This window comes from Thamnophis elegans, chromosome 1 (assembly GCF_009769535.1).
Source record: "Thamnophis elegans isolate rThaEle1 chromosome 1, rThaEle1.pri, whole genome shotgun sequence".
Classification (NCBI taxonomy): domain Eukaryota; kingdom Metazoa; phylum Chordata; class Lepidosauria; order Squamata; family Colubridae; genus Thamnophis; species Thamnophis elegans.
The window spans coordinates 180,755,465-180,899,643 of NC_045541.1; the positions used below are offsets into that span (position 1 = coordinate 180,755,465).

At 43.6% G+C, this 144,179-nt stretch overlaps 1 protein-coding gene and 1 long non-coding RNA gene across 3 annotated transcripts; one reads left to right on the forward strand and one right to left on the reverse strand.

Annotated features, from left to right (window-relative positions):
• Positions 1-68,386: 68,386 nt before the first annotated feature.
• On the forward strand, positions 68,387-70,334 carry LOC116511768. Of its 2 annotated transcripts, none has more exons than XR_004255770.1 (2): positions 68,387-68,463; positions 69,710-70,334. It is a non-coding gene; the product is annotated as an uncharacterized LOC116511768 (long non-coding RNA). The 2 variants fall into 2 exon arrangements; XR_004255771.1 differs by lacking the exon at positions 68,387-68,463 and adding an exon at positions 68,477-68,886.
• Positions 70,335-79,050: 8,716 nt separating this feature from the next.
• LOC116522282 (ceramide synthase 4-like) lies at positions 79,051-107,528 on the reverse strand. The gene is made up of 11 exons (XM_032237140.1): positions 107,423-107,528; positions 95,994-96,167; positions 95,024-95,141; positions 94,457-94,575; positions 89,275-89,332; positions 88,507-88,557; positions 84,419-84,511; positions 81,946-82,074; positions 80,007-80,113; positions 79,662-79,818; positions 79,051-79,216 (listed from the first exon to the last, which is right to left on the reverse strand). The coding sequence occupies exons 2-11, from the start codon at positions 96,161-96,163 to the stop codon at positions 79,055-79,057; spliced, it is 1,164 nt and encodes a 387-aa protein (XP_032093031.1). The 5' UTR covers positions 96,164-96,167; positions 107,423-107,528; the 3' UTR covers positions 79,051-79,054.
• Positions 107,529-144,179: the final 36,651 nt, after the last annotated feature.

A 144,179-nucleotide genomic window follows, 5' to 3' on the forward strand; every position in this document is an offset into this window, starting at 1 on the left:
TTCTTTGTCCTGTTCCCTGGTTTAGTGGCCATGAAGGCCAGAACCACCATGACAGTCTTTCCCAACACAGAGGAAACTGCAAGGGCAAAGAGAATGGCAAAGGCAGATTTTTGGAAGAGACAGGTGATCTTCCCTGGTTGTCCAATAAAGAGGAAGGAACAGAGGAAGCAAAGCAGAAGGGAGAACAGGAGGATGTAGGTGAGATCTCGGTTGTTGGCCTTAACAATTGGTGTGTCATGATGTTTATAGAAAATTGCCAGGACTGCAGATGTGGTCACAGAGAGAGAAAGAGCTATAGAAGTTAAAGTGTATCCCAGGGTCTCATCATAGGCAAGGAAGTGGATCTTCTTGGCAATGCATTGATCCTTCTCCTTGTTAGGATATTGGTCTTCTGGGCAGGGTTCACAGTGAGCTGCATCTGAAATCAAGAGTGCTTGTCTAAGGTTATCCACAGCATCTGCCATGAGCATTATCTCTCCCCAGGGAGTGACATGATTGTCTTCTTTCTGCTGTGACCAAGCAATAAATTGATGACAGGACCCAGCTGTCAACTCACTGGACACTTCAATGACGTCTGTGGCTTTCAATTTGAAATTGCAACATATTTCCCCTGCTACTTTATACTGGACCCTACAGAAGACTGAGATATCTGTTAGCCAGGAATGCTGCTGTTTGGTTTTTGTGTACATTATTTGTTAGTTATCCCTTCCTTAATGTCTCTGTCCTGTACTTCAAATTTGATCATTCAGACTTTTTTTTTGCTCCCTTCTACCCCATCTAACAGACATAGATAAATAGATTATATATATATATATATATATATATATATATATATATATATATATATATATATATATATATATATATATATATATATATATATATATATATATATATGATAGATAGATAGATAGATAGATAGATAGATAGATAGATAGATGATAGATAGATAGATAGAGATAGATAGAGATAGATAGATAGAGATAGATAGATAGATATAGATATAGATATAGATATAGATATAGATATAGATGATATAGATGATATAGATGATATAGATATAGATAGAGATATAGATAGAGATAGAGATAGAGATAGAGATAGATAGATAGAGATAGATAGAGATAGATAGATAGATAGATAGATAGAGATAGATAGATAGAGATAGATAGATAGATAGATAGATATAGAAAAAAAGTGGTAGGTAGGTAGGTAGGTAGCAGGGGTGGGTTTCAGGCGGTTCGCGGCGATCCCCGCGAACCGGTTGGTCAGCGAACCCGGAAGTAAGTAACTTCCAGGAACGCCGAAGGATCCACCCACCCGCCCGCGTTTCTTACCCGGTTTTGATGAGTTCTGCACTTCCACGCATGCGCAGAACGCATACAGCACCTGCGTGATCCTCCAGGAGCAGCTGGAGCATCGCACAGGGGCTAGTACGCATGCATGCACTGCGCGCGTGCACGAGGACGCCGCCGGCCCCGAACCGGTTGGAACGGGGCGAGAAACCCACCCCTCGTAGGTAGGTAGGTAGGTAGGTAGGTAGGTAGGTAGGTAGGTAGATAGATAGATAGATAGATAGATAGATAGATAGATAGATAATAGATGGATGGATGGATGGATGGATGGATTAATAGATGGATCTACTTTTCTCTGACATATTTATGTTCTCTGAGATTGATAGAGCTGACAGAAGAAGTGTATTCTGAATAATAAAAACTAAAGTTTGAATCAAATAAGGCACTCCTTCAGGAAAAGTTTGGATGTTCGTTTTCCGAATTGGATGTTAGAGGAGGAGTGAAAATGCAAGTTGAGGATTCATAAATTCTACCCTGAAACTATCCTGCATGAAATTGCTGAGGATCAGGAAAGGTGGCTTCTGTGGCCAGGACAGTTTAACTCTATAAACTGAAGAGTTCTGCTGAAAAGTATGAATGTATATCAATCTTACCAAAAATAATAAATATAAGAAACTGTTAGAATTCATTTTTGAAATGGATTTTTAGGCAACAACTACAGTAATATTGAACCAGTAGAAAGATGGCAGTGTTTACAAGTTTTGATCTATGGTATATACTCTATGCTCTTTTGTTCTAAATGAAGTTTCCTGTTTCCTGTTAAAGTTAAAACAGTTGGGCAGTAAAATACATGGTGTCTGTTTGGTCTGTGATGGTACATATACCATATTTTTCAGAGTGTAAGATGTACCGGAGTATAAGACGCACCAAGTTTTTGAAGAGGTAAATAAAAAATAATTTTTGCACTCTGCAGACCTCCCAAACCCTCTGCTTGCCTCATTTTTTTTGTGAATAATGGGGCATGCAGAGAGTTTGAGAGGCCTGCAAAGTGCTTCTGGGGGCTGGGGGGTGGGGGGTGGAAAGGCAAAAATGGATCCGGGGGGCGGAGCCTGTTGCCGAGGAGAGCTCAACCGAGCTCCTCTCAGAGATCTGGTCTGTATATCTAATTAAGATCATAGATATCACCCCTTTTTGGCTAAGAAAGGGGCAGGAAGTAGCTCTGTGTGCTAGGGTCTATTCGTAATTCACAGCCTCTCTCCTTTTTTTTGGCTGTGGACAGAGATTAGATCCAGCGTGAGCGGAGCTTTTATCTCCAGCCAGTTCTTCTCAGCTGCCTTTTTTTGCAGCCCCAGACAGGCGACCCCCCCTCCCCAGGACAAAGCAAAGTTGTTTGAAGCTAGGATTAATACGGGCGGGTCCCACTCCTGTGAGATTTATGCTTTTATTACTATCTTAAATACCAGCACCATTCGTCTTAGAGGCTTCTTTGTTTAAACGGACTTCAAAATGGCGATTTCTCTCCGTTGGTGACTGATAGGGGATGTACGTAGCCGGTTTTACCTTCCTGCAGACCGCTCCTTAACAAAATAATTTTTTTGTTTTTGTTTTTTTTGGAAACAGAGGGGAGCGAAAGCACTGTTTATTTGTTGATTTATAATGGCACCCAGGTCAAAATCGAAGCGTCTCTCTACAAATGTGCCTAAAGAATCTGTGAAGGAATTTAAAGAATTTATACTGGAATCGCAGCCCTTGTCTCCTACGCCCTCTACTGGAGAATTCTTAACAGAGGAATTTTTTTTTCAAATCTTTAATGATTTTAAACAAGAAATTAAGGAATTTGTATTCGAGCTATATGGTGATTTAAAGTCTAAAATTGACCAAATGAAGGCGAATACGTTTGCAGCCGTGTCTGCCCTGTCAGATTATACCGCTGAAATAGAGAATAAATTGGAAAGTTTGGAGGAGGCTAATTCTAATTTGACTACTAATATTCAAATTTTACAACAAAAAATTAGAGACACTCAGGAACAGCTCGTTATGATAAACTTTAATAAGAAGGGATTCGCAATAAGAGTCAGAGGATTTCGCGAAAAGGAGCGAGAGAATTTGAAACAGACCTTTGTTGAAGCCCTCAGCCATGCGGTGGGAAGCCCGGGACTTAACCTTGATTGGCAGATTCGGAAAATCTATCGCCAGAATTCGTTGGTAGCGGAACAGCGACAGCTCCCGAGGGACATAATTATATATTTCTCCACAAAAGAATCCAGAAACGCGATCGTGCAAAAATTTTACAATAATAGTTTGAGAATTGATGGCCAGAACTTGATTGTCTTCAAAGAAATACCTTTCCAGATGTTAAAGGCAAGAAGGGACTATACCTTCTTAACTAAAGAGCTTAGAAATCAACAGATTCAATATAGATGGGAGGCCCCAGCCGGCATTACGGTCACATTTGAGAATCAAAAACTTCGTCTTAATTCTGTTTCGGAGGCTCGAGATTTCTATTACAAGACTTTGAAGGCGGGACTTCCTGATTCACTTGGAAAAGAGGAGAGACAAGCCGAAGGAGAAGGCAAGCAACAGACCACATGGCTGCAAGATGGAGGGGGTAGCTCCCCCTCCCTCGGAGAAGCAGAAAAGCGGAGTTTGAGGATTTAGACATTCTAAAATATTCACCAAAGTTGTGGATTGAATGGGAGTTTGCGACCTCTCTCCGGCAGAAAAAGGGGAACTTATTGGTGGGGTGATACTGAATGTATATATGTAAAATGCATGCAGAATGATTTATGCTGTTTAAATCTTGTTAGAAGGGAAAGTTTGAAGAGATTATTTTAAAATAGAAGGTAAACTGATTTTTGTTGAAACTAATTATTTTGAGCTAGATTTTAAACTAATGCTTGCATAAATTTGATAGTGGCAAATATTAGAGAAGCAAGGGATGAGGGTAAAATGCATGCGGAATGATTTACGTATATTGGTGGGGTGATACTGAATGTATATATGTAAAATGAATGCAGAATGATTTATGTTGTTTAAATTCTGTTAGAAGGGAAAGCTGGATGAGATAATTTTAAAACGGAAGGTAAACTGATTTTTGTTGAAAGTATTATTTGAATATGTGGAATGATCTATGCTATCTAATTTTTATTAGAAGGGAAAGCTTGGTGAAATTATTTTATAAATTTGGATAAATGTTTATCTGAATACAAGGTTAAGGAAGAGGAACGGGAGAGTCTACAGGAGGTCGGGGTAAATAACAAAGAAGCAAGAGACGAGAATAAAATATAGATAGAATGATTTACACTATTTAAGCATAGATAAAGATGGGGGGCTGAGCTTAACACAAAGAGTTTCTTTTTTTTTCTTTTTTTCTTTGTTCTTTTCTTTCTTTTTTTTTTGGTTTTTTTTCCCTTTAATATATTATTTTTATTTTTAATCCATATGAATATAAGATACTTTAGATAGAAGGCAGTGCCAGGTGTGGGCCATGGGAAGTCAGGAGGAGTAGGGATGGGGATTTTTGGGGGGGGGTGGGTGGGTGTTAACATAGTCTCAATAAGAACAAGAATGCACTTATATACGGTTGTTCTTTTTTTTCTCCTTTTTTTTTTACTCTTTTCTTTCTTTAAAATTTTTTTTCCCCTTGGTTTATTTTACTTTTTATCAGATTATAATAAACAACACTTGAATAAAGGAATACACCAAGGAGGGAGGTAGAGGGAAAGAGGAGGGAGGAGTAAGGAAGGAGTAAGGGGAATGCAAGGAGGGTGTGTTGGGAGTAAGGGGAGAAGGAAGGTTTGAGGGGAAAGGGAAGTAGGAGGGGAGCGTTAGAGGGAGGAAAGGAAAATTGGAGGGGGTAGATGGGGTGTATGGAGGATGGAAGTGTCAGGTGGGGTTGTGAATGATGAGTTGTGTTTTCTTTTTATTTTATTTTTTTTATTTTATTTTATTTTTTTTTCTCTTATAGCAAATACTCTGTATATAAGTGATTGTAAAATGGAATGTGAAAATGAATAAAATATATTTAAAAAAAAAAAGAAAGGCAAAAATGAACAAAAAACGGCCCATTTTTTGCCAAAAAAGGGTATGCATAGCCTTTAGGAGGCTTGTAGAGTGCTCCTGGTGGCTTGGGGGACCAAAAGTGAGCAAAAACGGCCCATTTTTTGCTTGTTTCTGCCCTCCCCAGCCCCCAGTAGCCCTCTGCAGGCCTCCCAAATCCTCTGCACATCCATTTTTGTGAAGAGGGCAGGGTTTCAGGAGGCCAAAATGCTGTATTCAGTGTACAAGAGCCTCCCAGATTTTCACTCTCTTCTTTGGGGAAAAAAGGTGCGTCTTATACTCTGAAAAAATATGGTAAATATAATTTAATGCTATGTATAAACAGAATTTCTAATACAAACAAATATTTTGATCTACTGAATGGCTTCCTTGATGCTGGAACATCTATATTTAAAGTATGCTCTACCTGTTTGATTAGAAATGGTCCCTTTTGGACAAGCATCACACTGGTAGCAGCAAACAGGCTTGCCCTCTGGAACTCTTCTCCTCTCTCCAGCATGGCACCTCTTCCTGCCACACCTGGAAAAGGGCACCTTCTGAAAGAGAAAAGAGAAATTCTATAGATGACCTAAGCAATCAACATGCTTCATTATTTCATTTCCACATTCCTATTTTCAGTCTATATTCCTATTTCTATGTTCAGTATGTCTTCAAATGAAATGGTTCCATAGTGTTTATCAGAAACCAGGAACAGCTTCTGCGGGGACTCAGGCCAGTGGCACTCCCAACTCACAAGTGGATGCTGGAGATTGGAACTGGGACCTCGACCTGCAAAATAAGGCTTGTGACACCGAGCTACAGCATTTCAAAAACAAAGAATCATGAAGATCCGACTGAATGGGAACGATCCATGGAAATCATTGCCACATCTTCTTACTTCATCCTTGACTTCAGTGTTCAGTTTCAGTTTAATAAAATTTGTATGCCGCCCACTCCCATGGGACTCTGGGTGGCTTACAGGCAGATAAAAACATTTAAAAAATTTAAAATAAAAAATACAATTATTAAGATTGCACCATCCATTCAGTCTACGTGGGGCTGGATATTAATCAACAGCCCCAGGCCTGCCGGAACAGCCAGGTCTTGGTGGCTTTACGGAAAGCTGGGAGAGTGGTAAGGGTCCGGATCTCTACAGGAAGATCATTCCACAGGGCCGGCGCCGCTACAGAGAAGGCCTTCCCCCGAGGGGCCGCCAGCCAGCATTATCCAGTTGACGGCACCCGGAGGAGGCCCAACCTGTGCGATCTTATTGGTCGTTGGGAGGTAAGTGGCAGGAGGCGGTCTCTCAGGTAGCCAGGTCCTAAACCATGTAGGGCTTTAAAAGTAACGACTAGCGCCTTGAAGCGCGTCCAGAGACCAATGGGGAGCCAGTGCAGCTCGCGGAGGATGGGTGTGACATGGGTGTATCTAGGTACACCTAATATCGCTCGCGCGGCTGCATTCTGGACCAACTGCAGTCTTCGAACACTCTTCAGGGGCAGCCCTGAAACAGAAGTTCTTCCCAATGTCAACTCTTTTTGGATTGATACAAATCAGACCTCAAGTGTGTTAACATGCAGAGCAGGTTTTTCACCAAATGACCCTCATATGAGAGAATGAATGTTTCCCCTGAACTTACATTTTCTTTCAGCTCACCTTAGTTGCCCAGACGATTGCATCAGAGTTAATGGTGAAATCTTGGCCTGGGAGAGCCTTGGTTTCTATTTGCCCAACTTTCACGGGTACGAAAGATTTATTGAGGAGGGAAATCCAGTTGAGTAGATCAAAATGAGAAGGTCCTAGTCCATTTTCAGTGAATGAGACTTCATCTCCAGCACTGTTGTTAAATTGGATATTCCTCAAATAGTAAAGAACCTGAAAGAAAAGACACCTCCAGTAATTGCAGACTTTTGCTGATAATCACATAAGTTATCATAGTTTTTGTTCCTCTTTGTTGACCATCATTTTAGGTCATGGAGGTATGTTTGAGAAATTAGAGGAGTTCTCTTCTAGAGGAGACCCAACATCAAAGACTGCATCTACCATATTTTTCAGAGTATAAGATGCACCTTTTCCCTTAAAAAAGAGGCTGAAAAGCTGGGTGCGTCTTATACACTGAATACAGCATTTTTTGCCTCCCAAAACCACATCCCTTCACCAAAATGGCCCTGAAGAGCCTTTAGGAGGTTTATAGAGTGCTTCTGGGGGCTGAGGAGGGCAGAAATGAGTGAAAAAAGGGCCAGGAGCACTCTACAAGCCTCCTAAAGGCTAGTCATGCCTTTTTTTTAAAAAAAAAATGGGCCTGTTTTTGTGAAAAACAGGCCATTTTTGGGAGGGCTGCAGAGCGCAAAAACTTTTTTAAAAATTTGCCTCTTCAAAACCTTGGTGCGTCTTATACTCTGGTGCGTCTTATACTCTGGTGCGTCTTATACTCTGAAAAATATGGTAGTTTGGGATACAGAAAATGATGTTGAGACTCCAGAAAGAGTGATGGGAAGAGCAAGAAAGATGATTAGGGGATTGGAGGCTAAAACATACAATGAACAATTGCAGGAACTGGGCATATCTAAGAAAGAGAAGGATTAGGAGTGACATGATAACCGTTTCCCAATTGAGCTGCCACCAAGAAGAGGGGTCAACCTCTTCTCCAAAGCAACTGAGGGCAGGGCAAGGTAACCAATGGAAACTAGTCAAGGAGAGAAGCAACCTGGAATTAAGAAGAAATTTCACTGACAGAACAATCAATCAGTGGAAAATAAGTTGTGAATGTTAGTTTGTTGCAGAAAAATCAAATCCAGAAAGCACACACAGATAGCTGATTCAGCTGGATTCATTAACTTCTTTATATTCATAAAAATAGATGAATAACTGTACAATGCCAACAGGTGGTTCTTCCAAGTAAACACAAGACAGGAGAGTTACAGGCAAACCCAAGAAGTTAGCTTCATTTCAGCAGACAAGCCCAGACAGTTTACCTGCTAGTTTACTTCTTAGAGCAGCAGGCTGCTTAAGTTTCTGTTTCAATTCCCTGCACAGACTCATATCATACAGGGTCTCCTGCTTGAATGGGGTTGGACTAGAAGAATCTCCAAGGTCCCTTCCAACTCTGTTATTTTGTCTTTCTTCTAGGGATTTTATGGACAACTGCTTTGGTTTACTTCTTGTTTCACCCCTCTCCCCTTGTCAATATTACGCTTAATTTGTATTATTTATGTATTTGTTGTTTTAATCCAGTGGTTCCCAAAGTGGGCGATACCGCCCCCTGGGAGGCAGTGGGATGACTTAGGGGGCGCTAAGAGGCAAGGGGGGTGGCAGAGGAGTGCTGGAGGTAGCCCCCTTGCAGGGCTCTGTTGGCCGCCAGTCAACTGAGCACTTCTGGCACGGGGTGAAATTCAGCCGGTTCTGACTGTTTCTCCTGAACGGTAGGACAAATTATGGGCAGTTCGGAGAACTGGTAAAATGCACCACTGACTGGCTCCACCCTCACCGCCCGCCCCTCCCACTCATTCATTTTTGTACCTCACCTGCCTACAGGCACAGATGCTGCTGCTGCTGCTGCTGCTCCCTGGTTCCCTTGCTTATCTCAACCACACAGCCCAGCAGATCTGTGCCCGGTGAGTCTTCCTTTACTTCTATTCTAGCTACCTCCCCCAAGGTATCTATTCTTTTCCCAAGTTATTTCCCTCCGTCTGGGCTCTCCCTTGAAGAGCTGAGTGTCATGCCTGCAGTTATATCCCTTTTAGGATCTTTGGCCTGCCACACTCTCTCTTATTTCATTATGTTGTTTCATTAGTGTAGTAGTTGGGAGAGGGGGATAGAAAGGAGTAGAATGGTGGAATGTGTTGTTGTCATTCTTTTCTAAAAGTCCAAGGTCATCTTTTGTCTCTGCACCTCTGCACCTGACCGGAACCAGCTGGGTGGAGATGTGAGTGTGGAAGAAGAAGATTGGACCATGTGATGGATTTCTGGGTGTGGGGACAAGATCATGAAATTTCAACTGGGTGGGAATCCTAGGTAATGTCCAGAATTGGGATTCCACAGATGCACCAAGATGTCTGACTTATTAAATTGGAATTTTAAGGATGGTTTTGCCTTGGACTCTGATTTAATTCTGCATGATACTTGGAACTCTGATACTGAGCCTAGCATTCAGTTTAAAATCCAGGGTGGGGGAGGAGGGGCAACAGAGCAGCCAGGAGGAGGGAAAAAAGGTTTTTCTTTTTTGCCAAGCTATTTCTTTTTTCACAAGGAGAGGAGGAGAGGGGGATGGAGAGAGGAAGGCAGAGTGGGAGGGAGAGAAAAAGAAGGAGAGAGGAAGGGAGGAAGTCAGAGAGAGAGAGGAAGAAAAGAAAAAATATTCTGATCACTAGCCTGCACTATGGACAGTGGTTAAGAAGCTTCTTGTTGCATTTCCAACATCGTATTTGGTGAAACATGGCTTCAGTGTGGTCATCCAACTTCTCTCCAAGCAAAGAAATTGACTCCAGATGACTGAACGTGGTGATTTAAGACTCCCGCTAAGTGACTTAAAACCAGACATTGGGAAACTAGTATCCCTTCATCAAGCCCATCCATCACATTGAGAATTTACTGAATAGTGAAGTAGCTACTAAATTTTACTGAATTTACTAAGTTACTAGTTACTAAGATTCTTGATAAATGACTATCAGACTTTGAAAACCTGGTATCACTGGATCATGTTCAACAATTTTGTTGAATTAACATTAACTAAAAAGGTTTTTAAATTGGATTTTGAATAAATGGGCAATTAATTGTTACAGTTTTGAATTTTACTGTTACTATCTTCCTTCCGTCATGCAAACCGCCTAGTCACATGACCCCCCCAGCCATGCCCCCAAGCCACGCCCACAGAACCGGTAGTAAAAAATTGAATTCCACCACTGGGTGAGGGGCACTGAGGATCAGTTTGTAGCATCATTTGGACTGAAAAAGTTTGGGAACCACTGTTTTAATCTGTGCTATGAAGCAAGTACAACATAGTAGAATACAGATATTTTAATCAGTACTTTAACAAATTCATACGGGGAGCTTCTTCTCTAAGGAACTGTGGACTGGATAAAAAGTCACAAAGATTACCTGCCATGGCTGGACATTTGAGATCTTCTTTCCAAGCTTCATCATGGCTAATTGTCCTCCAGATACACATAATGCATATAATGCATGTGCCAGAGCATAAATGGCATTGTAGATGTTGTAACTTTCTCCTGTTAAGCTTGTTTCAAAAACTAAAGTTGGTAGATTGTGTAAATTCTCCTTTCCTGTACATGGTTTTTGCTGGGGAAAATCAAATTCACTGATCTTGCAGTCAAAGACTTTCCCCCACCATTTTGGGAGGAAGACGTCCCCTTGTGGGTTGAAAGGGTCCAAAGACAGGAGGAAGTGGCTGAATTCTGAAACATCCCCGCAGTGGTCCCTAAAATGCAAAGCCCCATGGAAAGGATTTAGACCTTTCAATGTGTCTTTAGAGTCCCCCATACTAACTTTCCAATGGGAAGTTAAGACCCAAACTTTGCTAAATGGTGTCTTTGTCCAGTCTTCATAAATTTTCATGGTCGTCACTACATTTATAATGCTACTGGAGTCTCCAAACAGAATAATCACCTCAGCTTCAGACCAGGTTTTGGAACTATGTAATACGCTCCACTCTGTAGCAGCAAAATAATCAGATTTCAACCTTTCAATGAAGGCCAGGCAGATCTCCTTCTCCTGGAGCATCGGCATCAGAGTTGAGATGAAACGTTCTCCATTGTCATCTTCAGGGGCCAGAAGCCCAACCCAGTTCCACTGGAAATAGAGGAGCAGCTGGACTAAGCCCACATACTGAGCAGATTCCTTGGGATTAATCCGTAAGAAGGAAGGATAAACTCTTCTCTCTTCCTCAAAGAACTCAAAGCCAACACTGAGCTGGAGAAAGTGAGATTCTTTTTCTTTTCAAAGAAAATATAAAGTTTTATGGTGGCTTTAAGGCAAGGATGTCAAACTGGATTTCTTTGAGGGCTGGATCAGCATCGTAGTTCTCCTTTGTGTATTGGCGGGGGTAGCGACGGGGTGGGAAGGGTATCTGCTGGGGCACAGGGGGGGGGAGGCTCATTTTCACTTTCCTTGGCCTCCTACAGCATTCTGTCGGCCCTTTTGTGGGCCCATTTTTGGCCCGTTTCGACTGATAGAGAGCTGCAGGAGGCCGTGGAGGGGGAAAACAAGGCACACGCCCCCTGCATGCAATCCATTTTAGCCACCAGAGGCACCGCAGGCCACTCCTTTGATATTTCCAAGCCGGCCCCAGGAGGCGGATCGAAGCACCCGGTGTCCCGGATTTGGCCCGCGGGCCTTGAGTTTGTCCCCTCTGCTTTAAGGGTTCCTATTTTGTTTTTTTCCTGCCCCACCAGTCATGCTGACTCGTTTTGAGTGGCAGGCTTAAACTTCTCTCCTTTTTAGGAAGAGCCACCAGTTGCTCTTGTCAAAAAGTAAGGAAACAAACCATCAACCTCATACCAGGGTATAAATTGCATCAACAAGCTGGATACGCTTGTTTGAAGAATAAGTTAGGAAGGAATTTATCTCAGCAGGTGGAACATTTCAGAATTATCTCATTATCTATCTTTTTTGGGGTTGACACATAAAATATTTCATGCATTCTCTTATGTCCTCCAAAACACATTTGGTTTCACTTTCGGCTTCTATGTATGCTTGTCTTATTTATCTACTCCATAACTGTATACGAAGGCGTCACTTTACCTGTGGGACCTTGAAGAGGCTGAAGATGGAGGCCATCTGCCTTGAGGATTTGGAGTTGAGACCTCCAACGACAGAGAGCAGAGTGTCCTGCCTGTCACATTTATAACCTGGAACCTCTTGGCCTCGTGTGGAGAGCAGGGAGAGGCTGATGAAGGAAATCTCTCTCTCAATCTGGCGATTGTCACAGATGTGGAAGCCAAGGGTGATGTTGGGGAGAAGAACCAGATCCTTGTTGATCTCTCTGACTGTAAACACCAAGGCCAGGATCTGCTGGTAATTCTTGGATATGGAACTATAATAAGAAAAAAAAAACATGAGGAATATTATAGGGAAGTGTGCTGGGGTAGTTTGCCTTGCTTGGCGGTGGGGAATTTTGGTACAGAAAGTCCTAAATTTGATTGGCTTGGTGGTTTTTTTTTTAAAGAACTTGGATGGGTTTGTGAGACAGCAAAAATGTCTTCCCATCCCCATCATGGCCTTTTTTTACACCCTTCTATCATCCCTTCTTCCTTCCATTTCTTCCAGTGGCTGTAATCCTTCCTGTTGCTCCTGTAGCATCTCAATAAATTTGGATTTCTCTTTGAGCAGCTTCTTCAGGTCTGGTTACCATTGCTGAACACAGCACTTGTGTGTGTGTGTGTGTGTGTGTGTGTGTGTGTGTGTGAGAGAGAGAGAGAGAGAGAGAGACCGAACACATTGATATACCAAGAGCCTTGCAGTTTAATGAGAAAAGCACAAAATTTGAAGTTCAGTAGGCCACCAAATTGGTGCTTGTGTGTGGGAATTGCTAACACTTTGGGAGATAGACTCACAATTCTGTTAGGAATATAATTCTAACGGTTGGGTTGGCAATATATAAATCATATAGCAATGCTGTACCTGTTTCTTTAAAGCATACTGTAAAATGTGATTGGTTGCTGTTTTCCTCAATCGGCCATAAGAGGGAGCCAGAATGACTGTTAGCTCTCTGTTTGTTAGATGCTGGGCTGATCTGATCTGAGTGTTTTGGAAGCTGGCTGTTAGAAAGTGCCGTGAGCTATTGTAAGTTTTGCAACTGCTGGCAAACTTTGTGTACCGGACTATTTGTATGATTACTGGACTATGTTATTTGGATTATCTCTTAAGTGAAAGACATTGATGACTGACTGACTTATCTGTGTATGACTTGAACTGTTTGATGGACTCTGATACCTCTATTTCCACGAAAGTAAAAGCCTATTTAAACTGCAGTGTCTCTGTATGCTGGTTTGTGTGTTCTCCAACACCACTCTCACAATGCTTCTCTGGACATATTCACTCTCCCAACGGGGAGCATACCTAACACTGGTTATGGACCCAGAGTGTACCAGACGTAGCTAAAGGAGAGTTGGTGTTGATACGCAATGCCACATACAGAAGAAGATTCTTGATAGACTCGAGCATTGATGGAAATGCATTGCAGGGATCTGAAGAGACCCTGACCCAAATGCCAAGCTATAGAACATGTGGCTCAATAGAAATACCTGTGAGAAAGATCCAGGGGTCATAATAAACCATCACTCACATATGGGCCAGGAATGTGCTGCAGCTGTCAAAAAAGGCCAACACAGTCCCTCTGTTGATGCAGCCTAGGAATGCATTTTTGACAGCCACAACATACTTCTGGCTCATACGTAAGTGGTTCTCTTATTCCCTTATTGTGCTTTACACCCTACTACTAAGACCACACTTGGAATTCTTCATCTAGTTCTGGTCAACATGATGCAGAAAAGATGTTGAAATACTAGAAAGTGTGCAGAGAAGAGGAAAGATGATAAAGGGTTAGGAGGCTAAATCATATGACAACAATTAAGGGATGTCCATCCAATTTTTCTTTGGGGGGAGGAGACATGATAATGGTCTTCTAGTATTTGTGGGGCTTTCGCAAAGAAGAAGGGATTGACTTATTGTCAAAGTCACTAGAAGGCAGGACAGGAAGCAATGGGTAAGAAGCTTGTTGAAGAGAGCTACAACCTAGAAGTAAGGAGAAATTTCCGGACACTGAGAACAATTAGTCAATGGAACAGCTTGCCTCATGGAGTTGAGGGTGCTCCATCACTGATTTAACAGATTAACAGAGTTGGAAGGGACCTTGTAGGTCATCTAGTCCAAGCAAGAGTCCCTACACCATTTCTGACAAACGGCAGTTCAGTCTCTTCTTGAAAGCCTCCAGTGATGAAGCTCCCACAACTTCCAAAGGCAACTTCTGTTCCATTGGTTGATAGTTCTCACTGTCAGAAAATTTCTCCTTATTTCCAAGTTGAATCTCTCTCCTTGCTCAGTTTCCATCCATAATTCCTTGTCTTTCCTTCAGGCACTTTGGAAAACAGCTTGACCCCCTCCTCTCCATGGCAGCCCCTCAAATATTGGAAGACTGCTATCATGTCTCCCCTGGTCCTTCTCTTCACTAGACTAGCCATGCCCAGTTCCTCCATCCATTCATTGTATGTTTTAGCCTCCGATCCCCTCATCATCCTGGTTGCTCTTCTAAGAGCCGAGGTGGCGCAGTGGTTAAATGCAGCACTGCAGGCTACTTCAGCTGACTGCAGTTCTGCAGTTTGGCTGTTCAAATCTCACCGGCTCAGGGTTGACTCAGCCTTCCATCCTTCCGAGGTGGGTAAAATGAGGACCCGGATTGTTGTTGGGGGCAATATGCTGACTCTGTAAACCGCTAAGAGAGGGCTGTAAAAGCCCTATGAAGCGGTATATAAGTCTAACTGCTATTGCTATTGCTATTGCTATTCTCTGCTCTCTTTCTAGAGCCTCAACATCTTTTTTATAGTGTGGTGACCAAAACTGGATGCAGTACTCTAGATGTGGTCTTACTAAGGCTTTATAGAGTACTATTAGTACCTCCCTTGATCTTGATTATATCCCTCTGTTAATGCAATTTAGGATGGAATTGGCTTTTGTGGGTCCCAGGGCACACTGCTGGCTCATATTTAACTGGCTGTGCACTAAGACTCCAAGATCTCTCTCATAGTCACTGCTATTAAGCCTGATTTCACCCAGACTATATGTATATTTTGGGTTTTTCTTGTCTAAGTGTAAGACTTTAATTATTTTCCACACTCAATTTCATTTTGCTATATAGGGCACAGTGTTCAAGCCTGTCAAGATCCATCTGGATCTTGAGCCTATCTTCTAGGGTGTTAGCTATTCCTACCAGCTTAGTATCATCTGCAAATTTGGTAAGTTCCCCTTCTATTCCCTCATCTAAGTCATTTATTAAAACACTGGGAGTTTTCAAAAATAGACCAGACAGAAATTTGACTGGGATGGTATGAGGCTCCTGCCTTGAAGAGAGGACTGGACTAGAAGGTCTTTTCCAGCTCTATGATTCAATGGAAAATTATCTACTTATTTCCCATCAAGGTGGAACTTACAAAGTTGGTATAGAAAGCATGAATGGGTCATTTTGAAAGTGTGGAACTTTGGGCAGAAGCAAGGTTTCCAAAGGCAAATTCCCACCAATAATGAGATCACCAGGCCTGTAGTAGCTTTTTGGTGATTTTAAACAATTCCTTAACACACATACGGTTTGTAGCCTCTTCGCAGTAGGTGGTGGCAGGAGCCAGAAGAGAAGCAGCAGCAGCAGGTGAGGCAGCCCAGTCATTCTTCTCACCTTCCCTCCTAGACAAGAAATCAAGGTTTGTTCAGAAACTGAATTGCAGGCATTGCTTGAAATCTCACCAAAGCTTTAGCACAATAGACACCACTACCTGCATGTCCCAAGGACAAATTTGTATCAACAATGCTTTTTCTTTTCAAAGGCAAGACAAGAAACAATGGATGTAATTAATCAAGGAGAGAAGCAACATGAAATGAAGGAGAAACTTCCTAATAGTGAAGACAACTAACCAGTGGAACAGCTAGCCTCCAGAAGTTATGGGTGCTCCATCACTGGAGGTTTTTAAGAAGAGACTGGACAACCACTTGTCTGAGATGGTATAGCAATAGCAATAGCACTTAGACACGACTTCACAGTGCTTTGTAACCCTCTCCAAGCGGTTTACAGAGTCAGCCTCTTGCTCCCAACAATCTGGGTCCTCATTTTACCGAGCTTGGAAGGATGGAAGGCTGAGTCAACCTTGAGCCTGGTGAGATATCAACTGCCAAATTGTAGCCCGCAGTGCTGCACTCTAACCACTGTACCACTGTAGATAGGTGATAGATAGAGGGATAAGGGATAGATGATAGATAGAGATGATAGATGATAGATGATAGATAGATGATAGATGATAGATGATAGATAGATGATAGATGATAGATGATTGATAGATGATAGATGATAGATGATAGATGATAGATGATGATAGACGATAGACGATAGACGATAGACGATAGACGATAGACGATAGACGATAGACGATAGACGATAGACGATAGACGATAGACGATAGACGATAGACGATAGACGATAGACGATAGACGATAGACGACAGACGACAGACGACAGACGATAGACGATAGACGATAGACGATAGAGGAAGCACTTAGACATATGTGTACCGCTTCACAGTGCTTTACAGCCCTTTCTAAGTAGTTTACAGAGTTAGCCTCTTGCCCGCAACAATCTGGGTCCTCATTTTAGCAAGCTCGGAAGGATGGAAGGCTGAGTCAACCTCGAACCTGGTGAGATATCAACTGCCAAATTGTAGCCTGCAGAGCTGCACTCTAACCACTGTACCACTGTAGATAGATGATAGATAGAGGGATAGAGGGATAGCTAGATAGCTAGATGATAGAGGATAGATTAGAAATAGAGATGATAGATGATAGATGATAGATGATGATAGATGATAGATGATAGATGATAGATGATAGATGACAGATGACAGATGACAGATGACAGATGACAGATGACAGATGACAGATGACAGATGACAGATGATAGATGATAGATGATAGATGATAGATGATAGAATAGAGATAGAGATGATAAATAGATAGATAGATAGATAGATAGATAGATCACTTAGACTTATATACCTCTTCACAATGCTTTACAGCCCTCTCTAAGCAGTTTACAGAGTTAGCCTCTTGCCCCCAACAATCTGGGTCCTTGTTTTACCAACCTCAGAAGAATGGGAGGCTGAGTCAACCTTGAGCCAGTGAGGATCGAACTAGCAGTCAGCAGAATTAGCCTGAAATACTGCATTCTAACTACTGTGCCACCATGGCTCCTGGTGTCTATAGGGTCTCCTACTTGAGCAGGAGATTAGATTAGGAGACCCCTACAATCCCTTCCAGCCCTATTCTGATGGATTCTTACCTGCCTTTGGGCTAAGCCAGGAGTTAACTCTGTGCAAGACCAGCTACGTTGACATGTCCTGCCCCCACTCAGAGATATTTCTTAAAGCAGATTTTATCTTGGAAGAATTTTGTGTCTAGAAATCCACAGGGGATAGTTTCAGAATTAATTCTTCTTCTGATAATTGCAAGGAACAGGCATGGTCTTGCCTACTTAACAACAGCTTCTCTTCATCAGCAGAATGGAAAACATGTTTGTGTCTCTCCTTGCACAGAGCAGGTAGATTTGAGAGTTGTGGTGAAGTTGTGGATTTAGCCAGAGGTGAAAACCTCCCGGTTCGGCCTGGTTTGGCTGAACCGGTAGGGACGATTATCATTGGTTCTGTGAACCAGGAGTAAAAAAGAGCTTCCGAGGATTGCGCAACTCAGTTGTCAGCTGTGCGATTGTCAGAAGCTCCCCCCCACTTTTTAAAGCATTTTTTTCCTGCCTATTCGCCCAAACCTGCAGGAAAAAAATGCTTTAAAAAGTGAAAAAAAGTTGGCCATGCCCATCCAGTCACATGATCCCCCACCAGGCCACGCCCACAGAACCGGTGGCACAAAATATTTAGATTTCATCCCTGATTTGACCTACATGAAACTGTCCCTGCAGACAAGATGGATTTTGGCTGGTGCCATAGTTGGCTCAGATAGTGTGAGTGTTAGTGTGTGTGGTGGCACGCAATAATCTGTTGTATGATGAGCAATCATGCTAATGATCGGAAAGGAATAACTAGTTTATTTATACCAATACGGCAGGGGATGAGATTAGAAACTGGAGTAATAAGAATGGGAACAGATTTTTATGTGGTCCTTTCCTTTGTCTGAAGCTGGTTCCATTCAGTGTTGGTTAGAGGGAGAGATTGAGCCCAATCCCCTGATTTTCAGGAAGCATCAATAAAGCTTTCTCAGTCAGAAGTCTGGTATCATCTGTACATTGATGATATTCCATTGTGCAACCGTTGATTGACAAGCCATGCTGTCCCAGTTTTGACCTTGTGCATAAAGGCTGTTGGATGGGAAGGAACATTCTCAGTTTGAATCTTTTTTTAACCATTTTTTTTATTTTATTCAGAAAATTTAAATACAAAACCCAAAAGGGGAGGAATTCAAACGAAACAAAACAAAATAGAGCCGAGGTGGCGCAGTGGTTAAATGCAGCACTGCAGGCTATTTCAGCTGACTGCAGTTCTGCAGTTCGGCTGTTCAAATCTCACTGGCTCAGGGTTGACTCAGCCTTCCATCCTTCCGAGGTGGGTAAAATGAGGACCCAGATTGTTGTTGGGGGCAATATGCTGACTCTGTAAACCGCTTAGAGAGGGCTGAAAGCCCTATGAAGTGGTATATAAGTCTAACTGCTATTGCTAAAATTAGACAAAAATATTTCAAAAAGAGGTGAGTTAAAAGGACAAAAAATGAAAAGGACAAAAAATTCCCCCTAGTTGAGCATTGACAAATATATTGCAACAATAATAGCTTTCCCTCATGCGAAATAGGTCCAAGATTTATAAATGTCTACATCTATTTTGTTGGACTTCATTATTGGAATGTATTTTATGTAACAACTACAGTAGTATTCAGCCCCTAGATGGCAGTGTTTACAAATTTGGATCTATGGTATATCCTCTATGTTTCCTGTTACAGTTTCCTGTTACAGTTAAACAGTTAAGTAGTAAAAGCACATGGTGACTGTACCCTTTGTTTGGCCTGTGATATATATAAACAGAATTTCTAACATATTTGACTTGTCATAAATTTATGAGGAAATAATAGTTAACAGGATAATCAACAGCAAAGTTAAAATTCAAAGCTCCCTGTTATGTCAGGGTAGTGATTTAAGAACTGACCAGTTGCTATAATGATGCACTGATGTAATGATGGGAATGAGCCAGCAAGGTTTTTGGCTGTTATCCCTTTAAGAGCCCGTATAATAATAAGAGGCCCTGTTAGGGTGTTTCTCTCTTGCTGTGTGTTCTTCCTTGCTACAATTTACAGATTGTTTGACTTCTGCCTATAGTATGTGTATCAGTGATGGAATACGACTGGTACGCCGCAGTACGGGAGTACTGGTGCCTGCTGGGAACACCAGGTACTGTTCCGGTATGGTGCTCCGGAGGGCCCACCTGCCCGCCCGCCCTCCTTACCTGCATTTGAGACAATCGGGGCTTCTATGCACGGAGCATATGATGCTTGCGTGATGCTCTGCCAAGCAGCTGGAGCATCGCAGGTGGTAAGTATGCATGCCTGCACTGCGTGAGTGCTGCCTGCGTGCATGTGGTGAACATCCGCCCTGTTACACTGTACTGGTTGCACTGGGATCCGGAACCCACCACTGATATGTATGTATAATAGATATTATTTTGTAGATAAAACCACTATTTATTACAAACCTCTGTTTGTCTGTTATTGCTCCTGGGTAGTCTCACATAGTAAAGCTGTGTGCACTCTGACATGTTAACAATCTATTATTGTATTTAACTCATAGAAAGTCTACAAAGCCTTCTTATCTGCCACAAATAATCACCATCACTACCTCGGATCTGTCTAGGATGAAAACTCATTTGGCTCTCAATAAAAAAAAATTCCTTAGGATTTTAATTGGGAACTTTCCCAACAATTGCATCTCATTTTTTCCAAATTCATAAGTCTCTGTTGTAAATCTCAAAAAGTCTCTTTAAAAACACAGCATTCATTTTGCCAGGGAAGTCTAGTCCATCATTCATCAATTCAATTATCTCAGAATTTCTTGCATTCCTTTCAAACTTTTCTGGCAAATCTCTAATTTTCAGATCAGGTTCTTTTTTTCTTCACATCTTGCAACAACAAATCGGATTCAGATTCAACACATTGCACATCAAGTCCAGCTGTTATTTTCTGCTTTGGGGTATCAAACTGGGTTTGGTTCAGGGGTGAAATTCAGCAGGTTCTGGGGAACCAGTAGTGGAAATTTTGAGGAGTTCGGAGAACCCGGCAAATACCACCTCTGGCTGGCCCTAGAGTGGGGTGAGAATGGAGTTTTGCAATATCCTTCCCCCAGGAGTTGGGAGGGAATGGGGATTTTGCAATATCTTTCTCCCCCCCCCGGAGTGGGGAGGGAGTGGGAATTTTGCAATCTCCCCCCCCCCCCAGGAATAGAGAGGAAATGGGAATTTTGCAATATCCTTCCCCCCAGGAGTGGGGAGGGAGTGGGGATTTTTGCAATATCCTTCTTCGCTCATTTCCCCTCCCCCTGGAAATGGCTCCACATTGATGAGACAGCACAGCATAAATGGATGGTTGGGGGATTTAAACTCTACCACTTTAAAAATAGTTGAATAATAGTAGGGAATTCTACAAAGCCCATAAATCTATGGGAAACAATTATACAGGCTTAGAAACATTGATAGTAAATGCAACCTTTAAAAAAAACTAACCCTTAAAAGAAATCCATTAAAAGGAATAAAACGAGACCATGTCCTTGAAATAATAAACACAAAAGTGTCACTGAGAACACTTCAAAGACTTGATAAAAGGCTGGCTGATTGTTGTTGACAACAAGTGTAAGACTGTCAGACCTCCCCAGTCTGATCCCTTAGGAAAGAAAGACCCTTGACTCCATTTGGTTGAAGTGAAAGAGTCTTTTACTAAAAGATGCTGACTGCAGTAAAGTCAGGAGAGATCTGAGTTTCCCGCACGAACAGTATAAACGTTTTCCCTTCCCCCATGATGTCCATTGCTGACCAATGCAGCTTCACCTAGATGTTTTGAGAGTGCTGAGATGTTTGGGGGTTGGTAAAATCCCACTCTCAGGATATATGGCCTCAAGACTGGTACAATCAATTCCATGCTGGTCTGCTCTTCTTCAGATGTCATCCCCCCTCCCTATTCCCCATCATATCTGAATACAGGGTTATTGCCCACTTCTTCCACCCTCCTCACTGGTCCTTTGATGGCAGGATGCCAGCAAGGCGCCAAGCCAAAGATAGTGGGTCTGACAGTGACCAATCATAGCACTTCATAAGGAATTATTAATGGATAGATTCCTCTTCATGTCCTCATTGCTAGATATTTATCACATTGTAAACATGCCTCAAAGATAAATATAAATGCAGCCTATCCCTGCATTTGTTAGAGATTCTTGTTTCTTACTATATTTTCTCTACAATTCAGTTCAGGACTTAGTAGGATAATGTAGCATTTGGGAAAAAAGATACAAGCCAAGAGAGCAGCTCCAGAGGCCAGAATGGAGAAGATCTCCACAGCCACCATGGATTTCCCTTTGGTGCTCAGGTGGGTGGGGAGGAAGGAGATCCAAACACTACAAAACACCAGCATACTAAAAGTAATGAACTTGGCTTCATTAAAACTGTCAGGCAATTTCCTAGCTAGAAATGCCACTGTGAAACTGATGAAAGCCAAAAAACCTAGGTAGGCGAGGACAATGTAGAACATTAAAGCTGAGCCTTCCTTGCATTCCAAGATGATTTCTCCAAATAGGGGGTAGAAGTCCAAGTTAGGAAATGGGGGAGAGGTTCCCAGCCAGGTGGCACAAAGGACTGCTTGGATCAGGGGACAGGCTATGACAATGGAGTTGGTCAGTGGTTTTCCCAAGAGTTTCCTTGTCTTGTTCCCTGGCTTGGTGGCCATGAAGGCCAGAACCACCATGACAGTTTTTGCCAAGACAGAAGAAACCGCAAGGGCAAAAAGAATGGCAAAGGCAGATTGTTGGAAGAGGCAGGTGAGTGTCCCTGGTTGACCAATGAAGAGGAAGGAACAAAGGAAGAAGAGCAGGAGGGAGACCAGGAGGATGTAAGTGAGATCTCGGTTGTTGGCCTTGACGATTGGTGTGTTATGATTTTTATAGAAAATAATCAGGATTGCAGATGTTATAGTAGCGAGAAAAAGAACAAGGAAAACTAAGATGTATCCCAGGGTTTCTTGATAGGCAAGGAAGTGGATCTTCTTGGCAATGCATTGGTCCTTGTCCTTGTTGGGATATTTGTCTTCTGGGCAGGGTTCACAGTGAGCTGCATCTGAAATCAAAACTCTTTGTCAAAGATTTCTTGAAGAATTTCTTGAGCAACTACCATGGTTTCAGTTTGAGATTGCTGCCTGTTTTTTATCCCATTTTATAACGGAACACACCAGTGGTGAGTTACTAACTGGTATACTACCAGTTCGCTCATGCTCACGCACTCGTGCCTCCGCCACTACCAATTTGGCCAAACCGGACTGAATCCAGGAGCTACCGACCTCTGAAACACACAGACCAATATATCTGTTATCCAAGAATGCTGCTGTTTTGTGTGTGTATACATTATTCCTGCCTTATTCCCTTTGCTTTCTACTTCAATTCTGTTCATTCAGAATTTTTTTGCTCCCTCCTTCTCTATCAAAGAGACATAGATAGATGGATCTTCAATCTCTCTATGGCAGGTGTGTGTCCTCAGAGTTTAATAGTGTTGACGGAAGGAGCATTTTCTGAATAATCAAAATTAAAGCTTGGTCAGGAAAGATGGAAGTTGGTTTTTCCAATTGGATGTTAGAGTAGGAGTGGAAATCCAAGTTGGAGATTCATAAATTCTGCCCTAAATCTGTCATACATGGAACTGCTGAGGATTGGGAAAGGTGGCCTCTGTGGCCAGGGCACTTTTGCTGAAAAATATGATTTCATGTCAATTGTATAAAAAAAATGACAACAATAACAAAATGACTTAATGAATATCTTCCTAATCCTGGAAGATTTACGTTTGATGTCTGCTCTACCTGTCTGATTAGAAAATGTCCCTTCTGGACAAACATCACACTGGTAGCAACAAACTGGCTTGCCCTCTGGAACTCTTCTCCTCTCTCCTGCCTGGCACCTTTTCCTGCCACACCTGGCAAATGGCACCTTCTGAAAGAGAAAAGAGAAAAACTTGGGATGACCTACATATAGAGCCGAGGTGGCACAGTAGTTAAATGCAGCACTGCAGGCTACTTCAGCTGACTGCAGTTCTGCAGTTTGGCTGTTCAAATCTCACCGGCTCAGGGTTGACTCAGCCTTCCATCCTTACGAGGTGGGTAAAATGAGGACCCGGATTGTTGTTGGGGGCAATATGCTGACTCTGTAAACCGCTTAGAGAGGGCTGAAAGCCCTATGAAGTGGTATATAAATCTAACTGCTATTGCTATTGCTATAATGAAACTGCTGCATGTTACCAAATAACTGTCATAATTTCTGATTCAATTGCTTATTTTTCAAATTAGGAAAATGTTCTGCATCTCAGGAAGAGAATGAATCCTTCCCTGAACTTACAACATTTCCTTGCAGCTCACCTTTCTGGCCCAGACGATTCCATCAGAGTTAATGGTGAAATCCTGGCCTGGGGGAGCCTCAGGATTTACCTGCCCAACTTTCATGGGGACAAAAGATCGATTGGGGAGGAGAACCCAGTTGAGAAGATCATAACGAGCAGATCCCAGTCCTTCTTCTGAGAAGGAGACTTCATCTCCAGCACTGTTGTTGAACTGCACGTTCCTCAAATAGGGAAGAATCTGAAAGAAAGGAGACCTTCAGAAATTGGAGTATTTGGGCTAGAGCTACAAACGAGACATCATGGCTTCTATCATCACATAATGGCCATCTTGAGAAAATGGGTTTATATCTGAGAAGTTAGAGGAATTCTGTTGGTGGAGATCTGAAGAATCAGGAGTAACACCAAATATTTGAAACTACAAAAGTTTCCTTTATCACAGGTTATGGTTTCCAACTCCAGTTTTATCAAAATACAATACAAACAAAAAATTAATTCCATATTCCAAATCTAATTATAGCCAGAGGCGAAATGCTCTGAAGTCTGCTACCAGTTTGCTTAGTACCGAAGTTGCTGAGCCTGCAAAGGTACCGTATTTTTCAGAGTATAAGACACACCAGAGTATAAGACGCACCAAGGTTTTGAAGAGGCAATTTTTTAAAAAAAGTTTTTGCACTCTGCAAACCTCCCAAAACTGTTTTTTTAAAAAAGGGCATGAATAGCCCTTAGGAGGCTTGTAGAGTGCTCTGGGGAGGGGGGCAAAAATGGGCAAAAAAAAGGGCATGGATAGCCTTTAGGAAGCTTATAGAGTGCTTCTGGGAGCTGGGGGGAGGGCTAAATTGAGCAAAAAATGGCCCATTTTTTGCTCATTTCCCTCCTCCCCAGCCCCCAGCAGCTCTCTGAAAGCCTCCTAAAAGCTATGCATGGCCATTTTGGTGAAGAGGACAAGGTTTTGAGAGCAAAAAATGCTATATTCAGTGTATAAGACACACCCAGATTTTCAGCCTCTTTTTTGAGGGAAAAAGGTGCGTCCTATATTCTGAAAAATATGGTAAGTAGAACAGTGGGTGGGGGACAGCTGTGCAGTGTGAATATAAATTGCACGGCACAGCTGATTGTTGCACAGCTGATTAAAACCTTTTTAAAGCATGTTTTTTACTATTGGTTCATCTGAACTGGTAGCAAAAAATGCTAAAAAAAGTTTCGATGATCAGCTGTGTGACAATCAGCTGTGCTGCGTGATCATCAGAACTTTTAAAAAATGTTTTCTTACTACCGCTTCAGGCAAACCAGTTGCATTTTTTTTTTACTACCGCTTCAGGTAAACCGTCCCAAACTGGTAACATTTCACCCCTGGGCTACACCCACTTTCAAATGGTTACTTTGGCCCAAGTCTTGTTAATTGACAAATGAATTTTAGAAATGAATAATTTCTATCACAACCATGGAACATTCCACTGACTTTAAAGTCCAGTGTTCTGACAGACGAACACAATTCAAAGCACACTGACGATGTCTCCTCAAATGGTGACAAAATGTTTGTAACAGAATTGCCAAGCTCGGAGCTCAGAACAACAGCCTAGCTACCAACCTCAGCTACTAATATTCATATACATTCCACTGACTTTCTCTACCTCATACATAAAGCAGTGGTGGGTTCCGGATCCCGTCACAATCGGTACGGTGCGCATGGGACCAGGCGTGCTAGTTGGGGATGTGCACTGATTGCGCATGCACACACCACCACCCTATGACACCCAGCTGCTTGGCGGTGGTTGTGCAGGGACTGCATGCTGTGTGCACATGTGCAATTGGCCAGTCACATTATAAACAGCTATGGAACACAGGGAGCGAGCCAAATAAGCCGCCATACTGGTATGGTGGCCACTGCTTCCGGTTACTACCGGTACGCCCATACCAGGCCGTACCACCTGAAACCCACCACTGACTCAAAGGCAGCAGAATGCAGGAACCAGGTCTGACCCAGTGGGGCCATGTAGAAGGAAGCATTTGCCCTGGTTGGTCACTTCACTGTCCAGAGAGGTCCAAAAGTTAGCCTTTGGTACTGAAAATTCAAATTAGGACCACTTTGAATCCTGCCGTGTGCTGTGGTTGACAGAGGCTGCTTTCACACAACAAGCTGGCTAGTGCAACAAATGGTAAACAAAACAAAAAAAAAGGCAGAGGGTCACACAGGATACTAAACCATGGGAACATAAAACAAGCTTAAAATGCATTGAGTGAATTTTTACAAGTTGAATTTGTGGCACATTCTGAGCAAAACAGAGATTGTTCCGCATAGATGCCCTCTAAGATTTCAACCGACCTGCTGTATGTTGCACAAACACACCCAGATTGCTATCTTGCTTCTGCTGACACCTCCTCCTCGGAATGGTCGCCTTCTACTGTAACGCTCTCTACATGGGGCTGCCCTTGAAGAGCACCCGGAGGCTTCAGCTGGTCCAGAATGCAGCCACGCGGGTTATCATGGGGGTACCTAGGTGCTCCCATGTTACACCCCTTTTAGGCGGCCTGCACTGGTTGCTGGTTGTTTTCCGGGTGCGATTCAAGGTATTAATTATGATCTTTAAAGCGCTCCATGGCTTAGGCCCAGGGTACTTGCAAGACCACCTACTGCCATTGGTAGCCTCCCACTGTCCAGTTGGCCTCCTCAGGGTGCCGTCGGCCAGACAGTGTCGGCTGGTCATCCCCAGGGGGAGAGCCTTCTCTGTGGGAGCGCCTTCCCTCCAGAATGAGCTGCCCCCAGAGCTTTGCATAATTCCCGACCTCCGGTCCTTCCAGCGCGCACTAAAAAGTTGGCTTTTCCAGCAAGCCAGCCTGGCCTGAATAAAATTAATTAATTTTAATCTAATTTCTAAATCTCATTGTAAATGTCTATTGGTTTTTTGGGGGGGATATTCTATTTAATCTTTCTTTTAACTTTTGTAATATGTGTTTTTATGTTGTACTCCGCCCTGAGTCCTTTGGGAGAAGGGCGGCATAAAAGTCCAATAAACCTAACCTAACCTAATCTTCTGAAACTCGGGCAGCTGTTGAAGCCCATTCAGGACTTTATAAAAGTCTTTCCTCTGTGGAACCTATGGACCATTGGTTTCATTTACTTCCCCCCCTCCTCTACCCTCTTTCAATAAAACATGGTTTTAACCATTTTTAATAATTTTTAATAATTTTAATAATTGATTCAATTGAGACACTGAGCTTGTAGATCAGAAAGGTCGGCAGTTTGAATCCCTAGCCCTGCATAATGGAGTGAGCTCCCGTTACTTGACCCAGCTTCTGCCAACCTAGCAGTTCGAAAGCATGTAAAAATGCAAGTAGAAAAATAGGAACCACCTTTGGTGGGAAGGGAACAGTGTTCCATGTGCCTTTGGCGTTCAGTTGTGGTGGACACATGACCATGGAGACATCTTTGGACAGCGCTGGCTCTTCGGCTTTAAAAATGGAGATGAGCAGCGCCCCCTAGAGTCTGGAACGACTAGCTTGTATGTGAGAGGGGAACCTTTACTTTTAATAATTGATATTTTAATATGATTTGAGATGGATTGATATGGGAGTATGCAGACATTTAATCAGGATTAGAAGAAATTGATATGGGGAGTTTCCTTTCAAAGCATGTGTGGACTGAGTCAAAAGCCACATTAATTACCTGCCATGATTGGACAATTGAGATCCTCTTTCCAAGCCTCATCATGGTCGGTTGGGCTCTGGATCCATGCATTGCATGTAAAGCGTGTGCCAGTGCATAAACGGCATTGTAGATATTGTAACTTTCACCTGTCATGCTCCTTTCAAAAGTGTAATTGGGCAGATTCTGCAGATTCTCCTTTCCTGTGTGCATTGTTTTTCCCCCTTTGGAGAGGTCTTTCCTGAGTTATGGATTTTGCAGACAAAGACAAATTCCCACCATTGAGGGAGAAAGACATCTCCTTGGGGGTTCAAGGGGTCTAACGACAGGAGGAAGTGGCTGAATCCTGAGACATCATCGGTATGGTCCCTAAAATGCAAGACCCCATGGAAAGGCTTTATAAATAGCAATACATGTTTAGATTCATCCATACTAAGTTTCCAATGGGAAGTTAAGATCCAAACTTTCCTAAATGATATCCTTTCAATTTTATCATAAATGGACGCAGCTCCTTGTACACTGCTAGTAAGAGTGGAATCTCCAAACAGGATAAACACATCTATTTTAGACCATGTTTGGAAAATGTGAAGTAATTTTTTCGCCATAATATGAATACCATCCAATTTCAACATTCCAGTGAAGGCCAGGCAGATCTCTTTCTCCTTGAGCATTGGCATCACAATAGAGATGAAATGTTCTCCCCTGTCATCTTCAGGGGCCAGAAGCCCAACCCAGTTCCACTGGAAATACAGGAGCAGTTGGACTAAACCCACATACTGAGGAGATTCCTTGGGATTAATCCGGAAGAAGGAAGGATAAACTCTTCTCTCTCCCTGAGAGAACTCAAAGCCAACACCGAGCTGGAGAAAAAGAGATTCTTTTTTCAAAGACAAAGTAAATGTTGATGTTGACTTTAGGGGTCATCATTGTGTGGTTGATGGCCCCAGCAGTCAAGCTGAGTTGAGTTGCAAACTGAACCTTCTTAGGAATAGCTTACAAGTTACCCATTTTGATTGGTTGAGGTACCTCAGAAAACAAGGGTAGAAACCATCAACCATAAATGGCACTAAAATAATGGCTACCCTTTTATCACATATAAATTGTTACAACCTCATGTTATGCTACCTCCAAAAAAACTACCTTTGGTTTCATCCTTGGTTCCTGAGTAACCTTCTGATCTCTGTCTACTCCATGCTCTATCCAGTGGAACTCTCTTACCTGTGGGACCTTAAAGGTGCTGAAGATGGAGGCCATCAGCCTTGAGAATTTGGCACTGAGACCACCAATGACGGACAGCAGAGTGTCCAGATGGTCACATTTGTAACCTGGAACCACTTGGCCTCGTGCAGAGAGCACGGAGAGGCTGTTTAAGGAAATATCCATCTCTCCCTGGAAATGGCGATAGATGTGGAAGCCAAGGGTGATGTTGGGGAGCAGAAGAAAATCCTTATTGATCTCAGAGACAGCAAACATCAAGGCAAGCAACTGCTGGTAGTTAATGGGGATGAGCCTATAGTGGGAAAAACATCAGGGGACATTATAGAAAAACGTGTGTTTGCTGGTAGAGTTTCCTTCATTGCTTTTTGGCGGGGGGGATTTTGGAGGAAGGAACTGCCAAATTTCATTGGTTTTTTTTAAAGGATCTTTCTTATCTAAACTTGGAGGACTTTGTGAGAAAGGAAACGAGTTTTCCACCCATATGGAGTTGCACTATGTATAAGAAATAATTACTTCTCTACAGAAATAGAGCACAACAATGATGAGAACTATCTTGAATGCATTTGGGTCAATATTAAAGGTTGGAGGGAAATGGCATTGCCATAGGTCTATACTACAGGCCATCCATCCAAACAGTGGAAGTAGATGAACTTTTTGCTAGTCAGCTAACTAAGGTATGTAGGAAGCACATCACAATAGTAGTGGGGGATTTTAACTACCATGACATCAACTGGGAAACAAACTGCACCAAGTGGAAGATCCAACAGGTTCCTAACAAACATAGCCGACAACTATGTTTCCCAAAAAGTAGAAAAAAGAACCAGGGGATCAGCCATATTGGACTTAATTCTCACTAACAGAGAGGAAAGGATAGAAGGTATTGAAGCCACAGTAACCCTGGGGGCAAGTGACCATGCAATATTGGAATTCAACATTATGCAAACAAAAGTAGTAGAACAAAGTGGAACTATAGTCTTGGACTTTAAGAGAGCTAATTTCAATAAACTTAGAGAGACCTTGGAAAAAATTCCATGGATGAGAATCCTCAAAGGGAAAACAACTCAAGAAGCTTGGGAAATTTTGAAAAATGAGATTACAAAAGCCCAGTCTAGCACAATACCAATGAAGAAAAAAAAATAACAGTTCCCAAAATAATCCAGCATGGCTGCATAAAGAACTCTCTGACAAATTGAAAGACAAAAAAGATAAGTATAAAAAATGGAAGAAGGGGACATAACTAAGGCACAATATCAGCAAATAGCCCGAGCATGTAAAGATGAAGTGAGGAAAGCTAAGGCTCACAATGAAGAAAGGCTTGCCACAAAAGTAAAACATAACAAAAAAAACTTCTTCCAACATGTTAAAAACAAGAAAAAAGTTAAGGAAACAATTGGTCCATTGCTGGGAGAAAGTGGCAAGAAGGTGACAAACAACAGGGAGAAAGCAGAACTATTTAACTCATGTTTTACATCTGTCTTTACACAAAGGGATAAAACAGTCCAACCTATCAAAAACAGCACCACAAAAATCAGATTAGGAACACAAGTTGAAATAGGGAAGAAAATGGTAAGTGAGCACCAGTCTACCCTAGATGAGTTCAAATCACCAGGACCAGATGGATTACACTCCAGGGTTCTGAAAGAACTGGCAGACGAGATCTCAGAACCACTGAACTATATCTTTCAGAGATCCTGGAGCACCAGGGAACTACCAGAGGACTGGAAAAGAGCTGATGTGGTTCCCATCTTTAAAAAAGGGAAAAAAACAGATTCAGGAATTTACAGACCTATCAGCCTGACCTCAATACCAGGAAAGAATCTGGAAAAGATAATCAAGCAACAAATTAGCGAACACCTAGAAGCAAACAAAGAAATAGCCAAAAGCCAACATGGGTTTGTCAAAAACAGATCATGCCAGACTAATCTTATTGCATTCTTTGATAATGTGACAAAATTAGTGGACCAGAGGAATGCCGTCAATATAGTTTACTTAGATTTCAGTAAGGCATTTGATAAGGTAGACCATAACCTACTACTAGATAAAGTAGAAGAATGTGGGTTAGATAGCATCACCACCAGATGGATTTGTAACTGGCTGACCAACCGCACTCAATGTGTAGTCCTCCATGGAACTGCATCTTCATGGAGGGAAGTATGAGTGGAGTACCCCAAGGCTCTGTTTTGGGCCCAGTACTCTTTAACATCTTCATCAATGATTTGAATGAGGGAATAAATGGGGAACTCATCAGATTTGCAGATGACACCAAGCTGGCAGGAATAGCCAACACTCCAGAAGATAGGCTAAAGATACAGAAGGATCTTGACAAACTTGAACATTGGGCACTATCTAATAAAATGAAATTCAATGGTGAAAAGAGTAAGATTCTACATTTAGGCAACAAAAATGAAATGCACAGATACAGTATAGGTGGTACCTTGCGGTTCACCAACAAAACCGCGAAGCCCTTTTCCGTGCCGACATAACCGCGGAGGGCAAATCCGTGCCTTCCGAAGCACTCAGCAAAATGCTTTTACTAGCATTCAAAAGCTAACCCTAACCCTAACCCTAACCCTAACCCTAACCCTAACCCTAACCCTAACCCTAACCCTAACCCTAACCCTAACCCTAACCCTAACCCTAACCCTAACCCTAACCCTTACCTAACCCTAACCCTAACCCTAACCCTAACCCTAACCCTAACCCTAACCCTAACCCTAACCCTAACCCTAACCCTAACCCTAACCCTAACCCTAACCCTAACCCTAACCCTAACCCTAACCCTAACCCTAACCCTTACCTTAACTTAAATCGGCTTTCTGTCGTTGTGCTGTTGTAAAGCACCCTTCTGTCGCCGCACTGTTGTCGGCGCGGTGATGACGTCGCGGTTTTAGCGACACAGTGTTGTCGGCACGCTTTTGTCGTGCGCGCTTTTGTCAGGTCACAGTACCTTGCTCAATGGTAGTAACTGTGAAAGGGATCTTGGAGTTCTAGTGGACAACCATTTAAATATGAGCCAGCCATGGGCAGCAGCTGCCAAAAAAGCCAACACAGTTCTAGGCTGCATAAACAGAGGGATAGAATCAAGAACACGTAAAGTGTTAATATCACTTTATAATGCCTTGGTAAGGCCACACTTGGAATACTACATTCAGTTTTGATCACCACGATGTAGAAAAGATGTGGAGACTCTAGAAAGAGTGCAGAGAAGAGCAACAAAGAGGATTAGGGGACTGGAGACTAAGGAGAAATTTATCCTCCTAACTGAGGAGAAATTTCCTGACAGTTAGAATGATTAATCAGTGGAACAGAAGTTGCCTCCAGAAGTTGTGAATGCCCCCTGGAAGTCTTTAAGAAAATGTTGGATAGCCATTTGTCTGAAATGGTATAGGGTTTCCTGCCTAGGCAGGGGGTTGGATTAGAAGACCTCCAAGGTCCTTTCCAACTCTACTATTGTATTGTATTGTAGTGTTTTCTAGCCTTCTATCATCCCTCCCATCTTCAGTTTGCTCCATTGGTTGCAATCCTTCCCATCTGCTCCTCTTTCAGGCTAGTAGTTTAGGGGTCTCTCTTGTAAAAGCCCCCTCAGGTTGGTAAACGTTGTTGAGCACTGAAGTACAGTGGGGTCACCTCATAGATGCAGTGAAGGCTATTACTGTATACACAAGCAATGTTGATAACCAACTTTGAGAGGGATTTTTGTAACTCCTGAATACCTGAAGAGGATTGGGCTTTTATCTTAATTTTCCACCCCAAAGATACTGTCCAAATTAATATTATAATTTGACTTTTTCACTATGCCCGCACAGTTTCTACTGTACTCTTCATGTTTTTTTAATCATCTTCCTGAGGAAGAGATTGAGAATTGCAGCCTATTTTAAGAGCTTGTTACTTTATTGAGAGAAGCACATAATGTGAACTACACTAGGGCAGTGGAAAATAATAGAAGAAGTATTTCTGAAGGGAGTCCCAAAATTTAAAGTAAATACATGATTTATCTGCATTTGTTCCTTCAGCTGAAACTTACGCATTATTGAAAAGAAGATTCGGTGTATTAAAGTCTAGGACAGGAGACTTTAAAAGGGCTCCCATGGGCAAATTCCCACCAATAATGAGATCACCAGGCCTATAGTAGCTTTCCTCTAAGTTAATATAATCCCTGAACACACAAATGGTTTGCAGCCTCTTTGCTGTAGTTGGAGCCAGGATCCAGAAGAGCATCAGAATCAGCAATGGCATGACTCCTGCCTGGTCATTCTTATCACCTTCCCTCCTAGAACAGAAATTTCAAGGTTTATGCAGAAACTGATTTGAAGGTTCCTGAAATCTCACTGGAACTTTAGCAGAGCAGACACCACCTATGCCACCTGGATGGCCCCAGGACAGATTTATATCAGCCATGCTTCCCCTTACCTGTGTTTGGGCTGTGACTATAGAGGAAACAAAGGCGTGTGAGTCTCCTCAAACCCACAACTGAGCTGTTTGTAAGACAGAGTAAGGTGTCACCTTCTGCCCCCATCTGGAGAACTCAAGACATATTTTTTTATAGCAGGTTTTATCTTCGACGTTTAAGTGTCTAGAAATCCACGGGGGATACACTATGAATTACTGTACTTCTGATAATTGCAAGGAAAAACAATTGTTCTACCTATGTAGAATAGATGGAGTCATGATGTAGTTCTGAATTTGACCTCCACGAAACTTACTCCCTGCACATAAGAGGGAGTTTGGCCTCTGCCATAGTTGATCAGGTAGTATGAGTGCATACAGCAAATCAGTTGTATCCTGGTAACTGTGAGCAGTCATGCCAAGGCTTGGATGGAAGAACTAGTTTATTTGTAGCCAAAGGGCAGTGGATGAAATTAGGAACTGGAGTAACAAGAGAATGGGTGCATATCGTTATGTGGTTTTGCCCTTCATCTGAAGATGGTGCCATTCAATGTTGGTTGATGGGAAGAGATTGCACCCAATGCACCAACTTTCAGGGGGCATAAATAAGGCCTTCACAGTCGGAGTCAGATATCATTCGTATTCTGATGATGATCAGGCTTATCAAGCAGTGTTGTCAAAGTTTGGCCCTAGTGCATTAAGGCTGTTGGATGCGGGGGAACAGTCATGGTTTAAATCCTAGGCTGCATTAATAGAGGGATAGAATCAAGATTACATGAGTACCACTGTCAGGGTTCCAAATAGCATCCAAAAATAAACCCGAATCCAAGGCAACATATTGCTCAAAGTTCCAATTTATTAAGAGAGCCATGTTGGCACATCTTGGAAAACCCAAATCTGAAAGCTTCAAGGTTTTCCCCGCCCAGTTGAAAGTTCAAGATCTTGCCCCCCACACCCACAAGTCCATCCCATGGTCCAATCTCCCACTGCCATGCTGACAGTTCCTGCCAGGTGCAGAGACAAAGGATGACCTTGGGCTTTCTAGAAATAATTTTGTTTTGGCTACACAGTAAGTAACTCTGTACAATCCCCCCTCCCATTTCCTGACAATAGAAAAAGGCATAGAAGAGTAATAGAAAGTGGGGCAGGCCAAAGATCCAAAAGAAAACTGCAGGCTTGACAACCACTTTATAATGCCTTGGGAAGACCAGACTTGGAATAGTGCATTCAGTTATAAAAAAAGATGGGATCATAGAAAGCGTGCAGAGAAGAGTAAGAAAGATGATTAGGCAGCTGGACGCTGAAACCTATGATGAACGATTGTAGGAACTGTGTGTGTCTAATCCAGTGGTTCCCTACCTTTTCTTGGCTATGCCCCACTTAAGCATCTCTAAAAATCCTGATTCCCCCCCCCCCCCGTGACATATAATTCTTACAATTCAAAAAGTAAACTCCTACTCATGCGGAGGAAGCCTAATAGGCCATTAAGGTAAAGGTAAAGGTTCCCTTTGCTAGTCATTCCCAACTCTAGGGGACAGTGCTCATCTCTGTTTCAAAGCTGAAGAGCCAGCACTGTCCGAAGACGTCTCCGTTGTCATGTGGCCAGCATCACTAAATGCCGAAGGCACACAGAATGCTGTTCCCTTCCCACCAAAGGTGGTCCCTATTTTTCTACTTGCATTTTTTATGTGCTTTCGAACTGCTAGGCTGGCAGAAGATGGGACAAGTAACGGGAGCTCACGCCGTGCTAGGGATTCAAACTGCCCAACTCCCGACCTTTCTGATCGATGAGCTCAGTGTCTTAGCCCCTGAGCCACCACGTCCCTTAAAAGGCCATTAACTTGGTTTAAACAAGGCTCCAAAGAATATGGCATCCATGAAAGCGAAAAATAATAGAACAAACTTGGATCCTGGTTTTGTATCCCCACTGCTGGGCTTCCCCCAACAGCCATCCACTCTGTCTCCCCACAGAGCAGCTCTCCCTACAACCACCTAGCAGCAAAGCCCATGGAGGGAGGGAGGGAGGGAGGGGAGAGAAAGAAAGAAAGAAAGAAAGAAAGAGAGAGAGAGAGAGAGAGAGAGAGAGAGAGAGAGAGAGAGAGAGAGACACTCCCAGGATTCTTAGTGGGAACAAATCCCATTGGCTGGCAGTTGCTCCCTCCTCCACCCCAGGATTAGCAGGCTTTCAGACATTCAGTTAATAGCTCATTTTTGAATTGCCCCCATCAAGAATCAAATTCCCCCCACTATGGGGCATGGGCCCCATGTTGAGAACCCCTGGTCTAATCTAAGAGGGGTGACACGATAGCAGTTTTCCAATATTTGAGGATCTATCACAGAGAAAAGGGGTCAAAGTATTCTCCAAAGCATCTGAAGCAGTGGTGGATTCCTAACGGTTCGGATTGGTTTGGCTGAACCGGTAGTGGTTTGTTAGCCTGGGTCGCTGGAACCAGCATTGACCCAGGCCTGCCACACCCCCGAAACAGTTCCCCGGATGGCAGCATCAGCACCATCATCTTGTTTTTTGATTCTGCGAATGTGCAGAACAATTTTAATTGCATTGTGGAGCACTGTACCGGATCAGTACCTGGTGCTCCCAGCAGACACTGGTACGCCTATACCGGAGAGTACGGGTCGTATTCCACCACTGGGCAGAAATCACACCACGCTGCAACTGAAATCGCAAATCTTTGTTTTAAGTATTTTAGGGCCATTTGCACTTGGGAAGAGCCTTCAGATACCAAATGGAAGTTTCTCTGTGACCTTCACTAAATTATTGTTAATGTTTGGGTCATATATATATATATATATATATATATATATATATATATATATATATATATATATATATATATATATATATATATATATATATATATATATATATATCCAGATATTCAACAGTGATGTGCGGTGAGGCACTGACACAGGGGTTTCGAATTTTTTTAGACTTGCAGACTGCAACTCCCAGAATTCCACAGCCAGGCATGCTTAGTTCCGATTTAAAGCGACAGCATTTGTTTTTCTTCTTTGCAAAAATGTTTTCCATCATTCTTTTTCTTCTCCCTCCCCCTCCTTCCTCCCTCTCTCCCTCCCCCCTCTCTCAAACAGACACACGCACACAGAGAAGTTTGATTCCTCTCTCACTTACTCACTCTCAAACAAACACAATCACAGAAGTTGGATTGGATATATTTTCCAAAGGCTTGAAAGCAGCTCCTCTGCCATACCCCCCACAATTCCCCTGCTGCCTTCCGATCTGAGCCTTTGATTGCAGGTGGAGCCACATTGCCTTTTCAAACTTGTAATCAGTGAAGCTGGGCTTATATACTTTTATCCAGGTGTGTGTGTGGTGTGTGTGTGTGTGTGTGTAAAGGCAACATACCTCTGCATGCAATCACATACCTTTTCCAGATGTTTCAGAGAGAATTTCAACTCTGCTCTTGCCTGCCATCATGAAAAGAAAAAAAATGTAAAAGGAAAATGACAAGAGCTGAGGTCAGGCTGGGCTAGTTGCTGACAGAGTCACCGTGGATGACTCTGCTTAACTGTTTAAAAAAGCCTCTAAAAAAATGCCCTCTAGAGGAGGCAGGAGAATGAGGTGCCTCATTACATCAGGGATTTTTTGGCTTTTAACCCATGCTTAGCTTTGCTCGAGTGATTATAAAGTCAGACTAGATGAGGCACCTCGTTCTCCCGCCTCCTCCTATAGTTTTTTAGAGGCTTTTTTAAAACAGTTAAGCACTGAGCAGAGTTATCCACTGTGACTCTGGCAGCAACTAGCTCAGCCTGACCTCAGCTCTTGCCTTTTTCCTTTTACATTTTCTTTTCTTTTCATGATGACAGTGGTGAGGCTCTGCCTCCCCTGCCTCCCCTGACTGCACATCCCTGATATTCAAGAAACTTATTTGCTCATGACAATGAGCTCCTGGCACACAAAGTACTGATCTACAGTTGCTGATGAACAATTTTGCAGATTATCTTACGCTCTTCAGCATATCAACCTAAACAATGTTGAAATACTTTACTAGCCTATGCCAAATATCAAGCCTGTAGACTAGTGGTTCGCAACATTTTATTTCCTACGGGCTCCCTGTAAATATCCTTTATGGCCATGGATCTCCAAGACTCAACTCAAGATTTAAATCATCACATTTCTTCAAGCCTTCGCAGACCCCATGTGATGATGTGGTCCCTCTCCCCACCAGAGTGTTTGGGCCATAGGTTGAGAAGCAGTGCCGTAGACCAAAATTCTATGATGTTGACATCCACCTAAAACTTCACCTATCATGGGAGCTTTCTGCAATGCTGCATAGATCACACGAGAGAAGCAGAAGGGATCACTTTGTCAAATGGCTGCATTGTGCAGTTACCAAAGTGGCCACCATTTTGCAACTGATCACAATTGAATGAGATTGCTAGTGGCTGTTTCCAAAACTCATGCAAAAATGTTTGTTAAGTGAAACTGTTGCAACAATTATGACTTATGAGAGTTTTTCTATGGTTTACAAACCAGCTAATGTTGTCAAGGTGGATAGGTTGCAAAGTTACTTTTCACTCATTTTCATCATTGCTCAACAAGGGCCAATCATCACGTTTGTGTGGGCTATTACAACTGCTTAATCCTTCGGGCCCACTCCCTCCCAAAATCACTCTGGAATGAAATACAGGACATAATAATTCCAGAATAATCAATATAATTATTACTGTGGGCATTTTGAAAACATGATAAACAAAGACTGGATGATAGTTTCTGACCACAAGTAAAGTATAACCAGTTGCAGCACTTGGTAAGGAATTATTTAATGAACAAGTTCCTCCTTCTTGTGAACACTTAAAAAAAATAATCACATTCCAAACATGCCTCAAAGACAAGTATAAATGAGGCAATCCATGCATTAGTTAGAAATTCTTGTTCCTTACTATATTTTCTCTACAGTTCAAATTCGGCCTCAGTACAATGATGTAGCATTTGGGGAAAAAGATGCAAGCCAAGAGACCAGCCCCAGAGGCCAAGATAGAGAAGATCTCCACGGACACCATGGACTTCCCTTTGGTGCTCAGGTAGGTGGGGAGGAAAGTTATCCAAACACTGCAAAAGACCAGCATGCTAAAAGTAATGAACTTGGCTTCATTAAAACTATCAGGCAATTTCCTAGCTAGAAATGCCACTGTGAAACTGATGAGGGCCAAAAGACCTAGGTAGCCAAGGACAATGTAGAACATTAAAGCTGAGCCTTCATTGCATTCCAAGATGATTTCTCCAAACAAGGAGTGGAAGTCCAAGTTGGGAAATGGAGGAGAGGTTCCCAGCCAGGTGGCACAAATAAGTGCTTGGACCAGGGGACAAGCTAAGACAATTGAGTTGGTCAGTGGTTTACCTAAGAGTTTCCTTGTCCTGTTCCCTGGCTTGGTGGCCATGAAAGCCAGAACCACCATGACAGTTTTTGCCAACACAGAGGAAACTGAAAGAGAAAAGAGAACGGCAAAGGCAGTTTGTCGTATGAGACAGGTGATCTTCCCTGGTTGACCAATGAAGAGGAAGGAACAGAGGAAGCAGATGAGGAGGGAGACCAGGAGGATGTAGGTGAGGTCTCGGTTGTTGGCCTTGACAATTGGTGTGTCATGATGTTTATAGAAAATCCCCAGGACTGCAGAAGTGATCACAGAGAAAAAGAGAGCAAGAAATACTAAAATGTATCCCAGGGTGTCTTGATAGGCAAGGAAGTGGATCTTCTTGGCAATGCATTGGTCCTTGTCGTTGTTGGGATATTGGTCTTCTGGGCAGGATTCACAGTGAGCTGCATCTGAAATCAAAAGTCTTTGTCAAAGGATTTCTTGAGCAGATACCATGCACATTAAACCTCCTGCAAAGATACATGATACACATGTTTCCTTTCTGCTGTTGTCCTACCCACAAAGGGAATGATGAAAGAATCCCTGTGCTATTTATGGTACATCAGAAAAAGCAAATCACCCTTCATTTATGATGATCCTGGGGATAGATTAGCCAGAGACAAGGATTTACTCAATTTATTCAATTAACTTATAAAGCCCTTCATGGTATTGGATCTGGGTACTTGAGAGACCGCCTGCTGCCAATTACCTCCCATAGACCCATTAGATCTCACAGGGTTGGCCTCCTCCGGGTTTCATCTACTAGCCAATGCCATCTGGCTACTACCCGGGAGAGGGCCTTCTCTGTGGCAGCTCCAGCCCTCTGGAATGAACTCCCCGCAGGGATTCAGACCCTCACCTCTCTCCAAGCCTTCTGAAAAGCCGTCAAAATCTGGCTTTGCCAGATGGCCTGGGGGTGATGAGTTCCCTCCCCTCTCGACTTGTATGGTTGTGTGACTCTTGCTTATTTTAATTATCTGTATTTCGTTTTATGTTCCCCCTTTTCCCCTTTTGAATTGTTCGCCGCCCTGAGTCCTCCCAGAGAAGGTGCAGCATACGAATAATAAAATTCTATTCTATTCTATTCTATTCTATTCTATTCTATTCTAATTCCAGCTATCCATTCTTTGTGCACCTGCATGAGTAATGTGGCTTTCAGTCTGAGATTGCTGCCTGTTTCCCCCACTCCCACTTTATAATGGAACCCAGAGAAGACAGACAGATCTGTTATCCGGAACGTTGCTGCATTGTTTGTGTGTATTATCCCTGCCTCAACCTCTCTGCTTTGTACCTCAAATATGTTCATTTCTCCTTCTTGCTGTATCCAAGAGACATAAATAGGTGGCTCTCCTCTTTCTCTGGCAGGTCTATTTCCTCAGAGGTTGATAGAGATGTCATAAAGAACACAATTTAAATGATCAAATTAACTTGAAAGTTGGTTTCCCAATTGGAGATGAAAGTAGAAGCAGAAATTCATGTTGGGGACTTATAAATGTGTGCCCTCAACCTCTCTGCAGTTTAGATTTGTAAAATGAAAGGTTCTTCTGAAAAGTATGAGCGCATGTCAATTTTATAAAAAATGATCACAATAATAAAATGACTTAATGAATGGCTTCCTTGATCCTGGAAGATCTACATAGAAAGTGTGTTTTACCTGTCTGATTAGAAATGGTCCCTTCCGGACAAGCATCACACTGGTAGCAGCAAACCTGCTCACCCTCTGAAACTCTTCTCTTCTCTCCTGCATGGCACCTCTTCATGCCACACCTGGCAAAGGGCACCTTCTGGAAAAGAAAAGAGAAATACTTGAGATGACCTAAGCCGTGAACCTGCTGCATTCATTCTTTTCCCCATTCCTATTTCCCTTCCTTATTCCTACTTATAGCAGTTAGCAATAGCAGTTAGACTTATATACCACTTCATAGGGCTTTCAGCCCTCTCTAAGCGGTTTACAGAGTCAGCATATTGCCCCCAACAACAATACGGGTCCTCATTTTACCCACCTCGGAAGGATGGAAGGCTGAGTCAACCCTGAGCCAGTGAGATTTGAACAGCCGAACTGCAGAACTGCAGTCAGCTGAAGTAGCCTGCAGTGCTGCATTTAACCACTGCGCCACCTCGGCTCTCATACTTCTATGATCAGAATCTCTTCTAAAGAAATACATTGTCTCTGTCTATCAGAAATCAAGAACAATCTTGAGATAGTCAGCAAGGGCATCCTGGACACACCAATGGATGGGGGAGATTGGATTTGAAATCTCAGCCTGTAGACAAAGGCTTGTGATTAAACTGCAGTGTATCTAAAAAAAAAACCCAACCATGAGGATACAACTGAGCAGCAATGGTGCATGGAAATCACTCTTGCTTGCTGTAATTGCATCCTGCATTTCAAGCAGAAGCCAAACCTAACCCTTTGTGGAAAGACACAAATCAAACATCAAATATGTTAGATGCAAAACAGATTTTTCACCAAATGACTGTCATAATTTCTGATTCAATTGTTTAGTTTTCAAGTTAGGAAGATGTTCTGCATCTCAGGAAGAGAATGAATATTTCCCTGAACTTACAACATTTCCTTGCAGCTCACCTTTGTGGCCCAGATGATTCCATCAGAGTTAATGGTGAAATCTTGGCCTGGGGAAGCCTCAGGATTTACTTGCCCAGCTTTCATGGGGACAAAAGTTAGATTGGGGAAGAGAACCCAATTGAGAAGATCAAAACGAGAAGATCCCAGTCCATCTTCTGAGAAGGAGACTTCATCTCCAGCACTGTTGTTGAATTGGATGTTCCTCAAATAGGGAAGAATCTGAAAGAAAAGAGAACTTCAGAAATTAGTGTATTTTTTGCTAGAGCTACAAATGAGAACTCATGGCTTCTATCATCACATAATGGCCATCTTGAGAAGTTGGGTTCATATTTGAGAAGCCAATTCCATCTCTTGGTGGTGATCTGAGGAATCAGGTATATTAAACTCTGAAACTAAAAGTTTCCCATTTGTCACTGGGCATGGTTTCCATCTCCAATTTCACCAAAAAACAAAAATTTTACTTCCACAGTCTAAATTTAATTTTAGATTTTTCCTCTTGTGATACATGGCTACCTACACTTTCAAATAGTTATTTTGCTCCAAGGTCTTGTTAACTGACAAATGAATCTTTGAAATGAATAAATTATTTCTATCAGAACCATGGAATATTCCACTGATTTTCTCTGACTCATTGACAAAGGCAGAAGAATGCAGGAACCAGGTTTGATCTACTGGGCCATGTGGAAGGAAGCATAGGACCTGGTTGGTCACTTCACTATTCTGAGTGGTCCAACATTTTAGCCTTTGATGCAGGAAATCCTGATGAATGTCAGACCAGGAACCCAATAGGACCATTTTGAATCTTGCTCTGTGCTGTGGTTGCCATAGAAACAGAATAACAGTATTGAAAGGGACATTGGAGGTCTTCTAGTCCAACCCCCTGATCAAGCAACAGACCCTCTAAAGTTTTAGACAAGTGGCTATCCTGCCTCTTCTTCAATGACTCCAGCAATGGGGCACCCATGACTTCTAAATGTAAACTGTTCCTTAAGAAATTTCCCCTTAGTTCTACGTTGCTCCTCTCCTTGGTTAATTTCCATCCATTGTTAATCTGAAGCTCTTTTCACACAGCAAGGTGAGTAGCACAACAAATGGTAAGCTAAAGAAAAGGACAGGGTCTCAGATGAATTGCTATGAAAGTATGAAGACATTTAATCAGGAACTGAAGAAATTCATATGGGGAGCTTCCAAACTAAGAGGACTGAGTCAAAAGCCACAGAAATTACCTGCCATGACTGGACGTCTGAGATCCTCTTTCCAAGCCTCATTGGTCGGACTCTGGATCCATGCATTGCATGTAAAGCGTGTGCCAGAGCATAAACGGCATTGTAGATATTGTAACTTTCACCTGTCATGCTTGTTTCAAAAGTGTAATTGGGCAGATTCTGCAGATTCTCCTTTCCTGTACATTGTTTTTTCCCCTTTGGAGGGAACTTTCCTGATTTATGGATCTTGCAGCCAAAGACAAATTCCCACCATGGAGGGAGAAAGATATCTCCTTGGGGGTTCAAGGGGTCTAAAGACAGGAGGAACTTGCTGAATTCAGAGACATCCCCAGAGTGGTCCCTAAAATGCAGGACCCCATGCAAAGGCTTTATATATTGCAATGCTCCTGCAGATTCTTTCACGCCAAGTTTCAAATGGGAAGTGAAGATGCAAACTTTCCTAAATGATAATTTTGTGAGTTTTTCAGTCAAAAGTATTGCTCCTAAAAAACTGCCAGTAACAGTTGAGTCTGCAAAGAAAATAAGTACTTCTATTTCAGACCAGGTAAGGAAATTGAGAATAAACTTGTGCTGAGTGATTTCAATATCATCCAATTCCAGCATCAGGGTGAAGGCCAGGCAGATCTCCTTCTCCTGGAGCATCGGCGTCAGAGTTGAGACGAACCGTTCTCCTCTGTCATCTTTAGGGGCTACAAGCCCAACCCAGTTCCACTGGAAATGCAGGAGCAGCTGGACTAAACCCACATACTGAGGAGATTCCTTGGGATTGATCCTGAAGAAGGAAGGATAAACTCTTCTCTCTCCCTGAGAGAACTCAAAGCCAACACCGAGCTGGAGAAAAAGAGATTTTTTTTTCAAAGACAAAGTAAAAGTTGTATGCTGACTTTAGTAGTTACCCTTGTGTAGTTGATGGTCCTCCGGTCAAGCTGACTCACATTGATTTACACACTTAATCTTCTTCCCTTCTATAGTCATTTTTATTGGTTGTGGTACGTCAGAAGACAAGAGAAGAAACCAACAACCTGATACAGAGAATAAATGGCACTAAAATGATGGCTACCCTTTAATAAGGAATAAACTAAGAGTCACAAGTTCATTGTATTCCCCCCCCCAAAAAAAACTACCTTTAGTGTAATCTTTGGCTTCTCTGTGTGCTTTTGATCTTTGTCTATTCCATACTGTATCCAAGAGAGCTCTCTTACCTGTGGGACCTTAAAGATGCTGAAGATGGAGGCCATCAGCCTTGAGGATTTGGCATTGAGACCACCAATAACAGACAGCAGAGTGTCCGGGTGGTCACATTTGTAACCTGGAACTACGTGGTATCGTGAGGAGACCATGGAGAGGCTGTTTAAGGAAATATACGTCTCTCTCTGGAAATGTCCATGGAGGTGGAAGCCAAGGGTGATGTTGGGTATCAGAAGAAAATCCTTATTGACCTCAGAGACAGCAAACATCAAGGCAAGGAACTGCTGGTAGTAACTGGTGATGGCTCTGTAGTGAGAAAAAAAAGGGAGAACTTTGTGAGAAAGTAGAGAAGCCTTTTTATAGCTATCATGGACTGTTTTATACTCTCTTATCATCCCTGCCATATTCACTTTCCTGTGGTGGCTGCAGTCCTTTCCAACCGCTCCCCTTTCATCATAATTATTTAAGGTCTTTCTTGGAGCAGCTTCTTCAGGTGTGGTAAACATTGCTCAGCTCAGGACTACAGTGGAGGTCACCTCATAGATTTACAGAAGGCCCTTATTCATGAGCAATGCTGTTTCCAACACTGAGAAGGATTTTTGTAACTCCTGAACACTTGAATAATGTTGAGCTTTTATTTGAATTTTCTACCACAAGTTACTGGTGAGATTAATATTATAATTTGACTTCTTCACTAGGCCAGCACAGCTACCCTCTTCATTTTTGTTGTTCATCATCTTCCTAATGAAGGGATTGAAAATTCCAGCCTATTTAAAGAGCTTGCTAATTTATTGAGAAAAGTACAAAATGTGCACTACATCAGGAGAGTTCAATACACGAGAAGTATTTTAGAAAAAAGTCCCAGAATTTAAAGCAAAGAAAACAATTATCTGCATGTTTCCCCTCCAGCTGAAACCTACGTATTATATAAATAAATATCCACTGTATTAAAGTCCAAGGCAGGAGACTGTGCAATGTTTCCGAAAGGCAAATTCCCACCAATGATGAGATCACCAGGCCTATAGTAGCTGTTCCTTAAGTGGATACAATCCCTGAACACACAAATCGTTTGCAGCTTCTTGGCTGTAGTGGGAGCCCGGAGCCAGAAGAGCATCAGCATCAGAAGCAGCATGATTCCTGCCTGTCATTCTTGCCACCTTCCTTCCTAGAACAGAAATCAAGGTTTATGCAGAAACTGATTTGAAGCTTAGTCCTGAGATCTCATTGGAAGTTAAAAAGATCAGGCATCACCTGATGCCACCTGGATGGCACCAGGACCAATTTATATCAATGATGCTTCCTCTTACCTGTGTTTGGGTTGTGACCATAAAGGAAACAAAGGCAGGTGAGTCTCTTCAAACCCAGGTGTGAGCTCATTGCAAGACAGACTAAAGAGAGATGTTCTGCCCCCATCTGGAGAACTCAGACTTATTTTTAGTAGCTTGGAAGTTTTTGTATCTAGAAATCCACAGGGGATACACTAAGAATTACTATCCTTCTGATAATTGCAAGGAAACGCAATTGTTCTATCCTTTTTTAAAAAATATATATTTTTATTCTTTTTAAACAAAACAACACATACAAAATAAAGCAAGAAAAAAAAACAACTTTCCTCCATTTCATCAAGCATGTTGTTTGGTTACAAGTTTTTGTGCATCAATTCTTAAGATTAAGGATAACATCACTGGTTTTACATTAAACATAACTGAATATTTCTCTGTCATTGAGCATTAGGTGTTCAAATGACCATTAATATTCTTTCATTTGTAACAATTCTTATTTCCTTGAATTCATAATTATCTATCAAATAACAATGAGTCTTTAAAGTATTATAGTACCACCTATCTCTAAGGAAGAAAAAGCAGAGATAAGAACAAAGAATTCCCATTAATTTATAATATACATTCATATTTTCAATTAACCATAATGTCACCAATCATCCAGAGTTCCAAGAATAGTTTTCAAACATTATTAATTATTAATCCATATAGTGGTTAAGTATTTCAAATCCTATGTATATCAATTGTTCATTACATCATCATTGGTCCGTTTAATATACAAAGATCTTTCTAATATAAAATGGTCACTACATACAATTATACCAAAGTGTTCAAATCATCCCACTCTTATACATTGAGATCATTATTATCCTTAATATATCATGTGGATGGTGCTCTCAATTGTTCTATCCTTGTAGCGATAGCTTCACATACAGCAGAAAGGAAAAAAAACATGTTTGTGTTTCTTGTAATGCACATAGGATATGGAGTCATACTGAAGTTGTGAATTTGACCTCCATAAAAGTGACCTCCTGCATACAAGATTAAGTTTGGCCTGGGCCATAGTTGGTCAGCTAGTATGAGTGCTAATTGGGGTTAGTGGCATATGAGAATCAGTTATACTCTTTTTAACTGTGAGCAATGCTTGCATGGAAAAAGTAGTTTATTTCTAATCACATGGCGGGATGAAATGTTTGAAATGTTTATTCCATTTGCATGCCACCCTATTCCCGAGAGACTCAGGGCGGCTTACAAGCAGGGGGGAAGGGTAATACAAACAAAAAAACAAAAAACAAGATAGTTAAAACAAAGCAACAGTCGCAACAGTTTAAGTGGGGCCGGGAACTCATCAGCCCCAGGCCTGCCGGAACAGCCAGGTCTTAGTGGCTTTGCGGAAAGCCGGAAGGGTGGTGAGGGTCCGGATGTCCAAGGGGAGCTCGTTCAGCCACAGAGAAGGCCCTCCCCCGAGGGGTCGACAGTCGATATTGGCTAGCAGATGGTATTCGGAGGAGGCCTAATCTGTGGGATCTAATTGGTCGTAGGGAGGTGATTGGCAGGAGGCGGTCTCTCAAGTACCCAGGTCCAATACCATGTAGGGCTTTAAAAGTAACGACTAGCATTTTGAAGCGTGTCCGGAGACCAACAGGCAGCCAATGCAGCTCGCGGAGGATAGGTGTAACGTGGGTGTACTGGGGTGCACCCACAATCGCTCGCGCGGCTGCATTCTGGACAAGCTGAAGTCTCCGAATGCTCTTCAAGGGCAGCCCCATGTAGACTGTGTTACAGTAGTCCAGTCTTGAGGTCACAAGGGCGTGAGTGACTGTTCTAAGGGCCTCCCGGTTCAGGTAGGGTCGCAATTGGTGCACCAGTCGAACCTGGGCAAATGCCCCCCTGGTCACAGCCGACAGATGATGTTCTAAAGTCAGCTGTGGGTCCAGGAGGACTCTCAAATTGCGAACCCTGTCTGAGGGGTGTATAATTTCATCCCCCAGCCTGAGAGATGGAATACAAGGCCAATCTTTGGGGCGAAATAGTAATAGACACTCGGTCTTGTCAGGAAGAAATTAGACAGTGGAGCAACAGAGAATGTGAGCATCCTGTTATGCCATTCTCTCCTTCATCTGAAGGTGGTTTCATTCAATGTTGGTTGAAGGGACCGATTGAACCAAATCCACCAACTTTCAGGGAGCATCCGGAAGAATGTGTGCTTATACTTCAAGCCCCCTCCCTCCCAAAACCACCATGAATGAAATGCAGGACCGAAAACCAATAATCAAATCTCATGGCAGTTTTTATTGTTAAGGGTGTAATCTGGGCAAATCCTGTCCGGAGAATAGTGGGAAGAACTCCAAAAGGGAAAAGGGTGCTCTCATATTTATCCATTTCAGTGAAGAGGAGAAAATCATATCCACATAAGTAATCCACATAAGATGTAAGCTTAAATATTAATAATGAACAATATCTCTAGTTATTTCCCCACCCCTCTATTGTTACTATCTTAGGCAAACAAGTTTTCTCTTAATAAAAGAATGTATCAATAATATTGGCATAGACATTTTGTTAAAGCTTATAGAAAACCAGAGTTTGCTATTTTATGGGTCAATTTGCACACATCCCGCCTATGTTTCTATTTCTCAGATGAGAGTCCATCTGATGGAAATGGAGATGCTATCATCGCTTCCACCACAAAACCGCGCTCGACTAAAGGGCGCTCGACGAAACCGCGTAGCTGACGTCATCACAACGCGACAACAGCGCGGAGAAAAAAGCACGCTGTAAACGCTAAACCTAAAATTAACCCCTAAACCTAAACCTAACCCCCCTAAACCTAATCCTAAACCTAACCCTAAACCTAACCCTTAACCTAACCCTAAACCTAACCCTAAACCTAACCCTTAACCTAACCCTAAACCTAACCCTAACCCTTAACCTAACCCTAACCCTAACCCTTACCTTAACTTGAATCGGCTTGCTTTCAAAGCGCTATTTAAAGTGCCCTTCTTTCTCCGCACTCGCTGTTGTCGCCCTGTTGATGATGTCAGCGACGCGGTTTAGTCGGGCGCGCTTTAGTCGAGCGCGGTTTTGTCGTGCCACGGCTATCATCAACAGACCAAGTTTTCTCTTAATAAAAGAATGAATAAGTTACATTGCCGAAGACATTTGGTTAAAGCTTATGGAAAACCAGAGTTTGCTATTTTATGGGTCAATTTGCACACATCCCCCCTATGTTTCTATTTCTCAGGTGAGAGTCCATCTGATGGAAATGAAGATGCTATCATCACCATGCCAATTGTGCACTTCCCAGGAGTGGTGGTTCTGCTCAAAGTCATTTGTGCCTTGGTCACTTCCCACTTGGACTACTGCAATGTTCTTGCATTGGGGCTACCCTTGAAGACCCCTTGGAAGCTGCACCTGGTCCAAAATGAAGCGGTGCTTACAATATTGGACATTTGTAGGTTCACCCAGAGACAAACTTCTGTTGCATGAATTGCAGTGGCTCCAAGGTTCTTCCAAGACACCATTCAAGGTGCTGGTTATCATCTTTTAAAAAGTACATGTCTCAGGACTGGGTGATTGACAGATGCCACCTGACTTTAGTTAGGAAGCTGGGATTACAGTTATGCCCTGAATGATCTTGCTAAAAACAGATACTCCTTAAAGAAATTAGATTGTGATCCTGGGCATGGGTTGAATTATTCCTCTCTCTATCTATGCAGATCTCGTAGAGCACCATGGTTTACCAAGAATGCCAAAGAGATGAAATGTCACAAGAGATGATAAAATACTGCATACAGTACAACATACTTTGCTCATCCATCTCAGGAAAATTCTTCCTGACATTGAGGAGGAAGTATAGCAGATCTGGATGTGAGGGGGGTTTAAACTCTACCATTTCAAAAATAACGGAATAGTGGTTGGCAATTCTATAAAACCTCAGATATCTAAGAAACAACCCCATTTTCTTAAAAACACTAATACTGAACCCTTCCATTAAAAATACTAACTTAATAAATAAATTAAATTAAGAGGAATAAAATGAGAAAATTTCCTCTGTGTAATAAAAAATAAATCTTTACGAACAGGATTTCCATCAAATCAGAGCACTGAACATCACCGAGGACCCTTTGGAAACATGGTAAACAAAGATCGGGTGATAGTTGCAGACCATAAGTAAATTGTAACCAGTTGCAGGACTCGAGAAGGAATTCTTCAATGGACAAGTTCCTCCTACTTGTTAACATTTTTTAAAAAAATTATCACATTCTAAATTTTCTCAGTATGTGGCTCTAGTCCAGCTGATCCTGTGTTTAGGTCTGTCAATCCCTTCCCTTCTGGTCTTCAAGAAGGTTATTAAAAAGTGGCTTAGGCAATTAGCCTGGTGTCCTATGTAGGAGGTGGGTGGTGGATTGACAAAGGTGATGGTGCCATTGGATAAATTTTGCTCCCCGTCTCAATATTTAATGTTTTCATATTTATGATTCTAATTGTAGCCACCTAGTTGCTTGGTAGAGTGAGAGAGTGGCATATAAATGTAATAAATAAATAAATATAATTTTCACTCTGTTATCTACGTATTTATGGTGTCCTTGGGGTCCTATGAGCTTGGTTGTTTGCTTGCAGACATTTCAAATGCTAGTGAGGGTGAGGATTGCTCCCTGTTTGTATCCAGTAGCTTTCTTGTCAATGTTGATGGGGGTATGGTTTTTTCCCCCCCTTGGTAGTTCCTTGACTAGGATATTGTTTTCTGTTTGTTTGTCTGGTGCTAATCCATGGTTATCTGGGTGTGGGCTGCTTTGCTCTTTTGGTTTCCTTCTTAGTTTTTTTATTGTTGTAGCCCTTGCCAAGTATCAACCCTGCAGACCAAAAATCACTGTTGTTGACAACTATCTGACCAATACAACCGCTTCAAACACCTGAGAAGCATCAACTTGACTGATGGCTACTGGGAGAAAGAAATTGATTCCAAAATCAGCAAGGCTAGCCAGGTCTTGGGAGAGCTGTATACTAGAGTGTTCGATCATTACAATATTAGTATCACCATGAGATTTAGGGTTTCACAAGTTTATGCTACCACAATTAAAAAACATGGACTTTGGGGAGAGATTTATTGATATGATTAAGGTGATATATTACAAGCAAACTGCAAAGTTGATGGTAAATGGAAGTATGACTGAGAAGGTTAGCATTAAGAAAGGCACAAACAAGGATGACTTAGTTTTTATTTTGGAAGATCCACAAGAAACAGCATCTCAATTAATAAAAAAATAGAAGAATATGGAGAAGTGGCAGGACTGAAAATAAATAAAGAGAAAACTAAGATTTCCAGGCCTCCCTCACTCTGAATCGCTCTGTTCTCTGCTTCCTGTCCTCCATGGAACCCCCTCATATCTTTTGATCTTGCTTTGTCTGCTGGGTCTTCCCCCCCCCCCCATAAAAGGTACCTGCAGGACTTTTATTGCTCCCCAAGTTTCCATAAGGGTTGGGCCCCTTCCCTATCTCCATCACCCTTTGTGCATTTATCTTTTGAGGATTCTCCAGAGCTTCTGAGCTTTTTGCATAGCTGTGCAGATGGCATTAGGAAAGCAGGTCTTCTGGTGAAGTTGGCTGACTGATGACTAGATCAGGGAGGTTCCCTAAGGGGGTTTTCTCTGGATTATGGTGTTTTCAACTTACTAACAAAAGGAACAGGCATTCCTTCCTTTTATTATGACTCTCCTGCATTAGGGAGAGTGATAGAATCACCCCACATGACCCTCCATACAGCAGAGGTCTGCAGGAAGCCTCAGGAGCTGTGCTTTGAAGCAGTCAGAGCGCCGCTCACTTCATTGTTGGAAAATCAGCCATTTTGGAATTTGTTTTTCAAATGAACACTAAGTCAAAACTTTCATTTCTTAATCACTTTCTGGGATTATTATTAGCTAAAAGAAACTCTTTTAAAGTCACAGCCTAGTGATTCTTTTTGAGTCTATCATATTTTTGAGATTTCTTTATTGTTAAACAAGGAAGAGGTTTTCTGGAGACCAGACAAAATAAGGAAGTATAAAATAAAAAGGCTGAATGATTGTTGTTGACCACAGGTATATTGCAACTAGTTACAGCACTTGATAGAAACATTTAATGGAAAAATTCATCCTCCATGTTATCATATTTTAGAAATTTTATCACATTCTAAATATGTCTCAAAAACATAAATGAGGCCAATTGTTGCATTAGTTAGAAATTCTTGTTCCTTACTATATTTTCTCTACAATTTAGATCCGGCCTCAGTAGAATAATGTAGCATTTTGGGAAAAAGATACAAGCCAAGAGAGCAGCCCCAGATGCCAAAATGGAGAAGATCTCCACAGCCACCATGGACTTCCCTTTGGTGCTCAGGTAGGTGGGGAGGAAAGTGATCCAAACACTGCAAAAGACCAGCATGCTAAAAGTAATGAATTTGGCTTCATTAAAACTGTCAGGCAATTTCCTAGCTAAAAATGCCACTGTGAAACTGATGAAAGCCAAAAAACCTAGGTAGGCGAGGATAATGTAGAACATTAAATCTGAGCCTTCCTTGCATTCCAAGATGATTTCTCCAAATAGGGATTTGAAGTCCAAGTTAGGAAATGGGGGAGAGGTTCCCAGCCAGGTGGCACAAAGAACTGCTTGAATCAGGGGACAAGCTAAGACAATGGAGTTGGTCAGTGGTTTTCCTAAGAGTTTCCTTGTCTTGTTCCCTGGCTTGGTGGCCATGAAAGCCAGAACCACCATGACAGTTTTTGCCAACACAGAGGAAACTGCAAGGGAAAAGAGAATTGCAAAGGCAGATTGTTGGAAGAGACAGGTGAGCATCCGAGGTCGCCCAATGAAAAGGAAGGAACAGAGGAAGCAAAGCAATAGGGAGACCAGGAGGGTGTAAGTGAGGTCTCGGTTGTTGGCCTTGACAATTGGTGTGTCATGGTGTTTATAGAAAATCACCAGAACTGCAGATGTGATCATTGAGAGAAAAAGAGCAAGAAAAACTAAGATGTATCCCAGGGTATCTTGATAGGCAAGGAAGTGGACCTTCTTGGCAATGCATTGGTCCTTGTCCTTGTTGGGAAATTGGTCTTCTGGGCAGGTTTCACAGTAAGCTGCATCTGAAATCAAAAATCTTTGTCTAAGGATTTATTCAGCAACTACCATGCACATTATCCCCCCTCCACATAAATGATATGAGTGTTGCCTTTCTCTTAACGACCTACCCACAAAGGGAGTGATGAAAGAATCCACTGAGCAATTTATTGGGCATCAAAAAGAGCAAATCATCTTTTCTTTATGATGATCCTGGGGATAGATTAGCCAGAGACAAGGATTCCTTCAGTACCAACTATCCATCCACTGCATTTCCATGAATAATGTGGGTTTTAGTTTGAGAGTACTGCCTGTTTTTTCCCTTCACTTTATAATGGAACTCACAGAAGAACGACAAATCTGTTATCCAGGAATGCTGTTGTTTTGTTTATGTGTACATTAGCCCTGCCTTAACCACTTTGCTTTGTAAACTGAAGATTTGTAATCTTCAAATGTGTTCATTCAGATGTTTTTGATCCCTCCTGCTCTATCAAAGGGACATAGATTGTTGAATGTCCTCTTTCCCTGGCAGGTCTATTTCCTCAGAGGTTGGTAGTGTTGAGGAAGGAGCATATTCTGAATAATAAAAATTAAAGTGTGGACTATACACCCCACTTCCTCAGGAAAAAATTGGAAGTTGGTTTCCCAATTGGATGTGAAAGTAGAAAAATAAATTCATGTTGGGGACTCATAAATTGTGCCTTCAAACTCCCCTTGCTGAGGGCCAGGAAAGGTGGCCTCTGTGGTCAGGGGAGTTTAGATCTCTATTGTGGCCCAGCAGGAGCTGTTGGAGCTGCCACCAGACTCCGACAGTGAGGGGCCCTATGAGTCGGCTCTGGAGGATGTGGAGGACCCTGGACAGGGTTCCGACTCTGAGAAGGGCGCAGAGAGGCTGGTTGGCCACCAGGAGGCGGCTGAGCCTTGGACCAGTGGGGAGGAGACAAGGGAGAGTGATCTGGATGCCAGCAGTGAGTTGTTCCTGGATGCCCGGCACCAAAGAGCTAATAGGCATCAGGAACAGTTGCGCAAGTACAGGAGGTAATTGCACCCAGCCGGTGGTCATTAGGCTCCTCTCCAGACTATAAAAAGAGGGGCACACGCCCCTCTTGCAGAAGTCAACACATTGACTAAAAGTTGGAGAACTTTGGTAACTAGCTTGGCAGGCTGGATTGCTGCCAAGGTTTGTCTGAGTTGCTGCCAAGATCCTTATCTGTTTGTTATGCTTGGCTTTCAGCCACCAAGGTTTTGGTTTCTTGCTATTAAAGTACATTCCAGTTATGCTTGTCTCGGCATTCGTTACTGGATGGAGGAGCAGGTCAGAACAGATCTCTAAACTGAAAGTTCTACTGAAAAGTGTGAGTGCCTGTCGATCTTATCAAAAATGATTCAATAACAAATATATATATTGATTTAATGAATGCCTTCCTTGATTATGGAAGATGAACATTTGAAGTCTGCTCTACCTGTCTGATTAGAAAAGGTCCCTTCTGGACAAGCATCACATTGGTAGCAGCAAACTGGCTGGCCCTCTGGAACTCTTCTCCTCTCTCCTGCATGGCACCTCTTCATGCCACACCTGGCAAAGGGCACCTTCTGGAAGAGAAAAGAGAAATACTTGAGATGACCTAAGCAGTGAACCTGCTGCATCCATTCTTTTCCCTTTCCTATTTCCCTTCCTTATTCCTACTTCTATGATCAGAATCTTTTCTAAAGAAATACATTGCCACTGTCTATCAGAAATCAGGAACAGTCCTGGGGTAACCAGGCCAGGGGCATTCCTGACACACCCATAGATGTGGGAGATTGGATGGGGAGTCTCTGCCTGCACAGGAAGGCTTGTGATGGGATGAGAGGATTTCTAAAAGAAAGAACTGTGATGATACAACAATGGTCCATGGAAATAATTGTTGCTGGCTGTAATTGAATCCTATGTTTCAAGGAAACAGTGTTCCCAAGCCTTGTGGAATGACATTCATCAGAGCTTAAATGTGTTACATGCATAGGAGATTTTTCACCAAACGACTGCCATAAATTCTGACTCAATTGATAATTTTTCAAGTTAGGAAGATGTTCTGCATCTCAGGAAGAGAATGAATCTTTCCCTGAACTTACAACATTTCCTTTCAGCTCACCTTGGTGGCCCAGATGATTCCATCAGATTTAATGGTGAAATTCTGACCTGGGGGAGCCTCAGGAGTTACATGCCCAACTCTTATGGGGACAAAGGATCTATTGGGGAAGAGAACCCAGTTGAGAAGATCATAACGAGCAGATCCCAGTCCATGTTCTGAGAAGGAGACTTCATCTCCAACACTGTTGTTGAACTGGGTGGTCCTCAAATAGGCAAGAATCTGAAAGAAAGGAGGCCTTCAGATATTGAAGTATTTGGGCTTTTCTATTTCAATACTGTGATTCTGTTTCTATGACAACCACCAGACAGAGCTACAAATGAGACATCATGGCTTCTATCATAACATGATGGCCATCTTGAGAACATGGGTTTATATTTGGTAAATTAGTTCCATCTCTTGATGGTGATCTGAGGAATTAGGTGTATGTAACTCTGAAACTAAAAGTTTCCCCTTTGTCATGGTTTCTATCTCCAATTTCACCAAAAAACAAAAAAATTTAGTTCCACAATCTAAATTTAATTTTAGGCTTTTCCCTCCCTTGTGAGGCATGGTCACATGGACTTTCAAATAGTTACTTGGCCCAAGGTCTTGTTAACTGATGAATGAATGTTTGAAATGAGTAAGTCATTTCTATTAGAACCATGGAAAATTCCACTGGTTTTCTCCAGCTTATTGTCAAAGGCAATGACAATAAGGATCCAGCTGGAACCAGGTTTGATCCACTGGGCCCTGTGGAAGGAAGCATCTGACCTGGTTGGTCGCTTTACTATTCAGAGAGGTCCAACATTTTAGCCTTTTATGCAGGGAATCCTGATGAATTTCAGACCAGGAACCCATCAGGATCACTTTGAATCTTGCTCTGTGCTGTGGTTGTCATAGAAACAGAATCACAGTATTGGAAGGGACATTGGAGGTCTTCTAGTCCAACCCCCTGCTCAAGCAACAGACCCTCTACAGTTTTAGACAAGTAGCTATCCTGTCTCTTCTTCAATGATTCCAGCAATGGGGCACCCACGACTTCTAAATGTAAACTGTTCATTAAGAAAGTTCCCCTTAGTTCTACGTTGCTTCTCTCCTTGGTTAATTTCCATCCATTGTTAATCTGAAGCTCTTTTCACACAGCAAGCTGAGTAGCACAACAAATGGTAAAAAGGGCAGGTTCTCAGATGAATTGCTATGAGAGTATGAAGACATTTAATCAGGAGCAGAAGAAATTCATATGGGGAGCTTCCGAACTAAGCGGACTGAGTCAAAAGCCACAGAAATTACCTGCCATGACTGGATGTCTGAGATCCTCTTTCCAAGCCTCATTGTTCGGACTCTGGATCCATGCATTGCATGTAAAGCGTGTGCCAGAGCATAAATGGCATTGTAGATATTGTAACTTTCACCTGTCATGCTTGTTTCAAAAGTGTAATTGGGCAGATTCTGCAGATTCTCCTTTCCTGTACATTGTTTTTCCCCCTTTGGAGGGATCTTTCCTGATTTATGGATCTTGCAGCCAAAGGCCACTTCCCACCATTGAGGGAGAAAGACGTCTCCTTGGGGGTTCAAGGGGTCTAAAGACAGGAGGAACTTGCTGAATTCAGAGACATCCCCAGAATGGTCCCTAAAATGCAGGACCCCATGCAAAGTCTTTATACGTTGCAATGTTTCTTCAGATTCTTCCACGCCAATTTTCCAATGTGAAGTGAAGATATAAACTTTAATTGACACTTTTCTGAGTTTTCCAAAATAACGTACCGTAAATGCTACATTAATGGTAATAATGAAGTCTCCAAACACAATAAACACTTCTGCTTTAGACCAGGTATGGAAATTGAGAATTAACTTTTTCGTACTGATTTGAATACTATCCAATTTCAGCATTAGAGTGAAGGCCAGGCAGATCTCCTTCTCCTGGAGCATTGGCGTCAGAGTTGAAATGAAACATTCTCCATTGTCATCTTCAGGGGCAAAAAGCCCAACCCAGTTCCACTGGAAATACAGCAGCAGCTGGACTAAACCCACATACTGAGGAGATTCCTTGGGATTAATCCGGAAGAAGGAAGAATAAACTCTTCTCTCTCCCGGAGAGAACTCAAAGCCAACACCGAGCTGCAGAAAAAGAGATTCTTTTTTTCAAAGACCAAGTCAAAGTTGTATGCTGACTTTAGTAGTGACCATTGTGTGGTTGATGGCCCTCGCAGTCACACTGACTCACTTTGACTGGCAAAATTAATCTTCTTTCCTTCTTAGCTATTTTTTTTAAAAAATATTTTATTTTGTTTGTACAAACTTCATATCTTTGCAACACATTACATTTTTTTACATTTTTTTATCTATACAAGTAAACCTTTTATAACTATAGCTTTGTATATTTGTGCATTTACATTATTTCATACATTGTTTTCATTCTATATATAATAATCTCTATATTCTATATATGACAATTTTTACTACATTTAAGTCATTTTGTATAATATTTATTTGGTATAGTCTATCTCATATTTCTATCTTTTAAACATTTTCCAGTTTTGTAGTGGTCTATTGATTTGTTAATCTCTTTTCCTTTCTTTTTGGCTCTCCTTCTTAGCTATTTTCATTGGTTGTGATACATTGGAAGACAAGAGAAGAAACCAACAACCCGATACATCAAATAAATGACACTAAAATGATGGCTACCCTTTAAGAGTCTAAAGTTCATTATATGCTCCCCAACCCCCCAAAAACTACCTTTAGTTTCATCTTTGGCTTCTCTGTGTGCTTTTGACCTTTGTCTATTCCACACTGTATCCAAGAGAGCTTTCTTACCTGTGGGACCTTAAAAATGCTGAAGATGGAGTCCATCAGTTGTGAGGATTTGGCACTGAGACCACCAATGACCGACAGCAGGATGTCCGGATGATCACATTTGTAACCTGGAACCACTTGGCCTCGTGAGGAGAGAATGGAGAGGCTGTCTAAGGAAATATCGATCTCCCTCTGGTAATGGCCATAGATGTGGAAGCCAAGGGTGATGTTGGGGAGCAGAAGAAAATCCGTATTGACTTCGGAGACAGCAAACATCAATGCAAGGAACTGCTGGTAGCAACTGGTGATGATTCTGTAGTGAGAAAAACATTGGAGAACATGACAGGAAATCTTGTGCATGGCTATAGAATTTGCTTCACAGTTTGGGGGGACTTTTGGGGGAAGAAACTCCCAAATTTTATTGGTTGGGGATTTTTTCAAAGCTTTTCCTTTGGCTAAAGTTGGATGACTTTGTGAGAAAGGAGACAAGCCTTTATATGGATATTATGGATTGTTTTATAGTCTCGATCATCCCTGCCATATTCACATTGCTGCAGTGGCTGTAATCCTTTCCAATTGCCCCCCTTTCACCGTAATTATTTAAGCTGCTCTCTTGGAGCAGCTTCTCCAGGTGGGATAAGGATTGCTGAGCACAGGACTACAGTGGGGGGTCACCTCATAGATTTAATGAAGGCTTTTATTCATCAGCACGGCTGATTCCAAACTGAGAGGGATTTTTGCAACTCCCCAAAACTTGAAGAGTGCTGAGCTTTTATTTGAATTTTCTACCACAAGTTACTCTTCAGATTAATATTATAATTTGACTTCTTCACTAGGCCAGCACAGCTTCCCTCTTCATTTTTGTGGTTTATCATCTTCCTGATGAAGAGACTGAGAATTCCAACCGATTTTAAGAGCTTGGTAATTTATTGAGAAAAGCAGAACATGTGCACTAAACCAGGGCAGTACAAATATTAGAAATATTTCTGAAAAGAAGTCCCTAAATTTAAAGCAAAGAGAATAATTATCATGCATGTTTTCCCTCCAGCTGAAACTTACGCATTATTGAAAAGAAGATTGAGTGTATTAAAGTCTGTGACAGGAGACTCTAAAATGCTTCCCAAGGGCAAATTCCCACCAATAATGAGATCACCAGGCCTATAGTAGCTTTCATCTAAGCCGATAAAACTCCTGCAGACACATATGGTGCGTAGCCTTTTCAGTGTAGTTGGAGCCAGGAGCCAGAAGAACATCAGCATCAGCATCAGCATGACTCCTGCCTGTCATTCTTATCACCTTCCCTCCTAGAACAGAAATCAAGGTTTATGCAGAAACTGATTTGAAGGTTGCTTCTGAAATCTCACTGGACCTTTAGCAGAGCAGTCACCACCTGTGCCACCTGAATGGCACCAAGACAAATTTATATCAACAATGCTTCTTCTTAGCTGTGTTTGGGCTGTGACCATAGAGGAAAAAAAGTCATGTGAGTCTCTTCAACCCAGGAGTGAGCTCTTTCCAAGACAGCTAAAGTGACATGTTTTGCCCCCGCTTGGAGAACTCAGACATATATTTTAAAGCAGGTTTTATCTTAGAAGAGATAAATGTGTGTCAAGAAATCCACAGGGGATACCCAAAGAATTACTGTACTTCTGATAATTGCAAGGGAAAGCAATTGTTCTACCCAAGTAACAATAGCTTCTCATACACCAGAATGAAAAAAAAACAGCATGTTTGTGTTTCTTGTAATGCACAGAGCAGATGGAGTCATGGTGAAGTTGTGAATTTGACCTCCATGAAACTGACCTCCTGCATACAAGATGGAGTTTGGCTTGGGCCATAGTTGGTCAGCTAGTATGAGTGCTAATGGGGGGTTTGTTGGTACATGAGAATCAGTTATACTTTTGTAACTGGGAATAACTAGTTTATTTGTCACCGCAGAGTAGCAGATGAAATTAGAAACGGGAGGAACAGAGAATTTGTGCATCCTGTTATGTGGTTCTCTCCTTCATCCGAAGGTAGACCAATTCAGTGTTGGTTAGTGGGAAGAGATTGAGCCCAACCCACCATCTTTCAGAGTGTATGAATAAGGCCTTCTTGGTTGACATCAGGTATATTTCTTAGGCTGATGATATCCAGTTCTTCAGTTTTGCCCTCATGGACGAAGGCTGCTTTTACAGAGGAATAGAATCAAGACCATGCGAAGCATTAGTACCACTTTATAATACCTTTTGATTTAATTTGATTTGATTTAAAGTTTATTTATATGCTGCCCTTTTCCCTGGGGGGACTCAGGGCGACTTACAACTTAAAAAGGGGGAGGGGAAGACAAACTTTTAACATATAAGACAAATACATAATTAAGAACACAGCATTCATACTATTCGGGCGGGTTGTAGTCTTAACCCCAGGCCTGACGGGATAGCCAAGTTCTGAGGGCTGTGCGGAAGGTCTGGAGGGTGGTGAGGGTACGAATTTCCATGGGGAGATCGTTCCACAGGGTCGGAGCTGCCACCGAGAAGGCTCTCCTCCGCGTAGTTGCCAGTCGACATTGACCGGCAGATGGGACTCGGAGGAGGCCTAACCAGTGAGATCTGATAGGTCGTGTGGAGGTAATTGGCAGTAGGCGGTCTCTCAAGTATCCAGATCCACTACCATGGAGGGCTTTATGGGTGGCAAGTAGCACCTTGAAGCGTACCCGGAGATCGACAGGTAGCCAGTGCAGCTCACGGAGGATAGGTGTTATGTGGGTGAAGCGAGGTGCATCCACAATCGCTCGCGCGGCCGCATTCTGGACTAGCTGAAGTCGCTGAATACTCTTCAAGGGCAGCCCCATGTAGAGCACATTGCAGTATTCCAGCCTAGAGGTCACAAGGGCACGAGTGACTGTTGTGAGGGCCTCCCGGTTCAGGTAGGGGTGCAACTGGTGAACCAAGCGAACCTGGGCAAATGCCCCCCTGGTCACAGCTGACAAGTGATGTTCGAAAGTCAGCTGTGGGTCCAGGAGGACTCCCAAGTTGCGGACCCTGTCTGAGGGGCGTAGTGTTTGACCCCCCAGCCTGAGAGATGGAATACTAGCCAAATTGGTGGGAGGGAAACACAACAGCCACTCGGTCTTATCTGGGTTGAGCACGAGTTTGTTAGCCCTCATCCAGTCACTAACAGCTTCAAGTCCCTGGTTCATCACTTCCACCGCTTCATTGAGTTGGCACGGGGCGGACAGATACAGCTGGGTATCGTCCGCATACTGGTGGTATTTTATCCCGTGCCGCTGAATGATCTCGCCCAGCGGTTTCATGTAGATGTTGAAAAGTAGGGGGGACAGGACCGAACCCTGCGGCACCCCATATGTTAAGAAGACACTTGGAATACTGCATCCAACTTTGCTATCACATAAAAGAGATACTGGAGCTCTAGAAAGAGTGCAGAGATTAGATGGCTGGAGGCTGAAAACTAAGATGAACACATGCAGGAACTCATGCCCTAAAGGTGCTTTTTGAAGAGGCAACTGGACTTTCTGGGTTTTTCTTTGAAGACATTTGAGGCTTCTCTTATCTGAGAAGCTTCTTCAGCTCTGACTGGATGGCAGGGAATGGAAAGATATGAATCCAATGCAAGGATATAGATCCTTCCATTCTCCACCATCCAGAGTTGAAGAATCTTATTGGATGAGAAAGGAAATGTCTTCAAAGAAAAAAAACCAGAAAGTTCATCTGTCTCTTGAAAAACCACGTTTGGTACAACCATGACCTTGATGACTGAGAATCTCCATAGACAAATTACAGAGTAACAAAGTTGGAAGAGACCATTTAGGTCATGTAGTCCAATCCCCCATCGAAGCAGGAGACCCTACACCATTTCTGACCATTGGCAGTTCAGTCTCTTCTAGAAAGCCTCTAGTGATGAAGCTCCCACTACTTCTGAAAGCAACTTCTCTTCCATGGGTTGATTGTTCTCACTGTCAGGAAATTCCTCCTTATTTCTAGGTTGAATCTCTCCTTGTTCAGTTTCCATCCATTATTCCTTGTCTGGCTTTTAGGTGCTTTGAAAAATTACTTGACCTGACCTCTCTGTGGCAGCCCCACAAATATTGGACGACTGCTGTCATGCCTCCCCTGTTCCTTCTCTTCACTAGACTAGCCACGTCCAGTTCCTGCAATCGTTCAATGTATGTTTTAGCCTCCAGTCCCCTAATAATCTTGGTTGCTCTTTTCTGCAATCTTTCTAGAATCTCAACATCTTTTTATAGTGTAGTGACCAAAACTGGATGCAGTATTCTAGGTATGGTCTTAGAAAGCCTTTATAGAGTGGTATTAGTATCTCACTTGATCTGGATTGCACCCCTCTGTTAATGCAATTTAGGATTGCATTGGCTTTTTTTTTGCTGCTGCCACACACCGTTGGCTCATATTTAATTGGTTGTCCAGTAAGACTCCAAGATCCCTCTCACAATTACTGCTATTAATCCTGGTTTCACCCAGTCTATATGTGCATTTTTGGTTTGTCTTGCCTAAGTGTAAGACTTTACATTTACGCCCGGAGTCCTCCGGGATTGGGCGGCCTATAAATCTAATAAATTGAATTGAATTGAATTGAATTTATTTTTCTCTACATTGAATTTCATTTTGTTAGATGGGACATAGTGTTCAGGTATTCAAGATGCATCTGGATATATTTTTTTTAATATTTATTTTTTTCCAAAACAAACACAACACATAAAATCTTCCTTCCTTACATACTGTAGAAAGTGTATCAGTTGGTTACAAAAGGTTTTCATGCATCTCTTCCACAGTCATCAGGCATAATTCATATTAACTCAAGTATTTTAACTCATATATTTATACATGTTACCCTTGTACCTCCATTTATATTTGGCTATAATTATTTAAACATCCTTCATCATAAAATATACCAAAATTTAATACATAACCAAATAATGGCATTTCATTTAATATTTCTAAAATCCTCAACACTGAATCTTTATGTCCTGTTCTAGTTAAACGTCCATAATATTTAATAACAGACTTTCTAATCCTCCTTTCCAAATCGCTGTTGGCAATTTTCATCTAGTTTCCTTATATTATACTCATATATATGTATATAGGTTGTCATCGTTATTCCTCCTTTATTTGACTATATCCTGTATCATAACATTTTCCCCCTAATAATCAAAACTTAACTGTATCTAACTTAGTTCTTTTTATTCACCTTTGCATATAATCCAAAAGGATTTCTAATCTTCCTTTCATGGGTACCATTCAATATTCATATCCAATTATTATTTATCATAACACTACACATTGTATACATTATTATCATTATCAATTATTTGTTTAATTATATCTATTATTACTAAATTTCAGTATATTTAGCTAGTTTTAAGTTATATTCTTCCATCTATCAACCTGTATCTTTCCAATAACAAAACAATCTCATATCTTCTGCCATTTATGGTATCAATCCTCTAGTCATCTTCTTGATCAGCTTTGTATAGACTTCTCTTAGCAACTCCTTGCTTGTAAGATCTCTCATATAATCTTGATGCCCTCTTTCTGTTTCCTTGTTCAGTTTGTCTTTGATTGTCAGCAGTGTTATCAAAACTTTTGCTAGTGGAATTTCTTTCTTTAGGTCCATAATTTTATCTTCTTCTATCTGTTGGCCCTTGAAGTATATTTCCTCTCCGTTTAATTCCTCTTTCTGTATTCCATTCTTTCCATTTTCAGGAACAAACCAATTACCATAGATATCAGCAGGTTTAGTCTCTTTATATTCATTTTCCACTTCGGTGTTTTGAGTTTCAATCACACCGTTTTGCATTTGATGAACATTTTCAATTTTTTCATCTTATTTTCTTGTTATGTGTTCTAAGTATTTGAATTGTTTTTCTTCTTTATTTAATAATTTATGCAATTCTGAAAGTATATCTTGCAAAGTCAAGACCTCTATTTTTTCTGGGTATTGTGTCATTCTTGACAAGCACAGCAACCTTAGCTTGAAAGATTTCTCCTCTCTGATCAAATTTCAAAGGGACATCTGTGCATTCTTTTATCAGTGTGTAGCCAAAACAAGGCCTTGGGGTGTCAAGTTAGCAATCCGTGAAAAAAAAGAAAGGAAGAAACGTTCCGTTTTGAATATTTAAAGAGTATTCTGCTGCTTTTAAGAGCGTAAACACTCTTAAAGAGTTTCTTTTTGTATATAGCCACAGGGATAAAGAGGAAAGCTTTAATCTGTGAATTACAGAGAGTCACAAAGAGAGACGAAGAAAACTTAATATTTGTCACCGGCTTGAAGATCTTCTCTTGCTTCTTTCGAGGATTTTGCGATATCCCCGAGATCAGCAAGACGTAATCTTCCTGTTCACCGTCTCTTCGGGACGGTTTAGGTCCGTTGGGGCCACCCAGTGGCAAAAGTATTGGCTGTGGTCTCAGAGCATTGAGACCACACAACCATCTCGTCGCGACATTGGCTCCTCCTCCCCAAGATGCACCTGGATCTTGAGCCTATCATCTAGGGTGTTGGATATTCCTGCCAGCTTAGTAGCATCTGCACATTTGGTAAGTTCCCCTTCTATTCCCTCATCTAAGTCGTTTATGAAGATATTGAACAGTACCAGGCCTAAGACGGAACCACTACTTATTTCCCTCCATGTAGATATAGTACCATTAAGGATTACTCATTGAGTACAGTTTGTCAGCCAGTTACAAATCCATCTGATGGTGATGCTATCGATCCCACTTTTTTCTAGCTTAACAAGAAATAGGTTGTGGTCTACTTTGTCAAATACCTTGCTGAAGTCTAAGTATATTATGTCGACAGTATTTCGCTGTTCTACTAATTCAGACTAATTTAATGTAATTTAGATTGCAGGAACTGTGTATGCCTAGTCTAACAGAGATGGACATGATAACAGTCTTCCAATATTCGAGGGACTGTCACAGAGAAAAGGGGGTCAACCTATTCACCAAAGCACCTGAAGGCAGGACAAGAAGCAAAGGTGGAACTTTATCAAGGAGTGATCAAACTAGAACTAAGGATAAAGTAGAATAAAATATGGATTAAACATATAAGAATGAAGACATGGCAAAAGGGACAGTTAGAAGCTTGCTTAAAGGGACAAGGAAATGTCATCAGCCTCTAACCACAAGATGTTCTAACCCATGTCTCTATGTCAAAAGTCCAAACCACAAGGTTCAAATAAAGTTTCCTAAAGACAGGTAGTCCATACCTGTGTCCCAAGACAAAAGGAGAAGTAAGATCCCCATCTACTTAAAAGGCTTTCCCCCCAAAATAATCAATCAGAAATGAGTTAAGTATTTTCGTGTTGCGCTGCTTTTGAGAATGTATAAGAATGCGTGCTTCGATAATGAAGGTGGTTCAGAACTTGCAATGCTAGCCATGGGCTGGCTTTCTGAATCTGGCTGCCAAATAAACTTTTCCTGTATCCTGAGAAGTCTAAAGTCTATCATTTTCTGCAATAAGGAGACATTTCTTGACAACGAGGACAATTTATCAGGGGAAGGGTTGCCCTCCAGAAGTTGTAGGTGCTGCAACACCAGAGGCTTTTAAGAAGGGACTGGACAACCTAAAATGGTATGCGGTTGTGTAGCCCACCTGCTGCCAGCAGAACTGGCGGCAGACTCAGATGAAGAGGAGGCCGGGGAGGAACATGGGCCAGTCCTGGAATATGGGGAAGGCTCTGATAGACGCTCTGCTTTGGAAGCAGAGATAGAGCCAGGGCCGTCCAACATTCTCCAGCTACCTTCAGAATTGAATATAAGTGGGGAAGAGGAACAGCTGTGGCGTGTTCTAGATGCGCATATGTGCAGAGTTGTCTGGAGAGAAGAACAAATGAGGACCATGGGCCAACTCAGGAAGAAAGGGGATGCTGAGCGGCCCCTCTCTGGCTGGGGAATAAATAGAAGCAATAGGAGAGTGGTGTTGTAGGAGACAGCTGTTTGGATTTCTTTAGAAATATTTGTTCATCATGATTCGTGTATCAGAGATTGTTTGAGAGAGCTTAATGTATAGCTTTGTGGCTGGAAGCTTCTGGCCTGGCAATTATCCAAGGAACTGATAAGGTCGATACTTCAGTTAATGATTATTGCCTGGACTTTTCTGTGTGTGAATGCCATGAATTCAAAGTAACTACATAACTACAGGGGGCTTTTGAGACAAGGAATCTGCTAAGGCTGGGTCAGAACAGGAGTCTCCTGCTTGAGCAGCGGGTTGGACTATAAAACCTCCAAGGTCCCTTCCAACTCTGTTATTCTGCTTTAACATGAAGAACAGAAAAGCATATTCAGAAGTGCAAGATTGTGTTAAAACCAGGCAGATGTAGACACTCGGTCCTCCCAGATGTGCAACTTTTCATCTTTGGTTCTGCATGACCGTTCACTGTCCTTCTTAAGACTCTTGTGCAATCTGGTAGTTTTGTTACCTATTAGTTTCATTAAGACTAATGTGAAGTTCCAATTAGACTGATTTATTACTAGACATGCCTATCCATAGGAACCTAATAAACTAATAGTTAGTATATATTTGGGTGTTAGATGAGGGTCAGCGGAATTCAAGAGGGATAGGTCTTAGTCAATTTGTGGCTACATAGAGAGTTTAGGCTGATTCTTCTATTGACTCCATGCTCAATTTCGGTCACTCTTCCTACAGCTTCAGTTTTTAAAAAGAACAAAATTGAGCTGTGATTCTGAATGTCTACAAGAGCAAGAGAGCTGATAGAGGCAAGGGAAGAGTGGAGGCAGAAAATCAGGAGTTATTAGGAACAAACCTATAGTTCAAATGCACTCAGCCTGAATTCATCCTTGAGAAGTGGGGTTGTTCACCCACCTAGGAAGGATTACTTGGTTTATGTCAGCCACTGTTTCGCTACTTGCTTTCGGCTGCCATTGAAACAGGGAGAGGAGGCCTGGTATTTGGGAAGGGAAGTTTTAATTACAGGAGAGATTGTGTAAAGGGAGGCTGAAAATCTGGGTGCGTCTTATACACCGAATACAATATTTTTTTGCCTCCTGAAGCCCCGCCCCTTCAACAAAATAGCTGTGCATAACCTTATGGAGGCTTTCAGAGAGCTCCTGGGGGCTGGGGAGGGCAGAAATAAGCATAAAACAGGCTGTTTTTTGCCCACCCACCCCCAATGTCCAGGAGCAATCTATAAGCCTCCATAAGGGTATGCATGCAATTTTTTTTGACAAAAAATGGTCTGTTTTTGTGAAAAACGGGCCATTTTTTGCTCGTTTTTGCCCCTCCGAGCACTCTGCAAGCCCCCCCCCCCGCCCAGGCTATTCATGCCTTTTATTTGAAAAAAATCAGGCCCGTTTTTGCAAAAAATGGGCCAATTTGGGGAGTTTGCAGAGTTTAAAAACTTTTTTTTTCTTTTCGGAAAGTTGTTTAGAGTGATTGATGAGAATTACATTGATCAAGTGCTGTGCCAGTGGTAACAAAGTTTTAGGTGCTATAGGTTGTCAGCGATTTCCTTCTCCAGCACATGGATAAATACACCTAGAAACATCTACCTACCTACCTACCTACTTACCTACTCTCTCTCTCTCTCCCTACCTATCTATTGTATTTCTCTCTCTCCCCTCTATCTACCTATATACCTACCTACCTTCTCTCTCTCTCTCTTCCTAATGTATTTCTCTCTCTCTCTTTCTCTCTCTATCCCTCTACTTACTTACCTATCTATACACTCTGTCTCCCTACCTACCTACCTACTGTATTTCTCCCTCTCTCTCTATTTCTCTCTCTCTCTTTATCCCTTTACCTACCTACCTACCAGTGGTGGGTTTCAAAATTTTTTAGAACCTCTTCTGTAGGTGTGGCCTGCTTTGTGGGAATGGCTTACCAGCCATGTGACCGGGTGGGAGTGGCTAGCCAGCCATGTGACTGGGTGGGCATGGCCAACTTGTAAAATGTGGTGAAACTCACTTAACAACGCTCTTGCTTAGCTTAGAAACTCTGGCATTTGAAGCATGCAAGTCTTAAAGCTGTCAAGTTACAAGACCCTTGCACCCCTACCCTTTAGGAAAAAAAACCCAGGGGTGTTCAAACTTGACAGCTTTAAGACTTGTGGACTTCAGCTCCCAGAATTCCTCCTCTCGCTCTTCATCTTGATGATGTGCGGATGGGCGGGGAGGGAGGGAGCTGGAACAGGTTCTAAATGGCATGGTAGATTTGTGGAACCTCTTCTATAGAAGAGGTTAGAACTGGCAGGAACCCACCCCTGCTACCTACCTACCTAACTACTCTCTCTCTCCCCCTACCTACCTACTGGATTCTCTCTCTTTCTCTCCCTCTCTCTCCCTCTATCTATCTACCTACTTTTAAAAAAAAAATTGCCTCATCAAAACCTGGGTGCGTCTTATACTCTGAAAAATACAGTAAATGGTTGTCCACTAGGACTACAAGATCCCTCTCATAGTCCCACTATTCAGCAAGGCACCATGTATACCTGTGCATTAAAGTCGTCTTTTCCTTCCTCTTTGTCCCTTGCAATCTCCCCCAATATATCTTATATCCTATATTCAGGGTCCCCAACCTGTGGCCCTGTGGCCCACTACTGGGGCAGGCCATGGGTTATTTGCAACCGGCTCACTGTCACTTGCAGCCCCAGTCATGTGAGTAGCGGCCACCGGTGCTTACAACCCCACTTGTGCGAGTGGCAGGTGCTGGCGTGCACAGTTCACACAAGTATTTTTTTGTATTTGTATTTTGTTTATTATTTATAGGCCGCCCTTTTCCCTGAGGGGACTCAGGGCGGCTTACAATTTATGGGGAGGGGAATACAAGACAAGACATGAGACAGTACATAAGTAAAAATAGAACACAACATTCATTCATCATTCGGGTGGGGACGGATTAGAATCTTTATCCCCAGGCCTGACGGGAAAGCCAGGTCTTGAGGGCTGTGCGGAAGGTCTGGACGGTGGTGAGGGTACGAATCTCCATGGGGAGATCGTTCCAAAGGGTCGGAGCTACTACTGAAAAGGCTCTCCTCCGCGTAGTTGCCAGTCGACACTGACTGGCGGATGGAACTCGGAGGAGGCCTAATCTGTGAAACTAAGCATGCACGTGTGCGTGTTGTGCCCTGTCCCTTGCACAAAATCATTCCGCCTCTTCCCACCGTCCCTGTCCCCCCACACACTGGGCTGCCAACCCAGAAATGTTGGGGAATGCTGCCCTGTTTGATTGGGAAGTAGATAATTCCCCTTCTAACTAAGAAAAGGCTTTTGTAGGAGTTAGTGAGGGAGGGGGGAGGGGGAGGGGAGGAAGGAGAAATTTAAAATTGCAGACAATTTAAACATGGAGGTGAACTGGGTTACTGCCTTTTACCTTCTAAACGGGTGAATGCAATTTTCTCTTTCTTTTTTTTAAAAAGATTTTATTGATTTTCTATTGTTTACATTTTGTTAGTGTTTAAAGACAGCATGTATTCTGGGTTATTTAATTTGCTTAACAGTACAGCTGATGTTCTTAACCTCCACCTCTTTTTTCCAACCACTGGTGGAATAAAGTCCATGTTTGATAATGTTCGGTGTCTTCTTTCTGTTTAATCTTCAACCTAAATCCGTCCATTTTTGCACAATCTAATATCTTCCTAAGTATCTCTTTGTCTCCAGGTGTTTCTACATTTTCCAGTAATGTGAAAATATAATCCTCGTTGCTGTTAAGATGTGCAATATTATATCTATACTTTGCTTATGGGGTTTTTCTGATGTTATAGCTAAAAAAACAGTTCAGCCAGAAGCCCCCCCCCCCCCCCCAGCCCCCTGTGATGATCGCACCCTGGCTTCTGGATGTCAGCATTGGCAGCGAGCCGATTTGGGGGCCGCTAAGGGTCCCGGTCGGCCAAGGGTAAGGGCAGGAACCGAAAAATCATAAACCTTCTCTTTCCCGTTTCGCCCTCTGCACGCTCTCAGAGGCGGCGCTTTCTAAGTCCCATTTATAGATTCCTTAAATTGCAATAGGCGCTCCTGCCCTTCGAGGCCCCTGGGCACTTTGCCTACGCTCAGAGGCTAGCTTGTCTGGGTGGTCTCGCCCCCGCTGAGCTTCCCCCGTCCGCTGTCTCCCATTTTCCTCCGCTCCGCAGGATCGGATGCGGCGGAAGAGCCGCTCCAGGAGCAGTGCGAAGGGTGGAGAAAGTCTGGCGTCGGGGACGGAGAAGGCAGGCGGGCGGGCTGCAGCTGGGGGAGGCCAGAGAGCATCGGTTCGGGCGCCGAATTCTGCCGCCCCCTTTTTCCTGTTGGGGAAGTTGGGGGGTCCCACTTGGGACAAGAGGTCAGCGGGGTTCAAGGGGGAGAGAAAGAAACAAAAGCCCCTGAGCGTTCTCACTTCGGGGGTTAGATAGGAGACCTCCCCCCACCCCTCGCGTATCCTTAACTTGCTCGGCCGCGGCGGCGATGCCAACCGGGGAAATGAGATTAGGGGGCAGAGGTGGGTCTCCTCCTCCCGTCTCCAACTCCCATCGCCCCCTTTCCAAGAGAAACAGCTGGGAGTGATGGGGAAGGGGACTGGAGCGAGCCTCGGAGTTTTTCCTGGAGTGAAGGGGCATCAACGCTGTTTCTTATTGGAGGGAAGAGACTCCCCGTCCTGCCTTCGCCCAACCCACCCGACTCTCACCCGGGCCAGAAACGGTCAAAAGGCAACCCGAGACAGCCACGGCAGCAAGGCGGGCGTCGGGACTGAGGAGGCGGGCGGGCGGTATTTGGGGACCCTGGAGAGCATCAGTCCGGGCGCCGGAAGGAGGGGTGGGAGTAAGCGCTCTGCGTCCTTCCTCGGAGGCATTGATGGGGGGGGGGGAGATCCCCGCCCTGTGTTCGCCCAACCAGCCCGAGCAGAAGCGACCACAAGCTGGAGGGGGCTTCACTGTCCCTGGCTGAGCTTCCTTTCTCTTCCCGATTCGGGGTCTCTCTTCATCCTCGCTGTTGTGGACTCAGCCTTGCATCCTTCCGAGCTGGGTAAAATGAGGACTCAGATTGTTGGGGCGACAGGCTGACTCTGTAAACCACTTAGAGAGGGCTGTAAAGCACTGTGAAGTGGTATATAAGTCTAAGTGCTATAGCTATTGAAGGGAGGGGAGGTCTCTGTTTCTCTCCTACAGGTGGTTAAGGCAGGGAGGACAAGGATGGGGATGAGTTGGGCCAGAAGTCAGAATAGAAGAATGGCACCATCAACGCCCAGCCCGACTGCCACTTATCCTGCGTCACTAAGAGAGGCCCCCGCAGACCAACAGCAGTAATTCACCACTTCACTGACAACCATATCAGCAAAAAAGCAGTGGCAGCTCATCCAATGCTACCATCTCAGAACTCAAGAGTGGAATCGGTTGCTAACAGGCAGGGAGTGTCGTGCTCCAGCATATAACTTTTTATATATACGGCCGTTCCCCTTCATGGATTACTGCCTTGTCATGGCAATGGGGCTTGTGTAGCTCAATGAAGCTACGAGCTGTGCCATGCTGGGCCACCCAAGACGGACAGGTCGTAGCAGAGAGCTCTGACAGGTTCCTTGCATGGAAGAAGAGAAAAGGATAACCATAGGTCGGCTTGACTGTTTTAGTGAGTCTTTCTGTCACATCTTTACCTTCACACCCAGGAGACAATAAACTTCTCTTAAGCAGCTGCCTGGTCTGCAAATTGTTGACTCTGGTCCTTTGAGTAGTGAGTCACCAACCACCAACACAGACCTTTGTTGTTGATTTTGAATGGCATCCAATTTTGGAATGCGCTGAGACAGGTAAGATCTCAGAAGACCTCATTTTCTGCATGCAAAAATCCTCTTTAACACATTGCGAAGTACACAATGTACAGAACAGGCTGGCCCCAGGGCTAGCAAAGGAAAACACAAGAGTACATCTCCTCCCTGTATTTATTCAACTTCTATGCCGCGTATATCTTGAGGCAATTAATATATACTGTAAGAAGGTGAGCCTGGATTTAGGATCAAGCATCAACCACCTGTATTACGCTGATGTCATCATGCCCACAGCCGAATATGCACAGGATCTGCAGGCTGTAGTAAAACGAAAAGTCACACCACACCGAGAAAGACTGGGATTAACAAATGAGGTGAGAAAAGTCGCAAAGCTTTTTAAGATCCACCATCAACACCCAAGGTCAGCCCAGCCTCAACTTGGGAGTATGATGGAGGCCTAGTGGACGATAGGTTAAATATGAGCCAGCCCTGAGCAGCAGCAGCCGACAAAGCTAACACAATCCTGGGTTGTATAAACAGAGGCATAGAATCAAAATCACATGAAGTCTTAGTACCTCTTTATAAGCTTTAGCAGCCCGGATAGAAATTGATGATTTTTTAAAAATGGATTTTTTAAAAATTTAAATTGGATTTTTTAAAAAAAATAGTTTTCAAATTTATTTCAATGAAATGCTTTTGGAGTAAAAATATATCTAAGAATAATTTTTCATTGAAAATACATTAATACTTTAATTTATTCAGCATGGAGTGGAGCTTAGTTATGTAACGTGAGGCTGTATATTCTGCAATATTGGGACTATCAGTGAGTCAACAGCGGATCAGAGGAGGAAAGAGATAACAGTTGTTCTTTAAAAATTAGGATTTAAATTGAGTTGTTTTAAATAAAGCCTCCTTACTAGTGATTGGAATTATGCTAGTGATTGTAAATGATGTAAATTGACTTGATTTAAATCAAATCCACCCTGAACCTTAGTAAGGCCGCACCTGGAATCCTGCACCCAGTTTTGGGCATCACATCACCAAGAAGATGTTGAGACTTTGGAAACAGTGCACAGAAGAGCAACTAAGATGATCAAAGGCCTGGAGACTAAAACATAGAAAAACGGTTGCAGGATTTAGGTTTGGGGAGTGTAGAGAAAGGAAGGATTAAGGTGGGGGGTATGATAGCAATATTTTAATATTTGAGGGGTTGCCACAGAGTAGAGGGGGACAACTTATTTTCCCAGCTCCAGAAGGCAGGACAAGAAACAATGGATGGATGTAATGTATACAATGTGTAGTGTTATGATAAGTAATAATTGGATATGAATATTGAATGTTACCCGTGAAGGGAAGGCTAGAAATCCTTTTGGACTATATATAAAGGTTATTAATAATACTAACAATAAAAAAGGAACAAAATTAGACACAGCTAAGTTTTAATTATTAGGGGGAAAATGTTATGATATAGGATATAGTTAAATAAAGAAAGGATAATGATAATAAATTATATACATGTATGGGTATAATGTAAGGGAATTGGATGTAAATGGTAAACAGGGATTTGGAAAGGAGGATTAGAAAATTTTGGTATTAAATATTATGGATGTTTAGCTAGAATAGGATAGGAGGATTTAATGTTAATGGAGGATTTTATAAATAAGTAAATGAAATGCCAGTATGTGGTTATGTATTAAATCTTGGTATATTTTATGATGAAGGACGTTTAAATAATCATAGTCAAATAAAAGTGGAGGTATGATGATGGTAATATAATAAATATACGAGTTAAGATATTAGAGTTAATATGAACTATATTTGATGACGGTGGAAGGGATGCACAAAAGCTTTTTGTAACCAACTGATACACTTTCTACAGTATGTAAAGAAGGAGGATTTGTATGTTTGTTTTGAAAATAAAAATATTTTTTTAAAAAAAGAAACAATGGATGGAAACTAATCAAGGAAAGGAGCAAACTGGAATTAAGGAGAAACTTCCTAACATTGAGGACAATTAACCATCGGAACAGCTTGCCACCAGAAGTTGTGGAGGCTTTTAAGAAGAGACTGCTAGACAGTCATTTGTCTGGAAAGGTGTAGGGTTTCCTGCCTGAGCAGGGGGTTGGACTAGAGGACCTCCAAGGTCCCTTCCAACTCTATTCTGATTGAAGTTGTGGACGTGGCACCCCAAAGAAAAAATATGCAAGGTAGCTGAGAGCCTCACTGGGGGCTCGAGAGGTGCCGTTTTTGCTTGCTGCATTCTCTACACCTCCACTGCCGTGGTGGGGCAGTGCTTAGAAGGCAGTACTGCAGGGCTAACTCACTGCTCACTGCCAGGAGTTCGATCCTGACCGACTGAAGATTGACTCAGCCTTTCATCCTTCCGAGGTCTGAGAACTGTACTAATAAAAGAGAATATTTGTAGATCAGGGTTGAAAGGAGAAGTACGTGGTGCTCTCTGAACTTGTTTCCTTGCAGACGTTTCATTACCCAACTAGATAAGATCATCAGTGCCAGAAGGGAGTAAGATTTGCAGAGTGGAGGGGAAGGAGTAGGAAGAGGAGGAGTGTGGGGGTCCTTGGTGCTCTCTGAGCTTGCAGACGTTTCATTACCCAGCTAGGTAACATAGCAATAGCAATAGCAGTTAGACTTATATACCACTTCATGGGGCTTTCAGCCCTCTCTAAGCGGTTTACAGAGTCAGCATATTGCCCCCAACAACAATCCGGGTCCTCATTTTACCCACCTCGGAAGGATGGAAGGCTGAGTCAACCCTGAGCCGGTGAGATTTGAACAGCCGAACTGCAGTCAGCTGAAGGAGCCTGCAGTGCTGCATTTAACCACTGCGCCACCTCGGCTCTTCCGAGGTCATCAGTGCTAGAGAGAACATTTCAGGCAGCCATCTCTAAGTGGTTTACAAAGTCCGCATCTTATCCCCAACAATCACAGTACACCTTTTACCTACCTTGGAAGGCTGAGTCTACCTTGAGCCAGTGAGAAATATTCCACACCCAGCACCTTCTTCTCCTTTAAACAACTTTCACACCCAAGTTTCTTTTTTGAACCTCTGCCAAACAAGCTCTTAATAGAGATAGAAAGGACAGAGTGTTCCCTGTTTACAGAACCTACTTAATTCCTTAACCTAATTAGAGTTATTATCTGTGCCCTGAGGGTCGCCTAAGTCAGAGAACAAATGGGTGCGGAACCTTCTTGAAGATTGCTGAAAGGACTGTCTGGTAGACAGGAAGGGTTGAATCCCTTCCCGGCTGTTGACAGAGGGCTGGTCAATTTTAATACAGATGGCCATGTTTTACCCCTCTTTCTATCCAATGGTCCTCTCTGTCCAGAACTATTTCACACACATTTGCACTCTGGTTCAGGTGACCCTGAAGGAACAGATAACGCCCCCCCACCCAAAAAAGTGGCCTCAATGACTCTCAGAAAAAGTGCTAATGACCAGATACACGTAAATCCTAATAAAGAAGAATATTTCTAGCTCAGGGTTGACAGGAGGGGTCCTTGGTGCTCTCTGAGTTTGCTTGTTTCTTACTAGCACTGATGATGTTACCTAGTATGGGTAATGAAGGTTCTACAAGACAACAAGCAAGCTCAGAGATCACCAAGGACCCCCAATTCTCCTCCTCTTCCTCTTTCTCCTCCTTCTCCCCACCATTCCCTTCTCCTCCTCCTCCACTGCAAACCCCACTCCCTCCTAACACTTTTTTTTAAAAAAAAATATTGAATAAACATTACAAGCATTGGACATAGACCGATCTTTCGGGCTTTGTCATTTCCATGCATATTTTAACATAACAACAAGTATAGTTTCTACTTATCGTATATAGCTACGTTAATCTTTTTTTTAAAAAAAATATATTTTATTCATTTTCACATTCCATTTTACAATCACTTATATACAGGGTATTTGCTATAAGAGAAAAAAATATATATATAAAAAAAGAAAAAGAAAAAAGAAAACACAACTCATCATTCACAACCCCACCTGACACTTCCATCCTCCATACACCCCATCTACCCCCTCCAACTTTCCTTTCCTCCCTCTAACGCTCCCCTCCTACTTCCCTTTTCCCTCAAACCTTCCTTCTCCCCTTACTCCCAACACGCCCTCCTTGCATTCCCCTTACTCCTTCCTTACTCCTCCCTCCTCTTTCCCTCTACCTCCCTCCTTGGTGTATTCCTTTATTCAAGTGTTGTTTATTATAATCTGATAAAAAGTAAAATAAACCAAGGAAAAAAAATATAAAGAAAGAAAAGAGAAAAAAAGGGAAAAAAAGAACAACCGTATATAAGTGCATTCTTGTTCTTATTGAGACTATGTTAACACCCACCCACCCACCCCCCATAAATCCCCATCCCTACTCCTCCCGACTTCCCAGGGCCCACACCTGGCACTGCCTTCTATCTAAAGTATCTTATATTCATATGGATTAAAAATAAAAGTAATATATTAAAGGGAAAAAAAACCAAAAAAAAAGAAAAGAACAAAGAAAAAAAGAAAAAGAAAAAAAAGAAACTCTTTGTGTTAAGCTCAGCCCCCCATCTTTATATATGCTTAAATAGTATAAGTCATTCTATCTATATTTTATTCTCGTCTCTTGCTTCTTTGTTATTTACCCCGACCTCCTGTAGACTCTCCCATTCCTCTTCCTTAACCCTGTATTCAGATAAACATTTATCCAAATTTGTATAGACATCAATATACAATCTAACTCAAAAATAATCCCTTCTAGTAAAATTTAAGCAGCGTGGATCATTCCACATATTCAAATATTACTTTACAGAAGAATAATCAAACTTTCCCTTTCTTAACCTTAATTTCAAACAATAATTCAAAATAATCTGACCAAACTTTCCCTTCTTAGTAAAATTTAAGCAGCATGGATCAAGTATTACTTTACACAAAAATCAGTTTGCATTCTATCTTGGAATGATCCCGACCAGCTTTCCCTTCTAATAGGATTTAAACAATGTAAATCATTCAGTATATACATTCAGTATCACCCCACCAATATACGTAAATCATTCCGCATGCATTTTACCCTCATCCCTTGCTTCTCTAATATTTGCCACTATCAAATTTATGCAAACATTAGTTTAAAATCTAGCTCAAAATAATTTCACCAAGCTTTCCCTTCTAATAAAAATTAAATAGCATAGATCATTCCACATATTCAAATAATAGTTTCAGCAAGAATCAGTTTACCTTCTATTTTAAAATAATCTCTTCAAACTTTCCCTTCTAACAAGATTTAAACAGCGTAAATCATTCTGCATGCATTTTACATATATACATTCAATATCACCCCACCAATAAATTCCGCTTTTTCTGCCGGAGAGAGGTCGCAACCCCCCATTCAATCCACAACTTTGGTGAATATTTTAGAATGTCTAAATCCTCAAACTCCGCTTTTCTGCTTCTCCGAGGGAGGGGGAGCTACCCCCTCCATCTTGCAGCCATGTGGTCTGTTGCTTGCCTTCTCCTTCGGCTTGTCTCTCCTCTTTTCCAAGTGAATCAGGAAGTCCCGCCTTCAAAGTCTTGTAATAGAAATCTCGAGCATCCGAAACAGAATTGAGACTAAGTCTTTGATTCTCAAATGTGACCGTAATGCCGGCTGGGGCCTCCCATTTATATTGAATCTGATGATTTCTAAGCTCTTTAGTTAAAAAGGTATAGTCCCTTCTTGCCTTTAACATCTGGAAAGGTATTTCTTTGAAGACAATCAAGTCCTGGCCATCAACTCTCAAACTATTATTGTAAAATTTTTGCATGATCGCGTTTCTGGATTCTTTTGTGGAGAAATATATGATTATGTCCCTCGGGAGCTGTCGCTGTTCCGCTACCAACGAATTCTGGCGATAGATTTTCCGAATCTGCCAATCAAAGTTAAGTCCCGGGCTTCCCACCGTATGGCTGAGGGCTTCAACAAAGGTCTGTTTCAGATTCTCTCGCTCCTTTTCGCGGAATCCTCTGACTCTTATTGCGAATGCCTTCTTATTAAAGTTTATCATAACAAGCTGTTCTTGAGTGTCTCTAATTTTTTGTTGTAATATTTGAATATTAGTAGTCAAATTAGAATTAGCCTCCTCCAAACTTTCCAATTTATTCTCTATTTCAGCGGTATAATCTGACAGGGCAGACACGGCTGCAAACGTATTCGCCTTCATTTGGTCAATTTTAGACTTTAAATCACCATATAGCTCCAATACAAATTCCTTAATTTCTTGTTTAAAATCATTAAACATTTGAAAAAAAAAATCCTGTGTTAAGAATTCTCCAGTAGAGGGCGTAGGAGACAAGGGCTGCGATGCCAGTGTAAATTCTTTAAGTTCATTCACAGATTCTTTAGGAACATTTGTAGAGAGACGCTTCGATTTTGACCTGGGTGCCATTATAAATAAACAAATAAACAGCGCTTTCGCTCCCCTCTGTTTCCAAAAAAAACCAAAAAAAATTATTTTGTTAAGGAGCCGTCTGCAGGAAGGTAAAACCGGCTACGTACATCCCCTATCAGTCACCAACGGAGAGAAATCGCCATTTTGAAGTCTGTTTAAACAAAGAAGCCTCTAAGACAAATGGTGCTGGTATTTACGATAGTAATAAAAGCATAAATCTCACAGGGGTGGGACCCGCCCGTATTAATCTTAGCTTCAAACAACTTTGCTTTGTCCTGGGGGGGGGGAGTCGCCTGTCTAGGGCTGCAAAAAAAAAGCAGCTGAGAAGAACTGGCTGGAGATAAAGGCTCCGCTCACGCTGGATCTAATCTCTGTCCACAGCCAAAAAAAAAGAGAAAGGCTGTGAATTACGAATAAACCCTAGCACACAGAGCTACTCCCTGCCCCTTTATAGCCAAAAAGGGGTGATATCTATGATCTTATTTAGATATACAGACCAGATCTCTGAGAGGAGCTCGGTTGAGCCCTCCTCGGCGACAGGCTCCTCCCCCCGGTCTCCTATAGCTACGTTAATCTTATTAACACATCCCTTATCCTCCTTTATATAGGTATCTATGGATGATCCAGCTCCAATATTACAATCCTCCCAAATGTTCTGTTCTGACTCCTCTTCCTCATTTCCAACCATTGATCCATTTTGTTCCAGATTTCATAATATTCTGTCTTGTCTCTATTTTTGATTTCTAGTGTCAGTCTGTCCATTTCTGCACAAATCTAAAATTTTCTTTATTATCTCTTCTTCGGTGGGGACATCTCTGTTTTTCCAATTTTGCACATATACTAATCTTGCTGCGGTTATCATATGCAGCATTAAATATGTTCGCTTCTTTACTATATTTTTCTTTTATTATTCCTAATAGGAGTAGTTCTGGTTTTAAATCTATCTTTTGATCTAACATCTCTTCCAACCATGTCTTTATCTGATGCCAGAAATCCTTGGCTTTTGTATATAATCACCACATATGATAAAAAGGTGAATAAGTTCTCCCCCTCTACTTTGTAGAAGCCCCTCAAATATAGGAATATTTCTATCAAGTCTCCCCTAATCCTTCTTTCCTCTAGACTAGCCAAACTGTATGTTATGTTGGCTCAGGGTTGAAGTGAGAGGTTCTTGGTGCTCTCTGACATTGTGTAAGGTCCTGCCTCACCGTCTTTCTCAGAAAAGCAGAACTCTTGAAATGAAAAGCATTTCAAAAGGAACTTTTATTGGAGGACAGTGATAGCAGAGAGTGTAGGCAGGATCTGAATTTCCCACGCCAAAGCATTAGGTTAAGCCGCTTTCCCCGAGGCCCCTCCCAATGTCCAGTTCAACTTCCAGCCAATCCCAAGGGGCGAAGATGTGGTGAGAACTTCAGGCGGAGAAGGTGATAAAAGGCAGTTCCCGGGTGCCATGATCTCATTTCTCCAGAGGCCCATTCTCCCCCCACCCCACCTCCCAATTCCCCAAAACTACACTGAAGCCAGGAAAGGAACAAAGGAAAACCCCAAGCAAAAGAATTTCCCCAAGCCTCCCCCTCCCACCAGAATGGCAGCCTCCCAAGAGAGACCTGTGGGACCCAAACAATTTGCTTGTTCTCTGGCAGACATTTCATGACCAAACTAGGTGACCTCATCAGTGCTAGGAGGAGGAGGTTCGTTCTCATTTTATATTCTAGGGCAGAGTTCCCCAACATTTCAGCTTTGCAGATGGGGGGGGGAGGGGGTGGTTCGTGCAAGTGACTGGCAAGCACCCACATGCACGCGGCTCCATTGCAGAGAGCGCTGGCTCCTGCATGAGGCAATCAGTGCTATGATTGGTTGCTGTGGGTGTAAAGGGGGAGTTTCCCCTTTTTCCCGCCTTTATCTTCTGTGAGGGCTGTGGGTTGCTTGGTTTACCTCACGATGTTGCCTGACAACAGAATAGAAATAGGAATAATAAATAGGAATAAGAAATAGAAATGGAAAATAGAATAGAATTAGAATAACAGTCAAAAGGGACTTCATAGGTCATAGGTCATCTGGTCCAGACCCTATACCATTTCTGACAGATGGCAGTCCAATCTCTTCTCGAAAGCCTCCAGTGATGAAACTTCCAAAAACAAACTTCCGTTCCATGGGTTGATTGATCTCACTGTCAGGAAATTTCTCCTTATTTCTAGGTTGAATCTCTCTCCTTGGTCAGTTTCCATCCATCCTTCCTTGTCTGGCCTTCAGGTGAACTTGGAAAATAGCCCCCTCCTCTCTGTTTCAGTCCCATCTGCTGTAGATACTAATCCCAAACATATTTATTTATGCAAAACTACAAGTTCGTATTCGTGTCTATGGCTTCATTTGGACACCTGCTGCGCAATTCCTTGACAATGGTGCTGTTTTGTTTTTGCTTTTGTTCTGCCTTCTGGTCCGCTTCATCCACGCCTTCCTCCTCGCTGCTCTCCGAATCGCTCCGCACATCGTTTCCCAACTACAACAGAGAAATAGAGAACTGGCTTTTTTGGCTGCTGCTGCTGCACACTGATATTTAACTGGTTGTTCACCAAGACTCCAAGATCCCTCCCATGGTTACTACTGCTATTAAGCCTGATTTCACCCAGTCTGTATGTGTCCTCTTGATTTTTCTTGCCTACGTGTAATACTTTACTTTTCTCTACATTGAATGACATTTTGTTAGATGGGGCCGATGTTCAAGCGCCCTGCAGAGCTTGTAATCTGCAATTCAAACTGGGGGAAATGAGAGACAAGAGTGAGTATCAGCAGGACCAAGGAATCTTGCATCAGACTCAACACGGAATGAAAATGAAATTGGAGCAGGGTTCAACTAGAGTAATTGGCACCTTCTCCTTGTCTCCCAAATATGTGCCTATGGTTCCCACCTTCATGAGTACTGAGTGCCCAGTTTCTGCCCTTACTTTGCCATGGGTCAGGAACCTATAAATCATGAGGAGGATCAGGCAGGACCAGAAAACATCGAGAAGATACAGGAGCATCAGGAAGGCGTTGAAGAAGTAGTAGCCAAAATAAGGCTGGTGGAGCTCCGCCAAATAGTAATACGTGTTGTAGAGAATCCTTGGGAGAGGGGATGGAAAAAGAAAGAGGAAAATGGTTATCTCCTCCGTATTTTCCATCCAGTTCTGGTCATCACAATATAAAAAAGACGCCTCAAGATGTGAGGGGAAATGTCAAAAAAAAAAGAGATGCCACTGCAATTGTGCTGTCAAATTCCTGCCCTTTCTCCATGCATTCCCAAAACGTACTTGTAAGGGAAAAAGATGCCACGAGCAAAGAGGAACACCAGGGCGAAAAGGACAAAGAGTGTGTCGCAGGTTTTCTGCCATTTCAGGTAGTTAAACGTCTTTGCAGTCTGAGGAAAAAGAGAAAAAGAAGCAGAAATTGTTATTGTTGTCTATGGAGATTCTCAGTCATTCAGGTCCCGGTTGTCTCAAAGGTGCTTTTTCAAGAGGCAACTGGACTTCCTAGGTTTTCTATGAGGATGTTTCGCTTCTCATCCAAGGAGCTTCTTTATCTCTGACTGGACGGTGGGGAATGGAAAGATTTATACTCCTTGCAGACAGCTGGTCATTTGCATCCTTTTAGTGAGTTGTTGAGGCCACTTGGAGGTTGTGCCATTTGGCTGCAGGCAAGGAGGCTCCACACCAGTGGTGAGTGGGATACAGCCAGTTTGGGCCAGTTCAGGCGAACTGGTTGTTAATATGCTGACTAGCCCTTCCCCTTCCTTTCCTGCCCCTTCCAGAGGTCTCCATGCACCCTGTTTTGGCTCCCAGGAGGCTGCAGAGAGGCATATTAGGCCCAAAATGGCATGTGGGGGTGACAGCACTTCCCCATACAGCCTGTTTTTGCTCCCGGGGGGTGGTGGTGCAGGAGGCCGAGTGCTACCTGTCACACCCCCTGGCCATGCCCACCATGGCCACGCCCACCCAGCCATTGTTAAATTATTTGAATCCCACCACTGCTCCATACTCATTCACATCATTCAGGTGACACTGAAGGCAGAGATAAATCTTAAGGTGGGCTTAATGATTCACTAAAAGGATGGAAATGATCAGCTGCCAGCAAGCAGTGTAAATCCTTCCATTCCCCTCCATCCAGTCAGAGCTGAAGAAGCTTCTTGGATGAGAGGCGAAACATCTTCAAAGAAAAACCAGAAAGTCCAGTTGCTTCTTGAAAAAGCATCTTTGGGGCAGAAATTGTTGAGTGGCTGAGGCTCCTGTTGTGAGAATGCTCGATTTCCATAGTATGATGGCAAATTTCTGTGGGTTTAAGCTGCTGCAGCTCCTGTATTCTGTCTCCCAGTGAGATCCTGGGAATTGTAGTTTGCAGAATATGAAAATGCTGAAGAGAAATCTGGATGCAGAGCAGCTTGCAAGTCTGGGAAGATCTTAGTCTTCTGCAAGTGAGGGTTAGCTCATTTCCAAACATTCTGTGTTGAATACAGAACAATCATGCTTTCAAACTCCAAACTGGATATCTAAAATTTGAAACAATTTCCCATTTTTCCCATGCTGTTTCTTTGGTTCACCGACAAATGCACACTTGACAAAAGCGAGCCGACGAAACCGCAGCAAGAAAACCACGAGGTCGAAATCGCGCCAATGAATGAGCGCAGAAGCATGCCGACAACAGCGCACCGACAACAGCGCACCGACAACAGCGCGCCGACAACAGCGCACCGACAACAGCGCGCCGACAAAAGCGCGCCTTCAACAAACAAGTAATAACAAACTAATAACCCTAACCCTAAACCTAACCCTTAACTTAAATCGCGCTTTTGTGGGCGCGGTTTTGTCAGCGCGTTGTTGTGGGCGCTTTTATGATGTCACGGTTTTCTCGCCACTGTTTTGTCGGCGTGCTTTTGTCGTGCGCGCATTTCTCTGGTCACATTTCCTTTCTCTGAATTACTATTTTCTTTTTGTATTTTCTCGACCTTCAAAGAAGCCTTCCAGATTGGGACTTACAGCATCAATTATTTTTATGATCCCAGCACGTCTGGCAGACTGCAGGCAAGAGAAGGCTGGTATAAATTCTTTTCTAGATTGAGCTCCTCTTTCCAAAAACATGGATGACGGTTTTGTTTTAGGGTGTTGTTTTTTTTTTTCAAAAAGAGAGGAAGGAGAAGAATATTCTTTTTTTTTAAATCTTAGGGTAGAGGAAGAGTGTTCTTGAGCGTTAACTTACATACAGCAGAACATCGGGAGCATCGTGTAGGAACATGACAAATGTACCGATACGGATGAAATTGACGCCATAGGAGAAGCTAGTGAGGAGGATGGAAACCACATGGTGGATAATTATCATAATAATGTCCTGCAGGAAAAGTAGACAACTGAGCTATTGATTTTGTAGCTCCTCCATGGGACCCATACATCCTATTATGAGGAAGGGGTTTTGAGTGGAATTATTTATTTATTTATTTATTAAATCGATTTATAGGCTGCCCAATCCTGGAGGACTCCGGGCGGCTTACATCAAAGAAAGAAGAAGAATAAAAAATGACAATAAAAACATGTTAAAAGCAACACACATATTCATTACGATCGGGGCTGGACCTCAACAATGAGGTCAACAGCCCTAGGCCAGCCGGAATAGCCAGGTTTTCACAGCTTTTCTGAAGGCCATGAGAGTGGGCAAGGTCCGGATTTCTGGGGGTAGCTCGTTCCAAAGGGTCGGAGCAGCCACAGAGAAGGTGCTCCTCCGGGGAGCCACCAGCCGGCATTGTCTGGCTGACGGCATCTGAAGGAGGCCCACCCCGTGGGATCTCACTGGCCGTTGGGAGGAATGTAGCAGTAGGCGGTCTCAGAGGTATGCTGGCCCTAAGCCATGTAGGGCTTTAAAGGCAATTACCAACACCTTGAATTGTGTCTGGAGACCAATAGGTAGCCAGTGCAGCTCGCGGAGGATCGGTGTGACGTGGGTGTACCTAGGTACACCCAATATCACTCGTGCGGCTGTATTCTGGTCTAGTTGCAGTCTCCGAACACTTTTCAAGGGTAGCCCCATGTAGAGCACGTTGCAGTAATCCAGCCTTGAGGTGACTAGGGCGTGAGTGACCGTTTGGAGTGCCTCCCGATCCAAGTAGGGCCGCAATTGGTGCACCAGGCGAACCTGGGCAAAGGCCCCTCTGGTCACAGCCGACAGATGGTGTTCCAGTGTCAGCTGTAAATCCAGGAAGACTCCCAAATTGCGGGCCCTCTCTGAGGGGTGTAAGTTTTCACCCCCCAGGATCAAGGATGGACTGTCTGGACTGTCCTTCGGGGGCAACATCCACAGCCTCAGTCTTGTCGGGATTGAGTACGAGTTTGTTTACCCCCATCCAGATCCTGACAGCTTCCAGGCATCGGCACATCACATCCGCCGCTACACTGAGCTGGCACGGTGCAGAGAGGTACAATTGTGTATCATCAGCATACTGATGATACTTAACCCCGTGCTGTTGAATGATCTCGCCCAGCGGCTTCATGTAGATGTTAAATAGGAGGGGGGACAAGACCGAGCCCTGCGGCACACCATATTTAAGGGGCCTAGGGGTCGACCTATGTCACCTGACCAATACCGACTGCAACCTGTCAGAGAGGTAAGAGGAGAACCACCATAAAATGGTGCCTCTCACTCCCACCTCCTCCAACCGTCACAGAAAGATACCATGGTCGATGGTATCGAAGGCCGCTGAGAGGTCAAGAACCACTAGGATAGAGGAATGTCCTCTATCCCTGGCCCGCCAGAGATCATCAGTCAGTGCGACCAAAGCGGTTTCTGTGCTGTACCCAGGCCTGAAACCAGACTGAAAGGAGTCTAGATAATCTGCTTCATTCAAGGTCCGTCGGAGGTGAAGCGCCAACACCTTCTCAACAACCTTTCCCAAAAAAGGAAGGTTGGAGACAGGATGAGAGTTCTTAAGAATAACTGGGTCCAGAGAAGGCTTCTTAAGAAGGGGCCTTACCACCACTTCCTTTAACGGCTGCAGGAAAGACCCCTCCTGTAAAGATGCATTCGTAATCCTCTGGAGCCAGCCTCGTGTTACCTCCGTGCTGGTTGAGACCAGCCAGGAGGGGCACGGGTCCAGTAAACAGGTAGAGGCACTCATCGCTCCCATGGCCTTGTCCACTTCCTCAGGGGTAACAAACTTGAACTCATCCCAGCAAATCTGACTAAGACTCTCCCTCGGCATCTCAGCTGGTGCTGCCCAAGTAGAGTCCAGGTCTGCCCAAATCTGAGTGATTTTATCCGACAGAAACTGAACAAACTTCTCAGCTCTTCCCTGCAAGGGCTCCCCCACTTCCTAACCCTGTTTGTGGCACGCATGCATGGACACATTTGCGCATGGTGCCATTTTGGCCCACTGAAAAGATTAGCCAACACTGCCCTATGATCCCTTAAGGGTCATACCCACAATTAGCATATAGTTTTGTATCTTAAGATGTACCAAACTAGCTCCCTTGCTTTGTTTTGTTTAACTTCTCTTTATCTGATGGATTGTGGAGTTTTCAAATGAACTACCTGAGCTGCGTTGGCCAGACGGGCTGCCACATAAATTGACTGAAAGGCATAAATGCTGGTCATGCACCAAAGGGAAGACACCCATTTCCTTCTGGGATCTGAATGGGGTTTCCTAACCAGCAGGACCACATCTCTTCTGCCAGGGCTCACTCACCTTCTGTTTGACGTCAAAAGACACTGTAATGACCAGGGACCAATAGTAGGAGTTCTGCATGAGGTAGTAGCCCAAAAGGCTCGCCTGGGTAGGCTGCAATGCATAAATGGACAAATGGTGTCATGTAGTCCCAATTGTCAGCTTCCAAAGACAATATCCCAGTGTTGTGTTCATGGTGGATGGAGAATTCTAGGAGTTGAAGTCCACATGTCTTAAAGTTGTCAAGTTTGGGAAATGCTATCCTAGAGAGTCCTCATGTGCTTGGGGCTTCTCTTAATATTCCATGCCTGAGAAGGAGCTATCCAGGCCCATTTCTCTTTGTCCTGCCCTCAGGTTCTGTAGAGAATAAATCTACCCCGTGATGGTCCTTCTAGTCCTCATAGACAGTTAACAAATGTCCCATCAGTCCTCTCTTCATTAGCCTAAACATACATCCAGTAGTTCCATTAGTCATTCATCATGCAATTTATCCTCTGGACTCCATATCATCTTTGTTGCTCTGCTCTCACTTTGTATGCCACCCACTCTTGGAAGACTCAGGGCAGCTTACAATAAAAAGGGAAGAGGGATATAAAAAAAATAAAACAACAGTTTAAAATACAACAACATTCACAACTTAGAATGGGGCTGGACAATTCAACAGCCCCAGGCTTGCCGGAACAGCCAGGTCTTCGTCGCTTTACGGAAGGCCGGGAGGGTAGTAAGGGTCTGGATCTCAATAGGGAGATCATTCCAGAGGGCCAGAGCAGCTACAGAGAAGGCCCTCCTCCGGGGGGGTCACCAGCCGACATTGGCCGGCCGATGGAATCCGGAGGAGGCCTAATCTATGTGATCTAATCGGTCTGTGGGAGGTAAATGGCAGGAGGCGGTCTCTCAGGTAGCCAGGTTCGATGCCATGTAGGGCTTTAAAAGTAACGACTAGCACTTTGAAGCGTGTTCGGAGACCAATGGGAAGCCAGTGCAGCTCGCAGAGGATAGGTGTAACATGGGTGTACCTAGGTGCACCCACAATAGCTCGCGCGGTTGCATTCTGGACTAACTGAAGTCTTCAAACACGCTTCAAGGGCAGCCCCATGTAGAGCGCGTTACAGTAATCCAGTCTTGAGGTGACGAGGGCGTGAGTGACTATCCAAAGGGCCTCCCGGTCCAGATAGGGTCGCAATTGGTACACCAGGCGAACCTGGGCCAAGGCCCCCCTGGTCACAGCCAACAAATGCTGTTCTAAAGTCAGCTGTGGATCCAGGAGGACTCCCAAATTGTGATCCCTCTCTGAGGGGCATATAATTTCACCCCCCCAGGCTAAGAGATGAAATGGCTGGACCATCCTTGGGAAGGAGCATCAATAGCCACTCAGTCTTGGATTGAGTGCAAGCTTGTTCATTCCCATCCAGACCCTGACAGTCTCCAGGCACTGGCACATCACTTCTACCACTTTACTGAGTTGGCACAGGGCGGACAGATACAATCGTGTATCGTCCGCATATTGATGGTATTTAATCCCGTGCCGGAGTATGATCTCACCCAGCGGCTTCATGTAGATGTTAAATAGGAGGGGGGACAGGACTGAACCCTGTGGCACCCCATAATTGAGGGGCTAGGGGTCGACCTCTGCCCTCTGACCAACACCAACTGCGATCTGACCGAGACGTAGGAGGAGAACCACCGAAGAACGGTGCCTCCCACTCCCACCTCCCGCAACTGTCACAGAAGGATACCACGGTCAATGGTATCGAAGGCCGCTGAGAGGTCAAAGAGCACTAGGATAGAGGAGTGACCTCTATCCCTGGCTCACCAGAAATCATTGATCAGCGTGACCAAAGCAGTTTCCGTGCTATAACCAGGCCTGAAACCGGACTGAAAGGAATCTTGATAATTAGTTTCATCCAAGGACCGCCGGAGTTGAAAGGCCACCACTTTCTCAACAACCTTCCCTACAAAGGGGAGGTTGGAGACTGGACGATAGTTACTCAAAATGGCTGGGTCCAGAGAAGGTTTCTTCAGGAGGGGTCTCACCACCACATCCTTTAGAACAGTGTTTTTCAACCTTTTTTGTGCAAAGGCACACTTTTTTCATGAAAAAAAATCACGAGGCACACCACCATTAGAAAATGTTAAAAAAAAATTAACTCTGTGCCTATATTGACCATATATAAAGTAATTCTCCCATGGCACACCTTACACTATGTCACGGCACATTAGTGTGCCGCGGCACAGTGGTTGAAAAACACTGCTTTAGAAGGAGTGGGAAGGATCCCTCCCGGACAGAGGTGTTAACTATCGTCTGGATCCAGCCACGTGTCACCTCCCTGATGGTCGAAACCAGCCAGGAGGGGCACGGGTCCAGTATACAGGTAGAGGCACTCACCGCTCCCATGGCCTTGTCCACTTCCTCAGGAGCAACAAGTTGAAACTCATTCTATAAAATCCGCTCAAGACCTTCCCCCGGTACCTCGGCTGGTACCGTGCAATTGGAGTCCAGATCTGTCCGAATCTGAGCGACTTTATCCACTAGAAACTGAACAGATTCCTCAGCTCTACCCTGTAAAGGGTCGCCCGCATCCCTCCCTTTCAAGAGGGAGTGGGTTATTCTAAACAAGGTGGCTGGGCGCGATTCAGCGGATGCAATAAGAGTGGCAAAATGCGAACATTTCGCCACCTGTATTGCCACGAGATAGGTCCTGATATAGGCTCTCATCAGTGCTCGGTCTGATTCAGAGTTACTGGCCCTCCAGCGGCGCTCTAGGCATCTCTTTTGGCGCTTCATCTCCTGGAGTTCCTCAGTGAACCAAGGAGCCCTCCTGGATCCGCTATCTCGGAGAGGCCGCAAAGGCGCAATCCGGTTTAGAGCCCCTGCCCCCGCTATATTCCAAGCAGCGACTAAGGACTCCACCAGACTGTGGACGAGGGCGTCAGTTATTTCTCCAAGTGCCGTCTGAAATCCCATAGGGTCCATCAGGCTCCTGGGGTGGAACCACCAAATTGGTTCCTCCTCCCTACAGTGGGGGATTGGTTTCCGAAAGTCAAGCCTCAGTAGGAAGTGATCAGACCATGACAAGGGCAAGATCTTAATACCCCTCAAATCTAGATCACATCTCCACTGTTCCAAGTCGAATGAATGAGTCGAACCCCAGATTACTTGGGTCAAGTCCATGGCTGTCATGGAAGCCATGAACTCCTGCGCCCCGTCAGAGTGTTCACCGAGCGAAGGCAGGTTGAAATCCCCCAGCACCATAAGTCTGGGGAACTCTACCACCAGCTCAGCTACTGACTTGAGGAGCGAGGGGAGGGCTGTTGCAATGCTGTTGGGAGGAAGCTACGTTAACAACAAGCCCACTTGACCCTCAAGGTCCAACTTCACCAACAATGACTCACACCCGACAAGCTCCGGAGCAAGGATCCTAGAAGGAACTAATGACTCTAGGATGATGATAGCCACTCCCCCACCTCTTTCTCTGGGGTCGCGACTGATGAAGCACCTGAAATCCCTGTGGGCACATTTCAGTGAGGGGGACTCCTCCCTCCAGGCCCAGCCAGGTTTCAGTAATACATGCCAGGTCTGCCCCCTCGTCTAATATTAGGTCCTGGATGAGGGGAGCCTTGTGAACCACAGACCTGGCATTTAGCAACAACAGCCTGCGACCAGGGCCCTGACCCTCTCGCCATCTGGTCCTGGAGTGGAACCAACTGATTTAGTCCACTGATTTAGTCATTTCATCAAAGAAGGTAATATGGTTTGTTTGGCATAATCTGTCTTTAACAAACACATGCTGTCTTCTCATAACCAATTTACTCATTTCCATATGTTCACAAATCTGCTGCTTGAATATCTTTTCCAGGGTTTTCCCAGGTTCTGATATCAAATTCAGGGGTGAAATCAACTCATCTTTGCGACTGGTTTGCAAATGTGAGCAAAATCCAAAATAGCTATAACTCTAGTTCCCTCCTCCATCCTTTGGATAATAAATTTGTCAAGAAAGTCGGAAAAGTCCAATGATTTTGCCCAGGACATGTTGGTGATTTTCTTACACTTGGCCTCATATGATATTTTTCCACTGAAATATTCATTCACATGTCAACCAATGCCTTACCTGCTGTGGGTACCCGTCCAAACATTCGCGGACATCCCAGAACCAGGGTTTCTGCAAGAAGGCACCGTTCATTAGGAATGACATCATACCAGCCCACCAACACTTCTTTAGATCTTTAGATCTGACATGAAGGGGACGATGGAAGGGAAAGGAGACCACAAAGCAACTGTAGTCATTAAGATATTGGAAAGGGCTAAAAAAGGGACCCTTTTTGCTAATCAGAAATGTATCTGTCAGGCCTGCAATTATATTCCTTTTAGAATTTTGGCCTGCCACACTTTCTCTTATTTCATTATGCTGTTTCTTTTATATAGTTGATGGGAGGGGGGAATAGACAGGAGTGAGATTGTGGAATGTATTGTTTTCATTCTTTATTAGAAGCCAAGGTCATACTTTGTCTCCGCACCAGTACACCTGACTGGAAGAAGCTGGGTGTGGATGCCAGCATGGAAGAAGAAGATTGGACCATGTGATGGATTATGGGTGTAGGGGACAAGATCATGAAATTTTAACCGGGTGGAATTCTGATGTCATTTCCAGTATTAGGATTAACACAGATGTGCCTAAAATGTCTGCTTTATTAAATTGAAACTTTAAGGATCGTTTTGCCTTTGATTCTGATTTAATTCTACATGATACTTGGAACGCTGACATTATCATTAAATGTTAGGAGGTGGGAGGCAGAGAAGTCCAATACCTGCATTACATATGACCAGTTTGTTTCTTTTTTGACAATGATCAACAGAAGTAGGGAAAGTTGTCACTCACATCGTAAAGGATGGCCAATGCCATAAAGAAGAAAATGATGGAATACACGGCTCTGAAGCTGGAAAACAACCAGAAAAAAAAGCATCAGGGTAGAATTGGACAACAGGACGGGGGCTCCAGAGCTTCTAGTGCTAGAAGGGAATATAAAGTCAAGCTGACAGAGGATTGAGACTGCTCCAACAGCCCTCACTTCTGAAGCAATTAGGCTATAAAGTAATATAAAATGCAGTGAGATAGTAGATTTAGATTTAGATTTTAGATTTTATTAATATTTGTAGGCCGCCCTTTTCCCTGAGGGGACTCAGGGCGGCTCACATAAAATGAGGGAGGGGGAATACAAACATTGACATAGAGACATATAATAAAATAATAAGCAACATACATTCATCATTCGGGAGGGGCAGCTATCCTTGTCCCCAGGCCTGACGGGCTAGCCAGTTCTTAAGGGCTGTGCGGAAGGCCTGGACGGTGGAGAGGGTACGAATCTCCACGGGGAGCTCGTTCCAAAGGGTCGGGGCTACTACTGAGAAGGCCCTCCTCCTTGTAGTTGCCAGCCGGCACTGGCTGGCCGATGGAATACGGAGGAGGCCTAATCTATGAGATCTAATTGGTCGCAGGGAGGTAAATAATAAAGTAGGAGAAAGGAGAGAGAGAAGTAAGGAAAAGAGAAAAAAGCATTGACTTTCAACTCTCTCTGTTGCAGTAGAAGAAGGAATTAACATCAAATCACAGCTTTTTGCTTTTCCATAATAATGTGAACAAGCCATTTGGTTTGGTTTGGTTTGGTTTTATTAACACTTATAGGCCGCCCTTTTCCCTGAGGGGACTCAGGGCGGCTTACATAAAAATGAGGGGAAGGGATATACAAACAATAACACATACAGAACATAGAGTAAAATAATAAGCAACATTCATTCATCATTCGGGCGGGGGCAGTTATCTTTGTCCCCAGGCCTGAGGGGCTAGCCAGGTCTTAAGGGCTGTGCAGAAGGCCTGGATGGTGGTGAGGGTACGAATCTCCACGGGGAGATCGTTCCAAAGGGTCGGAGCTACTACTGAGAAGGCTCTCCTCCTTGTAGTTGCCAGTCGGCACTGACTGGCAGATGGAACTCGGAGGAGGCCTAATCTATGAGATCTAATTGGTCGCAGGGAGGTAATTGGCAGAAGGCGGTCTCTCAAGTACGCAGACCCACTACCATGAAGGGCTTTATGAGTAACAAGTAGCACCTTGAAGCGCACCCGGAGATCAACAGGTAGCCAGCGCAGCTCGCGGAGGATAGGTGTTATGTGGGTGAACCGAGGTGCACCCACAATCACTCGCGCGGCTGCGTTCTGGACTAGCTGAAGTCGCTGGATGCTCTTCAAGGGCAGCCCCATGTAGAGCACATTGCAGTATTCCAGCCTAGAGGTCACAAGGGCCCAAGTGACTGTTGTGAGAGCCTCCCGATTCAGGTAGGGTCGCAACTGGCGCACCAGGCGAACCTGGGCAAATGCCCACCTGGTCACAGCCGTCAAATGATGGTCGAAAGTCAGCTGTGGGTCCAGGAGGACTCCTAAGTTGCGAACCCTCTCTGAGGGGTGTAGAATTTGACCCCCCAGCCTGAGCGATGGAGCACTGGTCGAATTGTTGGGAGGAAAACACAACAGCCACTCGGTCTTCTCCAGGTTGAGTACAAGCTTGTTAGCCCACATCCAGTACATAACGGCCTCAAGACCCTGGTTCATCACGTCCACCGCTTCATTGAGTTGGCACGGGGCGGACAGATACCACTGGGTATCGTCTGCATATTGATGGTATCTTATCCCGTGCCTTCGAATGATCTCACCCAGCGGTTTCATGTAGATGTTGAATAGTAGGGGGGATAAGACCGAACCCTGCGGCACCCCATATGTTAGGGGCCTAGGGGTCGATCTCTGCCCCCCCACTAACACTGACTGCGACCTGTCCGAGAGGTAGGAGGAGAACCACCGTAACACAGTGCCTCCCACTCCCACCTCCCGCAGTCGTCGCAGAAGGATACCATGGTCGATGGTATCGAAAGCCGCCGAGAGGTCGAGGAGAACCAGGATGGGGGGATGGCCTCCATCTCTGGCTCTCCAAAGATCATCGGTCAATGCGACCAAAGCGGTTTCTGTGCTGTAACCGGGTCTGAAGCCTGACTGGAAGGGGTCGAGATAACTTGCTTCCTCCAAGGACCGCTGAAGCTGGAAGGCCACCACCTTCTCAACAACCTTCCCAACAAAACGGAGGTTGGAGACTGGACGGTAGTTGTTAAGGGCAGCTGGATCCAAAGATGGCTTCTTCAGGAGGGGTCTCACCACCGCCACTTTTAGCGCGGCGGGGAAGTGCCCCTCCCGAAGAGAGGCGGTAACAACCGCCTGGATCCAGCCTCGTGTCACCTCACTGCTGTTGACAACCAGCCATGAGGGACATGGGTCCAGTACACAGGTGGAGGCACTTACAGCCCTCATGGCCTTGTCCACATCCCCAGGGGCAACATCCTGAAACTCAACCCAGAGGTGGTCTACCTCATCCTCTTGTGCCTCGGCTGGAACTGCGGGGATGGAGTCCAAATCCGACCGAAACCGAGCAATTTTGTCCGCTAAGAATTGGGCATAATCCTCAGCTCTACCCTGCAAGGGTTCCCCCGTATCCCTCCTATTTAGGAGGGAACGGGTTATCCTAAACAGGGCAGCTGGGCGGGACTCAGCGGACGCAACCAAGGTGGCAATGTGGGATCTTTTCGCTGCCCTAAGTGCCCTGATGTATTCCTTGGTGCTGGTTGTTAACATTGCTCGGTTCGATTCGGACTTGTCGGACCTCCATAGGTGCTCTAGGCGTCTCCTCCCGGAGCTCCTCGGTGAACCAAGGGGGTCTCCGGGATCTGCCGCCTCGGAGGGGCCGTAGTGGCGCAATCCGGTCAAGGGTCTCCGATGCTGCCGAGTGCCAGGCAGCAACCAGAGTCTCTACCGGACTGTGGGCGAAAGTATCAAGAATGACCCCAAGCTCCGTCTGGAACCTTAACGGCTCCATAAGTCGCCTGGGGCGGAACCACCTGGTCAGTTCCTCCTCCCTACAGTGGGGGTTTGGTCTCCGGAAGTCGAGCCTCAGTAGGCAGTGGTCTGACCACGACAGGGGTATGATCTCATTACCCCTCAGACCAAGATCACAAATCCACTGCTCCGAGAGGAATACGAGGTCGAGCATGTGACCCGCTGAGTGGGTTGGGCCCCGGATTACCTGGGTCAAGCCCATGGCCATCATGGAAGCCATGAACTCCTGCGCCCCATCAGAGTGTTCACCGAGCGACGGCAAATTGAAGTCCCCCAAGACCATAAGTCTAGGGAACTCAATTGCTAGCTCGGCTACCGACTTGAGGAGCGAGGGGAGGGCTGCTGCAACGCTGTTGGGAGGCAGATACGTTAACAGCAGACCCACTTGACCCTTGAGGTCCAACTTTACCAGCAGAGACTCACACCCGACAAGCTCCGGAGCAGGGATCCTACGAGGTGCTAACGACTCCCGGATAACAATAGCCACACCCCCACCCCTTCTCTGGGCTCTCGGCTGGTGCAGCACCTGAAATCCTTCTGGGCACATCTCTACAAGGGGGACTCCTCCCTCCGGGCCCAGCCAGGTTTCAGTAATACATGCCAGGTCTGCCCTCTCGTCTAAAATTAAGTCCTGGACGAGAGGAGCCTTGTGAACCACAGACCTGGCATTTAGCGACAGCAGCCTGAGACCAGGGTCCTGATTACTTGCGCCATTTCTGTAAAGATCTTTCAATCTATCATATCAGACATTAAAATAATTGAGCAAGTTCAGAGATATTTCACAAGAAGAGTCCTCCACTCCTCTATCACGATAGAAGGCCACCAGGCTTGAAATTTTGGGCTTGGACAATCTGGAACATCCGTCCATCCAAGGTGGGTAAAATGAGGACCCAGATTGTTGGGGGCAATAGGCTGTCTCTGTGAACTGCTTAGAGGGGGCTGTAAAAAGTACTATGAAGTGGTATATAAGTCCAAGGGCTGTTGCTATTCCCTCATCTCAATCATTGATGACAATGTCAAAGAGTACTGGACCCAAGAAAGTGGGTTACCCAACTGCTTACTTACCCTCTGATGTAGTTACATTGAGGACTAAATGTTGATTGTAGTGCATCTGTCAGTTATAAATCCAAATGATTATGATGATCTCTATTCCACATTTTCCTCTCTTATCAAGTAGTAGGTTGTGGTCTACTTTGTCAAATGCTTTACTGAGATATCCTAGCATACTATGTCCACAGCATTTTGCTGGTCCACTAATTTTATCATTTTATCAAAGAATGCAATAATATGTTTTGGAATCTAGTTATAACTTTGCTTGCATCTAGGTGTTGATGATTTGTTGCTCGATAATCTTTTCCAGGATCTTCACAGGTATTGATGGCAAGCTGATTGGTCTGTAATTTCCTGGATCCATTCCCCCCCCCCCTTTTAAAGATGGAAACTCTTTTCCAGTCCTGTAGTAGTTCCCCAATACTCCAGGATCTTTAAAGATATAGTTCAGTGATTCTGAGATCATATCTGCTAGATCCTTCAGAATTCTGGGATGTAAACCATCTGGTTCTGGTGATTTGAACTCATCTCGGGTAGAGAGGTATTTCTTACCTATTTGGACATGTACTACTAGTCTGTTTTTATGCTTCTACTTTTGGTAGGTTGAGGTATTGTTTTTTCTTTCGCATGTAGGCTGATGTAAATAATGAATTAAGTAGTTCCACGCTGTACCTACTGCCATTCACTTCCTTGCCATCTTCTCCCATTGTCCCATCCCAACTGATGACTCAGCCGGTCTCTTCTTCCCTATGCTCCAAACTTTTCTGACAGAATCCAACTACTCAGGGTTTGATTTTGATTTTGAATTGATTTCAAAGACTTTCATTTTCCCAGTAAACTTTCTTCAAGCTTAGAAACCTACTTTAAGTATAGAAGCTTTGGGAGAAGCATCTTTGATCAATTGATAAAGACTCTTCAAACAGGCATATTCCTACTAGACATCCAACACAAACACCCTTCTTAAATCATTTGGAATCTTGTAAAATCAGCAGGGACAAAGATCCTGTTGGGCACTAAGAGATGCTCTGGTCCACATGGAATGCACAGGGATTGCCCTTCTCCAAGAGTTTCCACTCACCTGGCTTCACAGAATTTTTTGGTCACACTGCGCCGGTCCTGATTCAGCCGGTATCGGAACCACCTCTCTACTTGCCTTGGTTGGAGGTCGCACTGCTTGGCTAAACCTCTGACTTCTTCCTGGAAGACAGGACACAGAACCAGGTGAGAAAAGCTGCACAGCCAAGTCCCAAAACCACATTGCTGGGGAATGCAACAGGCGACAGCTTTTAATTTTTCCTCAATTTCTCTGTGCTATGGATACACATCAGAGATACAGGAGGGGTGGGAGACAGAGTGGTGGGCCTCCACACTCCTGACCTTACAGAAGAACATGAAGACTTGCCTCTGCCAAATTGTATGGGGCTTGCAGTGTGGCATGTAAACCTGAGAGTGATTAACACCTGAAGGACACTCAACTCAGCTTTTCATTTTTACCTTACTATATCATTGTTTGTAATAGGCTCCCATTATATTGACATATTTTATTTCTGAATGATATTTATCCTTTGATCTGTAAGCTGCCCATTGTCCCTGTGAGAGTGAAATGGGTGGTATTTGTGTGCAAATCTGTGTAGAAGGAACTCACCTTTTGGGGATTTTTCCTCTGCTTTGTATAAAAATCTTCCAGGGTTGGGTTTGGAGGAGTTTTCCACCTCACCTTTTCTTGCAAACCTAGTTTTTTGCCCAAAGGGATGGCAATTTTCCTGGAAAAAGTAACAGCTTCAGTCAGGCAAATGAAAACTGGCTAAAAGTAAGGGTCTACACTTGGGCAAGGAAAGCCTGATTTCTAGGTATAGACTAGGTGAAATGTGGCTTAATGCCGGTAAATGTGAGAGGGGTTTTGGAGTCCTAGTGCACAATCACTTAAACATGAGCCAACAGTATGCGGCCAAAGCCAAAAAATCCAATGTAATCCCAGGCTGCATTAATAGCGGCATAGGATCAAGATTACATAATGTTCTAGTATCACCTTACAAAGCCTTAGTAAGACCACAATTGGAATATTGCATAAGGCCACAGGTGGACAGTGAATGGCCCCTCCCATAGGGAATAAAAGAGGAGCGAAAGGGGAGTGGACGTTGTAGGAGACAATTAGTCCATTCCTGAATTCTTGTCAAGTATTGCAGCGTCTGAAAGATATCGGCCTGGCCACTCTCCAAGCCTGATAAAGCTTAGTAATTGGGAACTATCTTGAAAGACCGCGGGAGAGGAAAGACTTTCCTGGAGAGGAATTCACTGTACATTAAATAAAAGAGGTTTATAGAGACAAGGACTCGGCTTCATGCTGCTGGGAAAGCCTAGGTCAGAACAGGAAGCTAATGCAAACTAAAAAGCAATGTCAGGCATAATAATGGCATGTTCAACTTCCCTTGGCTCTCATATTTGTCAACCTTACAAATTCAGTTCCTCCAAAATGGTTTCTAAAAGGTACATTCCACTGTTTCAAGCATTTGTGTGGGGAGGGAAGGAAAGGTCTCTACAAATAGGTGGGGGGGGTGTCTTTTCCTTCCACTACTCCTTGGTTTTGACTGAAAGAAGTCAAGGCAATAGCTTGCCTTTCGAAGAAGAACCGGAGGGCGACCAGCAGGAGAGCAATGGGGAAGCAGAGCAGGAGGTGACGGGGATGGGGATAGCGGATGTCCTCTGTCTTCTGCATGTCCTCCCAGGTGAACCCTGAAGGTAGCCAGTATTCCTGTCTCCAAAGCCACTGTGTGAGCTGAGCCATCTCCCTGGGAAGAGAGAAGAAAGGCAGGGGGTGAGATGAGACACTGATGTTTTCAGAAGAAGGGTCTCCTCTCAGCCCTTCCTACTCCAGCAACACTACTCCATCTCCTTCCCTTCCTGCTATGTGTGTCGTTAGGTCAAGTCAGGAAACAGATAATTCAAGGATGATTGAAACACTTCTGTGATCATGTATCACATCCCTGGCTTACAACTTTGCCATCCCCAAAAGTGGCAGAGAGAAGTAGGTTGAGCTATGGTAGATTTAATTCTTAATAATAGAAATGAAATGGGCAAGGAGTGGAAGTTGTCTCTTATTGCTCCTGGAGGACAGGGGACCCACCAGAGATTGGAAAAGAGCTGATAGGGTTCCAATTTTTAAAAAAAATTAAAAATGGATTCAAGAAATTACAGACCAATTATCTTGACATCACTAAGTGGGAAAATCCAGGAAAAAGTTAACAAGCAACAGATTTCTACAAGAGCACATAGAAATGAACAAGATGAATATTGGAAGCCACCATGGGTTTGTTGAAAGTACCATAATTTTTTGGAGCATAAGACACTCCAAAGTATAAAATGTACCTAGCTTTTGGGAAGGAGAAAAAAAAAAGGGGGGGGGAGAATCTGCCTCTGCCTCCCAGCAATTTGCCTCCTTGCAGCAAACAGCAGACTGTTTGTGATGTTACATTTCAGACTATACTTGTACAGATGCTGGTAAAATTGATGTGGAAGTGTACATTATTCTCTGCTATTTAAAAGAAGATAAAACAGCACTGGGCCACTTCAGATCAAGCATTTATTTTAAAAAGCTTCTTCATTTTAAGTTGCCTAGAACAATAATAAAGCAGTCTTTAAAAAATAGGTCTAATAACATTTGAACATTCTATAGGCATTTATAGTTATTGACTTACCACCTTTCAGCAAAGAGCAAACAGCCTGTTTCAGTTTAGCCTGATTAAAAGGAAAAAAAATCTGCCTCTGCCTCCCAGCAATTTCCCTCGGTCTCCCAATTGCCGCCTTTGCAAGCCCCATTTTCTCTGTTTGCTGCAAGCAGGTAAATTGCTGGGAGGCAAAGGCCAAAGGGTGGGCAGGTGGGCAGGTCTGCATTTGGTGTATAAGATGCACTCAAATTTTCACCCTCTTTTAGGGGGGGAAGGTGCATCTTATACTCCAAAAATAGGATAGGTCATCCAAACAAACCTGATTGCTTTCTTTGATTGACAAAATCAGTGGAGTAAGGAAATGCTAAGGATATGGTATACTTAGACTCCAGAAAGGCATTTGGTAAAGTAGAGTGTAGCCATCTGTTTGGTAAGATAGAACAATATGGCATAGTACCACCATCAGAGGGATTTGCAGTTGGATGACCAGTGACAGTGCAGTTCTCAATAGAACTACATCAACCTGTAGTTGACATATGCACTTGGGAACCTCAAGATTCTGTCTTAGATCCAGTGTTCTTCACCATCTTCATAAATGACCCAGATAAGGGAATTGAAGGTGCACCCACCAAATTCACCAATTACCCTAAGCTGGGGGGAATTGCTTTGGAATATAGACTCAGTATTCAGAAAGTTGTCTAAAAGGTGCTTTTCCCCTGAAAGGCATCTAGATTTTCTCGGGTTATTTCTTTGAAAACATTTCACTTCTTATCCAGAAGCTTCTTCAGTTCTAATTGACTGGAGGGGAATAGAAGCATTTATATTATTTACAGTCATCTGGTTGTTAGCACTCTTAGAGACAGGGGGTAGCTCTCTGTGAGTTGTTCAGGCCACCTGAAGGGTTTTTTATCTCTATCCTCAGAGTCTTCCTCAGAGTCATCTTTTGTAAACAGTGGTGGGCTACATTCTAAAGAGGAGACAGGTGCTCTCGTATCCCTCATTCTTGGTTGAAGGAGGGCTGTTCACTCATAACAGAGGTGGCCTCTTTGAGCCCTCTTTTAGACCACTCACTTGGACGGAACGGCTAAGACTTTGGAATATAAACTCAATAGTCAGAAGGCTCTTGACAGATTTGAACATTGGGCACTAATCCAGTCTAATGCGGTTCAATGGTGAGACAAGTTCAGTCCTGCAACTGGGCAGGAAAAAAACACATGATGCAGATGATGCAGATATAGATAATAGGCAGTAACTGGCTCAGAGGTCTTGCCAGTTGGAAGGATCTAGGTATCTTAAGTGTGAGTCACCAGCGTGCTCCAATTCCCCCACCCCTGCAAAAAAGCAATTTAACAGAGGGATGTCATCAAGATCACAGAACATGGGAGAACATGATGGTAGCACTCTGTACTACACCAATGAAGCCATATTTGGAAAAGGACACTGGTGGATTTTCCTTTGCTGGATGCTTAAATTTGGACACAAATGTTGCTCTGGATCAGGGGTCCCCAACTTTTTGGACTTCAGGGACTTCTAAATTCATAATTTTAAATCCCGGGGAACACTAATATGATCTGCCTAATGACTGGCTGGGTGGGCATGGCTAGGTGGTCATGTGACTGGGTGGAGGTGGGCAACTTGATGTCACTCACATTGAGGGGCATTTCACTGGCCTCTCCCCTCCCAGCCACTCCTCCCTAACCCTAACCCACCCAGGCTCCTTAGGGCCCCAATAGGAAGCAATTATTGGAGCTAAGGAGCTATCATGAGAAAAAGTTGGCAGAATAGCTGGCTCAGTTCAAACTGGATCTGACCGAGGAGGCTCAGGAGAAGCACCTCACTGAGGACTATGAGCATGGGCTTTCCAAGCAGAGGGAAGACCTGTGGGAGTGCAAGGCCAGGTACCAGTATCTGGAGGTTCAGTGGGCTGAAATGGTCAGCCAGTTCCAGGCCATGATACAGTCCCACTGGAACAAGGCTCTTCGCCATCAGGAATGCTTCCCTCCAGCCTTCGCCCAAAGCCCCCCACCAGGAGGCTGAAGCAGACCCCAAGTCAGAATTTCTGCCCCCTCCAACCCACACAAAAAGACCCTGAAGGGGGAGACTCTCTGCAGAAACACAAGTGTTTACTGCATGCATCCAACCCAGGGCCCATAGTTGGAGGACCCCTGATTTAGCGCAGTATAAAAAATGCAAATAATTTTTCTTCAGACCACTAAAATTTTCTCATGGACCACCAGTGGTCTACAGACCACCATTTGCTGACCACTGCTCTGGTTGGCCTAAAGATCTCTTTCTGCTTGAGGACTCTGTAGGAACTGAGATCCAACAATTATGGAGGCCAACAATTCTGGAACCAGGAGCAGGTTCAGCTTGAAGAATCATTTTCAAGAAGCCACTGGACTTTCTGGTTTTTTCTTTGAAGATGTTTCGCTTCTCATCCCAGAAGCTTCTTCAGCTCTGACTGGACTGGTGGTGGAATGGAAGGATTTATACACCTTGCAGACAGCTGGTCATTTGCATCCTTTTAGCAAGTCGTTGAGGCCACCTCAGTGGTGGGTTCCGGATCCCATTGCAACCGGTGTAGTGCAATGGGGTCTGGCATCCACCACATGAACATGCGCAGCACTTGTGCACACATGTTCAATGAACACCAGTGGTGGGATTCAAATAATTTAAGAACCGGTTCTCTGCTCTAATGACCAACTGGGTAGGCATGGCTCGGTGGTCATGTGATTAGGTGGATGTGGCCAACTCAACGTCACTCACATAGATGGGCGCTTCGCTGTAGCTGTTACAGTGTAATCAGGGTTAATTGGAGAGGCAGTTTCTGTAAGCAGGACAATAAAGATTAGAAACAACACCAGAATGTTTCCTTCCTGTCTTCCTTAAAGGATTAGCTCTGTAAAGTGGGGAAAAACAAAATAAGATTTCTTTTAACAACTTCTTCTCCGAACTGCTTAGAAAGTTAGCAACCAGTTCTCCAGAATAGGTGCAAACAGGTTGAATCCCACCACTGCTGCACACATATGTGTCCTTACCTCCTGCAATGTCTCTGCGATGTTCCAGCTGCTCGGCGGAGCGTTGCCCAGGCTCTGTATTTTACGTGCGCATGTGTGGAAGCACTGAAGAGCTCAAATACAGGTAAGGATGGTGGGTGGGGCCTCCAAAGCACCATACTGGAATGGTATCCAGTGCTCCCAGCAGGCACCAGTACTCCTGTACTGGGGTGTACCGCCTGCAACCCATCACTGGGCCACCTGGAGGTTTATCTCTGTCCTCAGAGTCACTGGAGTAGCCTAAATGGGTGTGGAGGCTTCTTGGAATTGGTGAAAGGACTGTTGTAGACTGGAGATAATAGATGATGTCATATCTAGACCAGAAGACTTCAAGATCCCTTCCAACTCTGTTATTCCATTCTATTCTACTGTATTTTTAGAGTATAAGACACACCTTTTTCCCTCAAAAAAGAGGCTGAAAATCTGGGTGTGTCTTATACACTGAATACAGCATTTCATGCCTCCTCCAACCCCTCCCCCTCTTCACCAAAATGGCCATGCAGAGCCTGTAGGAGGCTTTCAGAGTGCTCCTGGGGGCTGGGGAGGGCAGACATGAGCGAAAAATGGGGTGTTTTTTGCTCGTTTTTGCCCCCCATCCCCCAGGAGCACTCTACAAGCCTCCTAAAGGCTATTCATGCCTTCTGAAAGGAAAAATGGGCCCGTTTTCACGAAAAACAGGCTGTTTTGGGTAGTCCTGCAGAGTGCAAAAACTTTTTTAAAAAATTTGTCTCTTCAAAACCTTGGTGCATCTTACACTCAATGTTCCCTCTAATTTTTTTTCAGTGTGAGCGGAAAAGTATAGTGTTTGAGCGGCACATTTTCATGCCTGAGCACCTGAATTTTTTTCACAGATGTCACCTAAGACAACAACGAAATCAGTATTATTTGAAACTCAAAGTTATGTTTATTCAAGGTACCCGCTTAATTAAAAGTGTTATATAATATCAGTATCACTTAACAACGGTCCTGCTTAGCAACCAAAATGTTGGCTCAGAAACTCTGGCATTTGAAGCATGCAAGTCTTAAAGCTGTCAAGTTACAAGACCCTCGCACCCCTAACCCTTTAGGAAAAAAAACCCAGGGGTCTTCAAACCTGACAGCTTTAAGCCTTGTGGACTTCAACTCCCAGAATTCCTCCTCCAGTCATGTTGCAGCAACGTCATCTGCGTGGATCTGCTCCATCTTCGGTTTTTTCACAGGAGGCAGGGCTGCTGCTGAAGATGCCAACGAGCTCCCGCCGCCACTAGAATATGCATTTGTTTAGCATGACATAGAATAGTCTTTCAACCAGAAGTATGGAATAAAAGAGAGACTGATAAATATTAAAAAAAATAAAACCAAAAAGCAGCTATTTATTTGAGTTCTAGATAAACATTTAGTTCAGAAGAGATTAGAATAGAACAGAGAAAGAATAGAATATAGAGAATACAATAGAAATAGAATTGGAAGGGACCTTGGAGGTCTTCTAGTCCAACTCCCTGCTTAGGCAGGAAACCCTACACCACTTAAGACAAATGGCTATCCCACATCTTCTTAAAGACTTCCAGTGTTGGGGCATTCACAACTTCTGGAGGCAAGCTGTTCCGTTAATTGTTTTAACTGTTAGGAATTTTCTCCTTAGTTCTAAGTTTCTTCTCTCCTTGATTAGTTTCCACCCATTGCTTCTTGTCCTGCCCTCAGGTGCTTTGGAGAATAGCTTGACTCCCTCTTTTTTTGTGGCAACCCCTGAGATATTGGAAGACTGCTATCATGTCTCCCCAATTCCTTCTTTTCATTATACCCAGTTCTTGCAACCATTCTTCATATGTTTTAGCCTCCAGTCCCCTAATCGTAGAATAGAATGACAGAAGGGACCTTGGAGGTCTTCTAGTCCAACCCCCTGCCTAGGCAGGAAACCCTACACTACTTAAGACAAACGGTTATCCAAAATCTTCTTTAAAACTTCCAGTGTTGGAGCATTCCCAACTTCTGGAGGCAAGTTGGTCCATTGGTTAATTGTTCTCACTGTCAGGAAATTTATCCTTAGTTCTAGGTTGCTTCTCTCCTTGATTAGTTTCCATCCATTGCTTCTTGTCCAGCCTTCAGGTGCCTTGGAGAATAGTTTGACTCCCTCTTCTTTGGAGCAACCCTGGGCCCTGAGATATTGGAAGACTGCTATCATGTCTCCCCTAGTCCTTCTTTTCATCAAACTGGACATACCCAGTTCCTACAACCGTTCTTTATATGTCAATATCATTTAGACAAAGTTGATCCCCTTATTCTCCACTCCAGAACCTTGGAGTTTGAAGTTCTTTGGTTCTCTTCTCCCACCCTCTGTGTTCCCACGAGGGGATTAGCATCATAGCTCAACTGCCCCCCTCCCACCCATAAAGACCAGGAGAGCATCGCTGCGCATAGCCAAATGCTACCATAGCAACTATGGCGTTGTCTGATGTCTTTCTTGCACGCTAAGATGGACTGACGGGGTGAAGCATAGCTTGCATTGTCCCTAGTGCGGATTCTTTTCCCAGCCTTGGTCACTTTACGAGGGGTGGACTTCAGTTCCCAGAATTCTTCAGCCAGGGAAATTCTGGGAGCTGAAGTCCTCTGTCCCTCCCTTATTCCTGTTTCCTTTTCCTTCATTATATTCAACTGTTTCAATATTACTGTATATACTCAAGTATAAGCCTAGTTTTTCAGCCCACTTTTTGGGCTGAAAAAAGCCGCCTCGGCTTATACTCGAGTCAGTGAAAAATTTGCCCGAAATGGAGGAGAAAAAGGGGCGGGGCCATGCCGCTGAGTGACACTCGTGAATGGCCCAGTGCCCCTGTGAGTTTCCCCTCCCTCTGTGTCACTTTGCCGCGCAGCGTGCACCGCACCATCCCCCCTCCTCACGTTCTAATGTAATGCAGGGCTGTCTTACGATTCCCCTTCCTCCCCCTCCTGCCGCTCTGCAACGATGTCCCACCTCCTCCTTGTTATGGCAAGCAGCCACATAGCGATGTCCCACCTCCTCTGGTACAGTGATCCAATGATAGGAATCACTGTGCCGTGTGTCATAGGAGGCGGGACATCGCTCCCGCGGCTGCACGGGACATCATCATCACAGCGGGACATCAGCATCATCATGAGGTGAGTGAAGTATTTCATTGAATACACCGCTAGTTTACTGTTTTTCTTTGAAATAAATATTCAAAAACATTATTGGTATCTATTTTTATTTTTGAAATTTACCGGTAGCTGCTGCATTTCCCACCCTAGGCTTATACTCGAGTCAATAACTTTTCCAGTTTTTTTGTGGTAAAATTAGGTGCCTCGGCTTATATTCGGGTCGGCCTATACTCGAGTATATACGGTAAGTGTAATTCTTCCTTCCTAACATTTTTCCATTTTTTTCCTTATATTCTTTTCCATTTCAACATTGTCTTTGTTCCTTCCATTCTTTCTTCCTTCTTTCAATCCTTCCAATATTTTTTCCTTCATTCCCTTGTCTGTTTCAATATTAAGTACATTTCTTCCTTTCTTCCTATACTTTTTTCCATTTTCTTCCTTATATTCTTTTCCATTTCAACATTGTCTTCCTTTTTTCCTTCCTTCCTTCCTATACGTCTTTCCATTTTCTTCCTTATATTATCTTTTCTGTTTCAACAGTCTTTGTTTCTTTCTTTCTTCCTTCCTTCCTTCCTTCCCTTCCTATACTTCTTCTTTCATTCATTATATTTACTTTTCCATTTCAATATTAAGTGTAATTCTTTGTTCCTCCTTCCTTCTTTCAATCCTTCCAATACTTTTTCCTTCATTCTCTTTTCCTTCAATATTAAGTGCAATTCCTTCCTTCCTTCCTTCCTTCCTTCCTAAGTTATTTCCATTTTCTTCCTTATATAATATTTTCTGTTTCAACATAAAGTGCCTTCCTTCCTTCCCTCCCTCCCATCCCTTTCTTTATGTTTTCTTCATGCTTTCTTTTCTTTTTCCTCTGCTCTTTTTAAATCCCCCCCCTTCTTCTCCTCCTCTACATTTAGGTTGGATTAGTTTGTACAACGGTCATCAAACTTCTGAAGTAAAAATAAATAAATAAATCATATTTAAGAAGAAGAAGAAAAAGGAAGACGTTTTTAGTTAAGTCAAACATTTTAATAAAAGTTTCATCTTTTAAGATTTGTCCAACACATCCAATTGTAACCTTAACAGTAAAGAATATCACCCCAGCTGCTAAAGGTTCAACCAGTCTGAGAACCATTGAAAAGACAACAGTGCAAAATCCAAAAGACACAACTTCCTCACCGCCATTGCTTTGGTACCAAATCTTTGAGGAAGGGGCTCCAGAAAGAAGGAGGAGGAGGAGGGAACCAAAGAGAGGCTTTTACCGAGTCTGCGCCCCACAGCCAGGACCGTCCTTGCGCCTCAAGCCGCGTTTCTTCCCGCAAAGCCCTTCGGGCAACCCGAGAGTTCCGCTTGACGCCAGAAGGGCTTTGCAGGAAGAAACGTGGCTTGAGGCGCAAGGACGGTCCTGGCTGTGGGGCGCAGACTCGGTAAAAGCCTCTCTTTGGTTCCCTCCTCCTCCCCCTCCTTCCACAGTTTGTGTGACGCTGCCGCCAGGCTGAGAGCTGCCGCTGAAACAAGTTTGGGGAGGTCCTTTGCAGGCGGCCAGTTCTAGCCGCCTGCAAAGGACTTCCCCACGTTTGCTTTGAAAGAAACCTCTGCGCGGGAGTTAGAAACCTCTGCGCGGGGGTTTCTTGCCATGTGCGCGGCCGCGCGGCCGCGCACCTTAGAGGGAACAGTGCTTACACTCTGGTGTGTCTTATACTCTGAAAAATACAGTATATCCCTCCCCCTCTGTTGAGAGAAGCTGTTCAATTTTGACATAGATGGCCTCTTTGACCCCTCTTCAAACCAGCAGTCTCCTCTGTCCACAATGTGGATTTTGCTGTCTTCAAGAGAGCGACTTTGCTCTTTGAATGCAGATGGATTGCTGAATCTCGTCCTGATGCGTTTATTCGCCTATGTTGTGCCATGTGTTTGCGAAGTGGTTGTTTCGTTTCCCCAATGTACAGATTTGCACATGGCTCACTGCATTGCACTGCACATTCTATGTATGACCAGCTGTCTGCAAGGAGTATAAATCCTTCCATTCCACCACCAGTCCAGTCAGAGCTGAAGAAGCTTCTTGGAGGTGGAGCGAAACCTCTTCAAAGGAAAACCAGAAAGTCCAGATGATACTTGAAAAAGCACCTTTGGGACAACCATGGCCTGGAGGACTGAGGATCTCCATTGATTTGAAGAATCATCTGCAGCAGCAAAGGGATCCTTCAGGGCTGAGGCTTCAAACCCAGGAAAGCCGGTCCTTGCAGTCTTTGTCAAGCAAGCGATGGGAAGACGTGTTCCACCCAATCTCCCAGGCTGACTCCAAGCAATGCAAAAGAGACCTCGCAATACAGCTTCTCCCGAGAACAGCGGCTGCTCACAAAACCTGTGATGTTCAAGAAAGTCCACCAGGGCTCAGACCCCATTTGGTGTCCCTCAATGTGCTCATCCTCAACCTTTTTCACCTAAGACAGCAGCTCTGAAGGTTGTATACACACACACACACACACTGCCCATCTCACGGCCTTAGTAAAAGTAAAAAGAGTTCGGTGTGAAAAGTGGTTTTTTTTTTAAACTGGGTGTGGAGCATTTCCCAAGCATTAAATTAGCCGCAACTTGATTACTTCACAACGATGAACCCAATCTTGCTCTATAATATCCAGCTTACAGATAGTCCTCGACTTACAACAGTTCATTTTGTGACTGTTTGTAGTTACAATGGCACTGAAAAAAGCACTTACAGCCATTGCACACACACACACGCACACACACACACACACACACACACACACACAGAAACACACGTGGCCACGTGATCAAAATTCCGATCCTTGGCAACTGACTCATATTGATGATGGTTGCAAAATCCTGTGGTCATGTTGGGTCATAGATCAACTTTTTTGACCTTCTGGACAAGCCAGATTCACTTAACCACCTTACTAATTTAACAAATGTAGTGATTCACTTAATGGCGGTGGCAACAAATATCGTAAAATGGGGCAAAACTCACTTGACAAATGTCTCACTTAACAACATGGACTCAATTGTGGTGGTAAATCGAGGATCGCCTGTATTTCTCTAACCTTCAGACAGACCTCATAGGGGGACATTCCCACCCAATGAAGCTTAGAAGGAAATCCCTACATGGCCTGGAGCCCATCTGGCAAAAGGTGTCCTCTAAAAGCAGCTTCAGCTGAGTTTCCTCTGATGTCCAACAGCTGCTCTTCTCCTCCTTCCCTTCCCCAGTCACTGGGGCCCCCACAGAGAGCAGACCTGGCAGTTGGCAGGCTGCCATCAACCCCGAGCTCTCCTCCCCATGTGCAGGGCTACCTGGTCTGCAGAGTATTAGGAGTTGCAACTCCAGAGTTGTATCCAGAGAACCTCTGGTTGACTGACAGAAGACCCTTCACTCAGAATCACCAGAAAAGCCTTGCCTTCCTTCTTGAGATGCCAGCAACATCAGGACACCGAAGGGACAGAGTGTGGGTTGCAACAGGGGGGCAAAGCTTGCTTCTCACCTGCCCTGTTTCCCCCCTACATATCCAGGAAGACCCCCATCCCCATGTCAATGGGGATCCTCAGTCCTCCTGGTCTCGGTTGTCCCAAAGGGGCTTTTTTCCCAGAGGCAACTGGACTTCCTGGATTTTCTCTGAAGAGGTTTCGCTTCTCATCCAAGAAGCTTCAGTTGCCTCTGGAGGAAGCACCTTCCCAACCACCTCCCCATGTGAGACATTCAATTTGGCTGCCCCATTGAACCAAATGGATTATTACTAATATTAGCAGCAGCAGCAGGAGGAGGAGGAAATTTTGAGAAACGGTCCGAAAGTTGTTCTTTTCCTACAAACTTTGGTCTGGCGGCGGAAGCTCTGGAAGGGAATTTCTGGACGGGAGAGAGAACCCAGGTTTTCCGCTCTTTCTCTGGATTCACACGGGAACCCAGGGCATGAAGGAAACCCATCCGGAGCGACCCCGCAACAGGCTCTACCGCGGGAGCCCCACTCGGGAAAGAGAAAGGAAACTCAGCCGGGACAGTGGCGTCCCCTCCATCTCGCAGCCGCTTCTGTTCGGGCTGGTTGGGCGAACACAGGACGGGAGTCTCTTCTCCACCCCCCCCCCGCCCACCTCTCCCATAAACAGCGTTGATGCCCCCCTCCCAGCGCTTACTCCAACCCCCTTTTGGGTGCCCGGACTGATGCTCTCCAGGGTTCCTACCCCCCCCCACCCCCACCCTGCCCGATCTTCTCCGTCTCAACGCCAGACCTGCCGCCGTTGCCGTCGCTGCCGCTGGGGACTCGGGCTGCTCTTCGGCCAGCTTCGATCTGGCAGAGAGAAGACGGGCGTGCTTGGATGGGCGGAGTTCAGCGTGGACGCCTCCCTGGAATGTGGGCAAAAGATAAAGAAGCCTCGCCTGGCAGGAGCGCGCAAGGTCTGGAACTGATAGAGGATCTTCCCATCTCTCACGCTGCCCTGGAGTAATCCTGGCGATTGTAAAGAGCCGCGGGGGGGGGGGAGAAAGGGGGGAGAGAATGAAAAAGAGAAGGAAAGAATGAGACAGAGAGAATGAGAGAGAATGAGAGAGAGAGAAAGGGACAATATGAGAGAGAGGGAGGAAGGGAGAATGAGAGAATGAGAAAGAGAGAGAATGAGAAAGAGAATGAGAGAGAGAGAATGAGAGACAGAATGAGGCAGAGAGAGAGAGAATGAGAAAGAGAGGGGGGACAATATGAGAAAGAGAGGGAGAGGGAATGAGAGAGAGAGAGAATGAAAGAATGAGGCAGAGAGAATGAGAGAGAATGAGAGAGAGAGAAAGAGAGAGAGAGAGAGAATGAGTGAGAATGAGAGAGAGAATGAGGCAGAGAAAGAGAGAATGAGAAAGAGAGAGGGGGACAATATGAGAAAGAGAGGGAGAGGGAATGAGAGAGAGAGAATGAAAGAATGAGATAGAGAGAATGAGAGAAAATGAGAGAGAGAAAAAGGGACAATATGAGAAAGAGAGGGAATGAGAGAGAGAGACTGAAAGAATGACACAGAATGAAAGAGAGAGAGAATGAGAAAGAGAACCTTGCATTTGACACCCCTACTCTAACCATTCTTCATATGTTTTAGCCTCCAAATGCTTCCCCCCCCAATAATTTTTGTCGCTCTTCTCTGCACTCTTTTTCCAGTGTCTTAGCATCTTTTTTTTTTACATTGGGGTGGCCAAAATTGGATGCAGTATTCCAAGTAGGGCCTTACTAAGGCATTATAAAGGGGTAGCATCACTTCTGGTGATCTTGATTCCATCCCTCTGTCAATGCAGCCTAGGATTGTATTGGCCTTTGGGGCAGCTGCACCACAGTGCTGGCTCCTATTTATGTGATTGTTCACTAAGACTCCAAAGATCCTCTCACCGGTTCTGCTGTTGAGCCAAATTTATCTAATCTGTGACTATCTGGTTGGTTTTACTTGCCTAAGTGTAAAACCTTGCTTATTTTCTACACTGAATTTCATTGTGTTAGAAAGGGCCCAGCGTGAAATAGATGGATGGACTACAAAATTACCCTGTGTTCCAGATTTGCACAAGTCACTCGCCCACAAACTCATTCATTGCACAAGCCTTGCACAAGCCTTGCACAAGCCACCCAATGAAGCTTAGAAGAAAATCCCTACATGGCCTGGAGCCCATCTGGCAAAAGGTGTCCTCTAAAAGCAGCTTCAGCTGAGTTTCTCCTGATGTCCAACAGCTGCTCTTCTCCTCTTCCCCTTCCCCAGTCACTGGGGGCCCCACAGAGAGCAGACATGGCAGTTGGCAGGCTGCCATCAACCCCGAGCTCTCCTCCCCATATGCAGGGCTACCTGGTCTGCAGAGTATTAGGAGTTGCAACTCCAGAGTTGTATCCAGAGAACTTCTGGTTGACTGACAGAAGATCTTCCGCATGCCCAAGCTGCTTGCCCGGACGGTATTGTAGCGTATAAGAATATGCCGCAAGGAATTCCGTCCAGCGTGTCATGCGTGGGGAGAGAATGGAGGGGGTCGGCTTGTCACCTGCCAAAAGCCCAAGGAGCGGCTTATGGTCAGTGACAAGAGTGAAGTGCCGCCCGTAGAGGTAATCGTGGAACCTCTTAATCCCGGACACTGCAGCCAGAGCCTCCTTGTCGATCTGACTGTAATTACGCTCCGCTGAGGAGAGCGTCCGGGAATAAAAGGCCACCGGGGCCTCCGAACCATTCGGAAGGACATGGCTCAGGACCGCCCCCAGACCGTAGGGAGAGGCGTCACAAGCTAGCGTCAGAGGCATCCTATCATTGTATTGAACCAGGACTGCCGATGACGTCAGCATCCCTTTGACAGCCGCGAACGCCTACGCCTCGCGGCTCTCCCAGCGCCAGGCCGCGGATCGGTCAAGCAACCGATGCAGCGGCTCGACTAGCGACGCCTTATGTGGAATGAATGGCGCATAGAAGTTAAGTAGCCCCAGGAACGCTGTAGCTCCACCTTAGAGGTGGGTGCAGGGGCGTTCCTGATGGCTGCAACCTTAGAAGGCGTGGGGTGGATGCCCTGGGCGTCAATCAAGAAGCCCAAGAATTCCACCCTCGGGACAGCAAACGAACATTTGCTGAGCTTCAACTTGAGACCCGCGCCCCTAAAACGCAGAAGGACCTTCCTCAGTACTTCGACGAGTTCTGAGCGGCTGGAAGCAGCGATCAGGACATCGTCAAAATACGGTACTACGCCGGGAAGCCCGTGGAGCAAACGCTCCATGAGGCTCTGGAAGATCCCTGGGGCCACAGAAACGCCAAATTGAAGGCGGCGGCAACGAAAAGCCCCACGATGGGTGACGATGGTCTGCGCAGCCGCCGCATCATCATCCACCGGGAGCTGTTGGTAGGCCTGCGCCATATCCAGTTTGGCGAACGTGCAACCCTGGCCCAATGAATGGAGCAGGTGTTGCACCACGGGGACTGGATAGGGGTTTGCCTGAAGGGCCAGGTTGATCGTCGACTTGTAGTCGGCGCAGATCCTCACCGAGCCGTCCGGCTTGACGGGGAGAACGATAGGAGTCTCCCAGGGGGAGTGGTCAATGGGCTTGATGACTCCTTGCGCCAAAAGTTTATCCAGCTCGGCATCAACCTTGGCCCTCAAGGCAAAAGGCACCCTGCGGGCCTTCAGCCTGATCGGAGCAACCTGGGGGTCGAGACTAAGGGATATGGGGGTGCCTTTATAACAGCCTAACTGGCCATCAAAAACGTCCGCGAAATCGGACAGGACGCTTTCTAGGGAAGAAGAGACAACCCGGGGCCCCCCCCCCCCCCCAATTGATAGACCCAGGGCAGGAAACCAATCCAGGCCTAAGAGGGCAGGGAGAGAATCCCTAACTACCAGGATGGGCAATTTTCCCACAAAGGGGCCATAAGAGACCGAAATGGGGAAAGAGCCCAAGGTGGGGATGAAATGCCCCTGATAGTCCCTTAAGGTGGTCTCAGCAGGCAGGAGCTGGCTTTGGGAAACCCTGGGGCAGAGGCGGGAGAAAAGAGCCCAGGACAGCAAAGAACGAGAGGAGCCAGAGTCCACCTCCATCCGGCAAAGCTGACCTTCCAGCTGGACTGAGGTAGCGATCTTCCGGGCTCTGGCGGAGGCTTGGTGAAGAAAGCAGTCAGTGGCTTGCGGTTGGCAAATGGTGTAGCAGTCTTCAACCCGCCGAGTGGGCCGCAGTGGTTGGCGGCGCGGCTGCGCTTGGGGTTGGACAGCGGTTTGCAGGAAAGATGGAGCGGGCAGCGAAGCTCGGCAAACTCTAGCGATGTGCCCCTGCCCATTGCAACGGCGGCACGTTGCGTTGCGGAAAGGGCAGGCTGTACGGGCATGGCGACCGCCACAACCCCGGCAAGGAGCGCCAGCTGTTGGAGGTGCAGCCGACTGCGGTTGAGGTTTGCGCTTCGGCTGCGTCCTAAGCTGCCCCACAATTTCATCAGATGGATCCTCCGGGGATGGCAGGTCATCGACTAGGCACGTTTGCGACGAGGGGCCAGCAGAGTTGTGGGTAGGCAAAGCCAATTGTAGCCGCTCGATATCGGCCGTGGACTGCTCCGAGAGCTCCGCTGCTCTGGCAGTCTCCATGGCCTGGAGTAAGGTAATGTCTTGATGGCGGAACATACGGCTTTGCAAGTTTACATCCCGCACACCACAGACAAACTGCTCCACCAAGTTTTCTTCTAAGTTGGTAAAGTCACATTGGGCAGCCGTAGTCCGCAAGGACTCTAGAAATTGGCTAATTGACTCGTTAGGTCTCTGCACCCGGCGACGGAAAGCGAAGCGGCGGGCGATCTTCGAGGGTGTCGGTGCGTAATGTCCTTTGAGCCTGGTCATTAGAGTGTCCCAGCCTAACTTGTACGCCGGCCTTGGAGCGGCCAAGGCTCGGGCGGAGGCGAACATGGAGGGTTCGCAACAAGAGAGAAAGAAACTGCCTTTTTCCTCGTCGGTTTGTACCTGGTTCTTAGACGCAATGAGATAACACTCAAAATGCTCCATGAATCCCTCCCAGGATTCTCCCCCCGAGCCGTAGGGAGCAAACGGAGGCAAGGCAGAAGTCATCGTGGCTTAGATGCAGGAAGGACTCTTCGGAGTGGAGAGAGAGAGACCAGAGTTCCTTCAGAAAAAAAAAACTCTTCTCTCTTGTTCCACCCTAGGCTTCGCGGGAATCAAAGAATCCCACCTTCGTCGCCAGTTTTGTGGCTCGGCAGAAGAGGGACACGAAAGCCAGGGTTAACAAAACAGTCCAGGTTTATTCAACATTAAAAAGAAGGCGAGAGCGAACCTAGCCGGGAACGCGCGCCAAGGTATTTACAATTATAACAACCAATCACTGGCCGAGGACTGGGCGTGACCGCTGACTTCAGTACCTCAGCCAATCAGTAAGTAACTGTGGCCAGGCTAGAATGTAATGCATACACAAATCCACTAATGAATATTTAACACTCTCCAGGGTTCCTAAAGCCCCCCCCCCCCGCCCGGTCTTCTCCGTCTCAACATCAGACCTGCCGCCGTTGCCGTCGCTGCTGCTGGGGACTCGGGCTGCTCTTCGGCCAGCTTCGATCTGGCAGAGAAAAGACTGGCGTGCTTGGATGGGCGGAGTTCAGCGTGGACGCCTCCCTGGAATGTGGGCAAAAGATAAAGAAGCCTCGCCTGGCAGGAGCGCGCAAGGTCTGGAACTGATAGAGGATCTTCCCATCTCTCAAGCCGTCCTGGAGTAATCCTGGCGATTGTAAAGAGACGGGAGGAAGAGAATGAGAGAGAGAATGAAGGAATGAGACAGAGAGAATGAGAGAGAGAGAGAAAGGGACAATATGAGAAAGAGGGAGGAAAGGAGAATGAGAGAGAATGAGAAAGAGAGAGAATGAGAAAGACAATGAGAAAGAGAATGAGAGAGAATAAGGCAGAGAGAGAGAATGAAAAAGAGACAGGGGGACAATATGAGAAGGAGAGGGAGAAGGAATGAGAGAGAGAATGAAAGAATGAGATATAGAGAATGAGAGAGAATGAGAGAGAGAAAGGGACAATATGAGAGAGGGAGGAAGGGAGAATGAGAGAGAATGAGAAAGAAAGAGAAAGAGAAAGAATGAGTGAGAATGAGAGAGAGAATGAGGCAGAGAGAGAGAGAATAAGAAAGAGAGATGGAGACAATATGAGAAAGAGAGGGAGAGGGAATGAGAGAGAGAATGAAAGAATGACACAGAGAGAATGAGAAAGAGAGAGAAAGAGAAAGAGAATGAGAGAGAGAATGAGAGAGAGAATGAGGCAGAGAGAGAGAATGAAAAAGAGAGATGGGGACAATATGAGAAAGAGAGGGAGAGGGAATGAGAGTGAGAAATTGAAAGAATGACACAGAGAGAATGAAAGAGAGAGCGAATGAGAAAGAGAACCTTGAGTTTGACACCCCTGCTCTAACCATTCTTCATATGTTTTAGCCTCCAAATGCCCCCCCCCCGCCGCAATCATCTTTGTCACTCTTCTCTGCACTCTTACAATCTTTTTTTTTTTTTACATTGGGGTGGCCAAAATTGGACGCAGTATTCCAAGTAGGGTCTTACTAAGGCATTATAAAGTGGTAGCATCACTTCTGGTGATCTTGATTCCATCCCTCTGTCAATACAGCCTAGGATTGTATTGGCCTTTGGGGCAGCTGCACCACAGTGCTGGCTCCTATTTATGTGATTGTTCACTAAGACTCCAAAGATCCGCTCACAGTTTCTGCTGTTGAGCCAAATTTATCTAGTCTGTGCCTGTCCAGTTTACACTTGCCTAAGTGTAAAACCTTGCTTTTTTTTTCTACACTAAATTTCATTGTGTTAGAAAGGGCCCAGTGTGAAATAGGTTAGATGGACTACAATATTAACCTGTGTTCCAGATTTGCACAAGACACTCGCCCACAAACTCATTCATTGCACAAGCCTTGCACAATGCACTTAGCTGGAAGAACACCAGTCTTCAACACCAGCTAGTTTTGTTTCCTCAATTTTAGGGCTTCAATTCCCAGAATTCCCCAGTGACGCCTCTTCGTGTTGCCAAGGTTGTAAACAGCAATAGCTCTTAGGCTTATAGACCACTTCACAGTGGTGAAGGCTTTGCAGCCTTCTCTAAGTGGTTTACAGAGTCAGACTATCTGGGTCCTCATTTTACCGACCTTGGAAGGACGGAAGGCTGAGTCAACCTTCAGCCGGTCAGGGTCAAACTCCTGGCAGTGAGCAGTGAGTTAGCCCTGCAGTACTGCATTCTAACCACTGCACCACCACAGCTCTTAGAAATGCTGTTATAGAGAATGCCACAAGCAAAATGGCGCCCCTTGAAGCCCCCGACTATCTTGCATGGTTTTTTTCTTTGGGATGGCAAGTCCAGAACTTCAATCTGAATAGAGCTAGAAGGGATCTCGGAAGTCTTCTAGTCCAGCCTCCTGCTAAGGCAGGAAACTCTATATCAGGGGCAGTGCCGGATTTAGATGAAAAGAGGCCCTAGGCTATTCCACTTATGAGGCCCTTTCACCTCCCATTTTAAGTTTGTAAACTACATGAGAGTCAATAAGATACATCATTACTGTGATATGTATCAATATATATCAATATATATAGCTGGCCTCCTGACGGAGGGTGGCTCTGCTCTGCGGCAAAGGCAGCGAGGCCAGACACCTCCCCTGCTGCGCTCAGCTGCCCGGCTCAGCCCCCTCGCCCTCACCTGCCTGGCCGCTGGTGGGCTCCACGTCAACGGGGCAGCTACTGGGAGTGGCCGCGCCTCTTGCCCGACTGCCGGTGCCGGGGACGTGGGTGGGCTCCCCAACTGCCGCGGCACTGGAACGATCTTAACCAATACATTTTTATGTTTGTTTATTAGTCATATGCGTAGAATTTCTCCTTATTTTCGGTTCAGTGTTTTAGTGTTCACTGTTTTTAGAATAGTGTAATTTTAATTTTGCTAACAATTTGAATGTAGGCCCCTCTTGATTTTGAGGCCCTAGGCTGAAGCCTAGTTAGCCTATAGGAAAATCCGGCCCTGATCAGGGGTGTCAAAGAGGATTTGTTTGAGGGCCAGATCACCTTTACACTTCTCCTCCACAGGCCAGCGTGTGGGCGTGTGTCAGGGAGTGGGGAGGAGGATAGGATGGACGCCTCCTGCCACACTATACTAGCCAAAATGGGGCATAGGAGCTGTGGTGCACCTCGTTTCCACCCTCCATGGGCTCCTGCAGCACTCTACCAGCCAAAAACGGGCCTCCCAAGACCCCAGTGCAGCCCGTTTTGCTGGAGGACGTGGAGGCTGCAAATAGCCTGTTTTCAGGCCTGTTTTTACCTATTTTTTACCTGTTTTCGGCTCATCTTTTGCCCTTTTTCTGCCTGTTTTTCACCCATTTTGGGGCCCATTTCTTGGCCCATTTTTTGCTCATTTTCATGCTTGGTTTTCAGGCGTAGAGGTACTGCAAACCGGTCCTTTGATATTTCCAGACTGGCCCCGTGGGACTAGAGTTTGACACTTTTGCCCTAAACCTTTCCAGGCAAATGGTAGTCCAGTCTCTTACTAAAAACCTCCAGTGATGAAGCACCCACAACTTCTAAAGACAAACTGTTCCACTGGTTAATTCTTTCGTTAGGAAGTTTCTTCTTCATTCCAGGTCGCTTCTCTCTTTGATTAGTTTCCATCCATTACTTCCTATCCTGCCTTCTGGTGCTTTGGGAAATGAGTTGTCCTCCCCTTCTTTGCAGCAGCCCCTCAAATATTGGGAGACGTCTATCATGTCACCCCTGGTCCTTCTTTTCTCTAGACTGGCCATCCCTCATTCCTGCCACCGTTCTTCCTGTGTTTTGGTCTCCAGGCCCTGAATCATCTGAGTTGCTCTTCTCTGCACTTTTTCCAAAGTCTCCCCCCCCCCCACTTGCTGGATTGCAGATGCCATCAGAGTCATTGATCCTCCAGCAACCTTTAGAGGGCCCCCGTGGGTTGTTCTTGTGCAAGGAGGTCTTCTTCAATTTAAAGGTAGAAGGTTGGTATAACAGACTTTTACATGTGTAGATAACATTGTCCACCCTGCTCCATTCAGTGCCAGCTGTAGCTTCCAAAGGGAGCTGTCAGCTTTGAACTGAACCAGGCCGCAGCAATCTTTCTGTTCCTCAGTTGCCACACAGATGGGGAAAGTGGGAAGGAGGTTGGAATGCATGACTAGGCACAACAAAGAGCTTTCTCCTGAGAGCCAAGGTCATCTACACTGGCAGCAGATAAAGTTGGGGAAGGAGTGCCTGAAGAGCCTGCTAATTAACCCAATTGGCCAACGTGACCTGTGTCATTGGGGGAATGGGGATACTTCCTAGTTTCATTATACTGAAACCATGTATCGGCCTCTATATCGCTTGCTTGCTGTCGGCTGCCATAGTAACAGGGGGGAGGGAGTTTCGGCATTTGGGAGGGGAATCGTGCTGGAGGAGATGTCTCAGGATGAAGAGGGATGTCACATTCCAGCAATCACGTTGAAGAAACCAATAGAGAGACAGTTTGTTGTTGCAAGGCTTTTATCTCTCTCTTAGCAATCAAGTGTTAACCGGCACTGAATGACAAGGATACAAAGGTAAGCAAATCCAAGTCACTTCTAACAAGATTAACACCAACACAATACGTGTGTGTGTGTGTGTGTGTGTGTGTGTGTGTATGTATGTATGTATGTATATGTATGTATGTATATGTATGTACGTATGTATGTATTTTGTTTCACAACCTCTGGTATGCCCAAATATGGAAGGGAGCATACTGCTTCCTTTCTGGGTCTATCGGCTCATCCCAAGAGACCATCCAGACAGAAAGCCATTATTTTTACTCTTGCCTTTTTTACATTTGTGTTGCATTTGTGCTGATAAATAAATAAAGGGAGACTAGTATAGATCTATTTCAAGCTATTTAGCTCTCATCAGCTAGCTAGCACTCCCAGTGCTTGGAACCACCTGCACAGCATGGGCTGTACAACCCCAGTGGGCTCCAATGGGCTGCAGCTACTGCCAGACATGTAGGATGATCCTCCCGCCCACTGCCATGCCTCAGATGGAGCTAGAATGATAGCTGAGGACCCTCCTGGTCTCGGAACTCTTCCTTGAGGAACAGGTGACAGTTGTGACTAGGTGGTCCTTTGTGTAACATCTTGTAGTCTGCCAGTTGGACCTTTACCTGAATCTCTGTACTCAGTCACTCATGTTTTGGTCATCTCTTGTTTAAATTAATGCAATGTACTGTAGACAGAGACAAGGATGTGTTCATATGTATAGGGCACTTCCATGATTATTATAGCATTCAATGTGAGAGAGATTGCCATTTCTTTCCCAATTTATACTGGAATCAGAAAAAGACTGACATCCGTCAGCCAGTAGTCCTACCCTTCCATGTATTCATGCATTATTTTTCTGCTTGTGCCGAAAAGATCTAAAATGCAACAGAAAAATTGAAAATGTCTACTGCGTTTTGTGATAAGGGAAGGTCTCATTTGCTAATCCAAAGTGATATACAGAGAAATTGATTGCAGTGGGGAGAGAGGAAAGAATGATCTAGAACAGGGGTTTGAAACTCACATAATCACAGCGGCATCACATGATGTGTTGGGACTTTTCTCACCTTTGCTAACCTTGGTGTGGGCATGGCCAGCATGTGACGCATCCAACCCATAGGCTGGTACTTTGACAGCACTAATCTAGAAGTACCGTACCACTGTTCACCCAAGTTCTCTGATTTGTAGTTCAAATCTGTTGATTCTGATTTTTGTTGTTTTTGTGTTAATAGCAACAGCAATAGCACTTAAACTTATATAACGCTTTACCGTGTTTTACAGACTTTTCTAAGTGATTTACAGTGTCAGAGCTGTCTGCATGTCTGTTTTTGGCCATTTTTGGACCATTTTCTGGGCCATTTCCAGTCCATTTTAGTCCCAAAAATGCCCTGGAAAACAGTCCAAAAATGGGCTGAAAATGACCTGAAAAATGGTATGAAAACCACCCAAAAATGATGTGGAAATAAACTAGAGAATGGCTGTTTTTTGTCCATTTTGGGGGCCATTTTGAGGCTGTTTTCCAGTGCTCTGGCACTCATGAAGACCAACTGGCCAGCATGCGCATGCCTGGTTTTTTGCTGGATTTTTGGCTGTTTTCAGGCCATTTTCTGGGCCATTTTCAGGTCACTTCCTTCCTTTCTTCCAACCAACCATCTTCTTTCTTCACATTATTTGAAAAGGATAAAAAATATTTCAAAGAGCAGGAGCAGGAAAATATCCATTAAGATCTATTTCACATGGTTGTGTTTATTAACAAAACATATTCTCTATGAAGTATATAGAGAGCAAAATATGGTAGCTCATTTAAACTGCAGAATTAAAAGAACTCTAATAAACATTTCAATGAAAATGTTGGTAGGGAATTTGGCAAACACTCAGGGAACAATGCAAACAAAAATGCTTCAAAACAACCCAACATAGTGAAACCAACCCAACGTATTTTTAAAGCTTGTTTTGATCATAAGAAACATTCAACATGAAAGCATTTTTCCAAGTTATTCATGCGGCCTCACTGGGGTGAACTGAGATTAATGAAAAATGAAAGTGTGGGTGATTAGTGGTTGGTCTGTTATTACTCCCTTCAGTTGATTTCCAATGATTTAATAAACTAGCTGCTGTCCCAATATTTTTTAGAAATCAATATTTTTTAGAAATCAAAAACAAAAATGCTCTAAAGTCAAAATAAAAATTTCAAATCTCTGCATAAATCAGAGATTCTTGTGTCTCATTATATTTTCTCTACAATTAAGATGGGGCCTCAGTAGGATAATGTAGCATTTGGGAAAAAAGATGCAAGCCAAGAGACCAGCCCCAGAGACCAAGATGGAGAAGATCTCCACAGCCACCATGGACTTCCCTTTGGTGCTCAGGTAGGTGGGGAGGAAGCTGATCCAAACACTGCAAAAGACCAGCATGCTGAAAGTTATGAACTTGGCTTCGTTAAAGCTGTCAGGCAATTTCCTAGCCAGAAAGGCCACAGAGAAACTGACAAGGGCCAGGAAACCGAGGTAGGCGAGGACTGTATAAAACATCAAAGCCGAGCCTTCATTACATTCCAAGATGGCCTCTCCAACCAAGGAGTGGAAGTCCACATTGGGAAATGGGGGAGAGGTTACTAGCCAGGTGGCACAAAGAACAGCTTGGACCAGGGGACAGGCTATAACAATGGAATTGGTCAGTGTTTTTCCTAAGAGTTTCTTTGTCTGGTTCCCTGGTTTGGTAGCCATGAAGGCCAGAACCACCATGACAGTTTTGGCCAAGACAGAGGAAACTGCAAGGGAAAAGAGAATGGCAAAGGCAGATTGACGGAAAAGACAAGTGAGTTTTCTGGGCCTCCCAATGAAGAGGAAAGAGCAGAGGAAGCAGAGAAGGAGGGAGACCAGGAGGATGTCGGTAAGATCCCGGTTGTTGGCCTTGACAATCGGTGTATCGTGACACTTAAGGAAAATTGCCAGCACTCCTAATGTGATTGTTGAGAGAGAAAGAGCAAGAGAAGATAAAGCATATCCCAGGGGATCTTCATAGGCAAGGAAGTGGATCTTCTTGGCAATGCAGTGGTTCTTCTCCTTGTTGGGGTATTGGTCTTCTGGACAGGGATAGCAGCTTTCAGAATCTGAAATGAAGAGTACTTTTCATTTCATGGAATATCAAAAAGAAGAAATCATCCTTTAATATTGATTATCTTGGGGACAGGTTAGTGTGAGACAATTATGTTTTCACCTTTTTGGGATCAAGTTCTCTACTTTTTATTTTGCAATCTTTTTGCAGGGAAGGGGAGGCAGAAATAGTTAGATGGATCTCCCTCTTCTCCAACAAGTCTGTCTCCTGGGGGACTGATCGCGCTGACAGAAAAACACCCCTTAAATAATGAAAATCAAAGCTTCAACCTGAAGCCCACTGCTTCATGAAAAGCTTGGTCTCTGGTTTTCCTGGATGTAGTTAGATGTAAGAGTAGGAGTAGAAAGTCTAGTTGGGAATGTATCCTGCATTAAATTGCTAAGGAGAAAGAAGGATTGGCTTGGGGGGGAGGCCAGTTTAGATCCACCAACCAAGTTTCTTCTGAAAAGCCTGCATATTTTGATGAATGTCAATCTATCAAAAATGTCAACACAATTGATATTTGTTTCTACTGAATGGTTTCCTTGACCCTGGTAGATCTTCACTGAAAGTGTGCTCTACCTGTCTGATTAGAAATGGTCCCTTCCGGACAAGGGTTACATTGGTAGCAGCAAACCTGCTCCCCTTCTGGAACATTTTTCCACTCTCCTGCCTGGCACCGTTTCATGCCACACCTGGCAAAGGGCACTTTCTGAAAGAGAAAGAAGAAATGCTTGAGATGACCTAAGCAACTAACATGCTTCCTTTATTTATTTCCATATTCCTCTTTCCATCTTCACAATAACTTCAAAAGAAATTGCTCACTACCAGAAACCAGGAGCATCTCCTGGCTGATTCAAATGAATGACCCTCCCAATCCTCCAAGGGTTGCTGGAGATTGGAACTAGAACTTCAGCAGCCAAAGAAAGCTTTGATTAAGCTACAGCTTTTCTGAAACAAATAACCAGGAGGATTTAACTGAACGAGAATGATCCATGGAAATCACTAAAAAGAAATACTGTAGATGTCTTCAGAAATGCTTCAATTATTCTTTTGTATATCTTTCTTTCCATCATTGGAATATCTTCAAAAGCAACGGTTAACTCAAGTATAGCAGAAACCAAGAAAAACTCTTGAGGATTAAGGCCAGTTTCACTCTAAACCACCAATGGATTCTGGGGTTTGGAACTGGGGATTGGCATGCAAAAGAAGGATTGTGAATTGAGCTATAGCTTTTCTGAAGGAAACAGTGATGGAGATCCAGCTGAAGGGGAATGGTCCATGGAAACCACTCTTGGCTGCTCAATCTGCATCCTAGGTTTCAAAAAGAATTTATTCCTTATCTCCACCATTTTTGATCTGTCATAAATCAGGCCTCAAATATGTTACATGCAAAACAGCTTTTTCATGAAACAATTGTCAAATTTTTGATTCCGTAACTTGTTTTCCAGCAAGGGAGATGTTTTGAATGTCCAGAAGAGAATGAGTCTTTTACTGGATTTACTTTACCTTCCATCTCACCTTTTTTGCCCAGACAATTGCATCAAAGTTAATGGTGAAATCATGTCCTGCAGGAGCCCCAGGATCTATTCTTCCAACTTTCACAGGGACAAAAGATTCATTAGGGAGGAGAATCCAGTTGAGAAGATCATAACGAGCAGATCCCAGTCCATCTTTTGTGAAGTAGATTTCATCTCCAGCACTGTTGTTGAAGTGGACCTTCCTCAAATAGGGAAGAAGCTGAGAGAAAAGAGACCTTCAGAAATTTCTAACAGTTTCCGGGGAGGAGCCACATCGCAATGATACATTGTTTGGATTCGGCTGTCCGAATCCATCGATGACACTTTTGCCCCTGGATGGTCCGGCAGGACCTAAACCGTCCTGAAGAAACGGTGACTGGGAATACAAGACCTTGCTGATCGCAGGGATATCGCAAAGTCCCTGATTGACCCAAGGGGAGATCTTCCAACCAGTGGCAAACAGCCAGCCCCTCCCCAGCTGACATAGTTGGAGAACGCTCCACGGAAGTGAGAACAAAACAAAAGTGTTTCTACTGGTGAGGGTTTTTTTCTTTTCTTTTCGAAGATTGCTTTAAGGAACTCTTTTCTTAAACTTAATTCTTCCATTAAGCAATAACAAAGTGGCGTACTTAATCCCCATTGGACTGCCTTAGAAAGTTTTTCGCTCTTGCTTGTAATCTTTTGTGGATTGAGTGATCGTAACACTCCTGTTTTTTTCTATCTGAGGTGAAGGGATCTCTTTTTTCCTTATTTTCCTTTACCACTTTAACTTTTTTGGCTTAAATTAAAACTCTTTTTACTTCAATAAATTTCTTCTTCTACTTGTTGCAATATTATATTGGAGATACCAAAGGACTGAATCTGCCACTTGAAAACCCAAATCTGAAGCTTTTTTCTTTTGCTGCTGTAACAACTGTTTTCTTTGTTCACTCTTATCTGACTATACTGACTGTAACTGCGCAACAAAAGAACTTGGAACGTCTCTTTAAAACCTGATAAGTCTCAATGTTACAAATAAAATACCTTGACAAGAATTGGAAAAGGAAAGAAAAATGTTAGAACCCTTTTTCTTTGAAAACCATAAAAGAATATTTGTCTAAAATTAAAATAGATATATTTTGATATATCTATTTTAATAGATATATATTGTGATAGGTTAGGGTGGCAGATTGTACCTAACCCCTCTTCTTGCTCTTTCCCTATATTATTCCTTATTCTAAAAAATGGAACAATACTCAGATGAAGAAAACTTATTAATTCAAAACATTTTTGCTGGACTTCAAAACATCTCAGAAGGATTCGAGAGACTCTACAAGAAATGGGACAGGCTATGGGATTTCACAGAAAAAGATGATGGGGTTATAGCCCCAGAAATTAAGGAAGTGAATGGAAATACAGAAAACAAAGATAAGAACTTTGATGAACTTATAAATGGAGTAAACGTGAGTGAAAGTGGAAAGAAGGGAAGCTGGAAAAGTGACTTAGATAATTTGGTGTTCCTCCCCAATCTTCAAGATGTAGGAGAAAAAGAAAGAGCCAAAAAGATGGAGGTAATAAGACAAATCTATTCAGAAACAAACCTGACAATTAAAGTTAAGCTTATATTAATAACAACACAAGGGCAACAAAACTACATGAGAGATCATTTAAGCTTCAATGTGCAGAGGGAAGTTTTAAACCCTGGAAAGGTTTTGGATATAGAATTGGCACAACAACTGGCGAGAGATGAAAGGCTATTTTGTTACTGGAAAGAAACTGGTTAATAATGCCAATTGATGGAAAAAAGCTAGTTAATATTTGACTGATTATTAAGTAGAGATGATAGTACATCACTACATTCTGGGTGATTGTCAAGTAGAAATGTTAATATTTCTTAGATTGTTTTAGATGTCTAATGTTTATTTTCTTAGCCCGTAATTAACTAATTTGGGATTGAGGGAAAAGTCTTATAAATCGTGTTAATAAATCATTGTTTAAAGATGGTTATAAAGTTATAATATTGTGTGGGCCTGGAGAGGAGAGGTGAGATAATTAGTAAATAACATTTAGTTAACTACAATAATAACAATGAAACATTAATGAACAATATTTAATGATACATACAGGTGTGCTACAGAGGGGTGGAATGCTCAGATATCCTACTTAACCGAATTAATTTTAGAACATGTCATAAAAGTGTAATGGCACTGGAGACTCTATTGAAATTGCAAATGAACGCCTGTAGGTGGTTGTGTCTTTTAATATAAATGATTCTAGATAAAAACATGTTTAAACAATGGTAATCAAATGAGAATTATGGTACAGGGATAGTAAAATATATAACTTTTCTTTCTGGATTTAAAATGTACAACATGATTTGAATGAAGTATATGTAAGGACTGTGGAAGAAACACACACACGGAATATATTTGTAACCAATCGATACGCTTTCAACAAGATGTAACGAAAGATGATTTTTTTAAATTTTCCTTTCTTTTTAATTAAAACAATAAAAATTTTTCTCAAAAATAAAAAGAAATTGCTAACACTTTCCCACACTTCTAAGAATTTGTTTTCCACACATTTCCTGCCCTGATTTATGATTTCAATGGACATAGAGGTCCATTCTTTATGCTTTGATACAATCTCACCTCCCAATTTCATGAATTTTTGGCCATGTTCAGTCCTGGAATGCATTGCACAGAACTGGATAGAATATATTCAGAAAACGATGGGCTCAACTTATGCAAAGGGATTTAAAGTAAAATTGAGTGGGAAGGGGAGCAATTTTCATGACCTATATAACTGAATTCCAAGCAAAAAGCAATAGATAACCAATCATAGAAAGATGTAGGGAGTAAAGAAGTAAAGAAGTAAAGAAAGAAAGAAAAACAAGGGGAACCTAAAATACTAGTATACAAGGGCAAGTATAATAGACTTACCATTCCTGAAACTTGGTGGGATGAAGTGACGGAATGTACTGATGGAAAGATACAAACAACTCAAAAGAAACAGACCTAACAAAAGAGGAAGTGGAGTTGCATTATATGTTAGAAATCACTTCTTTGTGTACAGAGATTCACAAAGCCAAGGAGTAAAATCTTCTAGAATGCTTATGGGTCAACATAAAAGGGAAAAAAAGAATGTTGTTGTCATAGACATATATTACAGGCCATCAAACAGAACATAATCAAGTCAATGTTTTAGACTTCAAAAGAGCTGATTTTAACAAACTCAGAGAGTGCTTGGGAAGTATCCCATTGATGAAAATCGTAAAGGGCAAATCAACTCAAGAAGCATGGAAAACTCTGAAAAATACAGTTACAAATGCCCAGTCTAGTTTACTAACACTAAAAAAGAAAACCAAGGAAAGCAAGGAAATCTAGGATGGTTGCACAAAGAACTTTCAGACTAACTGAAGAAAAAAAAGGACAAGTACAAATAATGGGAAGAGGGTCACATAACAAAGGCAGAAAAAACAGATCCAGGAAATTACAGGCCAATCAACCTGACATCAATACATGGGAAGATTTTTGAAAAGATAATCAGGCAACAAATTTGCAAACAACTAGATCAGATAAGGTTATAACCAGAAGCCAACATGGGTTCAGAAAAAACAGATCATGATGAAATAATTATATTTAATTCTTTGACAAAGTGATTAAATTAGTAGATCAGTGAAATGCTGTGGACATAGTATACTTAGAGTTCAATAAAGCATTTGAAAAAGTAGAGCACAACCTACTTCTTGGCAAGCTAGTAAAATGTGATTTAGACAGCACAACCACCAGGTGAAGTTTTACTGGCTAACAAATGTAGTCCTCAATGGAACTACGTCTACATGGAGGGAACAATAGTGTGTGGCAGCAGCCCAAACAGCCAGTGCAATGCTAGTCTGTATTAATAGAGGGATAGAATGAAATCATGTGAAATTCTAATATCGCTTTACAAACCTTAGTAAGTCAATAGTTGAAATACTGCATCTGGTTTTGGTTGCCACAATGTAAAAAAAGACTGGAGATTCTGGAAAGAGTGCAGAGAAGAGCAACAAAAATGATTAGGGGACTGAAGGCTAAGACATAAGAGGAATGGTTGCAGGAATTTAGTATGTCTAATTAATGAACAGAAGAACTAGAGGTGAAAAGATAGTGGTGTTCCAATATTTGAGGAGCTCCTACAAAGACGAGGGAGTCAAACTATTTTCCAAAGCACCAAAAGGCAAGATGAAAAATAATGACTGGAAACTAACCAAGGAGAGAAGAAACATGGAACTAAGGAGAAATTTTCTAACAGTGAAAGCAATCAAACAAGGCAATAGCTTGCTTTCAAAAGTTGTGGGTGCTCCATCGCTGGAGGATTTCAAAAAGAGGCCAGACAATCATTTGTCTGAGATGATACAGGGTCTCCTGATTGAGCATGGGGTTGGGTTAGAAGACCTCCGACGTCCATTTCAACTCAATTATTTTTTTTGTTCTACACATGGAGAACATAATCTCTATGTTAGCTCTAAGGATCTCAGACTGCATTAAAAAACAGAGAGATTACCTGCCATGTCTGGACATGTAAGATCCTCTTTCCAAGCCTCATCATGGCTGGTTGTGCTCCTGATCCATGAGTTGCCTGGAGTGCATGTGCCACAGCATAAATGGCATTGTAGATGTTGTAACTTTCACCTGTCATGCTCGTTTCAAAAAGCTGAGTTGGCAGACTCTGTACATTCTCCTCTCCAGTACATGGTTTTTGCCACTCTTGAAGGATCTCTCCTGGTTTGCAGATCAAGCAGCCAAAGATCATTTTCCACCAGAAAGGGAGGAACGTGTCCCCTCGTGGGTTGAAAGGATCTAAAGATATGAGAAAATGACTGAATTCTGAGACTTCCCTAGTGTGGTCCCTAAAATGAAAAGCTCCATGATAGGGCTTTATAAATGGCAACGTATATTGATAGTTGAGCGCATTAAGTTTCCAATAGGATGTAAAGATCCAAACTTTCAGTAATGAGGTATATCTCTGTGTTTCATTAGCGAAAATAACCATCATTTGATTTGTAGGACTACTGTAGTCTCCAAAAAATATAATCACTTCACCTTTAGAGAAGGTGTTTAAAATGTGATGCAATATTGGATCATCATTCTGGTCAAATTCAAATTTTATTACTTCAGTGAAGACCAGGCAGATCTCCTTCTCCTTCAGCTTTGGTATCAGGGTTGAGACAAAATGTTCCCCACCGTCATCTTGGTTGGCCACCAACCCAACCCAGTTCCACTGGAAATGCAGGAGCAGCTGGACTAAACCCTCATACTGAGCAGATTCCTGGGGATTATTCTGAAAGAAGGAAGGATAAACTCTTCTGTCTCCCTGAGTGAACTCAAAGCCAACACCGAGCTGGAGAAAGGGAGAATCTTCTTTCAAAAAGAAAGTGGTGACTTTAGGGTTCCCCATTGTGTAGTTAATGCCCCACCAGACAGACTGACTCACAAGCTTCACCTCCCTCCCTTCTGAGGAAGAGGCAACAGTTTCCTGTTTTGCCTGGTTGTGATATATCAGAAGTTAAAGGAAAAAACACCCACCTGATACAGAGAATAAACTGCACTGAAAGGTGCAGAAAGACAATCAACTTTTATGAAAGCCAGGAAATGATCCCTTTTGACCAATACAGATTTTCTGAATTATGACAGTATTTTTTGCAGTTATATAAAGATGTATTTTAACATATAAAATAGAAAAATCATCCAATTTTAGAATGGATTACCTAAATCAAACACCCCAGGTGTGTTCCCTCCCCCCACAATCCCTTTGTTTTCATCCTTGCCTTCTGTGTGTGCTTAGATTATTTGTGTGCTCCATGCTGTATCCAATGCAGCCTCCTTACCTGTGGGACCTTGAAGAGGCTGAAGATGGAGGCCATCTGCATTGAGGATTTGGGGTTGTCACCTCCAATGACAGAGAGCAGAGGGTCCTGCCGGTCACATTTGTATCCTGGAACCATTTGACCTCGTGTGGACAGCAGGGAGAGGCTGCATATGAAAATATTCCTCTCCATCTTCCAGTTGTCACATAAGTTGAATCCAAGGGTGATGTTGGGGAGGAGAAGCGGATCCTTGTTCACTTCCATGACAGCAAACATCAAGGCCAGGAACTGCTGGTAGTTTTTGAGTAGGGTTCTATAGTCAGAAAAAAGATTGGGGAACATTAGAGGGAAGATCTCATGCACTGGTGCAGTTGGCCTTGCCTTTATTTGTGTCTGGCCTTGCAGTAGAAAATCTCATGTTCCATTGGGGCTCTTTTGGCTTCTTTAAGGATGTTCCTTGATTGCACTTGGATGGATTTCTGAGAAAAGAGAGAAGCCAGGCCATCCTCACCCCCGATCATGTTGCCCCCCCTCTGTTCTCCCTCCCTTCTTCTGAAATCCTCCCCAATTGCTCCTCTTCCTCCCTAATCATTTTCTTCCTCTCTCAGAGCAGCTTCTTCAGGTCTGGGCAAAAAACTTCAGTGGTGGTGGGGTGGGGGGTGACACAGCCCAGATTTACTAAGGACCATTATTCACCAGTTCTGCTGTTTTATCTGTCCTCAGGAACAGTTCCGGAAAGACTATTCTAGTCTATTTCTTGAACTTTCCTGTTTATAGAGAAAAGATCTGAAGATTCCTAGAATGAGAATGAAAAGAAAGAAAACAATCACCCATATTTTCCCCCTCCAGGTGAAACTTACGAGAATGCATTAATAATTGGCAATGGGTCCCCATGGAAATCTGGTGAGTTGGACTCCAACAAAATTGTGAGGGGCAAATTCCCTCCAATAATCAGATCCCCAGGCCTGTAAATTTCCAATTGATTCTCTATGCTTAAGCCTTCTTGTAATGCACATGTGCTTTGAGTCTTCTTAGCAGGAGTTGGAGTCAGGGGGCAGAAGAGCAGGAGGAGGAGGAGGAGGAGAGGCAGCCCAGCCATTCTTCTCACCTTCCCTCCCAGATGAGAAATCAAGGTTTGTGCAGAAGCTGAATTGCAAGGAACATTTGAAATCTCAGCAGAGCTTTAGCACAATAGGAAGCTTCTGTGCCTTCTGGATGGTCTCAGGGAAAATTTATCTGATATTTCTTTGTATTAACACATTTGTGTTTTATCATTTTATTTCATCCTATTTGTCTTATTTTGAAATTAGACTATTTGTGTATTTTATTTTAATGATAAGGCTGCAAGACTAATCCGTCAATAAAATACTGTATCAACTATGCTTTCTCTTACCTGTGTCTGGGCTTTGACACAAAGACAGATGAGTCTCACCAACCTCAGAGTTAGCTCTTTGAAAGACAAGGTAGAGCCCTCCACCACTGGGAGAACTCAGAGAATATTTCTTAAAGCAGGTTTAACCTTGGAAGGATTTTGTGGGTTATAATCCACTGGGGATACATTAAGAATTACTGTTCTTCTGATAATTGGAGGGGAAAGTGATTGTCCTATCTGTTGGGAAGTCAATGTCGTTTGCAGGTCATCTTAGTGAAAAACATGTTTGTGACTCTTGTAGCTTATCCACAGAGAAGACCGACTTGAGACCAAGGTGTAGTTGACCTTTTGAACTACCTGAAAGTGAACACATTAGGGAGTTTGGCCTGTGTCATAGTATGTTTAGACAGAATAGTTGCTAGTGGGGCATGGTGGCAGTCAACTTGGCCCTAGTAAGAGTGAGCAAAAATGGCAATGATTAGATTGTTTAATTAAATTTGATCAAAGTCACACTGGGCAACCAACAATTAAACAGTAAAAGCTGTAAAAATGAAAAGAGCCTTTGTTTAAAATCTTTATACAATAATTATTTAAAAGGAAATTAGAAGAGGAGACACTAAAACCAGAAAAGAGAGAAATAGCTGGAGGGATGTTGGCATAATCAGGCTTGAGGGACCGTCAGAAGTTCAGGAGTGATGAGGCCAACCAAGAATATAACTGCTCTTGCTAATGCATTTTGCACCAGCTGAAGTTTCAAGGGAAGATCCATGTGAAATGTATTGAAATAGTCCAACTGTCAAGGCTGCTTCACTCAGTAACCAAGAAAGAAACCACTCAACTCCATTTTTCAGAATTAAGAGTACTTTTACTGGTTATGAGTAGATAGTAGCTAGGCAAAGCAAGATCTGAGGCAAAAATGTGCATAATCATAGATATCAATATGTGACCCAACCCCCACCCCTTGGTAACCCCAACCCATAGTCCAATCCAAACACCCCACAGGTGTCATGCGGGAGAAATCTTCAAAAATCATCACCAGGTAGGTATGCCGGACAGTTGGCCTTGACGGCAACTCCTCTCTCTGCAGCATGCGCAGTAGATGGTGATAACAACTCCCTTTTTACAATCACTTCTTTGCTGACACTTCCCTCACCCAAATACCATGCCCCACATCCCCATTTCAATGGCAGCCGAAAAGCAAGCAGCAAAACAGAGGCTGACATCTGGCCCTCCGTCAGGAAAGGAAATCATCCCCGTAGAAAAAGAACAAACAAACACACAAACAACATAAAACAGGAACAAGAAAAAGGTGGAAATGCCAAAGTCAATTCGGGCCATGGCTTGTTCGGGTAGGTAGAGTAGAATTTACGTAGAAGTCGAGGAGCCCTCACGTGGGACTTATCGACCCATTCAGCTTGAGAGGAGGGAAAATGTTTCCAAGATACTAGATATTGAATCCAATTTCTATGTTTTCTAGAGTCCAAAATCTCCTTAATTTCAAAATGTTGCTCTCCCTCAATGAGAAGAGGGGCAGGTGGTGCATGTAGAGGAACTCGCAGAGAGGAAGTGTGTTCCGGCTTCAAAAGGATGACATGGAACACCGGGTAAACATGGTTAATGTGTTTAGGCAGTTCCAGTCGCACTGATACAGGGTTAATAATTGTTACAATAGGAAATGGACCAACGTACTTAGGACCCAGTTTCTTAGACTTCTGGGTGGTTTGGAGAAACTTGGTAGACAAAAACACACGATCTCCAACCTTGTATTCCCATTGCTTAGTCCTCTTCTTGTCAGCCTGTTTCTTGTGTGCTCGATGAGCAGCATCCAATGCCTTGTATGCCAAAGGCCAGATTTTGTGGAGTTGGTCACTCCATTCTGAAAGGGACAGGACTTGTGGCTTTTCTCGTGGTACCTCTGGAATAGGTACAAAATCATGGCCAAACACTATTTTAAATGGTGTAAAACCCATGCTGCTGTGCACCGAGTTGTCACTGCAGCATGAGGTAACAACTCAAGCCAATTATCTTGCTGATAATTAATGAAACATCGGAGTTACTGTTCCAAAACAGAATTAGTCCTTTCACAAGCTCAGTTGGTCTGCGGATGGTGGACAGAACTTAGCTCCTGGGCGAAGCCAATCAACTTCAAAAACTCCTTCCAAAATAGGGAGGTGAATTGGAACCCCCTATCAGAGATAATGTGGACTGGCACACCATGCAGGTGGTATACATGTGTAATGAACAATTTAGCCAAGGTTTTAGCTGACGGGATTTTGGAACACGGAATAAAATGAACCTGTTTGGAAAACAAGTCTGTAACCACCCAAATCCCAGTATTTCCTTGACTTTCAGGTAATTCAACAATGAAATCCATAGATATTTGGAGGCCACTGCAGGCCACTTCAGCTGACTGTTATCTGCAGTTCAGCGGTTCTAATCTCACCGGCTCAAGGTTGACTCAGCCTTCCATCCTTCCGAGGTGGGTGAAATGAGGACCCAGACTGTGGGGGTGATATGCTGACTTTGTAAACCTCTTAGAAAGGGCTGAAAGCCCTATGAAGCGGTATATAAGTCTAACTGCTATTGCTATTGCTATTGCTAAATGGCAGTACCCGGAATTGAAAACAGCCAAGAGGAGAGTTGAATGGAGTTTTCCACTCTTCACCCTCCTTAATTCTGATCCTGTAATAGGCCTCTCAGAAGTCTAATTTTGTGAAAAAATTTCCTTTACCCAACTGGGCCAGCATGTCCTTCATTAATGGTAATGGGTAGAGGTTCTGTACACAGATCGTGTTAAGGTTCTTGTAATTAAAACATATACGAAAGGAGCCATCTTTCTTTTCTCTGAACAAAACTGGAGCAGCAACTTGGGGTCTAGCAGGCTCAATGAATCCCCTCTGCAAATTTTTGTCAATAAACTTCCTTAATTCATCCAATTCATGGGGGGTCATTGAAGAAATCTGAGGTTTTAGAAGTTTTACTCCAGGAAGAATATCAATGCTGCAATCAGTGGCATGATGTGAGGGTAATTTATCAGATGACTTCTCACTGAAAATATATTTCAGGTCCCAATATTCCTTTGGGATTTTCTCCTCCCCCTCAATTTTTTCTTGTCCCCTGGCTGCTATGTTAGTGTCAGTGTTACTCTGCTTGGGAGCCTCCCCCTCTCCTTCAGGGGATGTAGCAGATTGGATGCATATCCACCCTTTCCTCCAATTGATGTGTGGATTCCATTTACGCAACCAGGGTAAGCCTAATATAAGAGGCCGATCCATTCTTGGAGCTACAATAAAACTTATTGACTCTTGGTGAGTTCCCATCCACATATCTATTGGCTCAGTCACAAAATGGGCCGGACTCTCTCCAGCTATCGAGCCATCCAACTGGCAAAAAGCAATTGGGACCTTCAAAGTTTTTAGTCTTAGGCCCAATTTTTCCACTACTTCGGGGCTAATGATGCAACGTGTGCAACCCGAATCTAAAAGAGCCAGCAACTTTTCTTGCGCTCCAGTAGATGGCACTTTAAGTTCCACTGGGATAGTCATGGGCCCCAATCGGAAGCTTACTAGACGATCGTCATCAGATTCGGTTTCACTTTCCTCCCCTGGGGCATGGTGGATTTGCGGACGAGCCTCCCATGCCTTCATGGCGGTCTCCCTCTGGTTTCTCTGGCGTCCTCTTCCCCCTAATAGAGGGCCTTGGTCTCAGTTTGGGGATGAGAAATCTGGGTTTGCTTGCAGAGCCACTTTTCCTTTCATTTGAAGCTCCTTGGGGTGGGGGTGGGGTGGGGTAACCGTCTCTCTCCCACTATCTTCGCTATAATTGTCATGGACTAAATCACTTCCCATCTCCACAGCCAGTTCATAGCAGAGCTGCAATTTTTTTTGGGGGGGGGTGTCACCCTGTTTACACAGTTCTTGTTCCCCTGGGTAAGGGATTTAATTTTAGCTTTTATTTGTAGCTCCTGTAGCTTTGTGAGTGAATCATCAAAGTATTTACTCAAAGGTAGTGGTATGCTAGCCTGGGTCACAGAACTGGCAGTGACCCAGGCTGATCATTCCTCCACACCAGTTCACTGCAGTTGCCACCGCCATCTTGTTTTTTTGAGTTTTGCAGATGTGCGGAACAAATTCTATTGAACTGAACATGTGAGAGCAGTGTGGATCTGATCCCAATTAATGGTAGGTTTTCTGCCTCTATTCTTGATAAATCTCCTACTACTCTCCTCTCTGTGTTCCTCATGGGTGTTCAGGCTCTCCATAGCTCAGTATCTCACTTCACATACTAAACCTTTACAAAGACTTTGCAGGCCATAGCTAGTCTCTTTGAGCAGGAGCTGAGAGTTCAGGAAGACACCAGTGTTGGAAGACATGTCCATCTGGGTTCAGTTCCAAGTGGGAAGAAAGACACTAGAAACATGGAGGCTGCTTGGAAGGATGGCTTAATGGAATGGAGAGTGAAAGATATTTATACCCTCTCATGGGCCTTGCCCTAGAGCTTCCTGTTCCTGTGCAATAAATGTATTCTATTGGTTGTCAGACTCCCAGGGGGCTATGCAGGGGTCCAGCTGAGGTTGTCTGAATTAAGGTTGGTTGAACTGTGCTGGGTAATGTAATGTAGGAACTTGTGTTCTGAAAGGATGCTAGGAAATTCCTATTATGGCTTAATGACTTTGTCCTGGTTTGGATCTTGAGTGAGGGCTAAACCTATCACCCTGGAGCTGAAGGTCTTTTGTGTTGTAGATAAGGTGACCCAGTCTTTCTAGGGCTATTAACAAAGGTGTTTCTCCTTTTTCTCATCCAGGGAGGTATAATATTTTTCCTTTTTAATATTTCCTAAAATACATTCTTTTAACCTTATTCACCAGATTGCACAACAGTCAGATTTCAGATTTAGTTTATTTGTATGCCGCCCTTCTCCGGGAGGGACTCAGGGCGGTGAACAACTCAAAGGGGGGAAAGGGGAACATAGAACACAATACACATAGTTAAAATAGCCAACAATCATACAACCACACAGGTCGAGCGGGGAGGGGAACTCATCAACCCCAGGCCTGCCGGCAAAGCCAGGTTTTGACGGCTTTTCGGAAGGCCTGGAGAGAGGTGAGGGTCCTAATCTCTGCGGGGAGTTCGTTCCAGAGGGCCGGAGCTACCACAGAGAAGGCCCTCCCCTGGGTAGTAGCCAGATGGCATTGGCTGGCAGACAGAACCCAGAGGAGGCCGACCCTGTGTGATCTAATGGGTCTTTGGGAGGTAATTGGCAGCAGGCGGTCTCTCAAGTACCCAGGTCCAATACCATGAAGGGCTTTATAAGTTACGACTAGCACTTTGAAGCGTATCCGGAGACTGATCGGTAGCCAGTGCAGCTCGCGGAGGATAGGTGTAACATGGGTGTACCGAGGTGCACCCACAATCGCTCGCGCGGCTGCGTTCTGGACGAGTTGAAGTCTCCGAATACTCTTCAAGGGCTGCCCCATGTAAAGCGCATTGCAGTAGTCCAGTCTTGAGGTCATGAGGGCATGAGTGACTGTTGCGAGTGCCTCCCGGTTCAGGTAGGGACGCAACTGGTGCACCAGGTGGACCTGGGCAAATGCCCCCCTGGTCACAGCCGACAAATGATGTTCTAAGGTCAGCTGTGGGTCCAGGAGGATTCCCAAGTTGCGAGCCCTGTCTGAGGGGCGTAAATTTTCACCCCCCCCAGCCTGAGTGATGGAATATTAACCAAATTCTTGGGAGGGAAACACAACAGCCACTCGGTCTTGTCTGGATTGAGCACAAGCTTGTTAACCCCCATCCAGACCCTAACAGCCTCCAGGCACTGGCACATCATGTCAGTCCCAAGCATGGCAGTGCAAGTGCATGCAGGATCAACGAAGAAAAATCCTGGTATTGAGATGACCAATATTCCACAGCTGCTTGGTTTTTTTAGGATTCACACTGAGACTGTTAGTCCCCATTCAGCAGCCTTCAGGCACTCAGACAAAACATCAACAGTCAATGGCTGTAAAACTGAAGATCATCAACATGTGGATGATACCTGAACTCAAATTGAGAAGAGCTCCACCTTGTGGCCAGGAGCTGAGTTTCATGTATGTCAATTTCCCAACTTCATCTTGACTCTCAAATCCACCTGCTCTCTAGATTAGCAACAGAGAGATAAACATGTTTTTTTCCTTCTGATGAACAAAATAATATCTAGTGCTAAGTGATCAGGACAATTGCTGTTCTTTACAATTTTCAGTAGAAAAGGAATGTTTAATGTATCCCCTGTGGATTTCTACCCATAAACACCTTCTAAGATTTAAAAAACCCCACCTTAAAATGCTTTGAATTCTCCAGATGGAGGCAGGACATGTCACCTTAGCTGGTCTTGCAAAGAGCTCACTCCTGGGTTTGAAGAGACTCACATGCCTTCGTTTCCTCTTTCCACAGCCCAAACACAGGTAAGAGGAAACATCGTTGATATACTGTAAATTTGCCAAACAGCCATCCAGGTGGAATGGCCTGTCTCTATTGTGCTAAAGTTCAGTTGAGATTTCAAGTGCTATCTGCAATTTCAGTTATACATAAACCTTAATTTCTCTTTTAAGAAAGGAGGTGACAAGGATGACTGGGCTGTCTCTCTTGCTGCTGCTTTTCTTCTGGCACCTGCCTCCAACAAAACATTCTTCCAAGTTTAAACCTGCTCTAAAAAGCACGCTTTGAGTTCTCCCATTGGAGGCTGGCCATGTCACTGCACCTTGCCTTGCAAAGAGCTAACTCCTGGGTTTGGACTCTCCTGGCCTCAGTTTCCTCTTTGGTCTCAGTCCAAACACATATAAGTTGAAGCATGATTGATATCAGGTTGCCACAAAGCCCTCCAGGTTGGACAGACAGTCTCTCTTGTGCTAAAGCTCTGGGGAGATTTCAAGTGCTACCTGCAGTTTAGCTTCTCACAAACCTTGATCTCTCATCTTGGAAGGCAGGTGAGAAGAATGACTAGGCTGCCTCTCCTTTTGCTGTTGCTGCTGTTGTTTTGGCTCCTGCTTCCAACTTCTGCTAAGAGGATGCAAACTGTATGTGTGTTGACAAGGTCCTTGCAGATTCTGGAGGACTATTACAGGCCTGGTGATCTCATTATTGGTGCGAATTTTCCTCTGGCAACTATTGTTTTTTCTTTTAATGGCCCACCTTTTCATGAAGAGCCATCCCAGCGTATTCCAATTTTGTAAGTTTCACCTGCATGAGAAAGATGTAAATAACTGTTTGCTTTCTTTGGGATTTAAGGAAATCCATTCAGATATACTGTTTCTTGTGATGTTTTCAATATCCTAACCTAGTTTGTGCTTTTTTCAATAATGAACTAAGTTTATATAAAAAAAGCTAGAATTCTCAATCTTTCCAGAACTCTTCATCAGGAAGATGATAGACATGAAATATGAAGTGGGTAACAAATAAGAAACCATGCTGGTCTAGTGAAGAAGTTGACTTATAATGTTAAGTTGGAAAGGGAAAGCTGAGTGAAAAATGCAACCATTTTCAATGTGGAATACTAAACCAAAAATGAAAAATCAGTTTTGGAATCAGCAGTGCTTATGAATAACAGCCTTCAGTAACTTGATATTGTGACCCCCACTGGAATCCTGTGCTCAGCAATGGTTTCCAGACCTGAAGAAGGTACTCCAAGAGAGACACAAATTGATTAGGTGATAGAGGAGAATTTGTGAAGAATTACAGTCACTGGAGCAAAATAGGGAAGGGAGGAATGATCAAGGGGTGTAAAATGGTCTGTGATTGGATGGAGAGTTTAATCAAGGATGTCCTTTAGAAAAATTCAAAGCCAATGAAACATGGCACATTCACCAAGGAACAACACAAAGGACAAGACAAGTTCCAACTGCATTTATGATCATTCCTACAGTGTTCCCCAATATTTTTTCCCCTCACTATAGAATCGTACCCAAGAAATACCAGCAGTTCCTGGCCTTGGTGTTTGCAATCAGAGAAGTCAACAAGGATCTGGTTCTCCTACCCAACATCACCCTTGGCTTCCACATCTATGACAATCATGAGATTGAGAGGAGGATTACTTTAATCAGCCTCTCCCTTCTCTCCACACGAGGGCAAATGGTTCCAGGTTACAAATGTGACGGACAGGACATTCTGCTCTCTGTCATTGGAGGTCACGATTCCAAATCCACAAGGCAGATGGCCTCCATCTTCAGCATCTTCAAGATTCCACAGGTAAGGAATTTCTGTAAGATACAACATGGAGTAGACAAGCAAAAGAAACACAGAAGCCAAAGATGAAAGCAAAGGTGTTTTAGGAGAAGGTGATTTAGAGAATCAATGCTATGTTTTATGTGTCAAATAACCCCAATAAGAAAGATAGTAAGATAATTCTGAAATGCTCTGATTGCTAAGAGGAATTCCTCCCTGACTTATTCTTCTAAAAATGTACCCACCTTTTGGTGCAATTTATTCTCTCTATCAGATTGATGGGTTCCTTTATCTTATGACCTGTCACAACTAGACAAAATATGTTAGACAATGATATCTCTTAAGAAGAGAAAAAGTGAAACTTGTCACTCAAAGTGAGTCAGCTGGTGGGGCAATCAACCACAAATGTTGATTGCTAAAGTCACCATAAAACTTTTTGCTGTCCTTAAAATAAGAATCTCATTTTTCAGCTTGGTGTTGGCATTGAGTTCTCTCAGAGAGACAGAACAGTTTATCCTTCCTTCTTCCGGATAAATCCCAATGAATTTCCTCAGTATGTGGGTTTAGTCCAGCTGCTCCTGCATTTCCAGTGGAACTGGGTTGGGCTTTTGGTCCCTGAAAATGACAGTGGAGAACATTTCACCTCAACTCTAATTCCGATGCTTAAGAAGAAGGAGATCTGCTTGGCCTTCACTGAAAAACTGAGGCCAGATTTTCTTGCTACTACAATGTTTGAAATTACTTAGTATTTTCAAAATCTGGTCTAAATCTGAAGTGATTATTTTGTTTGGGGATTCCAATAGCATTATAAATATACTGGCAGCAATGAATGCACATAAAAAATGGACAAGAACTTCATTTTGCAAAGTTTGGGTTTTAACTTCCCATTGGAAAGTTAGCATGGTGGGATCTCAAGACATATTGAAAGGTCTAAAGCTCTTCCATGGATCTCTGCATTTTAGGGACCATACGAGGCATATCTCAGAATTCAGCCATTTCCTACTTTCTTTAGACCCTTTCAACCCACAAGGGGACGTCTTTCTCCCACAGTGGTGGAAAATGGTCTTTGACTGCAAGATCTACAAACCAGGTGAAATTTCTCCAGGCCAGCAAAAAACATGTAGCGGAAAGGAGAATTTAAACATTCTGTCAACTTACATTTTTGAAACAAGCATGACAGGGGAAAGTTACAATATCTACAACGCTGTTTATGCTCTGGCACACGCATTACATGCAATGTATGGATCAGGAAGGAGACCAGTCATGATGAGGCTTGGAAAGAGGATCTCAAATGTCCAGTCATGGCAGGTAATTTCTGGAACTTTTTATCCATTCCACAGATTCTTGGAGAGGAAGCTCCCCATACGCATATCTTTGATTACTGATTAAACGTCCTCATGCGAGCATATGAATGCATACAGGCTAAAACGGCAATTAGTTAAGAACTATAATATGAATTAAGTATAATGTTCTCATAAAAGTGGGTAGAGGAAGAAGAGACAATTGAACCAAACCACTTGTCCTTAAGATCCAGAGAGGAAAAACCTTGCGATAAAGTCCTGAAAGGTCTTAAATGATTTCAGAAGGTGGCCACTTTAGAGAGGATGTCTGAGCCCACAGCAAAATGACAACCTGAGTGTATTTGTGCAAGATGCTTCAAGAGGTTGGTGGAAGTCCTGATGGGCATATTTACACAACCACCTCAGTTTCCTTCAATATTTAGCCTGACTCCCAACTAATAAATTGACAACCAACTCATTCCATTTAACTTTGGATTATACTGATACATAAATAGAATAGAATAGAATAAAATAGAATAAAATTCTTTATTAGCCAAGTTTGATTGGACACACAAGGAATTTTTCTTTGGTGCATCTGCTCTCGGTGTACATAAAAAGACAAGAATCATAAGGAACAGCACTTAATGATACTCGTAGGGTACAAATAAGCAACCAGGAAACAATATCAATATAAATCATAAAGACACAAGCAACAAAGTTATAGTCCTGCAGTCATAAGTGGGAGGAGATGGGTGATAGGAATGATGAGAAGCCTAATAGTAATAGTAATGCAGGCTTAGTGAGTGATTTAACAATGGTGAGGGAATCTTTTTGACTTGTGCAGTGCACAGGTCCTCAATGGAAGGCAGGTTGGCAGTAATTGTTTTTTCCTGCAGTTCTGATTATCCTCTGAAGTCTGTGTCTGTCTTTTTGGGTTGCAGAACCAAACCAGACAGTTATAGAGGTGCAGATGACAAGAGTCAATAATTCCTCTGTAGAACTGTATTAGCAGCTCCTTGGGCATTTTGAGCTTCCTGAGTTGGCTCAGAAAGAGCATCCTTTGTTGTGCTTTTTTGATGACATTTTTGATGTTAGGTGTCCATTTTAGGTCTTGAGATATGATAGAACCTAGAAATTTGACAGTCTCTACTGTTGATACTGTGTTGTCTAGTATTGCAAGAGGTAGTATGATAGGGTTTCTCCTAAAGTCTACCACCATTTCTATGGTTTGAGTGTGTTCAGTCCCAGATTGTACGCACCACGAGGCTAGTTGTTCAACTTCTCATCTGTATGTGATTTCATCATTGTCTTGAATGAGACCAATCACTGTTGTGTCATCTGCAAACTTCAGTAGTTTAACAGATGGATCATTTGAGATGCAGTCATTGGTATATAGAGAGAAGAGAAGTGGAGAGACCACTCAGCCCTGGGGGGCTCCTGTGCTATTTGTACAGATATCTGATGTGATTTTGCCTAGCCTCACCTGCTGCTTACTGTCCATTAGGAAGTTTGTGATCCACTTATAAGTGTGTTCAGGTACCATTAGCTGATTTAGTTTAGTTAGAAGAATGTCCAGTATGATGGTATTGAATGCTGAACTAAAATCTACAAAGAGGACCCTTGCGTAGGTCTTTGGAGATTCAAGATGTTGTAGGATGTAGTGGAGAGCCATATTCACAGCATCATCTGTCAATCTATTTGCTCGGTATGAAATTGCTGCTGCTGGCAGTAGAAGTAGCCTGCAGTACTGCATTCTGATGTCTAACAAGAATAATTGAAACCAATTTTGCCTTTCAGCCAATTCCTTCAATTTTTGGATATGTATTTTCTTTCAGGTTCTTTTCTTTTTGAGAAATATCCAATTTAACAACAGCGCTGGAGATGAAGTCTATTTCTCAGAAGATGGACTGGATTCTGCTCGATTTGATCTTCTCAACTGGGTTTTTCTCCCTAATCAATCTTTTGTTCCCACAAAAGTTGGAGAACTAGATCCTGGGGGTTTCCCAGGCCAGGATTTCAAGATTAACTCTGATGGAATCATCTGGGTTACAAAGGTGAGCTGCAAGGAAATGTTGTAAATTCAGGGAATGATTCATTCTCTTCCTGAAATGCAGAACATCCTTTTCACTTGGAGAATGGGCAGTTGAGGCAGAAAGTATGGCAGTCATTTGGTGAAAAATCTGCTTTGCATGTAACACATTTGAGGTCTGTCAATCCTCAAAGGATTGAGATTGGAAAGAACTTCCTGGTTTCTGGTAGACAGTGTCAAACCATGTGACTTGATGGGCATTTTTTTGAACATAAAAATAGAAATATGGAATGGAAATAGGAATGTGGAATTAAATTAATGAAAAATACTCATTGCTTACGTCATCTCAATATTTTCTTTTATATTTTAGAAGATACCCTTTGCCAGGTGTGGCATGAAGAGGTGCCATGCAGGAGAGAGGAGAAGAGTTCCAGAGGGCGAGCCGGTTTGTTGCTACCAGTGTGATCCTTGTCCAGAAGGGACATTTTCTAATCAGACAGGTAGTCGAGATTGCAAATGTAGATCTTCCAGGATCAAGAAAGCCATTCAGTAGATCAAAATTGTTTTGTTATTGTCATTTTTGGTAAGATTGTCATGAACTCACACTGCTCATCAGACCCTTTCAGTTCAAGGAGTCGGATATGCAGTTGAAGCATTATTTTTTATTTTTGTGTGTGTGCTTCTTGAGTCAATCTATCAATCTATCAATATCTGAGGAAACTGACCTATCAGAGAAAGAGGAGACCCCATCTTATCTATGTCTCTTAGAAAAGCAGGAGGGGCCACAAAAATGTCTGAATAATAAGATTTGAAATGCATAGTAGAGAAGTAAAGAAGTTAAGGTAATGATCATAGATAATGTACAGATAATGAATATATCAGCATTTCATCTCTCAGTCTTCTGTGGGTTCTACTATAAGTGGAGGAGAAAACAGGCCACAATGTCAAGTTGAAAGTGACAGTAGTCATGGAAGTGCCCAGAAATGGGACATCTGGAATTGAACAAGGGTTTTGGTCAATCTGTCCAGAACCATCATGAGTAAAGGATAATTTGAACTTTTTGATGTCCTATAAATTGCACATTGGGTGCTTTCATTAATCTTGTTGTCAGTAGGATGGTGCAAAAAGGAGAGAGATCATCTCTGGGGGAGGGGTAATGCTTATGGTAGGCACCCCTGAAATCCTTAGATAAGGACTCTTGATTTCAGATGCAGCTCACTGTGAACTCTGCCCAGAAGACCAATATCCCAACAAGGACAAGGACCAATGCATTGCCAAGAAGATCCACTTCCTTGCCTATCAAGACACCCTGGGATACATTTTAGTTTTTCTCACTCTCTTTTTCTCTGTGATCACTTCGGCAGTCCTGGTGATTTTCTATAAACATCATGACACACCCATCGTGAAGGCCAACAACCGAGATCTCACCTACATCCTCCTGGTCTCCCTCCTGCTCTGCTTTCTCTGCTCTTTCCTCTTCATTGGTCAACCAGGGAAGATAACCTGTCTCTTACAACAATCTGCTTTTGCTGTTCTCTTTTCCCTTGTGGTTTCCTCTGTGTTGGCGAAAAACTGTCATGGTGGTTCTGGCCTTCATGGCCACCAAGCCCAGGGAACAGGACAAGGAAACTCTTAGGAAAACCACTGACCAACTCCATTGTCATAGCCTGTCCCCTGCTCCAGCCCTTCTTTGTGCCACCTGGCTGGTAACCTCTCCCCCATTTCCTAACTTGACTTCCACTCCTTGTTTGGAGAGACATTTTAGAATGTAAGCAAGGCTCAGCTTTAATGTTCTACATTGTCCTTGCCTACCTAGGTCTTTTGGCCCTTGTCAGTTTCACAGTGGCGTTTCTAGCTAGGAAATTGCCTGACAGCTTTAATGAATCCAAGTTCATTACTTTTAGCATGCTGGTCTTTTGCAGTGTTTGGATCACTTTCCTCCCCACCTATCTGAGCATACAAGGGAAGTCCATGGTGGCTGTGGAGATCTTCTCCATTCTGGCCTCTGGAGCTGCTCTCTTGGCTTGTATCTTTTTCCCCAAATTCTACATTATTCTGCTGAGGCCTGATCTGAATTGTAGAGCAAATATAGTAAGAAACAAAAATTTCTAAGTAATGCAAAGATTGGCTTCATTTATATTTGAATGTGATAAACATTCTAAGAAATGATGGCATTAAGAAGAAACTTGTCCATAAAAGATTCCTTATCAAGTGCTGCAACTGGTTACAATATACCTGTTTTCAACAACAAACACCCAGCATTTTCTTTATCGTCTTTTTTATTTATTTATTGTGTATGTATCTTGGTGAGCTCCAACGCCCTATGAGGATGGAAAGCTAGTTTTTAAAGAATATTTATTATTTCAAGGAGTTGGGTTTTTTCTTATAAGCTTTTTGAATTCAGTTCAGAAGCTGATAATTCCAATGAAACTCTGAACACGAGGCTACTGAATAATCAGTTTGTTTTTTCTGCAAAAAGCAAAAAGGAATTGATGGCATTTTAGTTTCCCCACCTTAACAAAGCAGGCAGAGAGGAGAGAGAGAAAAAACAGGCTCATGCCTCATCGTGAAAAAAAAAACCCTTTTTGTCAAACTTTTTATAGTCTTACACAGCTTGCACAGATCGTCATAGTGTTAGAAACATTTTTTAATGTTATGCAAACCTCATGATTTTCTTCAGTGCTCCGAAAACAATAGACTTAGAAGGGGAAAGTAATACATTTTCTGTCATAGAACTCAGAGCTTTGTTAGGGAATGCTGAACAATATTTCAGTTACAAGCAGTTTACTTGGCAAATACTTTGCTAGGCTAAGCTTGGCAATTTGCCTAGAAATTTTTATCCATGAAGTTGGCATGTTAGGTTACAATGGAGCTTCTCTCAACAGCAATTTAACAAAAGCTGAATTAGGTTGCACTCTGTGTATGCTCTAATCCTTTGGAGATCCTTTCATTCTCCTTTATTCTTTTTCATTTAGTTATTCTTTCAAAATAGTGTTTGAAAGGATTGAGTTCAGTATCAATGTTTTAAGCATGTGAGATTGTTTCCTTAGATTTCTGAGGCTTTAGGGAGATCCCCATCAGTATTCAGTTATTTTTGATAACATCTCCCTTCCATCAAATGGTCTCTCACATGGGAAGAAGAAACAAAAGGAATTTGTGCTAATTGCCCCATACAATAGCAAACTTGAATGCTCTCATGTTGAATCAGTTTTATCAACATTTCTATGGCAACACAACTGATTTGTGTTTTTTTTATTAAAAGAATACTTCTTTGTTGAAAGGAGCAGTAGAAGGGTGGGAAAATAACAATGGAAGGATGGGAAGATAACTGATATTCAAAAATATGAATATGTATGATTACATCCTCTATTTCTTATGCAGAAATCATTTTCTCCTCCTTTCTCAATGTACAATATGAGTGCATCCTTTGGTCCTCAAGAGTTCCTCCCACTATTCTCTGGAGAAAATTTTATCCCTGGCATAATCTTAACAAATAATTCTGCTGTGTGACTTGATTATTGTTTTTTGTCCCAGCATTGGAATCCACAGCGGTTTTGGAAGGGAGGGGGCCTGAATGATTAAGCAATTATAATTGTAAGCAATTGCTCTGGTGTTCAATCAGCTTTATCAACATTTCCATGGCATCACAACTGATTTGTGTTTTTTTAATTAAAATAATACTTCTTTGATAAAGGAGCAGTAGAAGGATGGGAAAATAACTGATATTCAAAATTATGAATAGGTATGCTTATATCATCTATTCCTTATGCATTTATCATTTCCTCCTCCTTTCTCAAATGTATGAATATGACTGCATCCTTTGGTTATCAAGCATCCCTCCCACTATTCTCTGAGGGAAATTTATCCCTGGCATAATCTTAACAAGCAATACTGCTGTGAGACTAGATTATTGGTTTTTCATCCTGCATTTGAAGCCTGAAGGCTGAAGCAGATGTAATAGCTACATATACATTACAGATAGTCCTTCTTAGTTACAATGATAAAATAGTAATTTTGCAACCCATCATATTGACAGGAATAGGACAATTGGTGGCAGTCGCTACGACCCGGCCATCTCACCCCCATCAGTCCCATCCCAGTTAACCCACCATGGCCACCCCTCCCCATTAGTCCCTCCCCAATAGCCCCTCCCTATCATTCCCCTGCTGATTCTCCCCAGCCACCACTCCCCACTTCCTCAACCCCAGGCGATTCACTGCAGTACAAATTGCCCCAGCAGATTTGCAATTGGGACCAAATAGCCCTGCATGTCTCAACTGTTCCCCCCACCAGAAAACCATTCCAGAAGGTCCTTCTCATTGCAACAACCTCCTCCTCCTCTACTGATTCCTGGAATTGGGGCCCATTCCCCATTTTTTCATCTCCTCCCATATGAGAATCACTCTCAGTGAAGAGGGACAGGGGCCATGTGAGTTGCAGACAGTAAGAGGCTCTATGTCAGATCTGCCATAAGGGATGAGAGGGGGAGATAGGGAAGGGGAATGACAGGAAAGAGAAGAGGCACCAGAGACAACGATTGAATGATACAAGGACACAGCATGGAACCAAATGCACAGGGCCACACAGAGGCACCAACTTTAGAAACCAAAACAGCTAAACTTAACCTCATTGGACACAAACAAGATGAC

Excerpts from the sequence above, each read along its gene's own strand:
- LOC116522282 (XM_032237140.1), bottom strand. The coding sequence starts at position 96,163 with ATGGCTCAGCTCACACAGTGGCTTTGGAGACAGGAATACTGGCTACCT. Across the intron at positions 88,558-89,274 it reads CATTGGCCATCCTTTACGAT|AAACCCTGGTTCTGGGATGT; the intron begins GTGAGTGACAAC and ends GCCTTCTTGCAG. Across the intron at positions 80,114-81,945 it reads CTCCCGATGTTCTGCTGTAT|ACTGCAAAGACGTTTAACTA; the intron begins GTAAGTTAACGC and ends CTTTTTCCTCAG.